Source organism: Scyliorhinus torazame, chromosome 22 (assembly GCF_047496885.1).
Source record: "Scyliorhinus torazame isolate Kashiwa2021f chromosome 22, sScyTor2.1, whole genome shotgun sequence".
In the NCBI taxonomy this organism is placed as follows: Eukaryota; Metazoa; Chordata; class Chondrichthyes; order Carcharhiniformes; family Scyliorhinidae; genus Scyliorhinus; species Scyliorhinus torazame.
The window spans coordinates 107,314,681-107,457,105 of record NC_092728.1 but is presented as its reverse complement, the minus strand read 5'-3'; the positions used below and the strand labels follow the sequence as shown (position 1 = coordinate 107,457,105).

At 52.8% G+C, this 142,425-nt stretch overlaps 3 protein-coding genes and 1 long non-coding RNA gene across 6 annotated transcripts in view; all 4 read right to left on the bottom strand.

The window, feature by feature from the left end:
- LOC140398870 (paired mesoderm homeobox protein 2-like) overlaps positions 1–7,254 on the bottom strand; it is a 36,691-nt gene extending 29,437 nt beyond the window's left edge. The window contains exon 1 of the mRNA XM_072487813.1: positions 7,044–7,254. Within this exon, the coding sequence (XP_072343914.1) occupies positions 7,044–7,254 (211 nt within the window). The remainder of the gene's footprint in view (positions 1–7,043) is intronic.
- A 22,143-nt stretch (positions 7,255–29,397) lies between these two features.
- Positions 29,398–43,577, bottom strand: ntmt1 (N-terminal Xaa-Pro-Lys N-methyltransferase 1). Of its 2 annotated transcripts, none has more exons than XM_072488871.1 (5): positions 43,407–43,577; positions 41,983–42,052; positions 38,174–38,386; positions 35,024–35,276; positions 29,398–30,490 (listed from the first exon to the last, which is right to left on the bottom strand). In XM_072488871.1, exons 2-5 carry the CDS (start codon positions 42,007–42,009, stop codon positions 30,234–30,236), a joined length of 750 nt encoding a protein of 249 aa, XP_072344972.1. In that variant the 5' UTR covers positions 42,010–42,052; positions 43,407–43,577; the 3' UTR covers positions 29,398–30,233. The 2 variants fall into 2 exon arrangements, with proteins under 2 accessions (XP_072344972.1, XP_072344974.1); XM_072488873.1 differs by having other exon boundaries at positions 41,995–42,052; positions 43,407–43,576.
- A 22,104-nt stretch (positions 43,578–65,681) lies between these two features.
- LOC140399337 (uncharacterized) lies at positions 65,682–113,564 on the bottom strand. The gene is made up of 2 exons (XR_011937680.1): positions 113,527–113,564; positions 65,682–66,060 (listed from the first exon to the last, which is right to left on the bottom strand). It is a non-coding gene; the product is annotated as an uncharacterized lncRNA (long non-coding RNA).
- On the bottom strand, positions 66,976–87,023 carry asb6 (ankyrin repeat and SOCS box containing 6). Of its 2 annotated transcripts, none has more exons than XM_072488870.1 (7): positions 86,961–87,023; positions 84,906–85,073; positions 83,127–83,302; positions 76,457–76,563; positions 73,484–73,592; positions 73,309–73,395; positions 66,976–69,936 (listed from the first exon to the last, which is right to left on the bottom strand). In XM_072488870.1, exons 2-7 carry the CDS (start codon positions 85,025–85,027, stop codon positions 69,254–69,256), a joined length of 1,284 nt encoding a protein of 427 aa, XP_072344971.1. In that variant the 5' UTR covers positions 85,028–85,073; positions 86,961–87,023; the 3' UTR covers positions 66,976–69,253. The 2 variants fall into 2 exon arrangements, with proteins under 2 accessions (XP_072344971.1, XP_072344970.1); XM_072488869.1 differs by lacking the exon at positions 86,961–87,023 and adding an exon at positions 85,970–86,196.
- Positions 113,565–142,425: the final 28,861 nt, after the last annotated feature.

Genomic DNA, 142,425 nt, shown 5'->3' with positions numbered 1-142,425 from the left:
AAGCAGCTTGAATACGAAAGAGAGAGGAAAAAGAAAGAGAAAGAGAGGAAAAAGAGAGAGAAGAAAGGAAAACAGAAAGAATAGCCCTAGCAGAATAAAAAGAAAGAGAAAGGGAGATAAAGATCAGGGAAAATGATAAAGAGAGAGAGTTTGGACTTCAGAAAATGGCCATGAAACTTAACAGTCATTTAAAATTGGCAGACGTAAAGGGAAACGTACAGTTGGATGATAGTGAAGAGGATAGTGAGAAAGAGCGTCATAGTCGAAGGCTTGGTGGGAATCTATTTAAATATGTCCAAGCATTGCCAAGGTTTGACGAGAAGGAGATGGAAGCCTTTTTCATTTCATTTAAGAAGGTAGCTAAACAAATGAAATGGCCACAGGACATGTGGGTATTACTGATTCAAACAAAGCTGATAGGTAGGGCTAGTAAAATGTTTGCATCACTACCGGAGGAGGTATCTGGGACGTATGAGGAGGTGAAAAATCCATCTTAGGTGCATATGAACTAGTGCCTGAAGCCTACAGACAAAGGTTTAGAAATTTAAGGAAAGAATTTGGTCAAACATACATGGAGTTTGAAAGGATCAGAGTAATTTTGATAGGTGGATAAGGGCTTTGAAAATAGACCAAATGTATGAAAGCTCTCAGAGAAATTATACTTTTGGAGGAGTTTAAAAATTCAATTCCTGATGTAGTGAGAACTCATGTGGAAGAGCAGAGGGTTAAAACTGCGAGATTAGCAGCAGAAATGGCAGATGATTATGAATTAGTTCATGAATCAAAGCTTGGTTTCCGACACCAGTTTCAGCCTGTGAGGGATAAAAACTGGGGACATGAGAAATACTCAAGTGGTAAAGGTAAAGGTGATCTGATGGGAGATAATAAAGAGAGTGTACCTCAGATTAAAAAATAAATCCAGGAGGGTGGAAAAGAAATGAAAAGTTTCAAATGTTTTCACTAATAAACTAGGCCATGTAAAGTCACAGTGTTGGTGGTTGAAGAAAAGCACTGGGAAGGCTGATGTGGTAAAACAGGATAAGACAGTGGGGTTTGTTAAAGTGGTAAAGGAAAGCCCAAGTGAAGCGAAAGGGATGCAAAAGATAGTACAGCCTGATCAAGAGGTGATTGATAAGAAGGTGCCAGATCTCTTTAAAGAATTTAATTGTGTGGGTAAAGTTTACTCATGTGTATCAGGAGGAGTAGGTAAAGAAGTCACAATTTTAAGAGATAAGGGAGCTAGTCAATCTTTAATGGTAAGAGATGAGGAGTTATGTAGTTTGGGAAGAATGTTGCCAGAAAAGGTAGTAATATGTGGAATTCAATGTGAGAAGAGTAGTGTTCCATTATATAAGGTAAGGTTGGAAAGTCCAGTGAAGAGTGGTGAAGTGGTAGTAGGAGTAATAGAGAAACTATCTTGTCCAGGAATACAGTTTATCTTGGGTAATGATATAGCTGGATCGCAGGTGGGGTTGATAAGCCAGTGCAAAATCAGACAACTGAAGTGTTGAAGGACGAATATCCTGGGATTTTTCTGGATTGTGTAGTAACAAGGTCGCAAAGTCACAGGTTAAGGCAAGAGGAGAAATCAAAGAGTGAAGATGAAGTTGAAGTGCAATTATCAGAAACAATTTTTGATCAGATGGTTGCAAAAGAACAAGAACAGGTGGAGGATGAGGCGGATATTTTTAGTTCAGGAAAATTGGTAGAGTTACAACAGAAAGATGTAGAAATAAAACGGATATATCAGAAAGCATACACGGAGGAGGAATCTGAGTGTATACCAGAGTGTTATTACCTTAAAAGTGATGTCTTGATGAGAAAATGGAGACCTGTACATATGCAGGCGGATGAAGTGGGCAGAAGTTCATCAAGTAGTATTGCCGGTAGGGTATAGAAAGGAGGTGTTGCGAGTTGCACATGAGGTACCAGTGGGAGGTCATTTGGGAATAAGGAAAACTCAAGCTAAAATACAAAAACATTTTTATTGGCCTGGACTACATAAAGATGTAGTTAAATTTTGTCAATCATGTCACATGTCAAGTGATCGGAAAACCTCAAGCAGTGATAAAACCAGCGCCCTTAATACCCATTCCAGCATTTGAGGAACCTTTTACAAGGGTCCTAAGTGACTGCGTAGGACCGCTTCCTAAAACAAAAAGTGGGAATCAATATATTTTGACTATAATGGATGTGTCTACTAGGTTTCCAGAGGCCATTCCAGTACGTAATATTACAGCTAAAAAGATTGTGGAGGAGTTACTTAAATTCTTTACTAGATATGGACTACCCATAGAAATACAATCGGATCAAGGATCAAATTTTACCTCAAGGTTATTCAAAGAAGTTATGGATAGCTTAGGAATAAAACAATTCAAATCAACTGTGTACCATCCAGAATCGCAGGGAGCGTTACAAAGGTGGCATCAGACATTGAAGACAATGTTGAGGGCATATTGTCAAGATTATCCAGAGGTTTGGGATAAAGGAATTCCATTCGTACTGTTTGCAATTAGGGATGCACCTAATGAGTCAACCAAATTCAGTCCTTTTGAACTAATTTTTGGTCATGAGGTAAGAGGACCACTTAAATCGATTAAGGAAAAATTCGTGAGTGAGAAATTACGTGCCAAATTTTAGGGAACGATTAAATAGAGGTGAATTGGCTAGACAACATTTAAAAGTTGCACAAATTGTGCAAACGGGTAGCGGACAAGAAATCCAAAGTTCGTAGTTTTGCCAGTGGAGATAAAGTTTTAGTGTTGTTACCAATGGTAGGTGAACGTTTAAAAGCTACGTTTTGTGGACCTTATCAGATTGAAAGGAAATTAAGTGAGGTGAATTATGTGGTAAAAACACCAGATAGAAGGAAAACTCACCGAGTGTGTCATGGGAATATGCTTAAAAGGTACTTTGAAAGGGAAGGAGAGAAAAAAGAGGTTTTAATGATTCTAACTCAAAGTGACAAACCAAATCCTGATGACTGTGAATTTGACATACCTCAAATTAAATTGGAAAAGAGGATGTTCTTAAAAATTGGGATAAATTGTTGAGTTACCCTCCAGAGGGAAAACGGACTGACCTGAAAGAGTTATTGATATCACATGGGCAAGTTTGTGGAGATAAATTGGGAAGTACTAAAATGGCGATACATGATGTAGATGTGGGAAATGCTGTTCCAATCAAACAACATCCATATAGACAACATCCGTCCGCACCCCCCCCACCCCCCACCCACACCACGGCTCCCACCAGAGTAAACATCTATTTCGATTGACCAATCAAATTCCTTTCATCATCTCAAACAGCTCATTTAGATCACCCCTTATCTTCTGTACTCCAGGGAATATAAGAGTCTGTGAAACCTGTCCCCATCATTTAACCCTTTTGGGCCTGGGGTCGGTCTGGTTAACCTCGGCTGCGCCCCAGAGGGTAACATCTCCATCCTGATGTGTGCTGCCCAGAACTGAATCCAGACAAGGTCTAACTGAGCTTTATAGAAACTGGAACATAACTTCCAGCCCTTTGAGATAAAGGCCAACATTCCAAAGCCTTTCCAATTATTTTCTGCAGCTGCCCACTCACTGTCAGGAATGAGGCAACCAGCCCACATCCCGAGAATGAATGAGAATGAAAATATCTCCTGGGAGGGCGCTTGTGTTTTTACAAGTATTTCTATCGCAGTCCGTTCTATACGACTGGGTTTAATCTGGGTGCTCTCCACAATCAGATTTACATTTATTCCCCCACTTTGCTCTTTCTGAAGGGATAGCTCTGTTCCACCCAGCTTAGAATAGTTTTTTTTTTTTTAAATTTAGAGTACCCAATTCATTTTTTCCAATGAAGGGGCAGTTTAGCGTGACCAATCCACCTATCCTGCACATCATTTGGAATGTGGGGTCGAAACCCACGCAGACACGGGGAGAATGGGTAGCACGGTAGCACAGTGGTTAGCACAATGGCTTCACAATGGCAGGGTACCAGGTTCGATTCCCGGCTTGGGTCACTGTCTGTGCGGAGTCTGCACGTTCTCTCCGTGTGTGCGTGGGTTTCCTCCGGGTGCTCCGGTTTCCTCCCACAGTCCAGAGATGTGCAGGTTAGGTGGATTGGCCATGGTAAATTGCCCTTAGTGTCCAAAAAAGGTAATGTGGGGTTACGGGGATCAGGTGGCAGTGTGGGGATAGGGTGCTCTTTCCAAGGGCTGGTGCAGACTCGATGGGCCGAATGGCCTCCTTCTGCACTGTAAATTCTGTGATCTGTGAATGTGCAAACTCCACACGGACAGTGACCCAGGGCCAGGATTCGAACCCGGGTCCTCAGCGCCGTAGTCCCAGTGCTAGCCACTGTGCCACGTGCTGCCCCAGCTTAGAATATTTTTGATGTGAAATAATGAAGTTATTTGACACCAGTGAACTCTGCCAATCTGAAATGACCAGAGGGGCAGGAAGGTGGCGCAGTGGTTAGCACTGCTGCCTCACGGCGCTGAGGACTCGGGTTCGATCCCGGCCTCGGGTCACTGTCCGTGTGGAGTTTGCACATTCTCCCCGTGTCTGCGTGGGTCTCACCCCCACAACCCAAAGATGTGCAGCGTAGGTGGATTGGCAACGCTAAGTTGCCCCTTAATTGGTAAAAATGAATTGGGTACACTAAATTTATTTTAAAATAATGAAATGACGGGAGATGAATTTGCCGTTCTCTGTCTGATGGGCCAAGTGGCCTTGTTCTGTGCTCTTTGAGTCTCGGAGTGATTTGATGTCTGTTACTCTCTCCTCACAGCTTCAGGGAGGCTGTGGCTAATGTCACCGGACTAACAAACCAGAGACCCAGAGTAATGCGCTGGGGTCCCAGGTTCGAATCCAGCCACTGCAGATGGTGAAATTTGAATTCAATAAAAATCTAGAATTAAAAGTCTAATGATGACCATGAAACCAGTGTCGATTGTCGTAAAAACCCTTCTGGTTCACTAATGTCCTTTAGGGAAGGAAATCCGCCGTTCTTACCTGGTCTGGCCTACACGTGACTCCAGACCCACAGCAATGTGGTTGACTCTTCACTGCCCCCTCAAGGGCAATTAGAGGTGGGCAATAAAATGCTGGCAGAGCCTGCGACGCCCACATGCCATGAACACATTAAAAACAGTTTTTACTCCTTCCTCCCCCCCCAGTGGGAGGCATGAGCGTGGGAAGTGGGGGCAGAGGGGGAAAAACGTAAGAGGGATTAAGAGAAACAGCGATGGACACAGAGGGAGAGCGCAAGAGCGAGAGATCATCTTCAACCAGAAGGGCCGAGTGGATGATCCATCTCGGCCTCCTCCCCAGCATCACAGATACCAGTCTTCAGCCAATTCGATTTACCCCCACGCGATTTCAAGAAATATCCAGTGGGCACTGGATACTGCAAAGGCCCTGGCATCTTTGTGGCTGCAAAACTGAATCCAAACTATCGGTGCACCAGTACTGCTGTTTGGAAACAAAGCTGGGAATGTTAAATCTGTGATGTTACCAGACTAGGAGCCATTGTGGGTCAGCGAGCGATGGGGAAATCAGGCCGCCTCGTGTCTCAGTTGTGACTCAGCGGGTCGCGCTCTCACTGAGCCGGGGACCCAGGAGTTGTGCTTCTCCTCCAGAGGCGAGGACAGAATGAGGCCTACACTCAATGGGCAGCACTGAGGGAGAGCCGCACTGTTAGAGAAACCACCTCTCATGTGAGAGGCCCGTCTGCCCTCTTCTGTGGATGTAAAAGTTCCCATTGTTCAAAGAAGAATTCAGAAGCACTGCACTGTCAGGAAAGGCAGTGGGCTGATTTTCCTGGAGGTTTTTTAAGAAAGCTGGGCATTTAAAAAAATGGGTTTTTTGACTTGCTTCGGAGAGATGATTCTCAATCTACAGAAAAACCATCTCAGTTTTTCAAAGTCTACTCTGCTGCCCCCTCAGGATATGAAGAAAGCCACTCCATGATCAAGAACTCTTTATCCCAACTCTGACAAGTTAATCTTCACAGCACGCACCTGCAAATTAAAACTATGAGGGTTGGGAATCATGGCTTGAAGAGCATTGAGGATTTCCCTGGATGGACACACTCAATCTCCCAAACTCCCTGCCCTCCCACCTCTGCCTGCCCCCTCCTCTCCCTGTCCCCCCCTCCTCTCCCAACACAGCACCAGGGTCCCCGGTTCTATTCCCGGCTTGGGTCGCTGTCTGTGCGGAGTCTGCACGTTCTCCCCGTGTCTGCGTGGGTTTTCTCCGGGTGCTCCGGTTTCCTCCCACAAGTCCCGAAAGACGTGCTGTTGGGTAAATTGGACATTCTGAATTCTCCCTCCGTGTACCCGAACAGGCGGCGGAGTGTGGCGACTAGGGTCTTTTCACAGTAACTTCATTGCAGCGTTAATGTAAGCCTACTTGTGACAATAATAAACATATTATTATGTCCCCTCCCTCTCCCCGTCTCGCCATCCCACTACCACCATTCCCCCCCCACCCCGCTTCTCTCTCACCCCCCTATCTCCCTGCCCCTTCACTCTCCCCCCTCCTCTCCCTCTCCCCCACTCCTCACCCCCCTCCTCTCCCTCTCCCCCACTCCTCACCCCCCTCCTCTCCCTCTCCCCCACTCCTCACCCCCCTCCTCTCCCTCTCCGCCCCTCCCCCGCTCCTCTCCCCCATTCCCCTCCCCCACCTCTCCCTCTCTCCCCCCTCTATTCCCCTCCCTCTATTCACCTCTCCCCCCCCGTCCTCTCCCTCTCCACCCCCTCCTCTCCCTCTCCTCTCCCCCCTCCCCTCCCTCTCCCCCCTCCCCTCCCTCTCCCCCCTCCTCTCCCTCTCCTCCCCCTTCCCCACTCCTCACCCTCTCCCCTCCCTCCATCTCTCCCCCTCCCCCCCTCCCTCCTCTCTCCCTCTGACCTCCCTCCCCTCTATCCCTCCCCGGTCTCCCTCCTATCCCCCCTCCCTCCTCTCTCTCCCTCCCCCCCTCCTCTCTCTCTATCCATCCCTCCCTCCCCCTCCCCTCCCTCCTCGCTCCTCTCTCTCTCTCCTCCCTCCATCACTCACCGTGCTGTTGAGCCGCTTCCCCTCGGGAGGTGGTGCTGAGGCCGGGCTGCTCCTGCCCTGTGCTGCCGGCCTTGCTGCCCCCCCCAGGCGGCTCTGCCCCTCCGCTCCTGCCGCCCGCGCCCCCCACCAGCTGACTGGCGGACAAACCCCTCCTGTCGTGGGCAGCTTCTGGCGAGTCCACTCCGGGCGCTGGCGGGGGGCTGGTGTCCATCAGGGTGACAAACTGAACCCCTCACCCCCCCACCAAACCCTCTGGATCCCCCCCCACCCCACCCAAAAAACTCCTCTGGAACCTCCTCAAAACCCCTCCGGAGCCCTCCCCAGGCTCTGACCCACCAGAAATATCCCCACCAAACTACTGAAAACTTTGTCAAAACTTTTTCAAAACTTCTCCCAAACTTTTCCCTTTCTCTCAAACACTCAGCATCCAAACTGCCTGACGTATGTGGAAGAAATCCTTTCAAGGTTTTGGCAGTTGCTCCCCTCCCAGCTCCCCCCTCCCCCGGGACTCTGACACAACTCACCGAAAAAAGCATTTTCACACTAAAATGAAATTAGCATTCGCTTTAAACACTAAAATCCGATCCCAATGTACACCCCCTCCCACAGGAGAAATCCCCCCTTTTCACCCTCACATTTCACCCAAAAGCCTCCTGAACAATAACTTTAAATAAAATTCCAGAAACTGGGATAAAGAAGAGCTGGGAAAAGCTTCTCCTTGTGGCCCAGTGAATACTGTGCCAGGATCACCGCCCAGTCCTATTGGAGCTCAATCTGACCCATCAAATTGTTTTGTCTCTTCGTTCCTGGGATGTGGGCTGGGCCAGCATTGTTGTAAATCCCTAATTGCCCTTGAACGGTGCGGCTGGCTGGGCCATAATCAGAGGGCAGTGCAAAGGGTGTGGGTCTGGAGTCACGTGTAGGCCAGACCGCGTAAGGACGGCAGATTTCCTTCCCTAAAGGACATTAGTGAACCAGATATGGCTTTTGACCACAATCGACAATGGTTTCATGGTCATCATTAGACTTTTAATTCCAGATTGTTTTTTAAATTCAAATTTCACTAACTGCCATGGGGGGATTCGAACCTCTCCCAGAGCATTTCCCTGGGTCTCTGGGTTACTCGTCCTGTGACAATACCACTAAACCACCACCTTCCCTTTGACACCTTCGCCTTTCCATTCTGACATTTCAATATGAGGCAGTGTATATATAGAATAACAAGGGAGGGGAGGCAGTGCTCTGGTGGTATTGTCAAGGGTAGTGGGTGCCTGGAACTTGCTGCCGGAGGAGGTGGTGGAAGCAGGGACGATAGTGACATTTAAGGGGCATCTTGACAAATACATGAATAGGATGGGAATAGAGGGATACGGACCCAGGAAGTGTAGAAGATTTTAGTTTAGATGGGCAGCATGGTTGGCACAGGCTTGGAGGGCCGAAGGGCCTGTTCCTGTGCTGTACTTTTCTTTGTACTTGGGCAAAGAGATTGCAGATGGAGTTTAATCCAGACAAATGTGAGGTAATGTATTTTGGAAGGTCTAATACAGGTAGGGAATATACAGTGAATGGTAGAACCCTCAAGTGTATTAACAGTCAGAGAGATCTAGGTGTACAGGTCCACGGATCACTGAAAGGGGTAACACAGGTGGAGAAGGTAGTCAAGACATACGGCATGCTTGCCTTCATTGGCCGGGGCATTGAGTATAAGAATTGGCAAGTCATGTTGCAGCTGTATAGAACCTTAGTTAGGCCACACTTGGAGTATAGTGTTCAATTCTGGTCGCCACACTACCAGAAGGATGTGGAGGCTTTAGAGAGGGTGCAGAAGAGATTTACCAGGATGTTGCCTGGTATGGAGGGCATTAGCTATGAGGAGCGGTTGAATAAACTCGGTTTGCTTTTCTAATTGGAGGGCTGTGACCAGTGGTGTTCCACAGGGATCAGTGCTGGGACCTTTGCTCTTTGTAGTATATATAAATGATTTGGAGGAAAATGTAACTGGTCTGATTAGTAAGTTTGCAGACGACACAAAGGTTGGTGGAATTGCGGATAGCGATGAGGACTGTCTGAGGATACAGCAGGATTTAGATTGTCTGGAGACTTGGGCGGAGAGATGGCAGATGGAGTTTAACCTGGACAAATGTGAGGTAATGCATTTTGGAAGGGCTAATGCAGGTAGGGAATATACAGTGAATGGTAGAACCCTCAAGAGTATTGAAAGTCAAAGAGATCTAGGAGTACAGGTCCACAGATCACTGAAAGGGGCTACACAGGTGGAGAAGGTAGTCAAGAAGGCATACGGCATGCTTGCCTTCATTGGCCGGGGCATTGAGTATAAGAATTGGCAAGTCATGTTGCAGCTGTATAGAACCTTAGTTAGGCCACACTTGGAGTATAGTGTTCAATTCTGGTCGCCACACTACCAGAAGGATGTGGAGGCTTTAGAGAGGGTGCAGAAGAGATTTACCAGAATGTTGCCTGGTATGGAGGGCATAAGCTATGAGGAGCGATTGAATAAACTCGGTTTGTTCTCACTGGAACGAAGGAGGTTGAGGGGCGACCTGATAGAGGTATACAAAATTATGAGGGGCATAGACAGAGTGGATAGTCAGAGGCTTTTCCCCAGGGTAGAGGGGTCAATTACTAGGGGGCATAGGTTTAAGGTGAGAGGGGCAAAGTTTAGAGTAGATGTACGAGGCAAGTTTTTTACGCAGAGGGTAGTGGGTGCCTGGAACTCACTACCGGAGGAGGTAGTGGAGGCAGGGACGATAGGGACATTTAAGGGGCATCTTGACAAATATATGAATAGGATGGGAATAGAAGGATACGGACCCAGGAAGTGTAGAAGATTGTAGTTTAGTCGGGCAGTATGGTCGGCACGGGCTTGGAGGGCCGAAGGGCCTGTTCCTGTGCTGTACATTTCTTTGTTCTTTGTTCTTTGTTGGTTTGTTCTGACTGGAACGACGGAGGTTGAGGGGCGACCTGATAGAGGTGTACAAAATTATGAGGGGCATAGACAGAGTGGATAGTCAGAGGCTTTTCCCCAGGGTAGAGGGGTCAATTACTAGGGGGCATAGGTTTAAGGTGAGAGGGGCAAGGTTAAGAGGAGATGTACGAGGTAAGTTTTTTTACACCGAGGGTAGTGGGTGCCTGGAACTCGCTGCCGGAGGAGGTGGTGGAAGCGGCGCCGATAGTGATGTTTAAGGGGCATCTTGACAAATACATGAATAGGATGGGAATAGAGGGATACGGACACCGGAAGTGTAAAAGATTTTAGTTTAGACGGGCAGCATGGTCGGCACAGGCTGGGAGGGCCGAAGGGCCTGTTCCTGTGCTGTAATTTTCTTTGTTCTTTGTTCTAATGATGACCATGAAAGCATTGTCAATTGTCATAAAATCCATCTGGTTCACTGATGTCCTTACCTGGTCTGGCCTATGTGCTTCTCTTGGGTGACTGGTGACTGTGTGGAGTTTGCACCTTCTGCCTGTGGCTGCATTGGCCAAAAAAAAAGGTTACGTAGGTGGGGTTACGGGTGCTCTTTCGGAGGGTGGGGTCAGTGCAGACTCGATTGGGTGAATGGTCTAATTCACATCCCATGAACAAAAAAAAGATACCCAGGAGTGAGTTACACACTGGAATCTAATCGAGGGGTTCGGGATTGTTTATATATAGAATAACAGATACCCGGGAGTGAGTTACAGACTGGAATCTAATCGAGGGGTTCGGGATGGTTTATATATAGAATAACAGATACCCAGGAGTGAGTTATAGACTGGAATCTAATCGAGGGGTTCAGGGTGGTTTATATATAGAATAACAGATACCCGGGAGTGAGTTACTGACTGGAAACTAATAGAGGGCTTCGGGGTGGTTTATATATAGAATAACAGATACCCGGGAGTGAGTTACAGACTGGAATCTAATCGAGGGGATCAGGGTGGTTTATATATAGAATAACAGATACCCGGGAGTGAGTTACAGACTGGAATCTAATCGAAGGGTTCGGGGTGGTTTATATATAGAATAATAGATACCCAGGACTGAGTTACAGACTGGAATCTAATCGAGGGGTTTGGGATGGTTTATATATAGAATAACAGATACTCGGGAGTGAGTTACAGACTGGAATCTAATCGAGGGGTTCGGGGCGGTTTATATATAGAATAACAGATACCCGGGAGTGAGTTACAGACTGGAAACTAATCGAGGGGTTCGGAGTGGTTTATATATAGAATAGCAGATACCCGGGAGTGAGTTACAGACTGGAATCTAATCGAGGGGTTCGGAGTGGTTTATATATAGAATAACAGATACCCGGGAGTGAGTTACAGACTGGAATCTAATCGAGGGGATCGGGGTGGTTTATATATAGAATAACAGATACCCGGGAGTGAGTTACTGACTGGAAACTAATCGAGGGCTTCGGGGTGGTTTATATATAGAATAACAGATACCCGGGAGTGAGTTACAGACTGGAATCTAACAGAGAGGTTTGGGGTGGTTTATATATAGAATAACAGATACCGGGAGTGAGTTACAGACTGGAATCATATCGAGGGGTTCAGGATGGTTTATATATAGAATAACAGATACCCGGGAGTGAGTTACTGACTGGAATCTAATCGAGGGGTTTGGGATGGTTTATATATAGAATAACAGATACCGGGAGTGAGTTACAGACTGGAATCATATCGAGGGGTTCAGGATGGTTTATATATAGAATAACAGATACCCGGGAGTGAATTACAGACTGGAATCTAATCGAGGGGTTCAGGGTGGTTTATATATAGAATAACAGATACCCGGGAGTGAGTTACTGACTGGAACCTAATCGAGGGGTTCAGTGTGGTTTATATATAGAATAACAGATACCCGGGAGTGAATTACAGACTGGAATCTAATCGAGGGGTTCAGGGTGGTTTATATATAGAATAACAGATACCCGGGAGTGAGTTACTGACTGGAATCTAATCGAGGGGTTTGGGATGGTTTATATATAGAATAACAGATACCGGGAGTGAGTTACAGACTGGAATCATATCGAGGGGTTCAGGATGGTTTATATATAGAATAACAGATACCCGGGAGTGAATTACAGACTGGAATCTAATCGAGGGGTTCAGGGTGGTTTATATATAGAATAACAGATACCCGGGAGTGAGTTACTGACTGGAACCTAATCGAGGTGTTCAGGTGGTTTATATATATCATGTGGGCAGCATGGTGATTAGCACTGTTACTTCACTGCTCCAGGGTCCCAGGTTCGATACCCGGATTGGGTCACTGTCTGTGCGTTCTCCCCGTGTCTGCGTGGGTTTCCTCCGGGTGCTCCGGTTTCCTCCCACAGGTCCCGAAAGACATGCAATTAGGTAATTTGGACATTCTGAATTCTCCCTCTGTGTACCCGAACAGGCGCCGGAATGTGGCGACTCAATCTTTCACAGTAACTTCATTGCAGTGTTAATGTAAGCCTACTTGTGACAATAAAGATTATTATTATAGAATAACAGACTGGAATCTAATGGAGGGGTTCAGGCCGGTTTATATTTAGAATAACAGATACCCGGGAGTGAGTTACAGACAGGAATCTAATCGAGGGGTTCGGGGTGGTTTATATATAGAATAACAGATACCCGGGAGTGAGTTACAGACTGGAAACTAATCGAGGGGTTCGGAGTGGTTTATATATAGAATAGCAGATACCCGGGAGTGAGTTACAGACTGGAATCTAATCGAGGGGTTCGGAGTGGTTTATATATAGAATAACAGATACCCGGGAGTGAGTTACAGACTGGAATCTAATCGAGGGGATCGGGGTGGTTTATATATAGAATAACAGATACCCGGGAGTGAGTTACTGACTGGAAACTAATCGAGGGCTTCGGGGTGGTTTATATATAGAATAACAGATACCCGGGAGTGAGTTACAGACTGGAATCTAACAGAGAGGTTTGGGGTGGTTTATATATAGAATAACAGATACCGGGAGTGAGTTACAGACTGGAATCATATCGAGGGGTTCAGGATGGTTTATATATAGAATAACAGATACCCGGGAGTGAGTTACTGACTGGAATCTAATCGAGGGGTTTGGGATGGTTTATATATAGAATAACAGATACCGGGAGTGAGTTACAGACTGGAATCATATCGAGGGGTTCAGGATGGTTTATATATAGAATAACAGATACCCGGGAGTGAATTACAGACTGGAATCTAATCGAGGGGTTCAGGGTGGTTTATATATAGAATAACAGATACCCGGGAGTGAGTTACTGACTGGAACCTAATCGAGGTGTTCAGGTGGTTTATATATATCATGTGGGCAGCATGGTGATTAGCACTGTTACTTCACTGCTCCAGGGTCCCAGGTTCGATACCCGGATTGGGTCACTGTCTGTGCGTTCTCCCCGTGTCTGCGTGGGTTTCCTCCGGGTGCTCCGGTTTCCTCCCACAGGTCCCAAAAGACATGCAATTAGGTAATTTGGACATTCTGAATTCTCCCTCTGTGTACCCGAACAGGCGCCGGAATGTGGCGACTCAATCTTTCACAGTAACTTCATTGCAGTGTTAATGTAAGCCTACTTGTGACAATAAAGATTATTATTATAGAATAACAGACTGGAATCTAATGGAGGGGTTCAGGCCGGTTTATATTTAGAATAACAGATACCCGGGAGTGAGTTACAGACAGGAATCTAATCGAGGGGTTTGGGGTAGTTTATATATAGAATAACAGATACCCGGGAGTGAGTTACAGACTGGAATCTAATCGAGGGGTTCTGGATGGTTTATATATAGAATAACAGATACCCGGGAGTGAGTTACAGACTGGAATCTAATTGAGGTGTTTGGGGTGGTTTATATATAGAATAACAGATCCCCGGGAGTGAGTTACAGACTGGAATCTAATCGAGGGGTTCGGGGTGGTTTACATATAGAATAACAGATAACCGGGAGTGAGTTACAGACTGGAATCTAATCAAGGGGTTCGGGCTGGTTTATATTTAGAATAACAGATACCCGGGAGTGAGTTACAGACTGGAATCTAATCGAGGGGTTCAGGGTGGTTTATATGTAGGGTAACAGATACCCGGGAGTGAGTTACAGACTGGAATCTCATCGAGGGGTTCAGGGTGGTTTATATATAGAATGATGTGGAGATGCCGGCGTTGGACTGGGGTGAACACAGCCCTCGATTAGTTTCCAGTCAGTAACTCACTCCCGGGTATCTGTTATTCTAAATATAAACCACCCCGGTCGTCATGGGGGATGCTGGTGTAGAGTGCCGAGACGTCCATTGTGACGAGGAATGTTCCTGGTTCAACTGGTCCATGGGTGCTGAGTTTCTGTAGGAAGTCCGTCGTGTCAACCGACCGAATACCCTTCGTCGTCCAGTACTTCCCCGGAGCGGAGAAACTACGTCATCTTCTTCACAGCCTTCAACACGTCATTGATGACGATGAACATCTTGCCAAGGTCATCCCCACACCCCCACTACTTGCCTTCAAACAACCGCGCAACCTCAAACGAACCATTGTTTGCAGCAAACTACCCAGTCTTCAGAACAGTGACCACGACACCACACAACCCTGTCATAGCAATCTCTGCAAGATGTGCCAGATCATCGACATGGATACCACTATTACACGCGAGAACACCACCCACCAGGTACGCGGTACATACTCGTGCGACTCGGCCAACGTTGTCTACCTCATACGCTGCAGGAAAGGATGTCCCGAAGCGTGGTACATTGGCGAGACCATGCAGACGCTGCGACAACGAATGAACGGACATCGCGCAACAATCACCAGGCAGGAATGTTCCCTTCCAGTCGGGGAACACTTCAGCAGTCAAGGGCATTCAGCCTCTGATCTCCGGGTAAGCGTTCTCCAAGGCGGCCTTCAGGACCCGCGACAACGCAGAATCGCCGAGCAGAAACTTATAGCCAAGTTCCGCACACATGAGTGCGGCCTCAACCGGGACCTGGGATTCATGTCGCATTACATTCATCCCCCACCATCTGGCCTGCGAAATCCTACCAACTGTCCTGGCTTGATACAATTCACACCTCTTTAACCTGGGGTTACCCCATCTCTGGATCTGTAAAGATTTAATCACCTGCTAATGCTCGCATTCCAAGCATTGTTTGGCATCTTTGAATTTGTCTATATGTGTTTCTGGAACAGACCTCTTCATTCACCTGAGGAAGGAGCAGCGCTCCGAAAGCTAGTGACATCGAAACAAACCTGTTGGACTTTAACCTGGTGTTGTAAGACTTCGTACTATATATAGAATAACAGATACCCGGGAGTGAGTTACAGACTGGAATGGAAAAGATGGTTTATATATTTTTTGTAATTCGAGTGTCGCATTTATTGCCCATCCCTGAGGCATTTAGGAGTCAACCACATTGCTGTGGGTGTGGAGTCACATGTAGGCCAGACCGGGTAAGGGCGGCAGATTTCCTTCCTTAAGGACATTAGTGAAGCAGATGGGTTTTTACGACAATTGACAATGGTTTCATGGGTCATCGTTAGACTTTTAATTCCAGATTTTTAATGAATTCCCATTCCACCACCTGTCTTGGTGTGATTCGAACCAGGATCTGGATTACAAGTCCAGTGACCATACCACTGCCTCCCCTTATATATCCGAATGTGCCCCTGCGTGCGCACAAATACAGCTTCTGTGGGCTTGGATGCAGGATGTGAAAATGCTGATTGAACATATCTGCACAGTAATTCTAATCAGGGAATATTTCAGTATCTATCTAGTTCCTGGAACACAGAGTCCTGAAAGAGAATTAATCAGGGCCGTTCCTGTCGATTGAGACACAGACTGAGGAATCCAACAAAATCCCTCTCCCCTGAGTTTCAAAGCCTGATCTGCTTGATTGCTGATATCCTGCTGAAACAGTCCACATACCCGGCTGGCCAAATGGGTTAGCAATGGCGGAGATGGAAGAATATTAACAGCTTACTCTGCAGAGGCATTTCCCCATCCAGATCTCAGACAAATACACACCCAGACAAATACACACCCAGACAAATACACACCCAGACAAATACACACCCAGACAAATACACACCCAGACAAATACACACCCAGACAAATACACACCCAGACAAATACACACCCAGACAAATACACACCCAGACAAATACACACCCAGACAAATACACACCCAGACAAATACACACCCAGACATATACACACCCAGACATATACACACCCAGACATATACACACCCAGACATATACACACCCAGACATATACACACCCAGACATATACACACCCAGACATATACACACCCAGACAAATACACACCCAGACAAATACACACCCAGACAAATACACACCCAGACAAATACACACCCAGACAAATACACACCCAGAAATACACACCCAGAAATACACACCCAGAAATACACACCCAGAAATACACACCCAGAAATACACACCCAGAAATACACACACAGAAATACACACACAGAAATACACACACAGAAATACACACACAGAAATACACACCCAGAAATACACACACAGAAATACACACACAGAAATACACACACAGAAATACACACAGAAATACACACACAGAAATACACACACAGAAATACACACACAGAAATACACACACAGAAATACACACACAGAAATACACACACAGAAATACACACACAGAAATACACACACAGAAATACACACACAGAAATACACACACCAACACAAATACACACCAACACAAATACACACCAACACAAATACACACCCATAAATATACACATACACACCCAGGAATGCACACCCATACAAATACACACCCAGAAATGTACACAAAAACACACAGGAATACACCCCCCACACAAATACACACACACAAATACACACCCAGAAATACACACAAAGGAACCCCCCCATACACACCAATACACACACGCACAAATACACACCCAGAAATACACAGACACACATTCACACACAGGAATACACAGCCGCACAAATACACACCCAGGAAAACACACCCACACAAATACACACCCAGAAATAGACACATACACACACAGGGATACACTTCTACACAAATACACATCCAGAAATACACACCCACACACATAGGAATACACACTCACACAAATACACACACAGGAATACACAGTCACAGGAATACACCCCAACAAATACACACCAATACACACACACACCCACACAAATACACACCCAGAAAGAAACAGACACACACACAGGAATACACACTACCACAAATACACATCAAGAAGTATACACAAATACACACACACACCCAGAAATACACAGACACACATTCACACCCAGGAATACACACCCACACACCGATAGACACACACACATCCACACAAATACACAACCAGAAATACACATCCATATTTTTTAAAATTTAAAGTGACCAAATTCTCTTTTTTTTCAATTAACGGGCAATTTAGCGTGGCCAATCCACCATCCTGCACATCTTTGGGTTGTGGGGGTGAGACCCATGCAGACATATGGAGAATATAAAGGTTGGAAGGATGTCTCCCGAAGGTGATCGTGGAGGTCCAGACGGGGTTCATGAAGGGAAGGCAGCTGTTCTCGAGCGTGAGGAGGTTGCTGAATGTGATCCTGTCTCCAGCAGGGGGAAGAGAGACGGAGGTGGTGGTGGCGCTGGACGATGAGGTGGTGTTTGATTGGGTAGCGTGGAGTTATTTGATGGTGGTACTGGAGGGATTTGGAATTGGGCCGAAGTCTGTGGCGAGTGTTTGCACTAACAGCATGAATTCAGGGTATTTTGCACTGCACCGGCATACGAGACAGGGGTTCCGTATGTCCCCCCCCCCCACTTCTGTTTGCATTGGCTGTAGAGCCCTTGGCCAATGCACTAAGGAGCCCGGGGTTGTAGAAGGGAAAATAAATAATAATAAGAAGAAATAATCTTTATTATTGTCAGAAGTAGGCTTACAATTAACACTCCAATAAAGTGGGTAATGAGGGGGAGATGTGTCATGATATGCAGACATGCAGATAATAATATACCGACAGGCAGCGAATGAACACAGAGAACAGGACATGACCAATGAGCAGGCAGGACACTCAGGGGTGGGATCTCACTATAAAAGGCACGAGACACTCACACTCTGCCTCTTTCCACTGATGAACATCGACAGAGTGAGTCAGGGTGTATGTACAGTATCACACCTCCAGCACGTGGCTAAGAGCTAGTCTGGTTCAGTCAGACAGAGTAACCACACTTAGGTGAGCAGAGAGTCGAACTCATAGAGAACTGTGCTAACTGTGCTACTGGTTCAATAAATCAGATTGGACTAACTTCAAGGTCTGGAGTATCTTTTGGTCAAAGCTGCATCCAGTTGCAGCCTGTGTTGTCCCAGAGTACATAACACAACAGGGTGGAGCATAGGCTGTCCCTATACGCCAATTGTCTGCTGTTGTATATTTCGGAGCCGAGCCTATCGGTGGGGAGTATAATGGAGCTGCTCCAGAGATTCGAGACTTTTTCGGCATATAAACTGAATCTAGAGAAAAGCGAGTATGGTCTCCTGGACGCGATTGGGAGTGGGGGTGGGGGCTGCTGTTCCGCTTGGCAGGAACCCACTTTAGGTGTTTAGGGGTCCAGGGATTGGATAGGGCTTCGGAAGTTTAATTTCACTAGCTTGGTGGGAGGGTGATGGCTGATTTGCTGAGGTGGGACAATCTCCCTCTGTCATTGGCGGGCCGGGTACAGGCAGTGAAGATCAATGTGTTGCCGCGATTCTTGTTTTTATTTCAATGTCTGCCGGTCTTTTTACCTCGGTCCTTCTTCAGGGGGGGTGGATAAGTTGGTCTCCTCATTCATTTGGGGGGGGGGGGGGGGGGGGGGGGGGCGGCGTTGGCCAGGATTCAGAGGGTTCTGCAGCGAGGACAACAGGCTTTGGGGGGGGGGGTTTAGGCCTCCCAAACTTGTGTATTATTATTGGGCAGCGCATGCAGCGAAGGTGCGGGGGGTTGGAGCAAGGAGGGGGAGGCCCTGTGGGTGGGGATGGAGGAGGGCTCTTGTGGAGGGCCGGGATTGTGGGTGATGGCAATGGCGCCGCTCCCGATGGCCCCAGGAAAGTATTTGGTGAGCCCGGTGGTGGTGGCCACATTGACGATTTGGGGGCAATTGAGGCAGCACTTTAAGCTGGAGGCCGTCTCAGAGGGGATATCAATCATGGGGAATCATGGGTTTGAGCTGGGGTGGGGGGGATGCGAGATTCCGGAGATAGGACAAGAGGTATATCAAAGAAATGAAGGATTTGTTCCTTGGGGGGTGATTCGCGAGCTTACAGGGGCTGGGTGAGAGGTATGGGTTGGTGCAGGGGGAAGGGTCTAGGTACATACAGGTTCGGGACATTTGCAAAGAAGGTTTTCCCAACCTTCCTGATAGCGCTGGAGTGTTTGAAAAGACAGACACAGACAAATACGCACACTCAGAAATAAGCTCGTACAAGTACAGTCACAAACACAAACTTGGCCACGCTAACTTGTCCCTTAATTGGAAAACGTTTTGAAAAGCAAAGGTTGTCCAGGACTCACTGCTTAGGCCACTGGATGGTCCTAATGTACGAGATGGTGTCCAGCATTCTGTGGTCGAGCCATTGCGCTGTGGGATTCTATGGTGCTGTGTTTATTCAGTCTGAAATTTGGATGAAGGCCGAGGTAATCGGGAAAAGTTGTGAGTGTCGAGGTGACAGTTCAGACCAGGAGGCGTATCTTACTAGGGGATTGGGCCTGTGGTTAGTGTTTAACTTTAATGTTCTGCCTGAAAAGGTGGTGGCAGTAGATTCAACAGTAACTTTCAAAAAGGAGTGGGATAAATATTTGAAAGGGAAAGTTACGCAGGATCTGGGGAATGAGGAGCTTGGGACTAACCGGACTGATCTTCAAAAGGGCCCGAGGTCTCATTGACACATCGCCCCCTGTGGAGCCACACTGGCTCCCAGATAATCTTAGTTTTCAAATCTCCCCATGGCTTTGCCCCTATCTCTGTCCTCTCCGAAACGGTGAGATCTCCGCGCTCCTCTGATCCCGGCCTCTTGAGTGTCCATATTATTCATCGCCATCGGCGCCCGTGGCTTCAGCTGCCCCAGCCTCTGGAAATTCCCCCCCCAGCCACTCCACCTCTCAGGCATCCTTTAAAACCGTATGGATACACTCTCGATCGTCTTTTGGAAGTGATGTTAAACTGAGGTCCTGTCTGCCCTCTGAGGTGGATAGAGAAGATCCCACTATACTGAAGACCAGTCGAATTCTCGGCAGTGTCTTGGGGCCAATATTTACCCCTCAAACCAACATCTCAAAAGCAGATTTGATCATTACCAGTTTGTGGGATTTCGCTGTGTGCAAATTGTCAGCCCTCCTCCTCACATTGCCCTAGTCGCCCCACTTCAAAAAGTACTTCATTGGCTCCACTTGCTTTGAGACATCCCGAGATAGTGGAAATCATTATAGAAATACTTGTCGGTTCCATTCTGTGCTTTGTAAGCATTTTAAAATGTCAGGCTTCCACCTCCTTCAATCTCTCAGGCCGTCACTGTTTTTCAGACCCGTCAGAGCGAGGGGTGTCAGCAGGGAGACTCCCAGGTCTGTTTAGTGGGGTTAAGCTGGTGAACGTTTCCGCAGCTCCAGGTTTGGGGGTCTCCCTTGGTGATTACTGCCCTCTTGTGGCAAGGTCAATGGGCTGCTGGATTTGAGGAACACAATGGCAGAGTGTGATTTAAATGGGGGTCGACTGGGAAATGTTGACGTAAAGAGTGTCCTGTGCACCTGGACGTCCTGTACACCGGCCACTGAAAGCAAGCGTGCAGATGCAGCAAAGCAGTTAGGACGGAAAGTGGGATGTCGGCCTTCGCTGGGAGAGGTCTGGAGTACAGGAGCAGGGATGTCTTACTGCAACCGCGGTGAGACCACACCTGGAGCATCGCGTGCAGTTTTGTTCTCCTTATTGGAGGCAGAATATACTTGCCATAGAGAGAAGATCGGCAGACTGATTTCTGGGATGGCAGGATTATGGTTTGAGGACACCGGGTCGACTAGGCCTGTATTCAGTCGAGTTTAGAAGAACGAGAGGGGATCTAAGCGTACCGTATAAAATTCCAGCAAGGCTGGCAGACTTCCTCTGGCTATGTGTGTGTGTGTGTGTGTGTGTGGGGAGGGTGGGCAGGGGGGTCTAGAACAAGGGGTTACAGTCTCAGGAAATGGGATAGAAAATTTAGGACTGAGGTGAGAAGCTTCTTCAGTCAGGCGGTGAACCTGTGGAATTCTTGCCCACAGAAGGCTGCGGAGGCATAGATTCCGCGACTCTAAAGATGTCAAAGGGTACGGGGGAGGAGAGCGAGAGTGTGATGTTAAGATGCAGGATCAGCCATGATCATATTGAATGGCGGAGCAGGCTCGAAGGGTTCAAATGCTTCCCCCTGCTCCCAGTTTCTATGTATTCACCGCTCAAACGGACAGTGTGAAACAGGACGAAACGCTGCTCAGAGCCAAACGTACTAACAGCACAAGCGGAACTTTCAAGCAAATTGATGTGATGCACGATCAACAACCTCAGAAACGAGATTGGAGACAATTGAAGGCTTTAACACGCTAGATGTTTCCCCCAGCAGCGCAGGTACAGAAGGAAGCTGCTGGGGCGGCACGGGCTCTTATACCCCGCCTTGCAGGGCGGAGCTAACATACAAGCTTATCCAATGGGAACAAGTACATTCTCCACCAATTATATTCCGGCATTACTAGATACCGTAATCCTCCTAACACAGACTACCACATGGTGTCTGTGGATAATCTGCTGATTCTCAAGGGTTTGATCATGGTCTCCATATTCTTTAGCAATGCGATTCTGGTTCTTGTGCCAGATGTTTGTGATGCACATTAGACCATGGGTGATCGGGAACTCAACTCTCCTTCCTCTTCCTTCAGGTCCAATGTCCTAAGAGGACGATGACAACCATGGGAAGCCAGTGGATTGACCCGCGCTTGGCACAGCGCTGCAGTGGTTGGCCTTTACCTTCAGGAGTATTGGCTGACCAGGAAACCCTCCCACTCTTACCGCCTGCCATCAGGCAGATTGGAGGAATTTACAGGCTGATAGTTACAATCAGTTTAACTCAGTCTGACAGGACTCACCTCAGCTCAAATTGGGAAATGTGCCCCTGGCACTTGGGCAATGAGCAACTGCAATTTGGTAAATCCCCCACTGAGCTGATTCGCCAATCGTCTGGAGTGCAGCCTTACCAGTCTCACCATTTCCGTCATTCTCTCCACTTCACAGACAAAACAAAGAACAACAAAGAGAAGTACAGCACAGGAACAGGCCCTTCGGCCCTCCAAGCCCGTGCCGACCATGCTGCCCGCCTAAACTAAAATCTTCTACACTTCCTGGGTCCGCATCCCTCTATTCCCATCCTATTCATGTATTTGTCAAGATGCCCCTTAAATGTCCCTATCGTCCCTGCTTCCACCACCTCCTCCAGCAGCGAGTTCCAGGCACCCACTACCCTCTGTGTAAAAAACTTGCCTCGTACATCTACTCTAAACCTTGCCCCTCTCACCTTAAACCTATGCCCCCTAGTCATTGACCCCTCTACCCTGGGGAAAAGCCTCTGACTATCCACTCTATCTATGCCCCTCATAATTTTGTAGACCTCTATCAGGTCTCCCCTCAACCTCCTTTGTTCCAGTGAGAACAAACCGAGTTTATTCAACCGCTCCTCATAGCTAATGCCCTCCATACCAGGCAACATTCTGATAAATCTCTTCTGCACCCTCTCTAAAGCCTCCACATCCTTCTGGTAGTGTGGCGACCAGAATTGAACACTATACTCCAAGTGTGGCCTAACTAAGGTTCTATACAGCTGCAACATGACTTGCCAATTCTTATACTCGATGCCCCGGCCAATGAAGGCAAGCATGCCGTATGCCTTCTTGACTACCTTCTCCACCTGTGTTGCCCCTTTCAGTGACCTGTGGACCTGTACACCTAGATCTCTCTGACTTTCAATACTCGAGGGTTCTACCATTCACTGTAAATTCCCTACCTGCATTAGACCTTCCAAAATGCATTACCTCACATTTGTCCGGATTAAACTCCATCTGCCATCTCTCCGCCCAAGTCTCCAAACGATCCAAGTCCTGCTGTATCCTCAGACAGTCCTCATCGCTATCCGCAATTCCACCAACCTTTGTGTCATCTGCAAACTTACTAATCAGACCAGTTAAATTTTCCTCCAAATCATTTATATATACTACAAACAGCAAAGGTCCCTGCGGAACACCACTAGTCACAGCCCTCCAATTAGAAAAGCACCCTTCCATTGCTACTCTCTGCCTTCTATGACCTAGCCAGTTCTGTATCCACCTTGCCAGCTCGCGCTGATCCTGTGTGACTTCACCTTTTGTACCAGTCTACCATGAGGGACCTTGTCAAAGGTCTTACTGAAGTCCATATAGACAATATTTACTGCTCTACCTGCATCAATCATCTTTGTGACCTCTTCAAAAAACTCTATCTTAAAGTTAGTGAGACACGACCTCCCCTTCACAAAATCATGCTGCCTCTCACTAATACGTCCATTTGCTTCCAAATTAGAGTAGATCCTGTCTCGAAGAATTCTCTCCAGTAATTTCCCTACCACTGACGTAAGGCTCACCGGCCTGTAGTTCCCTGGATTATCCTTGCTACCCTTCTTAAACAAAGGAACAACATTGGCTATTCTCCGGTCCTCTGGGACATCACCTGAAGACAGTGAGGATCCAAAGATTTCTGTCAAGGCCTCAGCAATTGCCTCTCTCGCCTCCTTCAGTATTCTGGGGTAGATCCCATCAGGCCCTGGGGACTTATCCACCTTAATATTTTTCAAGACGCCCAAGCCCCTCCAACCCAATTTGGAAATCACTGTTCCTTCATTGTTGCTGGGTCAAAATCCAGGAATTCCTCACCCAACAGCACTGTGGGTGCCACATAATCCTGCGCTGGTTCAGAAAAGGTGCCAATCAGGCAGCCCACTGCCTTCATAACCTGAGCCAGCAGCTTGAGGACCATGATCACCATGTGGTGGCCGTGCAGTTGTTTCCAACTAGAATAAAGCCTGCCCGGACATTTCCCCCTCCCTAACTCAGCCCGGACATTTCCCCCCCCCTAACTCAGCCCGGACATTCCCCCCCTCACTCAGCCCGGATATTCCCCCCCTCACTCAGTCCGGACACTCCAGCCCCCCCTCACTCAATCCGGACACTCCGGCACCCCCTCACTCACTCAATCCGGACACTCCAGCCCCCCCCCTCACTCAGTCCGGACACTCCAGCCCCCCCCCTCACTCAGTCCGGACACTCCAGCCCCCCCCCCCCCCCTTCACTCAGCCCGGGCATTCCAGCCCAGCCCAGCCCCCCCCCCCCCCACTCTGTCTTTACATTCCAACCCGCCAGCTCTGCAACATCAGCAGCTGGTTTGAATCTCTTCACATCTGCAAAAAATGATTTCCAGCCACTCTCTGTGGAGTCTGGCTGCCACAACCGAGCGGGAGAGGGGAGGACAGGTCAGTCCGGGGCAGAAATACACTTCAATTGCAGCACTCTCTGGAGCTGCTGTGGATTTTTAATCCCAGCACCGAGGCGGACCTTTATTCTTACAAACTGCTTTGTGCTGCAGGAACTCCCCAGAGAGAGGATTGCTCAGGTCAACCTCCCAACCTTCAAACAGTCCAGATAACCTGCAGCAGCAAACTGAGAATCACAACACGAGCATTGTATTTCTGCTCTTTCCTTACATTTCATAAAGTGAAGCAATTGAGCCTGTCTCAATTATTAATTGTGCCACTGTGCCGCCTCTCGGGCGGCGCGGTAGCACAGTGGTTAGCACTGTCGCTTCATAGCTCAAGGGTCCCAGGTTTGATTCCCAGCTTGGGTCACTGTCTGTGCGGAGTCTGCACGTTCTCCCAGTGTCTGCGTGGGTTTCCTCCGGGTGCTCCGGTTTCCTCCCACAGTCCAAAGATGTGCAAGTTGGGATGATTGGCTGTGCTGAATTGCCCCTTAGTGAAAGGTTGGGTGGAGTTGCTGGGATGGGGTGGTGGTGTGGGCTTAAGTGGGTGCTCTTTCCAAGGGCCGATACAAACTCGATGGCCCCCTTCTGCATTGTAAATTCTATGATCCTATGGCCCCACAAGCATGGGGATTGCAGTTTCAAGCAACTTGCATTTGTCTAGCACTGTAAATGCAGTTAACATCCCAAGGTGCTTCATAGCAGTTATTTAACAAAACCTGGCATGCAGCCACATGAGAACGAGGTTTGGGGGAGGGGATTCTGGCAAACCTGGGATGGAAAATCAATGCAGCAACACCCACGCCCCGAGAATGACAAACGATTCCATAACAGGGACTGTGGTGGCCATTCAGCCCATCGGACCTGCTCCGCTATTCAGTAGGATCATAGCTGATCTACACCTCAACTTCACGTTCCCATCTTTGCTATTGTGAGCAGTTTTGGGCCCCGTATCTGAGGAAGGATGTGCTGGCCTTGGAGGGTCCAGAGGAGGTTCACAAGAACGGTCCCTGGAACGAAGAGCTGGTCGTATGAGGAACGGTTGAGGACTCTGGGTCTGTACTCGTTGGAATTTAGGAGAGGGGGGGGATCTTATTGAAACTTACAGGATACTGCGAGGCCTGGATAGAGTGGACGTGGAGAGGATGTTTCCACTTGTAGGAGAAACTAGAACCAGAGGTCACAATCTCAGACTGAAGGGACGATCCTTTAAAACTGAGATGAGGAGGGATTTCTTCAGCCAGAGGGTGGTGAATCTGAGGAACACATTGCCGCAGAAGGCTGTGGAGGCCAAATCACGGAGTGTCTTTAAGACAGAGATAGATAGGGTCATGATTAACAAGGGGATCGGGGTTATGGGGATGAGAAAATATCAACCATGATTGAATGGCGGAGCAAACTCGATGGGCCGAGTGGCCTAATTCTGCTCCTATATATCCTCACCCAACAACAATATTTCAATCTCAGTCTAGAACATTTCAATTGACCTCCCCCCCCCCCCCCCCCCACGCCCACCTCTTCCTACCATGATTCTTGTGTTGAGAAGAACTCTGAAATTACCAAAGGTTCTGCCCCCTTGTTCTGGACTCTCCCCACCAGAGGAAATTGTTTCTCTATTGATCCTCACAATTCCTTTAATTATCTTAAGGTGAGGGGGGGGGGAGAGATACAAAAGGGTCCAGAGGGGCAATTTTTATCAGAGGGTGGTGAGTGTCTGGAACAAGCTGCCAGAGGCAGTAGTAGAGGCGGGTACAGTTTTGTCTTTAGACAGTTACATGGGTAAGATGGGTATAGAGGGATATGGGCCAAATGTGGGCAACTGGGATCATTAGTATCCAGATTTCCAACCCTCTGGGGCAGGGAATTACAAAGATTCACCACCCTGTGAAAGAAATTCCTCCTCAGGTCAGTCCCAAATCACCTTCATCCTACTCTTGAGACTGTCCTCCTCTGATTCCACTCACCAGCGAGGGGAAAACATCCTAACCACACACCCTGGAAGAATTCAAGCTTCATCACAAGAGGATTTGAGTACAGGATTAAAGATGTCTGTCTGCATTTGTATAGAACCTTAGTGAGACTGCGTCTGTTGTGCACAGGTTTGGTCGCCTTACCCAAGGGAGTGCAACAGATGTCCACCAGTCTAATCCCTGGGTGGCGAAAGTGTCTTCGGAGGAGAGACTGTTGAAGCTAGGCCTGTGAGTTTCAAAGAATGAGGGGTGATCTCATTGAAGCTTAAATTCTCAGGCGGCACAGTGGCGCAGTGGCTAGCACTGCTGCCTCATGGCGCCGAGGACCCGGGTTCAATCCCAGCCCGGGTCGCTGTCCGTGTGGAGTTTGCACATTCTCCCTGTGTCTGTGTGGGTCTCACCCCCACAACCCAAAGATGTGCAGGGTCAGTGGATTGGCCACGTTAAATTGCCCCTTAATTGGAAAGAAAAATGAATTGGTTACTTTCAATTTATATTAAGAAAATAAAAGATTTTTTCTTACAACTGACGTCAAACCTAACAGGTCTGTAGTTTTCGATTCTCCCTTCTTAAATAGTGGGGTTACATTTGCTACTTTTCAGTCTGCAGGAACCATTCCTGAAGAATGTATAAAATTTTGAAAGATAATCACCAATGCATCCATTATCACTCTAGCCATCTCCTTCAACACTCTGGGGTGAAGCTCTTCTGAACCAGGGGATTTCTCAACCGTCAATCCAGTTAACGTTTCGAGTGCTACCTCTTCCTAAGTACTAATTCCTTTTGGTTCATGTTCATCAGTTGCTTGGTTCCCGAGCATTTCTGGGAGATTTCTGTATCCTCCTCCGTGAAGACAGATTTAAATTGTTTAGCTTCTTTCCCATTTCTCCCGTCTACGCCCAGAACAGACCCATGTTTGTCCTGGCTAATCCTCTCCCTTTTTACAGACCTAAAGATGATTTTGCAGCCCACCTCATTTCTCACCAGCTTGCATTCATTTTCTCTTTTATCAGTATCCTCGGGCTCAAAGCTTCTTTTTTGGTAACCTTATCAGCTTCAACCAAATGCAATTTTTAAACTTCTTTTGTTAGCCACCCATCTGAACATAACAAAGCCAACGCGTGATCAGGTCAGTTTACACGCACACGAACACTTCACTACGTTTCAAAGAACAATAAAACACAGCAGCTGGCCCTTTGGCCCGCCAAGCCTGTACCTGAGGGTTTCATTGGCAAGATTGGTATTTCCTGTCCATCACACGTTGCAGTAAGATGCTGATGACCATCTACAACTACTGCAGACTACCGGCAGAATGTGCTCCTACTATCCTGATAGTTAGGGGGCGCCAGGATTTAAAAACCATTTCTAGGGATTTGATTGATGTGACAACCCCGCTCCCTTAAACACACAATGACATTGTACAGGAAAATCTTCACACCAATTATCCATTAGATCTGCAAATCTGAGGCACTGAATCTAAAAGTTTTATTGATGTTGGTTGAGGGAGAAACATTCACCAAATATTCAAAAATGTGGCCCTGGGACCTTTACCGAGCTGTTTTTCTTCTTTTCTTTTTAAAATTTAGAGTAGCCAATTATTTTTTCCCCCCATTTAAGCGGCAATTTAGCGTGGTCAATACACCTAACCTGCACATCTTTGGGTTCTGGGGATGAAACCCACGCAGACACTGGGAGAATGTGCACATTACCAAGTTGTTGCATCAGTTTAGCATCTCGTTTGAAACAGTACTTCCGACAGCGCAGCACTCCCTCAGCACCGTCCTTCCGACCACACGGCACCCATCTGCAGCACCCCTCTGACAGCGCCCCCCCCCCCCACACAACAGCTCAGCTCTCCCCTCCGACAGCGCGGCGTCCCTCCTTCCGACAGTGTGCCCCTCTATAAGCGCGTCCCCTCTGACAAGGCGGCCTCCCTCCCTCCGACAATCCCCACCTACAGCACGGCACCTCGAGTGGCGTCTCAACATCACCCCTTGATAGTGCAGCACTCCCTCAGTACTGATCCTCTGACAGTGCGGCACTCCCTCAGTACTGACCCTCTGACAGTGCGGCACTCCCTCAGTACTGACCCTCTGACAGTGCGGCACTCCCTCAGTACTGACCCTCTGACAGTGCGGCACTCCCTCAGTACTGACCCTCTGACAGTGCAGCACTCCCTCAGTACTGACCCTCTGACAGTGCAGCACTCCCTCAGTACTGACCCTCTGACAGTGCAGCACTCCCTCAGTACTGACCCTCTGACAGTGCGGCACTCCCTCAGTACTGATCCTCTGACAGTGCGGCACTCCCTCAGTACTGACCCTCTGACTGTGCAGCACTCCCTCAGTACTGACCTTCTGACCTTACAGCACTCCCTCAGTACTGACCCTCTGACTGTGCAGCACTCCCTCAGTACTGACCCTCTGACTGTGCAGCACTCCCTCAGTACTGACCTTCTGACCTTACAGCACTCCTGCAATAATGACCATGGGAGTCTCATTTGTGTTCAAGTGAGAGGAGTAGGATTTAAACCCATGATCGTCTGAATTAAAGGTGAGCGAAGCAGCTTATATCTGGTATCCAAGGGAGCCAGCAAGGCAGTTTAGGAAAGTCAAACATGGAGTTTGTGCATTCATGAGCAGAAGAATGATGCGCAGACCAGCAATTTGCATCATTGCACATTACCCACACTTTCCCCATGCAGTAACGGAGAGACCTGTCGGAGAGAATTCCTGCGGCACCGACCTGTGCCTGCTGCTGAGATCCTTTCAAATGAAAAAATGCACACATTTCACACAAAAATAATCCATTTATTTAATAAATTATGATATCTGATAAATTGCGTTGTTTAAAAATTGAACCAAATTTCTTGGGCCTCAACATGTTGTGAGATCTGAATGCATTCCCAAACAACTTCAAAGCCACACAATCCCATGGCAGCAGTTACTGCAGAGCGGGAGACCGAGAGAGAGAGAAATGAAGAGGGAGGCAGGGAGAGAGAGAGAGGAGGCAGAGATTGGGAGGCTCCAGAAGAGAGAATTTCTTGGATGATTCTCGGTTTAAAAAAAGGTAAACGTGATGGAAATACTTGCATTTGGAGATTCGTACCTGCCCAATGTTAGCAAGGAAAAACTGCTCGTAAGTAATGACCCAAAAGGCAATTGGGAAGCCACGTTTGCAAGCACGATGTCTCAAAGGGGCTCAGGCGGTGAATGAACGGATAATGTTTTTTGGTGATACTGTTTGAGGGAATAACATTGGCCACATCGGGCCTTGGTTTACAAGATGGCACCGGTTTCCCACTGCTTCCCTGGAAACTCTGCTCTGAAGAAATGCAGTGGATGATTAGGTGTAGCCAGTCAAGACTCCAGACAAGGGCACCAATTTGCTGACACTGTCTCTCAGCTTCCTGTTATTCAATGCTTTCCCTGGATCATCAGATTCATCCACTTGGGGGAAAGAAGGTTCCCGGCCATTGAGCTGGAAAGTCTGATTCAGTTCTGCGGTCTTCGGGTGTGCTTTACGTTTCCTTTAGATTACACCCAGTGCCCTGGTGCGCCTTTTTCTTCTCTTTACCTGTCTCACTCTCCCCTCTGGCCCACCTCAAACACAGGGCCAGTTTGCTTCACCTCAGGGCCAGACTGTACACCTGGTAAATCTCAGCGGGGAAGTTGTCCTGCTTCTCCTCTGCCAACACGTGGAGTCCTGCCAGCTGCATGATGCTCCGCAGGGAGGCCAGGTCCCGGCAGACACTGCTGTCCACCTCATCCTCAATCACCCCATCATGGCTCACGTTGTCCTTCACACAGATGATCCCATTTGGCCGAAGACCTTTTTGGCACCTCTTTAAGAACTGGGTGAGGTGTGCGTCAGTCAGGTGCCCTGAAACAATTCCAAGAGAGAGGCTTGGTGACTGCCCTAATGGAAACTACAGGAGACTGTCAATACTGTGGTACATAATTCACTGAATTGTAACAATTACAATATAGGAGGCGGCCGTTCGACCCATCACACATGCTGGCTCTTTGAAAGAGTCATCAAATTAGTTCCGCTCCCACTTATTCTTTCCTACAGCGTGGCAATTTCCCCCCCCACCCCCATTCTAAACACTTGCTCCTTATTTACTCGATCAAAACCCATCATATCTTCCAGTAAATCTCCCCCTTAACCATCTCTACTCTAAGGAGGGCAATCCCAGCTTCTCCAGTCTCTCCACATAACCAAAGTCCCTGATCCGTGGAACCATTCAAGTAAATCATCTCTGTGGTGTCCAGGGGCAGATAGCATGCTTCTATTCACTATAACCTCTTGCATTTACATTCTCTCCCTCTGTTTATACATCTTGCTAATTACCTATCGACTGCACAGATTTACAAAAAGCCCTCTTCTAAGTGAGCAATCCAAGTTAAAAATTGTGCCTCACTCTGCTGATTGTGCATGGAGACACTCAAAATAATCATGTCCCACACGGAGTTCAGCATTGTGGTGAGGGAGTGGGCAGTAATAGTCTGGATGTATAGCTGTTCTTCAGATTACAGGACTGGAGAGTTGACAACTGTGGTTCCTGCTGCTTTTCACTATCCCGACAGGAAACTGCTCCGATCTAGGCACCAGGCTTGGACAGGTTGGCGTCAGCCTCAAAAAAAGGACAATCCCCAGTGTCGTGTTCGAGGTGAGGTGCATGACAGCGTGATTCAGCAGGATCGGAGTGAATTTCGGAGGGTATGAAATCCCCTGGCGGGGATCGATCTCAGAGGTGCCACCACTGCCCTGTGTAGGATGGAGCTGTCACAGCAACACAAATTGGTGGCATAGCAGAACTTGGTGAACTGACAACAGCGGCTCATAAAAGACTAGCTGAGTTTCTCACCTGACAGACAAGCAGAAACCTGCTTGGAAATCAGTTCATTTCAGAGTTTGTTGCTGGTCTCGGTCGCATTGGGTAAACGTGTACAGCCCAGAGCAGCTGCATTTCCAGTCTGCACTCTGTGCATAGCCCAGGGTGCTTTGATTCCCAGTCTGTATTGTGCTCAGATACAATGGTGGGAAGGGGGTTGGAAATGGCCTCAGGGCCGATGAAGATTGGGGAGAATCAGCTGGTGTTCCCATTCCTGACCTCTAACCAATGATCTGCTGCTAGACTGACGTATGGTGCACAAAGGTGAGCAGGAACAGTTGGGCGGAGTGCTCTGTCTCTCTGCTGTATAGTCTATGTAATTCTATGACTGTCTGAGTGAATACTAACTCACAATAAGGTCGGGCCTATCGCATTACGACAATGTGGAAAAACTGTTTTTAACAACAATTGGTGAGAATCGGGAACTCACTGTCTGAAAGGCTGGTCAATTGTCTAGTTACAGCGAACTAAATAAGCATCTGAATGGAAATAAAATTGCTGGAAAGCACTGGAAAGGGCAGAGAGTGGACTAGCTAATCGCTCTGCAGAGAGCTGGCATGGACTCAATGGGTAGAATGGCCTCCTTTTATGCATAGCCATTCTAAGTCAATCAGCTCATCAATAGCAGGCACTGTACACAATGACCAGTTTAACAGGGTAGCGCTGTGACTGAACATTAATATATACTATATATCATTATTACTACTGCAAACTATAACCCCACATCAGTTACGGGGGAGTGAAAGTGCTAAAGCTAATGTAATTGGATCTTAAAGTGCTGCTATTTTCTTGAGTGGTCTTCCTTCAAGTGCTCCTTAAGGAGGGATGAACTGGTGAGTAAACACAGCTGTCTCTATATGAAGTACACGGTGCACTAAGACATAATGACTGACAATTTTGAAATTGTCACTGAAGCAAATAGCTTATGGTTTTAAATGTGGAGTGGATGTGAACTATGGCCCGTTTTAAATGTAGATGTCTTAGGCAGTGGGGTTTGTACAGTGCTAGCCTCACACTATAAACAGAGTGGCTTGAGATATCAGTGCCTGAGCTATATACCCCTCAGCAAGACCCAGAGTTCCAGGAGGTTGGGGAAAGAGGCAGAATTGCGATGGACACATGATAAATCTTACAGTTGTGCCTCCTTCTTCGAAATTCCTACACCCGGTTATAAGGGAATCTGCCTGGGTAAACTTGTCACACTGCCATGCATGTTATAGCTGTCAGCTCCATTACCTGCCCGGCAGAGAGGCTCACCGGCTGCAACCAAACTGCTTCACTCCCCCTCAAACTACTATTTCAATATATTACATGAAAATAAAGACAGAAAGAAGGATTTTAAAATGGGCGGCACAGTGGTTAGCACTGCTGCAAGTGCCAGGGACCCGGGTTCAATTCTGGCCTTGGGTGATTCTTTTTAAAAAAATATTTTTTTATTCTCCTTTTTCACATTTTCTCCCAAATTTACACCCACCAACAATAAACAATCAGCAACAAATATGTCAATCCCCATATCAATAACAACGATCCCATCCTCCCACCAAACCCCACTCATTAGCCCGCATGTTAACATAAACAAATGACAAAAAGGAATCAGGGATCACCCATCGTCACCCTGAATACACACCGCCCCCCTCCCCACCAACCCTCCCACCCATCCCCCCCAACTAATGTTCGATGTTATCCAGTTCTTGAAAGTGCATAATGAATAATGCCCATGAATTGTAGAACCCCTCCATCCTTCCCCTCAGTTCAAACTTAACCTTCTCAAGAGTCAAGAATTCCAACAGGTCCCCCCGCCATGCCAGGGCGGAGAGGCTGCTCTCCATCCCATCAGGATCCACCTTCGGGCGATCAACGAGGCGAAGGCTACAACATCTGCCTCCGCACCCGTTTCCAAACCCGGCTGGTCAGACACCCCGAATATGGCCTCCCGGGGACCCTGATCCAGTTTCACGTGCACCACTTTAAATTTTACCCTAAAAACCTCCTTCCAGTAATCCTCTAGCTTTGGACAGGACCAAAACATATGAACGTGATTAGCAGGCCCCCTCCCCGCAACGCTTACACACATCTTCCACTCCTTCAAAGAATCGGCCCATCCTCGCCCTCGTGAGGTTTGCTCTGTATATCACCTTCAGCTGTATCAGCCCAACCTCGCACACGAGGTGGAGGCATTTACTCTCCGGAGCACCTCACACCAGAACCCCTCCTCTATAACCTCTCCCAACTCTTCCTCCCACTTTGCTTTGATCCCTTCCAGTCGTGCCTGAGCCTCTTCCTGAATAGCTCCGTAAACCGCCGATAGCTCCGTAAACCGCCGGATAGCTCCGTAAACCGCCGGATAGCTCCGTAAACCGCCGGATAGCTCCGTAAACCGCCGAATAGCTCCGTAAACCGCCGAATAGCTCCGTAAACCGCCGAATAGCTCCGTAAACCGCCGAATAGCTCCGTAAACCGCCGAATAGCTCCGTAAACCGCCGAATAGCTCCGTAAACCGCCGAATAGCTCCGTAAACCGCCGATAGCTCCGTAAACCGCCGAATAGCTCCGTAAACCGTCAATAGCTCCGTAAACCGCCGAATAGCTCCGTAAACCGCCGAATAGCTCCGTAAACCGCCGAATAGCTCCGTAAACCGCCGAATAGCTCCGTAAACCGCCGAATAGCTCCGTAAACCGCCGGATAGCTCCGTAAACCGCTGACTGGCCTTGGGTGATTCTGTGTGGAGTTTGCACTTTCCCTCCGTGGGTTTCCTCCCACAGTCTAAAGATGGCAGGCTGGGTGGATTTGGAGTTCCCAATTATTTTTCTTCCAATTAATGGGCAATTTAGCGCAGCTAATCCACCTACCCTGCACATCTTTTGGGTTGTGGGGGTGAAACCCATGCAGACACGGGGAGAATGTGCAAATTCCACACGGATAGTGACCCAGAGCCAGGATCGAAACTGGGACCTCAGAGCCGTGTGCTAACCACTGCGCTGCTCACTGGTCAGTGCAGACTTGATGGGCCGAATGGCCTCCTTCTGCACTGTAGGGTTGCTATAGTTTGGAAAATGGGCACCTGTTATCAGCACCCTGTCTCACCTGAAGACTGCACTTTGGTCCCGAGACCCGCCCCCCCATGCACAATTGGATTTTTTGAAATTATGTAATCTTACACCTGCATGTAACTTGCCATCAAGTTATTTGACTACAACTGTGGACACACGCATTCTAAATTCTGCACCTGCATTTCTAATGGACATTTCCCATGTAAACATGTCACGCTGTTAATACACATTTGCACGAGTTCAGGAGTTGCAATGGGGGTACAGGTGGGAGGGTGTAACACAGAGGAACAAGTTTACATGGGCAATTGCGATTATAAATGTGGATGCCGTACGGCAAGAATATAATTTGGTCTTCATGTTCATACCCTGGTCTCCGATTCCCCACCCTCTAACCCTGCTCCATCTTAAACCTGCACTTGGGTCTCAATACAGGAGATTGACTAATCTTAATTTCACTCGGTGTCTTACCTATCACCCACTGGATCCAGATAACATCATATCGCTGGGGCTGTGGGATGAAGTCCTGCAGACCGCAGCAGTAGTAGTTGCCCACACGATTGCCGTCCTCCCCCAGATGGGCCTTAGCCTTGGCTAAGAAGCTCTCCGTCACATCCACCATGTCGACAACTTTAAACAGCGGCAGCAGCAGTCTCTTGGTGATCCTGCCAATCCCAGCGCCGCAGTCCAGTGCACAGCCCACTCCTGCTTTCCCGGAGCCTTCCTGTTGAGAAAAGATGACATAAAAGTGGTACGGGACAGCACAGTCACTCTCCAGCATTACGCTAAGATTAGGTCTCTGTCAGCTACTGAGGAAGCACCAAAGTTAAGTCACTTCCCAATAACAGGGTGCCCTGGAACAGAGCGATGATCCTCCTTACTGAAGGATGAATTAAACTACACCTGGTTATCATGCTTAAATACATCAAGAAATAATTTTTACTGATGGGGGAGAGGAAAGAAACAATTCTATTTGTTCTGAATATCTTGTTCATAACTCATTATGTTTGAGAATATAACTGTTAGCTTCAGGAAATAAAGTTTTTAACTGTAGAAAAATCTGGTTGAGAATTTGGTAGAAACAATTCTGATGTAAATGCAACTCAAGCAAGCCTGGGTTTATACTTCACTTAAATGGGAGCCTGTGTTTTTCTTATAAGGTCAGAGTTAATACCATAGTAGAAACAAGAAGTTGAACAATGAACGATCTATCACTAAACTCTCAAGGAGCCATGGAGTCTGGAGAGGGGGCCATTACGTCCACGAGGAAAATAAATCATTCCGTTGGGTTGCAGAATCAAAGAACTGTGTTGAAGGCAAAATTATTTGTTTGCATTTCTGTTTGAATTGACCCAAAGCTTTTTTTAAATTCATTTATGGGATGTGGGTCTCTGACTAGGCCACCATTTATTGCCCATCCCTAGTTGCCCTTCTTGAACTGCTGCAGTCCCCTGAGGTATATGTACATCCACAATGCTGTTAGGAAGGAATCTCCAGGATTTTGGCCCAGTGACAGTGAAGGGGTGGAGATATATTTCCAAATCGGGGTGGTGAGTGACTTGGACAGGAACCTCCAGGTGGTGGTGTGCCACATTTCCATAGCGTTAGTGATTTAGGGCAGATCCTTGAGTAAAAGGATATTTTATTTTAATTTATCTGTGTTTGCTGAGGAAGCAGGTAGTTTGGGTTTTGTGAGGGAAAAGCAGCGGGAGGATTTGCTTAGTTTGCAACTAGTGGAAGAAAACTAGAGTGGTCCTCACAGAGCCTTGTGGCAGATAATAGTCACCAGTATCATGTAAGAGTACCTTTAAGAAATGGATGTTTAAGCAATGTACCTTTAAGAAAACAGTGATGTCAGAGAGTGGGTGGAGCTGAGCTCAGTTCAGCCATTTTGAAGTTTCAGTTTGAAAAAGAGCTTGGGTGTGTGTCTGTGTTTTGCAGTGAGCTGGATCTGCTGTGATCTCTGCCATGAAAGACTATCTCTGGATCATTTGGGTGATTTAAACTCATAATAGTAAAGCCTTTAACCTGATGTGTTTCTGTTTAAAGGTGTTAAGTCTCATGGATGTTGAAAGGGATAACTGAAGGATTATTTAGTGTTGTAATATTTTCGGGGTTATCTTTGAAGTAAGGGGTGTTAAGAGATCCAATGTTTATTTAAGAGGTTAAATTGAATTCATGGAATAAACATTGTTTTGTGTTTAAAAACCCACGTGTCCATAATTGTAATATCACACCTGGAGAACAAGCCGCGTGCTTCAAAAGCAACAATCCATTAAAGGGAGAGGTTGGCTGAACTCCATGACACATTTTGAGGTTCTGAAAACGCCTCGTCCATAACACCAGCTTGAATAGTTAGCTTGGAAAGAATTGTCAGAAAGCTGTGGGAGCAGACTGGGAAAAAGTAGTCTCTCTATATCCAAAAAAGGGCACGTAGCTGAACAGTTCACAGTCACAAAGTATTGTTTTCTTAATTGAAGGTCCCTTAGGCAAAAGGTTCATAGAAGGATCCCGTAGCATCCTACCTTGGAGGATAGCTGGAACACTGAAGATAATTAAAGAGAATTCCAGAGGGTGCTGGCATACCTCTGGATTAGTCCCAGGAAAAGTGAATAGACCGTCAAGATTTCATAAGATGTAAGAACTCTTGCAGGAAAGTAAAAAGTAGAACTGAGTTTATAGCTCATCATGGGCAGCACAGCTCCAGGGTCCCAGGTTCGATTCCCGGATGGGTCACTGTCTGTGCGGAGTCTGCACGTTCTCCGTGTGTCTGCGTGGGCTTCCTCCGGGTGCTCCGGTTTCCTCCCAGTCCAAAAATGTGCAGGTTAGGTGGATTGGCCATGATAAATTGCCCTTAGTGTCCAAAAAGGTTAGGTGGGATTACTGGGTCCCAGCGATAGAGTAGAAGTGTGGGGTGAAGTAGGGTGCTCTTTCCAAGGGCCGGTGCAGACTCGATGGCCGATGGCATCCTTCTGCACTATAAATTCTATGATCTATGAGCTGTGTTATCAGTGCCTATTTTGTTCAATTCTTTTTGATGTAAAGTTTGTTTATGTTTAAAAACCGGAAATCTTGTACTGTAGTTCTGTTGGTTAATTGCAGGGTGTTTGGATTCTTCTTCAAACATTAGTGTCTCTAACAGGACCGTAACTCATTAGACTTCCATTGTAAGAGAGAATTTGGATCATTACCTGAAGAGGAAGAATTTACAGACTTTGTAAGGCAGGGGAGTTGCACTAGGTGAATTACTTGTGCAGAGTAAGCAAGGTAAAAGGGCCTCTTCTCTGCTATAATTCTACATGCTTAGATTGGCTAATTGCACTGGCTCAAGGAAAATTTACATTTGTGTTTATGAAGGTGAATCGTAGTAAACGTTTGAAGTGTAACCTAACCAATGGTCCCCAAAGCAGTTATAACCCAATATTTGTTAGCCTATCCCCACCACCACTCCACGAGCATCGCCATTCTTCTACCGAGGGGCAAGTGAAACACCCATTTGTCAGCCGGTCATTCTGCTGTGGAGGTTAGTTTGGGGTCATGAAAGCTGAAACAATTTTTGGCGCAGGTTTGAACAAATGTTCAGAACAACTGGCAAGAATAAAAATAATAAAAGAGACTCACCCCAACAAACCTCTGCAGAAACCTCGTGGAGGAGTTGATGTCGATGTTGGAGATGTGCCCATACCCACCCAACATGCCGTCCACTGTGGGTGGGATATTCTTCCAGTATTTCTTGGCTTTAGAGTAGAACCCTTCTTCGTCGGCAATCAGCTCCGCAGTCATGGTACAGAGACCCAGCCCGATCGGAGGGATGGAGCTAGAATTAGGGGTTGACTAGAGAGAAACGAGAAATAAATCCCTCGTGTACACATTGTAACAACAGAGATTTACTGGACAGAAGATCATCCCACAGAGAAACCTCAGTCAATAGTCACAGTACAGCAGAGTTTACAGTCCAGATACAGGTCATACGCTCCACCAGGTGTGAATGTTGCAGATGAGCTTCTTCCCACTATCAGCAATGACATCAAGTTGAATTTTAAAAGGTTGCAGACTGCAAGGGGGAAAGTGGACATTCAGTTTGGCTAGGAATAAGTTATGCACGGATTAAGGTTCAGGAATGAATTATTCCAATCGCACACTGGAAAATTAAGTTGAGAAGAATCTCAATCTGGGAAACTGCTCATTCCACAGGTTCCCAATGAAAAACATCTCGACTAAATGTAACAAGAGTCACACTGTAGGGGACAGGACAGTTAGTAGTTGTCGGAGAACATATCTAAATAATACCATCAGGACTGTACCCCAGTGTTATACAGTGACAGACCCGTCCCCACCAGTACTGTACCCCAGTGTTATACAGTAACAGACCCATCCCCACCAGTACTGTACCCCAGTGTTATACAGAGACAGACCCGCCCCACCAGTACTGTACCCCAGTGTTATACAGTGACAGACCCGTCCCCACCAGTACTGTACCCGTGTTATACAATGACAGACCTGTCCCCACCAGTCCTTATCCATTACACGGATAGATGTTAATGGTGTGTTGGGGTGGCACAGGGGCTAGCACTGCTGCATCATGGCGCCGAGGACTCTGGTTCGATCCTGGCCCCAGGTCACTGCCCGTGTGGAGTTTGCATTCTCCCCGTGTCTGCGTGAGTCTCACCCCCACGACCCAAAGGTGTACAGAGTAGGTGGATTGGCCACGCTAAATTGCCGACTTAATTGGAGAATTGAGTACTCTAAATTTATTTTTTTGTAAATCTAATGGCGTGATGTGAAAGGAGGCCAGTTACCAAATACACCGGATTGAGGCTGATGAACCAGTGTCAATGTGAGCTGACAAAGATTTTCACTCAACTGGCATGACTAGCTGGTTGCTATTCCGATCATGTTGGAGTCACATTGTTACGCAGTTGCTTGGAGTATCAGCTTAAGCTGTCTAGAAAGCTGACAAGACTGTTAATTGCCAATTTTTAAAGGACTATTTTTATTTTTGCTGAATAGAAGAATCATTCTGCCCCTGTAAAGCACAGGTCAGTTTACCACCTCTGTCGCAAGTATCTCAGGAAGAGGAGAATTGCTCAGATTGAGCAACTGACTGAGCAGTGAATTAGTACCCCCTCGACTGCTCTGTCATTCCTCTCCACCTCAGTCCATCACAGGGCATGGGGTCTAAGTACTGCATGGGAATGTGCTCTGGAGCTTTGAGCATCACCCAGAAATCTGGAATCTAGACTTTATTAACTTGCACAGAACTTAAAATGTTAAGAAATTGGCCAACAAGGCAACTGCACCCAGAACAAGCTCGCACTTGTACAGTGTTTCAAATCCTCTGGATATTCCAAAGTGTTTTACAGCTGATAATTTATTTTGCAATTGTAATCCCTGTGGTAGTGTAGGAAAGACAGGAGCCAATTTGTACACAGCAGGGTGAGAATGACCAGGTAATCGGTTCCAGGTGTTGGCCGAATGATAAATCCTCTGCTCTTCTTCAAACAGTGGAATGGGGTATTTTACAGCCACCTGAATGAGCCGACTCAGTTTAACCTCATCCAGCAGACAGCAACTGTGCAGCACCCTCTCAGTACAGCTCCATGCCAACCTAGGCTATGTAACTCAGGCTTCTAAAACGGGACTTGGAACCCACAATCGTCTGATTCAGAGGGAGGTGGTTTCCTGGTGCACAGAAATCCAAACAGGATTAACTACCTAGACAACAAGAGCAAACTGACCGTGCTTTGTGTAGGGTGTAGTTTGGATATTCCTTTTTTATAAAATATATTTAGAGTAACCAATTCATTTTTCCAATTAAGGGGCAATTTTCATAGATCATCATAGAATTTACAGTGCAGAACGAGGCCATTCGGCCCATCGAGTCTGCACCGGCTCTTGGAAAGAGCACCCTACCCAAGGTCAACACCACACCCTATCCCCATAACCCAGTAACCCCACCCAACATTAAGGGCAATTTTGGACACTAAGGGCAATTTATCATGGCCAATCCACCTAACCTGCACATCTTTGGACTGTGGGAGGAAACCGGAGCACCCGGAGTAAACCCACGCACACACGTGGAGGATGTGCAGACTCCGCACAGACAGTGACCCAAACCGAATCGAACCTGGGACCCTGGAGCTGTGAAGCAATTGTGCTATCCACAATGCTGCCGTGCTGCCCGGCCAATCAACTTAGCCTGCACATCTTTGGGTTGTGGGGGCGAAACCTATGCAAACACGGGGAGAATGTGCAAACTCCACACGGACAGTGGCACAGAGCTGGGATCGAACCTGGGACCTTGGCGCCGTGAGGCTGCAGTGCTACTCACTGCGCCACAGTGCTGCCTAGTTTGGATATTCCTGACCTTCAATCAGGTTATAGATATGTACCTGTGCCAGGTAACCTAATAGTTAACAGGAAACTGGCACTGCTGCCTCATGGCACCGAGGACCCAGGTTCGATCCTGGCCCTGGGTCACTGGCAGTATGGAGTTGGCACATTCTCCCCGTGTCCGCGTGGGTCTCACCTCCACAACCCAAAGATGTGCAGGGTAGGTGCATTGGCCACACTGATTGGAAAAAAAAAAAGAATTGTGTAGCCTAAATTTTTTTTAAAGGAAACTGGTAGTACTCCTTCAGCAGAGAGAGCCTGGACCTTTTCACACAGGTACAGATGTTTAAGGGGTGAGCTGACAGATTAGTTTACAAGAAGGTAAAGAGAATTGCTTTCACAGGTCAGAGAGACTAATGAGAAAAAACATTTTAAATGATCACATTTAAAGACAACTTTAGATGCGTTGTGCCAGCCTCCGTCTTGTAAGACGATGGTTTGGGCAGTGGTGGTTAAGACGATGGTTTGGGCTGCGGTAGTTAAGACGATGGTTTGCGCTGTGGTGGTTAAGACGATGGTTTGGGCTGTGGTGGTTAAGACGATGGTTTGCGCTGTGGTGGTTAAGACGATGGTTTGGGCTGTGGTGGTTAAGACGATGGTTTGCGCTGTGGTGGTTAAGACGATGGTTTGCGCTGTGGTGGTTAAGACGATGGTTTGGGCTGTGGTGGTTAAGACGATGGTTTGCGCTGTGGTGGTTAAGACGATGGTTTGCGCTGTGGTGGTTAAGACGATGGTTTGGGCTGTGGTGGTTAAGACGATGGTTTGGGCTGTGGTGGTTAAGACGATGGTTTGGGCTGTGGTGGTTAAGACGATGGTTTGCGCTGTGGTGGTTAAGACGATGGTTTGCGCTGTGGTGGTTAAGACGATGGTTTGGGCTGCGGTGGTCAACTCAGTGTTAAGTCCGGTGGGCCTCAGGAGCCGCACGCTGATGCGACAGTCTCTGCTGCACTGACAGTGGAGGGAGACTGAGTTGAGGAAGTGAAGAATTCACTGGGCTCTGTTTTCTCAGGGCCCTCTTCACAGCCGCCAAGCTTTACCTTTCTGCTCACCTCTTCCAAAGCCATTTCAAACAGGCAGCCAGCCTCCAGAGGTCAGGGCCGTCAGCAACTGGAAGAAAACATATGCAGAAAATTTCTGTCAAGGGTCAACCGGTCGGTTGCTCCGTCACAAATTGTTGTTGAAACAGAATCAAGTATTTGAAAGGGGAACTGAAGAATTGCTGAATGAGGAATATTAAAGGCTCAGAGCAGTTCAGCAAAGAGGCCGCACAACGAAATGTCCATTTAATAGTCGGATTCCATAGGCTTCAAATAAGAGGATGAGTCGGAGAAAGGAAATTTATTAAATAAATCTGTACACTTTTAGGCTGGTTCAGCAGCACACAGGGCTAAATCGCTGGCTTTTAAAGCAGACCAAGGCAGGCCAGCAGCACGATTCAATTCCCGTACCAGCCTCCCCGAACAGGCGCCGGAATGTGGCGACTAGGGGCTTTTCACAGTAAGTTCATTTGAAGCCTACTTGTGACAATAAGCGATTTTCATTTCATTTCATTTCATTTCATGTCTATCACACAGACCGTCATGGAGTGATTCCACTAGGGGCTACTGGAGATTAGTCAGAGGCTGAGGGAGACTCAGCTGGAACAACAGAATGAAACGTGCCCAAGGATTTTTTGGACTGTGATCAATGTGGTGATGGGACAGACAGAATCTGCCAGTGACTGACCATAAGGAATAGGATCAGGAGGAGGCCATTCAGCCCTTCGAGCCTGCTCCCCCGTTTAATAAGATCATGGTTGATCTAACACTCACTAAGTCCACTTTCCTGCCTTCTCTCCGTAATCCTTAATCCCAAACTGATGAAAAACCCATTGATCTCAACCTGGAAAACGTTGAAGGACTCGGCCTCCACAGCTTCCTGCGGTAAAGAATTCCAAAGATTCACTGCTCGACGAAATTCTTCCTCAAATCCGTCTTAAATGAGCCCCCCTTTTCTGCAGCGCCCTCTGGTCCTACACTCTCCCAGGCGTGGAAACATCCTCCCAACATTTACCCTGGCTGACCCCTGAGAATCTTCTATGTTTCCAACATTTAAAAAAATAATGTTATTGGCATTTTTCAGTTTTTACAGAGTAACAACATACAGTGCACCTGGTATTTACAGAGTAACAACATACAGTACACCCGGTATTTACATAGTGATATTTCTCATTTACAAATTTTTACAGACATTCTTTACGATTGCCCTCCCCGTCGATAATCTGGTTCTTCCCTGGTACCAACTTCCGCCCTGGGTGTCACACACTGTGCTCCGCTCCTCTCTTCTGCGGTTTTAGTTGTCAGTGCGGGATCGGGGGGCTCTCTGCCCCCTCCCCTCCTCCCTTTTCCCCGTGACTCCCTTGGGTCCCCCCCTCACCTCCTCTCCCCTTCCCCCTCTGCACCGCTCCATTGTGTCTTCTTACCTGTTTTCCTCAGTCCCCGCCACTGTTGGCTTCGAACAGGCTGATGAACAGCCCCCACACTTCGTGGAAGCCCTCGTCCGACCCGCGAATGGTGAACTTGTTCTTCTCCAGGTGGAGAAATTCCGATAGGTCTGCCAGCCAGTCTGCAGCTGTGGCAAAGAGTTACACAGATTCACCACCCTCTGGCTGGAGAAATTCCTCCTCAACTGTTTTAAAGGATCGTCCCTTTAGTCTGAGACAGTGTCCTCTGGTTCTAGTTTTTCCTACAAGTGGAAACATCCTCTCCACGTCCACTCTATCCAGGCCTCGCAGTATCCTGTAAGTTTCAATAAGATCCCCCCTCATCCTTCAATGATATAATGACCTGTGTTAGCCTTGGAGGCAGGGTGGCCCTCGCTAGTGAGTCTGCGAACATATCCCGCAGGTGCGGGGCCGATGCAAATTTCTTATAGAAGTCCGCCAGAACCAATCAGGACCCGGTGCCTTCCCCGCCTGCATTGAGCTGATGCTCGCCAAGATCTCCCCCAGTCCTATTGGTGCTTCCAGCTCCCACCGCTTATCAGCCCCCACAACTGGCATGTCCAGTCCATCGAGGAACCGTTTCATCCCAGCATCGCCGTCGGGGGGCTCGGAGGTGCACAATCCTTGGTAAAAGGTCTCAAATGCTCGGTTGGCCTCTTCTGGTTCGGCTACCTGTCTTTCTCACCTGTGCTATCTCCCTCATGGCTGCCTGTTTTCTCAGCTGGTGAACCAGTAGGCAGCTAGCCTTTTCTCAGTGTTCATCGAAAGTCCCCAGTGTCCGGCGGAGTTGTGCACTACCTTCCTGGTGGATAGCCGGGTAAAGGCCATTTGTTGCTTTTTTCCTCTCCACCAGAAGCACTACGGTCATGGCCTCCAGGATGCAGTCGATCAGTTGTTGCCTGGCCACCCTCTCTTCCCGGTCACTACTTGCCTTGTAGGTACAATCTCTCCCCTAATCACCGCCTCCCAGAACGTGGAGGGCAAGACTTCCCCGTTCTTCCGTTAGTGGTGTTCGTGCCTACGGCCTGTGATGTTTTCTGGCAGAAGACCTTGTCGGCCAAAAGGTCCCCATCTTACCTCCACGTGGGGCATTGGGCCAAGGGCTGTCTCCAACCTCACATCCATGTGACATGGAGCATGCTCGGTGATGACTATCAGAGTATTCCGCATTTACTATTTCTGGAAGCACTGATTTACCCACTACAAAGTCGTCAATCCATGTGTATACTTTGTGCACCGGTGAAAAGAACGAGAATGCCTTTTCATCGGGGTGTAGGAACCACCATGGGTCCACTGGCCATGTACATCCTTTTCCCCGATCTGGGGCTCAATCGGTCAGTCAGTGGGTCCTGTACACAGTTGAAGTCGCCCCCCTCCCCCCATGATCAGTCAGTGCGTGTCAATGCCGGGGATTTCTGCCACGTTTAAAAAAAAAAGAAATGTGTCATCCCAGTTGGGGGCGTACACATTTAGCAGAATTACCGGTGCCCCGTGCAGGGCACTGCTGACCATGACGTACCGTCCCCCTGGGTCCGTAACCGCCCCCCTGGGTCCGTAACCATCCTGGTCGTCATAAACACCGTCCTCTTGCTGATCAGTATGGCTACTCCCCTAGCCCTCATCCCGTAGCATGAATGGTACGTCTGTCCCACCCAACCCTTCCTTACCCACAGTCTGTCCTTCTCCCTCAGTTGTGTCTCTTGCAGGAAGACTATGTTGGCTTTCGAACTTCTCAAGTGTGCAAAGCCTCTGGATCCTTTCACTGGGCCGTTAAGTCTCCTTGCGTTCCAGTGATAATCCTGCTGGGAGGTTTCTGTCCCCCCGGTTGTTGCAGGATTAACCATACTTACCTGGAGGTCGCATCCCTGTGCTCTGGGGTTTCCCTTCCCTGTGACCTGGTCTTTTTGATCGGAGTGAGGCAGCACAGTCCCTCGCAAACATATCGAATGTCCAAAAAGTCTCTTTCTCTATCCTTCTCTGATCCGCCTTCATCGCTGCCTCGCCTGCCCCTCGTCTAGGCCGTTGGGTTTGTATGGATTAGTGTGCCTCCGCCAGGATGTTAAAGTAGTGCTCCTTGTTCTGGAACTTGACCCAGAGCCTGGCTGGGAACAGCATTCCGAATCGCACCCATACAGGGCCAATTTTGCTTGATTAAACTCGGCCCTGCGTTTTGCCAAGACTGCCCCAATGTCTTGATATACTCAGATTTTGTGCCCTTCCCAGGTATTCACCCTCATCTGTCTTGCCCACGTTGTCGGTCTCCTTCTCTCTTGGGTGGCTGGGTTCTCCTCTCCTCGTGGGTCCGCCGGCTCGCCCGCCTGCTGCTCGTGGCCCTTTTCGCCACCCGTTCGACCCCTCAAGCTCCCGTTTGTTGGCATTTTGGTTCTGATCTTTCCATCTCACCGGTGAAGTTAAGTCGCCTTCGGATTTTCGGGCAAAATTCAGCTAAAAGTGCCTATTTGATTCTGGTCTGGAAGAGAGCCACCTGATATGCATCCACTCAACACATCACTGTCACCATAAGTCTCATATCTTTCTATCATATCACCCCTCATTCTTCTGAACTCCAAGGAGTAGAGACTCAACCTATAGAACATAGAACATTACAGCGCAGTATAGGCCCTTCGGCCCTCGATGTTGCGCCGACCTGTGAAACCACTCTAAAGCCCATCTACACTATTCCCTTATCGTCCATATGTCTATCCAATGACTATTTGAATGCCCTTAGTGTTGGCGAGTCCAGTACTGTTGCAGGCAGGGCATTCCACACCCTTACTACTCTCTGACTAAAGAACCTACCTCTGACGTCGGTTTAACTTTTCCTCATATGGCAATGTCTCCATACCTGGGATCATTCCAGTAAACCTCCTCTGTGCTGCCTCCAATTATTATATATTGTTCCTTAAATAAAAAGACCAAAACTGTACTCTAAAGGTGGCTTCATTAGTACCTTGTACAGTTGCAGCAACACCCCCAGCCCCCTTGAAATAGAAGCCAGTATTCCATTTGCCCTCCCTATTACCTCTGCACCTTTCTGGGTTTCATAAACAAGAACCGCCAAGCCCCTTTCTGCAGTCTCGCTCCATTTAAATAATTTTAAAAATATATAAATTTAGAGTACCCAATCATTTTTTCCAATTAAGGGGCAATTTAGCGTGGCCAATCCACCTACCCTGCACATCTTTGGGTTGTGAGGGCGAAACCCACGCAAACACGGGGAGAATGTGCAAACTCCACACGGACAGCGACCCAGAGCCGGGATTGAACCTGGGACCTCGGCGTCGTGCTACCCATTTAAATAATAATCCACCCTCTCCCAGTCGCAGCACTCGCTCTCCTCTATCTACTCTGGCTGGTACCTCCTCAATGACCTTGAGTGAAATTCCCTTTCATGAAACCACACTGACTTTCCTTGATCAGATTATGAATTTCCAAATACACTGGGAGACAGTCCCCTCTCGGAACAGTCTGACTGTCTCAACAGCTGTGGGACTGGGACAGGTGGTGACGGGGCCTGCCTCTGGGCGGCAGTGGTGGAAATTCCGCAGCTATATCGGGGAAAAGCTGCTCTCCCCGTCAGCCTCACGTCCTTCTCAGTGTCAGAGAGAAGAGGCTGAATGGAATAGCTTCAGGGTCTGGGCTTCTCCACCTTCAGAGAGCCAAATCTGGAGGAAGGGGGCGGGGGTAGGGGGGATTGGGGTGAGGGAGGGGAATGCGGGGTGGATATGTGGGATGTGGGGGTGGGGGGGGGTGGGAGGAGGGATGTGAGGGGGGGGGAGAAGGGGATGTGGGGGGGGGGGAAGGAGATGTGGGGGGGGGGAAGGAGATGTGGGGGGGGGGAAGGAGATGTGGGGGGGGGAAGGAGATGTGGGGGGGGGAAGGAGATGTGGGGGGGGAAGGAGATGTGGGGGGGGGGAAGGAGATGTGGGGGGGGGGAAGGAGATGTGGGGGGGGGAAGGAGATGTGGGGGGGGGGGAAGGAGATGTGGGGGGGGGAAGGAGATGTGGGGGGGGGGAAGGAGATGTGGGGGGGGGGAAGGAGATGTGGGGGGGGGGAAAGGAGATGTGGGGGGGGAGAAAGGAGATGTGGGGGGGAAAAGGGGATGTGGGGGGGGGAAGGGGATGTGGGGGGGGGAAGGGGATGTGGGGGGGGGAAGGGGATGTGGGGGGGGGGGGAAGGGGATGTGGGGGGGGGGGAAGGGGATGTGGGGGGGGGGGAAGGGGATGTGGGGGGGGGGGAAGGGGATGTGGGGGGGGGGGAAGGGGATGTGGGGGGGGGGAAGGGGATGTGGGGGGGGGGAAGGGGATGTGGGGGGGGGGAAGGGGATGTGGGGGGGGGAAGGGGATGTGGGGGGGGAAGGGGATGTGGGGGGGAAGTGGATGTGGGGGGGGAAGTGGATGTGGGGGGGGAAGGGGATGTGGGGGGGGGGAAGGGGATGTGGGGGGGGAAGGGGATGTGGGGGGGGAAGGGGATGTGGGGGGGGAAGGGGATGTGGGGGGGGAAGGGGATGTGGGGGGGGAAGGGGATGTGGGGGGGGAAGGGGATGTGGGGGGGGAAGGGGATGTGGGGGGGGAAGGGGATGTGGGGGGGGAAGGGGATGTGGGGGGGGAAGGGGATGTGGGGGGGGAAGGGGATGTGGGGGGGGGAAGGGGATGTGGGGGGGAAGGGGATGTGGGGGGGAAGGGGATGTGGGGGGGAAGGGGATGTGGGGGGGGAAGGGGATGTGGGGGGGGAAGGGGATGTGGGGGGGAAGGGGATGTGGGGGGAAGGGGATGTGGGGGGAAGGGGATGTGGGGGGGAAGGGGATGTGGAGATGGGGGGGGAGGGGATGTGGAGATGGGGGGGGAGGGGATGTGGGGGGGAAGGGGATGTGGAGATGGGGGGGAGAAGGGGATGTGGAGATGGGGGGGGGAGAAGGGGATGTGGAGCTGGGGGGGGGAGAAGGGGATGTGGAGCTGGGGGGGGGGGAGAAGGGGATGTGGAGCTGGGGGGGGGGAGGGGATGGGGAGATGTGGGGGGGGGGAGGGGATGTGGAGCTGGGGGGGAAGGGGATGGGGGGAAGGAGATGGGGAGATGGGGGGGATGAGGGGATGGGGGGGAGGGGATGGGGGGAGGGGATGGGGGGGAGGGGATGGGGGGGGAGGGGATGGGGGGGGAGGGGATGGGGGGGAGGGGATGGGGGGAGGGGATGGGGGGGAGGGGATGGGGGGAGGGGATGGGGGGGAGGGGATGGGGGCAGGGGATGGGGGGAGGGGATGGGGGGAGGGGATGGGGGGAGGGGATGGGGGGAGGGGATGGGGGGAGGGGATGGGGGGGAGGGGATGGGGGGAGGGGATGGGGGGAGGGGATGGGGGGAGGGGATGGGGGGAGGGGATGGGGGGAGGGGATGGGGGGAGGGGATGGGGGGAGGGGATGGGGGGAGGGGATGGGGGGAGGGGATGGGGGAGGGGATGGGGGGAGGGGATGGGGGGAGGGGATGGGGGGAGGGGATGGGGGGAGGGGATGGGGGGAGGGGATGGGGGAGGGGATGGGGGGAGGGGATGGGGGGAGGGGATGGGGGGAGGGGATGGGGGGAGGGGATGGGGGGAGGGGATGGGGGGAGGGGATGGGGGGAGGGGATTGGGGATGGGGGGGATTGGGGATGGGGGGGATGGGGGATGGGGGGGATGGGGGGGGAGGGGATGGGGGGGGGAGGGGATGGGGGGAGGGGATGGGGGGGGAGGGGATGGGGGGGGGAGGGGATGGGGGGGGAGGGGATGGGGGGGGGAGGGGATGGGGGGGGAGGGGATGGGGGGGGAGGGGATGGGGGGGGAGGGGATGGGGGGGGAGGGGATGGGGGGGGAGGGGATGGGGGGGGGAGGGGATGGGGGGGGAGGGGATGGGGGGGGAGGGGATGGGGGGGGAGGGGATGGGGGGGCGTGGATGGGGAGATGGGGGGGGAGTGGATGGGGAGATGGGGGGGGAGTGGATGGGGAGATTGGGGGGGGGGGAGTGGATGGGGAGATGGGGGGGGAGTGGATGGGGAGATGGGGGGGGAGTGGATGGGGAGATGGGGGGGGAGTGGATGGGGAGATGGGGGGGGGGGGAGTGGATGGGGAGATGGGGGGGAGTGGATGGGGAGGAGATGGGGGGGGGAGGAGATGGGGGGGGGGGATGGGGGGGGGGAGGAGATGGGGGGGAGAGGAGATGGGGGAGAGAGGAGATGGGGGGGGAGAGGAGATGGGGGGGGAGAGGAGATGGGGGGGGAGAGGAGATGGGGGGGGAGAGGAGATGGGGGGGGAGAGGAGATGGGGGGGGGAGAGGAGATGGGGGGGGAGAGGAGATGGGGGGGGAGAGGAGATGGGGGGGGAGAGGAGATGGGGGGGGAGAGGAGATGGGGGGGGGAGAGGAGATGGGGGGGGAGAGGAGATGGGGGGGGAGAGGAGATGGGGGGGAAGAGGAGATGGGGGGGAAGAGGAGATGGGGGGGAAGAGGAGATGGGGGGGAAGAGGAGATGGGGGGGAAGAGGAGATGGGGGGGAAGAGGAGATGGGGGGGAAGAGGAGATGGGGGGGAAGAGGAGATGGGGGGGGAGAGGAGATGGGGGGGGAGAGGAGATGGGGGGGGAGAGGAGATGGGGGGGGAGAGGAGATGGGGGGGGAGAGGAGATGGGGGGGGAGAGGAGATGGGGGGGGAGAGGTGATGGGGGGGGAGAGGAGATGGGGGGGGGAGAGGAGATGGGGGGGGAGTGGAGATGGGGGGGGAGAGAGAGGAGATGGGGGGGAGAGAGAGGAGATGGGGGGGGAGAGAGAGGAGATGGGGGGGGGGAGAGAGGAGATGGGGGGGGGGAGAGGGGAGATGGGGGGGAGAGAGGGGAGATGGGGGGAGAGAGGGGTGATGGGGGGAGAGAGGGGAGATGGGGGGGAGAGAGGGGAGATGGGGGGGAGAGAGGGGAGATGGGGGGGAGAGAGGGGAGATGGGGGGGAGAGAGGGGAGATGGGGGGGAGAGAGGGGAGATGGGGGGGAGAGAGGGGAGATGGGGGGGAGAGAGGGGAGATGGGGGGGAGAGAGGGGAGATGGGGGGGAGAGAGGGGAGATGGGGGGGAGAGAGGGGAGATGGGGGGGGAGAGAGAGGAGATGGGGGGAGAGAGAGAGGAGATGGGGGGGGAGAGAGAGAGGAGATGGGGGGGAGAGAGAGGAGATGGGGGGGAGAGAGAGATGGGGGGGAGAGAGGATGGGGGGAGAGAGAGGAGATGGGGGGAGAGAGAGAAGATGGGGGGGGAGAGAGAGAGATGGGGGGGGAGAGAGAGGAGATGGGGGGGGGAGAGAGAGGAGATGGGGGGGGGAGAGAGAGGAGATGGGGGGGGGGAGAGAGAGGAGATGGGGGGGAGAGAGAGGAGATGGGGGGGAGAGAGAGGAGATGGGGGGGAGAGAGAGGAGATGGGGGGGAGAGAGAGGAGATGGGGGGGAGAGAGAGGAGATGTGGGGGGGAGAGAGAGGAGATGGGGGGGAGAGAGAGGAGATGGGGGGGAGAGAGAGGAGATGGGGGGGGGGGGAGAGAGAGGAGATGGGGGGGGAGAGAGAGGAGATGGGGGGGGGGGGAGAGGAGATGGGGGGGGGGGAAGAGAGGAGATGGAGGGGGGGGGAGAGAGGAGATGGGGGGGAGAGAGAGGAGATGGGGGGGAGAGAGAGGAGATGGGGGGGAGAGAGAGGAGATGGGGGGGAGAGAGAGGAGATGGGGGGGGGGAGAGAGAGGAGATGGGGGGGGGGGAGAGAGAGGAGATGGGGGGGGGGGGGAGAGGAGATGGGGGGGGGGGAAGAGAGGAGATGGAGGGGGGGGGAGAGAGGAGATGGGGGGGGAGAGAGGAGATGGGGGGAGAGAGAGGAGATGGGGGGAGAGAGAGGAGATGGGGGGAGAGAGAGGAGATGGGGGGAGAGAGAGGAGATGGGGGGAGAGAGAGGAGATGGGGGGGAGAGAGAGGAGATGGGGGGGAGAGAGAGGAGATGGGGGGGAGAGAGAGGAGATGGGGGGGGAGAGAGGAGATGGGGGGGGGAGAGAGGAGATGGGGGGGGGAGAGAGGAGATGGGGGGGGGAGAGAGGAGATGGGGGGGGAGAGAGGAGATGGGGGGGGAGAGAGGAGATGGGGGGGAGAGAGGAGATGGGGGGGGAGAGAGGAGATGGGGGGGGAGAGAGGAGATGGGGGGGGGAGAGAGGAGATGGGGGGGGGAGAGAGGAGATGGGGGGGGGAGAGAGGAGATGGGGGGGGGGAGAGAGGAGATGGGGGGGGGGAGGGGATGGGGGGAGGGGATGGGGGGGAGGGGATGGGGGGGAGGGGATGGGGGGGAGGGGATGGGGGGGAGGGGATGGGGGGGAGGGGATGGGGGGAGGGGATGGGGGGAGGGGATGGGGGGAGGGGATGGGGGGAGGGGATGGGGGGAGGGGATGGGGGGAGGGGATGGGGGGAGGGGATGGGGGGAGGGGATGGGGGGAGGGGATGGGGGGAGGGGATGGGGGGAGGGGATGGGGGGAGGGGATGGGGGGAGGGGATGGGGGGAGGGGATGGGGGGAGGGGATGGGGGGAGGGGATGGGGGATGGGGGGGAGGGGATGGGGGGGGAGGGGATGGGGGGGGAGGGGATGGGGGGCGTGGATGGGGAGATGGGGGGGGGAGTGGATGGGGAGATGGGGGGGGGAGTGGATGGGGAGATTGGGGGGGGGAGTGGATGGGGAGATGGGGGGGAGTGGATGGGGAGATGGGGGGGGGGAGTGGATGGGGAGATGGGGGGGGGGGGGAGTGGATGGGGAGATGGGGGGGAGTGGATGGGGAGGAGATGGGGGGAGGAGATGGGGGGGGAGGAGATGGGGGGGAGGAGATGGGGCGGGAGGAGATGGGGCGGGAGGAGATGGGGGGGGGGGGAGATGGGGGGGGAGATGGGGGGGGGGGAGAGGAGATGGGGGGGGGAGAGGAGATGGGGGGGGGAGAGGAGATGGGGGGGGAAGAGGAGATGGGGGGGGGAGAGGAGATGGGGGGGGGAGAGGAGATGGGGGGGGAGAGGAGATGGGGGGGGGAGAGGAGATGGGGGGGGAGAGGAGATGGGGGGGGAGAGGAGATGGGGGGGAGAGGAGATGGGGGGGGAGAGGAGATGGGGGGGGAGAGGAGATGGGGGGGGAGAGGAGATGGGGGGGAGAGGAGATGGGGGGGGAGAGGAGATGGGGGGGGAGAGGAGATGGGGGGGGAGAGGAGATGGGGGGGGAGAGGAGATGGGGGGGGAGAGGAGATGGGGGGGGAGAGGAGATGGGGGGGGAGAGGAGATGGGGGGGGAGAGGAGATGGGGGGGGAGAGGAGATGGGGGGGGAGAGGAGATGGGGGGGGAGAGGAGATGGGGGGGGGAGAGGAGATGGGGGGGGGAGAGGAGATGGGGGGGGAGAGGAGATGGGGGGGGAGAGGAGATGGGGGGGGGAGAGGAGATGGGGGGGGAGAGGAGATGGGGGGGGAGAGGAGATGGGGGGGGAGAGGAGATGGGGGGGGAAGAGAGGAGATGGGGGGGGAAGAGAGGAGATGGGGGGGGAAGAGAGGAGATGGGGGGGTAGAGAGGAGATGGGGGGTGAAGAGAGGAGATGGGGGGGAGAGAGAGGAGATGGGGGGGGAGAGAGAGGAGATGGGGGGGGGGAGAGAGGGGAGATGGGGGGGAGAGAGGGGAGATGGGGGGGAGAGAGGGGAGATGGGGGGGGAAGAGAGGAGATGGGGGGGGAAGAGAGGAGATGGGGGGGGGGGAGAGAGGAGATGGGGGGGGGGAGAGAGGAGATGGGGGGGGGGGAGAGAGGAGATGGAGGGGGGGGGAGAGAGGAGATGGAGGGGGGGGGAGAGAGGAGATGGGGGGAGAGAGAGGAGATGGGGGGGAGAGAGAGGAGATGGGGGGAGAGAGAGGAGATGGGGGGGGGAGAGAGGAGATGGGGGGGGGAGAGAGGAGATGGGGGGGGAGAGAGGAGATGGGGGGGGGAGAGAGGAGATGGGGGGGGAGAGAGGAGATGGGGGGGGAGAGAGGAGATGGGGGGGGAGAGAGAGGAGATGGGGGGGGAGAGAGAGGAGATGGGGGGGGGAAGAGAGGAGATGGGGGGGGGAGAGAGGAGATGGGGGGGGGAGAGAGGAGATGGGGGGGGGAGAGAGGAGATGGGGGGGGAGAGAGGAGATGGGGGGGAGAGAGGAGATGGGGGGGGAGAGAGGAGATGGGGGGGGAGAGAGGAGATGGGGGGGGGAGAGAGGAGATGGGGGGGGGAGAGAGGAGATGGGGGGGGAGAGAGGAGATGGGGGGGGGAGAGAGGAGATGGGGGGGGAGAGAGGAGATGGGGGGGGGGGAGAGAGAGGAGATGGGGGGGGAGAGAGAGGAGATGGGGGGGGAGAGAGAGGAGATGGGGGGGAGAGAGAGGAGATGGGGGGGAGAGAGAGGAGATGGGGGGGAGAGAGAGGAGATGGGGGGGAGAGGAGAGAGAGGAGATGGGGGGGAGAGAGAGGAGATGGGGGGGAGAGAGGAGATGGGGGGAGGAGGGGATGTGAGGGGGAGGGATGTGGGAGGGATGTGAGGGGGAGGGGATGTGAGGGGGGAGGGGATGTGTGGGGGGGGATGTGTGGGGGGGGATGTGTGGGGGGGGGGATGTGTGGGGGGGGGGATGGTGGGGGGGGGGATGTGTGGGGGGGGGATGTGTGGGGGGGGGATGTGTGGGGGGGGGGATGTGTGGGGGGGGGGATGTGTGGGGGGGGGATGTGTGGGGGGGGGGATGTGTGGGGGGGGGATGTGTGGGGGGGGGGGGATGTGTGGGGGGGGGGATGTGGGGGGGGGATGTGTGGGGGGGGGATGTGTGGGGGGGGGATGTGGGGGGGGGATGTGTGGGGGGGGGATGTGTGGGGGGGGGGGGATGGGGGGGGGGGGATGTGGGGGGGGGGGGATGTGTGGGGGGGGGGGAATGTGTGGGGGGGGGGGGATGTGTGGGGGGGGAGGGGATGTGTGGGGGGGGGAGGGGATGTGTGGGGGGGGAGGGGATGTGTGGGGGGGGAGGGGATGTGTGGGGGGGGAGGGGATGTGTGGGGGGGGGAGGGGATGTGTGGGGGGGGGAGGGGATGTGTGGGGGGGGGAGGGGATGTGTGGGGGGGGGAGGGGATGTGTGGGGGGGGGAGGGGATGTGTGGGGGGGGGAGGGGATGTGTGGGGGGGGAGGGGATGTGTGGGGGGGAGGGGATGTGTGGGGGGGAGGGGATGTGTGGGGGGGAGGGGATGTGTGGGGGGGGAGGGGATGTGTGGGGGGGGAGGGGATGTGTGGGGGGGGAGGGGATGTGTGGGGGGGGAGGGGATGTGTGGGGGGGGAGGGGATGTGTGGGGGGGGGAGGGGATGTGTGGGGGGGGAGGGGATGTGTGGGGGGGGAGGGGATGTGTGGGGGGGGAGGGGATGTGTGGGGGGGGAGGGGATGTGGGGGGGAGGGGATGTGGGGGGGGAGGGGATGTGGGGGGGGGGGAGGGGATGTGGGGGGGGGAGGGGATGTGGGGGGGGGAGGGGATGTGGGGGGGGGAGGGGATGTGGGGGGGGGAGGGGATGTGGGGGGGGAGGGGATGTGGGGGGGAGGGGATGTGGGGGGGAGGGGATGTGGGGGGGAGGGGATGTGGGGAGGGGATGTGGGGGGGGGATGTGTGGGGGGGGGGAGGGGATGTGTGGGGGGGGGGGAGGGGATGTGTGGGGGGGGGGGGAGGGATGTGTGGGGGGGGGGAGGGGATGTGTGGGGGGGGGGGGGGAGGGGATGTGTGTGGGGGGGAGGGGATGTGTGGGGGGGGGGGGAGGGGATGGGGGGGGAGGGGATGTGTGGGGGGGGGGAGGGGATGGGGGGGAGGGATGGGGGGGGGGGAGGGGATGGGGGGGGGGGAGGGGATGGGGGGGGGGAGGGGATGGGGGGGGGGAGGGGATGGGGGGGGGGAGGGGATGGGGGGGGGGGAGGGGATGGGGGGGGGGAGGGGATGGGGGGGGGGGATGTGTGTGGGGGGGGAGGGGATGTGTGGGGGGGGGAGGGGATGTGTGGGGGGGGGAGGGGATGTGTGGGGGGGGGGAGGGGATGTGTGGGGGGGGGAGGGGATGTGTGGGGGGGGGAGGGGATGTGTGGGGGGGGGGAGGGGATGTGTGGGGGGGGAGGGGATGTGTGGGGGGGGGGAGGGGATGTGTGGGGGGGGGAGGGGATGTGTGGGGGGGGGAGGGGATGTGTGGGGGGGGGAGGGGATGTGTGGGGGGGGGAGGGGATGTGTGGGGGGGGAGGGGATGTGGGGGGGGGAGGGGATGTGGGGGGGGAGGGGGTGTGGGGGGGGGATGTGGTGTGGGGGGGAGGGCATGTGGGGGGGGGGGGGGGAGGGCATGTGGGGGGGGGGGGGGGAGGGGGAGGGGGTGGGGGGGGGGAGGGGTGTGGGGGGATGTGGGGGCCTCACTGTCTGAGCAGAAGCTTCCGAGCGCTGCCCTGGGGGAAGCCGCGGCCGGGCTCTCGCTGACCTGGGGCCGGGCTCTCGAGGCCTCCGGGTGAACCCTCTCGATCCGCACTCCCCTCAGCTCCAACTGACTGCAGTCATGCTCCGCCCACCGCGTGACATCATGCGGCCCCGCCCACCGCGTGACATCATTCGGCCCGCCCACCGTGTGACATCATACGGCCCGCCCACCGCGTGACATCATCCGGCACCGCCCACTGCGTGACATCATTCGACCCCTTTACGTCACCAACGTTGGCGGTTGGGCTCCAGAAGCTGTGATGACGTCACAGGGAGGCGCACGGTCAATGGACTGGGGGAGGCTTCACCACAGGGCTCGCTGAGAGGATTGGAAATGCCACTCTGGACACGCCGCTCCGACCACGCCGCTCCGGCCACGTCGCTCCGGACACACCGCTCCGGCCATACTGCTCTGGACAGACCAGTCCGGACACACCGCTCCGGCCATACTGCTCTGGACAGACCGGTCCGGACACGCTGCTCCGGACACGCCGCTCCGGCCACACTGCTCTGGACAGACCGGTCCGGACACACCGCTCCGGCCACATCGCTCTGGACAGACTGCTCTGGTCAGACCGGTCCGGACACACCGCTCCGGCCAGACTGCTCTGGACAGACCAGTCCGGACACACCGCTCCGGCCATACTGCTCTGGACAGACTGCTCTGGACAGACCAGTCCGGACACACCGCTCCGGCCATACTGCTCTGGACAGACCGGTCCGGACACGCCGCTCCGGACACACCGCTCCGGACACGCCGCTCCGGACAGACTGCTCTGGACAGACCAGTCCGGACACACCGCTCCGGCCATACTGCTCTGGACAGACCGATCCGGACACGCCGCTCCGGACAGACTGCTCTGGTCAGACAGCTCCGGACATGCCGCTCCGGCCACATCGCTCTGGACAGACCGGTCCGGACACACCGCTCCGGCCACGTTGCTCTGGACAGACCGGTCCGGACACACCGCTCCGGCCATACTGCTCTGGACAGACCGGTCTGGACAGACCGCTCCGGCCACATCGCTCTGGACAGACCGGTCCGGACACACCGCTCCGGCCATACTGCTCTGGACAGACCAGTCCGGACACACCGCTCCGGCCACATCGCTCTGGACAGACCAGTCCGGACACACCGCTCCGGCCATACTGCTCTGGACAGACCGGTCCGGACACGCCGCTCCGGCCATACTGCTCTGGACAGACCGGTCCGGACACGCTGCTCCGGACACACCGCTCCGGCCACATCGCTCCGGACAGACTGCTCTGGACAGACCAGTCCGGACACGCCGCTCCGGACAGACTGCTCTGGACAGACCGGTCCGGACACGCCGCTCCGGCCACATCGCTCCGGACAGACCGGTCCGGACACGCCGCTCCGGCCACGTTGCTCCGGACAGACTGCTCTGGTCAGACCGGTCCGGACACACCGCTCCGGCCACATCGCTCCGGACAGACCGGTCCGGACACATCGCTCTGGACAGACCGGTCCGGACACGCCGCTCCGGCCATACTGCTCTGGACAGACCAGTCCGGCCACATCGCTCCGGACAGACTGCTCTGGACAGACCAGTCCGGACACGCCGCTCCGGACAGACTGCTCTGGACAGACCGGTCCGGACACGCCGCTCCGGCCACATCGCTCCGGACAAACCGGTCCGGACACACCGCTCCGGCCACGTTGCTCCGGACAGACTGCTCTGGTCAGACCGCTCCGGACACACCGCTCCGGCCACATCGCTCCGGACAGACCGGTCCGGACACGCCGCTCCGGCCACGTTGCTCCAGCCATACTGCTCTGGACAGACCGCTCCGGACACGCCGCTCCGGACAGACTGCTCTGGTCAGACCGGTCCGGACACGCCGCTCCAGCCATACTGCTCCGGACACACCGCTCCGGCCACATCGCTCCGGACACGCCGCTCCGGACAGACTGCTCTGGACAGACCGGTCCGGACACGCCGCTCCGGACACATCGCTCCGGACAGACCGGTCCGGACACACCGCTCCGGACAGACTGCTCTGGTCAGACCGGTCCGGACACACCGCTCCGGCCACATCGCTCCGGACAGACTGCTCTGGTCAGACCGGTCCGGACACACCGCTCCGGCCACATCGCTCCGGACAGACCGGTCCGGACACGCCGCTCCGGCCACGTTGCTCCGGACAGACCGGTCCGGACACGCTGCTCCGGCCACGTTGCTCCGGACAGACTGCTCTGGTCAGACCGGTCCAGACACACCGCTCCGGCCACATCGCTCTGGTCAGACCGGTCCGGACACGCCGCTCCGGCCACGTTGCTCCGGACAGACTGCTCTGGTCAGACCGGTCCGGACACACCGCTCCGGCCACATCGCTCCGGACAGACCGGTCCGGACACGCCGCTCCGGCCACATCGCTCCGGACAGACCGGTCCGGACACACCACTCCGGCCACGTTGCTCCGGACAGACCGGTCCGGACACGCCGCTCCGGCCACGTTGCTCCGGACAGACCGGTCCGGACACGCCGCTCCGGCCACGTTGCTCCGGACAGACTGCTCTGGTCAGACCGGTCCGGACACATCTCTCCGGACACGGCGCTCCGGCCACGTTGCTCCGTACATTGGACATACGGATAATAATAATCTTTATAGCAGGCTTACATTAACACTGCGATGAAGTTACTGTGAAAATCCCCTCGTCGCCACATTCCGGCACCTGTTCGGGTACACAGAGGGAGAATTCAGATTGTCCAATTCACCTAACAAGCACATCTTCCGGGACTTGTGGGAGGAAACCGGAGCACCTGGAGGGAAACCCACGCAGACACAGTGAGAACGTGCAGACTCCGCGCAGACAGCGACCCAAGCCAGGAATTGAACCCGGGACCCTGGAACTCTGAAGTTCCACAATGTAAACGCATAGATATCGGGTGTAGCACTACTCAGTAGAAAAGTTATGTGAAGAGATCAGTTCAGTCCATAAGAGTCATTTAGGAATCTGGCAACAGTGGGGAAGAAGCTGTTTTTGAAACTGTTTGTGCGTGTTCTCAAACTTTTGTATCTCCTGCCCGATGGAAGAGGGAACCCGGGTGGGAGGGATCTTTGATTATGATGCCCGCTTTCCCAAGGCAGCGGGAGGAGTAGACAGAGCCAATGGATGGGAGGCAGGTTTGTGTGATGGACTGGGCGGTCTTCATGACTCTCTGAAGTTTCTTACGGTCTTGTTGCCAAACCAGGCTGTGATGCAGCCAGATAGGATGCTTTCTATGATGTATCTGTAAAAGTTGGTAAGAGTCAGTGTGGACATGCCGAATTTCCTTAGTTTCCTGAGGAAGTATGGACGCTGTTGTGCTTTCTTGGTCGGAACATCAACATGGGTGGACCAGGACAGATTGTTGGTGATGTGCACCCCTAGGAATTTGAAGCTGTCAACCATCTCCACCCCGGCCCTGTTAATCGAGACAGGGGTGTGTACAGTACTTTGCTTCCTGAAGTCAATCACAAGCTCCTTAGTTTTGCTGATGTTGAGGGGGGAGATTTTTGTCTTTACACCATGCCACTAAGCTCTCTATCTCCCCACTTATCAACTTTGCTGGGAATAAAGTCTATGAGGAGAGATTGAGTAGAATAGCTCGCCACTCTGGAGTTCTGAGGGGAAATATCATTGAAACCCTTGGATAGGTGATGTCCCGCTGGCTGCGGATGGCCAAGTAGTGAGATTCCCAAGGATCTGCTGGTCTTGTCCTTCTAATGAAAAATGAAACGAAAATCGCTTATTGTCACAAGTAGGCTTCAAATGAAGTTACTGTGAAAAGCCCCTAGTCGCCACATTCCGGCGCCTGTTCGGGGAGGCTGGTACGGGAATTGAACCGTGCTGCTGGCCTGCTTTAAAAGCCAGCGATTTAGCCCAGTGTGCTAAACCAGCCCCTGATGGTAGTGGTCGTGGGTTTGGAAGGTGCTGACGAAGGAACCTTGGCGGGTTGCTGCAGTGCATCTTGCTAATTACTGTGCTACCGTGCTGCCCCCTGTATGTGACGCTGGTGAAACCCAGACGGAGTATCATTGAGCAGGTTATTGCACTTTAAAAGAAAAATTTTTTAGAGTACCCAATTATTTTCTTTCCAATTAAGGGGCAATTTAGCGTGGCCAATCCACCTACCCTGCACATCTTTGGGTTGTGGGGGTGAAACCCACGCAGACACGGGGAGAATGTGCAAACTCTACACAGTGACCCGGGACCGGGATCAAACCCGGGTCTTCAGCGCCATAGGCAGCAACACTAACCCCTGCGCCACCGTGCTCGATAGCACTGTTGATGACTTCCATCACGATGATCGAGTGAACCCATTGGGCGGGTTAGATTTGTCCTGCTTTTTGTGTACAGGACACACAAAGCAGGTGTGTAGGTGCCAGTGTTGTAGTTGTTCTGAACAGCTTGGCTAGGGGTGCGGCAAGTTCTGGAGCACAAGTCTTCGGTACTATTGCTGGAATATTGTCAATGCCCATAGCCGCTGCAGTATCCAGTGTCTTCGGTTGTTTATTTTTTTTAAAAGGTATTTTATTCCAAACACTGTAACAGCAGCAAAAAATAAAATACGCAGTACAGAAAATCACAGTCCAGTTTATACAAAGTTTCCCCTTTTACCCTCTCCCCCACAACGAATACATCAGACTCCTAGTTATTAACTACAGCTCCGCCTTCAACACCATAATCCCAGCCAAGCTCATATCAAAGCTCCAAAACCTAGGACTTGGCTCCCCACTCTGCAACTGGATCCTCGATTTTCTTACCAACAGACCACAATCAGTAAGAATGAACAACAACGCCTCCTCCACAATAGTCCTCAACACCGGGGCCCCGCAAGGCTGCGTACTTAGCCCCCTGCTCTACTCCCTGTACACACACGACTGCGTGGCAAAACTTGGTTCCAACTCCATCTACAAGTTTGCTGACGATACGACCATAGTGGGCCGGATCTCGAATAACGACGTGTCAGAATACAGGCGGGACATAGAGAACCTAGTGGAGTGGTGTAGCGACAACAATCTCTCCCTCAATGCCAGCAAAACTAAAGAGCTGGTCATTGACTTCAGGAAGCAAAGTACTGTACACACCCCTGTCAGCATCAACGGGGCCGAGGTGGAGATGGTTAGCAGTTTCAAATTCCTAGGGGTTCACATCTCCAAAAATCTGTCCTGGTCCACCCACGTCGATGCTACCACCAAGAAAGCACAACAGCACCTATACTTCCTCAGGAAACTAAGGAAATTTGGCATGTCCACATTAACCCTTACCAACTTTTACAGATGCACCATAGAAAGCATCCTATCAGGCTGCACCACAGCCTGATATGGCAACTGCTCGGCCTAGGACCGTAAGAAACTTCAGAGTCGTGAACACCGCCCAGTCCATCACACAAACCTGCCTCCCATCCATTGACTCCATCTACACCTCCCGCTGCCTGGGGAAAGCGGGCAGTATAATCAAAGATCCCTCCCACCCGGCTTACTCACTCTTCCAACTTCTTCCATCGGGCAGGAGATACAGAAGTCTGAGAACACGCACGAACAGACTCAAAAACAGCTTCTTCCCCACTGTCACCAGATTCCTAAATGACCCTCTTATGGACTGACTTCATTAACACTACACCCTGTATGTTTCATCCGATGCCAGTGCTTATGTAGTTACATTGTATATGTTGTGTTGCCCTATTATGTATTTTCTTTTCTTCCCTTTTCTTCCCATGTACTTAATGATCTGCTCGCAGAAAAATACTTTTCACTGTACCTCGGTACACGTGACAATAAACAAATCCAATCCAATAGTTCTTAAAGATTATTATTATATTGTATATATCCTGCCCTCCCACAACTCACCTGGGAGCAGCGGTTGCTCCAACAGAGTGCAGCTTGGGACATGCTCTCCTCTCTTTTTGTGTAAAGTCACTCACCTGCATATAGCTGAACTCACTGCCCCACGCTAACTCAAACCTCTCCCGCAGCCCGCCCAGGCCCACAAGCTTTCCTTCCGAGAACAAGTCCCTAACCCGCTTCAGCTCTGCCTCCCTCCCTCCATTTCCCATACATCCCATCTATCTGCCCCAGCTTGAACATGTGGCACCCACACAGTGGCGTCAGCACCGACATCCTTTCCAACTTAAAATGCCTCCTCAGCTGGTTCCACACCCCGGCCGTCGATTGTACCTCCGGGCTCCCCATGTATTTCCCTGGGGCTAACGGGAGCGGAGCCGTCACCGTGGCCCTCAGACCGGACCACTCTTCCATCCTGACACACTCCAACCCCCCCCTGCCATCGCCTCACCTTCTCCACATTCGCCACCCAATAATAGTGCAGCAGGTTCGGGAGCACTAACCCCCCCCCCCCCTTTCTGTCTCGACTTCTTCACCCTTGGAACCTTCCCCGCCCATATGAAGTCCAAGATAAGTGCCTCTACCCTCCGGAAGGCCTGAGGTAGAAAGATCGGGAGATTCTGAAAAACAGGAACCTTGGCAGCACATTCATCTTTACCACCTGCATCCTCCGTGCCAACGTCGAGTGTAAAGTGTCCCATCTCTTAAAATACCCCTTAACCTCCTCTAACGCTGTCAGATTCCAGCGGTGCATCATGGCCCACTCTCGTGTCACCCGATTCCCCAAAAACCTCAACCTTTCTCCAGCTACCTTAAATAGTAATGCTCCCAAATTGGCCTCCCGCCTCGCCACATTCACCGGAAACGCCTCGTTCTTCCCAACATTTAACTTAAACCCGGAGAAGTCCACAGACCTCTCTAACAGTCCCATGATCCTGCTCATCCTCTCCAGCTGGTCCGACACAAACAGGTCGTCCGTGTACGACACCCGGTACTCCCTGCTCTCCCTCACAAACACTCACCACTCCGCAGACCCCCAGAGGGTCATCACCAAGGGTTCAATTACCAGTGCGAATAACAGCGACAACAGCGGGCACTCCTGGCACGTTCCAATCCAAGGCCTGCTGAACCCATCTCATCTCGCTCGGGTGCACTCTTGCCACATACAGCAGACGCACCCAGCCACAAATTCCGGCCCAAACCCAAACCTTCCCAGAATTTCAAATAAATACCTTCACTCCACCCAATCGAAGGCCTTCTCCGCATCCATTGAAACAATAACCTCCGGAGTCTGCCCCCCCCCTCCCCCCCCACCCCCAGAGTCATAACCACATTTTATTTAATAAATTTAGAGTACCCAATTCATTTTTTCCAATTAAGGGGCAAATTAGCATGGCCAATCCACCGACCCTGCACATCTTTGGGTTGTGGGGGCAAAACCTACGCAAACACGGGGAGAATGTGCAAACTCCACACGGACAGTGACCCAGAGCCAGGATCGAACCTGGGACCTTGGCGCCATGAGACTGCAGTGCTAACCACTGCGCCACCCTGTCATCACCACATTTAACAGCCCTTCACACTACACGCCAACAACCTAGCCAGCGGTGTCACTTCACTACTCAACACTGAGACGGGCCTGTATGGCCCACACTCCAGCGGATCCTTCCCCTTCTTCGGGATCAGTGTAATCAACGTCTATGTCAGGGTCTATGGCAACTCCTCCTCCACCACCGCCTCACTAAACAGCCTCAATAAGTGAGGTGCCTACTCTGTCACAAACACCTTATAAAACTGCCGGAGAAGCTGTCCGGCTCCGGGGCCTTCCCCGACAGGGGAATATCCTCCATGTGAAGACAGGACTTTGTCTCCACAAAGACTTTACGATGGTCACTCCTACCAATACTGTCATGGACCATGGGTAGATGCATCTGCAGCAGGCAGGTTGGTGAGGAGTGAGGTCAAGTATTTTTTTCCCTCTTGTTGGTTCCCTCAATGCCTACTGCAGTCTCAGCCTAGCAGCATTGTCCTTGAGGACCCAGCCAGCCTTCCTGTCTGTATACATAGAACATACAGTGCAGAAGGAGGCATTCGGCCCATCGAGTCTGCACCGACCCACTTAAGCCCTCACTTCCACCCTATCCCCGTAACCCAATAACCTCTCCTAACCTTTTGTGGACACTAAGGGCAGTTTAGCATGGCCAATCCACATAACCTGCATGGCTTTGATGCTGTGGGAGGAAACCGGGCAGCACCCGGAGGAAACCCAGGCAGAGACCCGGGGAGAACATGCACTCCGCACAGACAGTGACCCAGCAGGGAATCGAACCTGGGACCCTGGCGCTGTGAAGACACAGTGCTAGCCACTTGTGCTGCCCTATAGCAGCGTGCTGTCATCACCGGGACAGGATATACCCAGGGATGATGGAGTCTGGGACATTATCTGATTCCGTGAGTATGACTATGTCAGGCTTGAGATAGCTCTTCTAATTTTGGCACAAGCCCCCAGATGTTAGTAAGGAGGACTTTGCAGGGTCGTCAGGGTGGTCCGTCTGGTTTCAATTCTTTTTGTTTTCTTCGTAGTGGTTGATACAACGGAGGGCATTCCTGAGGGCAGTTAAGTGGTCAACACATTGCTGTGGGTCTGGGGGTCACATGTAGGCCAGAACCAGGTAAGGACGGCAGGTTTCCTTCCCTGAAGGACATTAGTGAACTCAGATGGGTTTTTACGTCAATCAACAAAGGATTAAAGGGGCAGCACGGTAGCATTGTGGATAGCACAATTGCTTCACAGCTCCAGCGTCCCAGGTTCGATTCCCCGCTGGGTCACTGTCTGTGCAGAGTTTGCATGTTCTCCCCGTGTCTGCGTGGGTTTCCTCCGGGTGCTCCCACAGCCGAGATGTGCAGGTTAGGTGGATTGGGCCATGATAAATTGCCCTTAGTGTCCAAAATTGCCCTTAGTGTTGGGTGGGGTTTACTGGGTTATGGGGATAGGGTGGAGGGTGTTGACCTTGGGTAGGGTGCTCTTTCCAAGAGCCGGGTGCAGACTCGATGGGCCGAATGGCCTCCTTCTGCACTGTAAATTCTATGTTTTTTTCCAGGTGCTCTTAGAGAATTCTGGTGGCGCGATTTGAAACCCGGTTCCCCTGGGTCTCTGGCTGTTCGTCCAGCGACAATTCCACTTCCCCACCGCCGCACCCCTCAAACAAAATCAAGGGATACGAGAGAAAAATATAGTTGAGGTAGATGATCAGTTCTGATCGATTGAATGGTGGAACACGGGTGAGATGTAAAATGCCGTACTCTACGTTTAATCTCATGTAAGGTTTTTGGATCATTTCTGTTTATCCGTCTGTCCTCCTCACCCTCCCTGTGCTGTCGTCCTTGCTTCAATGTCGGCCGTAGCAGGATTTATGGTCAAGTAGCCGAGTTTTCACCCACTCCCCCCCCTCCCCACGTTCAGTATACGTGGACCTCCTCTCTCAGAGCGACCAGGCAGCCGATTATAAAACTGTTCTCGAGGATGTTGACTGCAGCAGAGGCAGAATGATTCGGCTCTCTGACGGGGAGAAGCCTCCGAGCCTGAAGGTATTCCATTCAGACCCCCTTCTCTCTGACACGGCGGAGGACATGAGGCTGACTGCCACCCAGGGAGTGGACTCGTCACCACCTGTCCCAGTCCCACAGCTGTTGAAACAGTCAGACTGTTCCGAGAGGGGACTCGTCTCCCAGTCACTGGCAGATTCTGTCTGTCCCATCACTGATCACAGTCCCCCAAAAAAATTACATGACCCGTTTCATTATTGTTCCAGCTGAGGCCCCCTCAGCCTCTGACTAACCTTCTCCAGCAGGCCTCACTGCAATACACTTCATTACCATCTGTCAGATAGACACGGAACAGCCTGAAAAACGTAGATTTATTTAATTTTAAATTTCCCTCAGCTATACAGACGCTCTGAACCTCATCCGTGAAACTGTATTTTCTTGTTAAAACGGTATTCCTGCAGCACCTTCCTGATGTCCCAGTGCCTCAGTCACCGTTGCAACGTCGGAAATGTGGCACAGCAGGATCCCACAAACCGCAATGTGACAAACGAGCAGAGAAGCCATTTCTCCTTTTCTAAAAATAAATTTAGTGTACCCATTTCACTTTTTCCAATTAAGGGGCAATTTAGCGCAGGCCAATTCACCGACCCTGCGCATCTGTGTGTTGTGGGGCGAAACCCACAGACAGGGAGAATGTGCAAACTCCACACGGACAGTGACCCAGAGCCGGGATTCGAACCTGGGACCGTCGGCGCCGTGACGGCAGCAGTGCTAACCACTGCGCCACCGTGCTGCCCGAGGGAAGCATTTCTAAAGTATTTTGGCTCGGTACTGGTTACCCCCAGGGCTCAGCTGCAAGGTGGGATTAAGCTGGACCACTCTTTGGGCCAGCAGTCATGAAGGGCCAAATGGCCTCCTTGTGTGCCATACATTTCTATTTTACATTAGGCGGCAAATACTAGAGTCAAAGAAGCGCCACCCTTGTGATCAAATAGCCTGCTGTCGGCTCACACCCAGTCCTCGAATTCTGGCCTCTTGCACATTCCCCGTTTTCTTTGCTACACCATTGGCGGCGGGCAATTTTCAGGTGCGTGGGCCTTAAACTCTGGAATGCTAAACTTCTCCGCCTCTCCTCCCTTTAAGACCTTCCATAACGTCCTTCACCAATAATTTGGTCACCTGTCCAAATATGTCCTGTGGCTGTGTGTGAAATTCTCTCCGATAACACTCCTGCAAAGTGTCTTGGGACATTTTACTGTCCTCGGCACTGATGCTGACTCGCTGTCTCGATGGTTGGGCCGTGCACCAGAGGGTAGCAGCTGGCGGACTGAAGCAGGCACGAAGCAGAGCGAGAGTCTCACCTCCGACTTCTCCTTTCTTCTGAAAAATACAGCTTTCCAAATCCATCGTCTGTCTCTGCTGCTCTTCTCTCTGCAGGACCCCAGCCTCCGTGTCGCAGGACAACGGGGATGTGATTTACCGGGTGGACAGTCTGGCTCCGAAATGAAGCTCGCTGACCCTGTGTCAGAAGCGGGGTTGCGGGAGAGCACACTGAGAGTACGGGGTGGAGGGAGAGAGACAGGTAAAGAGGAGAGAATGGCACAACTCCAGAGCACTGGGTGTAATCTAAAAGAAATGTGAAACCCAGCACCGATTCAGCAGAGCGGAATGGGACTTTATTCCGAAATGAAAATGAAATGAAATGAAAATCGCTTATTGTCACAAGTAGGCTTCAATGAAGTTACTGTGAAAAGCCCCTAGTCTCCACATTCCGGCGCCTGTTCGGGGAGGCTGGTACGGGAAATGGCAGCTCTCACTGTGACCTGGAACTTTGTTCCCCCTCAGTTGATGGATCCGACTCCCAAGGGGACACTACCCATGGAGACTGTGCTGACTAGGAGAGGAGACAATTACAGGCAGGATCAGTTCGTGCTAACCTCATGTGCCCAACTCTCCCTCTGGGCAGTGCTGTCTAAAACTCTGCTACGCCTGTGTCACTACTCGATACGTCGTGTCTGGGGATTGCTGCACTATGATCTCTGCCCCTTTCGTCAATTCATGTTTAAAAGCATGATGGGGCCAGAGCATTGGAAACTGTGCAGCAGCTGCTCGGAGCTGGCCTCGAGGGTGGTGTCAGTGGGGGGCAGTGAACATCGCTCCCTCTCCCTGCACAACCGGTCATTGATATACACCACTGGGTTTACAAATATTCAATCAGTCTGATTCCACAGCCAGTGTGGGGTGAGGTTTCAGCACAGAAGGCTATTCAGCCCCTCAACCCTGCCCCAGGGCTAGCATTTCAACTGGAACTGCTTCCCATCTTCCTGCTCTTTATATTCACCTCTTAAAAGCTGCGACGGACGTGTTTTTTAACAACAGCTTTGATCACTTATTTCACATTCCTTTGCAGGAAAAACCTCTCTCTCTTCTTCCCCTTTTCACCCAGTAATAATCCTGAGCTAATTCCCCCGGTTAGCAATTCACCTGCTGGATTAGATTCACCACTTTTTAGTTCCAGCGATCACAGCTGTAGTTTTGGAAGTTATGCAGCAGTCTTAGTGAGTGCACCCCCCCCCCCCCCCCCCCCCCCATCCACAGCAGGATGATTCTCCGTGAGCACCAACTGGGGCAGAATCAGGGGCAGCACAAGGGGGCAATAAAGATTTTATTCTCCCTCCTTCCCTCCCTCTTTCAGTGACCCTGGGGAAAGCTGTGCGCTGTCAGAACCTTTGCATTGCAGCACTTTGAAAGGTGCAACATCCAAGCAGCACAATTAATATCGCAGAGATTTTAGAATTGCAAAAGTCAACTTTTACCAAAGCCATTTCTGCTTTTCAGGCCTGAAACAAATCCGGTTAATTATTTTCCCCGGTTTCTTTTCCTTGAGGAGGTGAAGTTAATAATTATTCATCATATACGAGCTTCACCAGTATCCGCAACTGGCTGTTCGGCTCTGGGAACCATCAGAACCTGGGCTGATCGAAATGCACAAAGTCCCCCCACCCCCCCCCAGAGTCACCAGCACAGGAACCACAGCACACATTCCCCTTCAGGGATGTGAAGGCCAACTTTCCCCTCAGCCCAGGTTGGGTTCTGACACTGCATGCTGGGTCTGTAAAACCATCCAGTAAAACGGTGACATGCCGGAGTCATGTCAATACACAAATATACTGGTTCATCCAGTTTTAAGTTGGGAGCTAGGTGTTGCCACAAAGCATTGGTTACAAATGTGCCAACCTATTGCACCCAACCGAGAAAGGCGAGGGGGGGGGGAAACGAGGTCATGCGCAGGGGAGGGGGGGGGGGGTCTCCCGGCAAGGGCACCGGGCTCCCAACAAGGGGGCCTCCAGCGGCGTGGGAATGTCTCAGTGCTGGACCCACTGTGAGAATCTGGCTTCTGCCTTCACAATGTTGCCTGCTCTTTTTACAATCATTACAATTAGAAGGAGGGACACGAGAGAGAGACGATGGACTGGGCAGACTTGACAGGAATCATTATTCATGGAATCTTCTAAAATAAAGCAAGGAAACGCAGCCCTGGAATTACAGCCTCTCCCGAGACCATCACTGTATTTGGCCCATGTTCAATGACCAGCTCAGATCCCAATTAGTTACTCGAATAGGACGGCAGTGCCCAAACTGGGCCCGCAAGTCAATGGAAACCCCCAGTGATCATCATGTTCTAAATGTCACCAGCAGATCCTGAGACAAGACCTGTATCAAAGTACACCAGAGTCAGCAAGGGGCGAGGAGCAACACAACACTTGTGTCACTTTGATCTATGAGACTGTTCCTGATCCTGTGTTATCCCAATATAGGGTTCATGCAGTCAAATTGCATTGCATTTTGAAGATTATCTATTGCAGACCCAATGCAAAAGTAAGGAAAGTGCCTCCAATCTCAGGCACAGTCTCAAATCGCTGCCTGGGCGATTACTGCTGCATATCCTCTTCCTCATCCTTGCTGTTTTCTATCAACAGGAACCACTTCAACCGGTCTGGCAGAGGCAAAGACTTCACTTTGGCATCCAACGGAACGGGCCTCAGGAGTCGCCGAATGTCCACCCTGCACAGGTGCTTCAGTGAAGCTGGAGAAAGGTCCAGCAGCTTCAGGGGCTTGGAGAGAGCCAGCACTTGGTCAGTGTAGATGGAGTAGGCTGCGGGTTTAACCTCCCAGCCCGGAGAGAGCTGGGGACGAGACACGCTGCCCATCATCAGCTCCAGGGCCACGTCAGCGCGCTGCAAGGCTTCTCGATGCGGAAGCATGGACTCTGGGCCGTTTAACAACACGCGCAGTCTCTCAAAAAGGAGGGCGAATCCGGACCAGCAGGTAGGGCCGTGCTCGGGACAATGGTTGGAAGCCCCAGAATCGAGGAGAACCCTGATGATGGGAAGGTGAACTTCAAACTGGTTGATGCAGGTGTAGATGAGGGAGTCCTCGGGCTGACAGGCGTCAGGTTTCGCGGAGTGAGCTAGCAGCAGCTGAGTGGTCTGCAGGCAGAAACGCCGGAGCGTCTCGGCCTCTTCCTGGTCTCTACCTTCCGTCTCGCCCAGGAGGAAGATGATAAATGTGAAGACATTGTCACCATCCATCATGTTTGCTTTCACATCAGCACCTAGCAAACAAGTGAACTATAGGTTAGATTTTCAGATAGAAGTAGGTTAAAAGGACCTGCATTTTTATAGCCTCTTTCAGAATCATAGGACGTCTCAGTGTTTACAGCCAATTCATTTTTGAAATGTAGTCACTGTTGTAATGCAGGAAATGCGACTGTATTTTACACACAGGAATCCCGCAAACAGCAATGTGATAATGACCTGATGATCTGATTTTGATTTCGGGCATGACTAATATCTAGTTCATCGTTTGTGTTGATATTTTAGAGGTGATGTTTAGTTCTGGGAAGATAATTATTGTGAAGGTAAGGTAACTAAAATGCAGGCCTTTCGAGAACCCCCAATAAAATTGCAGTTCAGAAGGTTTCCCATGTTTGTTTAATAGTCAGGATAAAGGAGATAGAGCCATAAAACAGTAGGTGGGCTTATTTAGCTGGAGAACTGGAGACCTGATGTCCACACTGCTTGCAAAGTGCAGTCCAGAGAGATATTTTGCTCAGGGATTAGAGTTAAACACCTCGGAAATAATTGATAGCTCTTTGTCTGACCGAGTACAGTGGAATGTGAGTATTCAGCTTTTTAAAAACTCATTAGTGAACTCTGAAAGACAAGTACGCATGCAGATGGGTGGAGCTTAAGAAGGTTCTTTGATTTGAATTTATCGGAGTTTTCTGCAGCAGGGGAAAGGGTCAATACAGAAAAGGTGTTGCTGTAAGCAGATCCAGGTAGTAAGGGCTCAGAGAAGCCCTGGGAGTCATTTGGTGCAGCTGAGGGTTGCAGTTTGGACCCTGTGTGGTTTGCAGCTCACAAATGTGCCACAGTGCAGAAGGAGGCCATCTGGCCCATCGAGTCTGCACCGACCCTCCGAAAGAGCACTCTACCTAGGGCCACTTCCCCCCCCCCACCCCTATCCCCATAACCCCACCTAACCGTTGGATGGGGCAATTTTATCATGGCCAATCCAGCTAACCGGCACATCTTTGGACCATGGGAGGAAGGCAGAGCACCCGGAGGAAGCCCACGCAGACCCAGGGAGAACGTGCAAACTCCACACAGTCACCCAGGGCTGGAATTGAACCCGGGTCCATGGAGCTGTGTGGTAGCAGTGCTAACCACTATGCCACCCACTTCAGAGAGAGAGAAATCAGACAGCATGAACTCGCTAAAGAAAAACTTAGGTTATGAGATGAAAGAGAATCCGATTCCAAAATGTTATATCATAAAGAATGGTCACGTGTTATCTCAATTAATTGAGGATGGCGTCGAGAGATATTTCATCTCGTTCGAAAAAGTGGCTACAAAGCTAAATTGGCTAAAGAACACCGACTCATTTTGCAGACTGTTTTGGTCGGGAAAGCTGTGAATATGTATCCCAGCCTTTCGGCAGAATGATCCTCAGATTCTGAGACACTTAAAACTGCGGGATTTGATGCTTACAAACTTGTCCCCGAAATATATCAGTTGAAATTTTGAAATTTTAAAGAAAAGCTGAATGAAACGTGTGTAGAATTTGTTTGGGAGGAAGAAATGTTGTTGGACTGATGGTTTCAGAATGTTGAGAAGTGAGACAGTTAATGATATCCGAAACAGCATCTCAATAGCTATTGGGTCACACCTGGAAGACCACGAAGCGTCTAATGTAAGGGAAGCAGCGGTTCGGGCAGGTGAGTATATGTCAGACAGCTAGGGGGCAGTAGATCTCCACTTGCAAACGCACAGAGAAGCTGGAGGAAAAGATTTTCGCTTTGAGAGAGACTGAAGTTGTTCTAGTCAAAGAAAATGATAATGTAGAGGATAAAAGTGATGTAAAGAAACCGGTATGCTTCTACTGCCATAAGACAGGGCATATGAAAGCTAATTGTCGGGTGTTGGATGGTAAACTAGTGGCAGTAACAGGGATGCTTTAGAAAAGTTTGCAGTAGAAAAGGAAATGGAAGCGGCTTTAGGTAAATACAAGTGCGAACCTTCCTAAGGAAGCAGGTGGTGGCCTTCCCGCTGCTGCCGCGAAGGGGGATACAAGATAGAGTAGTGTCCGGTACCTGGGTGGGGGAGGGGAAGGTGTCGGACATCTACCAGGAGCTGCTGGAGGCGGAGGAAACCCCGGCGGAGGAGCTTAAAGGCAAGTGGGAGGGGGAGTTAGAGCCGGGTCTGTGGGCGGAAGCCCCAAGTAGGGTCAATTCCTCCTCATCATGTGCTAGGCTCAGTTTAATAGTTTAAGGTGGTACACCGGGCACACATGACAGCGGCGAGGATGAGTAAGTTTTTCGGGGTGGAAGACAGATGTGCGAGGTGTGGGGAAGCCCAGCAAACCACGTCCATATGTTTTGGGCATGCCCGAAGCTTGGAGGGCTTTGTCAGGGGTTTGCCAGGGCAACGTCCAAGGTGCTAGGTACGCGGGTGGTGCCAAGTCCAGAGGTGGCATCTTTGGGGGGTCAGAAGACCCGGGATTCAGGGAGTGAAAGAGGCCGACATTCTGGCCTTTGCCTCCCTGGTAGCCCGGAGACGGATCTGGTTAATGTGGAGGGACTCGAAGCCCCCGAGTGTAGAGACCTGGGTTAGTGACATGACTGGGGTTCTCAGCCTTGAGAAAATAAAGTTTGCCTTAAGGGGATCAATGCTGGGGTTCACCCGGAGGGGGCAGCCGTTCGGCGACTTTCTCGGGGAAATTTAATTTAAAATGTCGGCAGTAGCAGCTTTCCGAGGGGCGGGGGGGGGGGGGGGGGGGGGTTGTGTTTGTTTGTTTGTTGTTATTTTCGGTGGTCTGTGATATATCTATTTTTGCACCATGTTAATGTTTAAACTTTTTCTGTTTTTGTTATAAAATTTTCCAAATACTTCAATAAAAATATTTATTAAAAAAAAAAAGAAAAGGAAATGGATGTTAAATCAGTGGCACTGGTGCAAGTGACCGGAATCTCCACTTAGAAAGCTGCATTAGAAAGTGAAGACGGTGAGAAACACATTTCATCGAATGCTTTTATCTCAGTAATAGATAGGGGTGCAGAGAATTATAAAGGGTTTACATTTGGAGGGGAAGTCACTCACCTTTTGTCCAAGAGCCTGGAAAGATTGTTATCCCGAGGGATACTGGTTTGGCTCGGAGTTTATTGTTAGCAAAAGATTTAGATGTTATTCAGGAAGTTCACTCAATCAGAATGTTTCTTAATACAGGGTATTGGAGTCATTGAGGTCTGCAGCTCAGGAAGGGTCGGCAGTCAATGAGGTGCTTCTGAAGTGTTCTCACCATTGCCGATATCCGACACACTAGGCAGCCTGGGCCCTTCTCCTTGACACACCCACAGGAAAGGCCAGTGTGTTCAGGAGAGGGCTGCGTGGGGAGTGAAGGTTAAAACAACGTCCCGTTAACGTACCCCTTTCAAGAAGCAGCTTGATGTTGTCAGTGTTGTGGACCTGCACTCCATCACTGCTGGCCAGCGAGTGCAGCAAGGCTGATTTACCTGCGAGAGAGGGGAGGAGAAGTTTAACTGGAAGGTGCGAGCACAGACGAGATTTCAAAAATAAAGGAATAATGAAAAGAGGACAGACCAGTCTTGTCGATGCCGTTAATGTCAGCGCCAAGGTCAAGGAGCCGTCGCAGGCACGGCAAACGCTCCACCTCCTCACTCGCCAAGTCTAGTGGGCTGCTACTGTGAACCTGCACCAGAGGAGAACCCACATTTTTATAGCGCCTTTCGCACACCCAGAACGCCCCAACTGTTTTACAGCCAAGAAATGTTGTTTCTGTTGTAATGCAGGAAGTGGGACAGTCAATCAGTGCACTGCACAATCCCACAACAATGCGATAATCACCAGATAATGTTTGTACAAACATACACGTTTGCAGCAGGATTAGGCCATTCGGCCCCTCGAGATTGCTCATCCTTTTGAGAAGATCATGGCTGATCTTATTAAGATTGTGGTCTCAACTCCACTTTTAAGCCTCCCCTCCCACCATACCCTTTGGCTCCCCCTCGTCAGTCAAGAATCTATCCAACTCAGCCTTAAAAACATTCAATGGCGCAGCCTCCACCACTCTCTGGTGAAGAGTATTCCAACGCTGATCCCTCTGGCAAGCCACTCTTTACATCTTGCCAAACCGAAAATTACCATTTATCCCGAATCTCTGTTTCCTGTCAGCTAACTAACGTGCTAGCCTCTACACCAAGAGCTTTGTTTTGTGTAGTAACCTTTGAGGTGGCACCTTGTCAAGTGCCTTCTGGAAATCCAAGTACAGCACATCCACAGATTCCCCTTTATCCACGTTGTTTGTTTGTTACTTCCTCAAAGAACTCCAGTAATTTAGTCAAATAGGATTCCCTTTCACAAAACCAGGTTAATTCAGCCTGATGGCACTGAGATTTTCCAGGCGCTCTGCTATAATCTTGCAGCATTTTCTCTATGGCAGAGGTTAGGCTAATTGGTCTACAGTTTCCCGATTTCTGGCGCCCTCCTTTCCCGAATAGAGGTCTTGCCATTCTCTATTTTCCAATCCGATTGGAATCTGCGGAATTTTGAACAGTTAAAACCATTGCACCCACTATCCCTGCAGCCACCTCGGTTGAATGCCATCCGGTCCTGGGGACTTGTCAACCTTTAGTTTTAATAATTTTCTCAGTAACCTTTTCCTGATTGATTAAAAACATTTTTTTAAAGTTCACCTGCCTGGTAGCACAGTGGTTAGCACTATTGCTCCACATCGCCAGGGACCCGGGTTCGATTCCCGGCTTGGGGTCACTGTCTGTGCGAAGTCTGCACGTTCTCCCCGTGTCTGCGTGGGTTTCCTCCGGGTGCTCCGGTTTCCTCCCACAAGTCCCGAAAGACGTGGTAGGTGAATTGGACATTCTGAATTCTCCCTGTGTACCCGAACAGGCGCCGGAATGTGGCGACTAGGGGATTTTCACAGTAACTTCATTGCAGTGTAATGTAAGCCTACTTGTGACAATAAAGATTATTATTATCCTTCCCATTTATCTCTTGATTTACAATTATTTCTGGGATATTATTTGCAGCCTCGACACTACAGTGAAGACAGACAAACGCATCTGTCACTTTTATTTTCCATTCCTAATTGCCCAGATTCTCTCTCTCTGGAGGATCACTTTATTCTTTTCCTTTTGCCTGTAGAAACTTTTACTCTGTTTTTATCTTGCTAGCTATCTTTCTCTCATTCGCTAATTTTTCCCTCATTTTTGTCATTCTTTGCTGTTTATTTATATTCTGACCTGCTACTAATTTTCATGGAATTTATGTTTTTTGTTTCAATTTAATACCATCTTTACCTACCTTAATTACCCACCTCCAGAGTCTTTCTTTTTCACTGGAATATAGCTTTGTTGAGCGTTAAGAAATATCACCGTAAATGTCTGCCACCACATCGCTTAACCTAATTCCCATATTCACTTTAGTCAGCTCGCTCCTCATGCCTTCAGAATTGTCCTTATTTAAAACACTAGTCTTAGACCCACTCTTCACTCCCTCAAACAGTTTGCAAAATTCAATCATGTTATGATCACTGCCACCTCGGGATCTTTGCTAAGAGATCATTAATTAATTCAGTCACATTGCACATTACCTAAATCTAGAATAGCCTGCTTTCTGGTTGGCTGTAGAACTTACGGCTCTAATAAACTGTCCCGGAAACAGTCTATGAACTCATCTTCTAGACTACCTCTGCCAATGTGATTTGTCTAATCTATTTGTTGATTAAAATTAGCTATGATTATTGCTGTCCCTTTCTCATGCGTCCCTAATATTTCTTCCTGCACACCGTCCTACAAGTGTGGTTACAGTTCGGGGGCCTCTCAAATACTCCCACGAGTGACTTCTTACGTTTACTATTTCTCATCTCTATCCATACTGATTCTGCGTCTTGACCTTTACAACTAAGGTCAACTCTCACTATTGTATTGTCATCCTTAATTAACGGAGCTATCTTTTCCGACCTTCCTGTCCTTCCACAAGGTCAAGTATATATTGAATGTTCAGGTTCCAGCCTTTTTACACAGGAACAAGGAGCAGGTGGGCAATTCAGCCCTTCGAGCCTGCTCTGTCATTCAATCAGATCATGATTGGTCTCTTTTTAGGCATTGATTGAGGGACAAATATTCGGCAGGACATCGGGGAGAACTCCCTCGCCCTTCCGTCAAATAATGGCCATTAATGGGATCTTTAATGTTCAGCCCAGACAACAATCAGAGACCAGGTTTAACGTCTCCGCTGAAAGATATCGGGCAGGATTCTCTGTTTTGCCGGCGCCCGGGGGTTTTCCCCGACGGCATGGGGCTGCCCCACAATGGGAAACCCCATTGACTGGCCGAGCTAACGGAGAATCCCGCCGGCGGGTCGAGGCAGAAAAGTAGCGGGGCGGGGCGGAGAATCCAGTTCATCATTTCTGTGCTGCACTGGGAGTGCCAACTGGCTTATGGGCTCGAGTCTGTGAGGCGGGAAAGGGAACCCAGGCAGTGATGTGCTTGGATAGTTTAGGATTGAATTCAGAACAGTTGCTGAGGTCTTTCTTACCCGGTCCCTCTTGTTGATGTCGGCTCCATGCCGAACGAGCAGTTCCACCACATCGGGCTGATTGCGCAAGACTGCCACATGCAAGGCTGTGTAATATGTGACAGGATCTACAGAGAAGACAACACAGTCATTGCTGGAGGAGACCCACCAGACAGAACCAGTCAACACACAGCTCACCCAGCGTACCCCACCAGACAGAGCCAGTCGACAACGCACAGCTCACCCAGCGTACCCCACCAGACAGAGCCAGTCGACAACGCACAGCTCACCCAGCGTACCCCACCAGACAGAGCCAGTCGACAACGCACAGCTCACCCAGCGTACCCCACCAGAGCCAGTCGACAACGCACAGCTCACCTAGTGTACCCCACCAGACAGAGCCAGTCGACAACGCACAGCTCACCTAGTGTACCCCACCAGACAGAGCCAGTCGACAACGCACAGCTCACCCAGCGTACCCCACCAGACAGAGCCAGTCGACAACGCACAGCTCACCTAGTGTACCCCACCAGACAGAGCCAGTCGACAACACACAGCTCACCTAGTGTACCCCACCAGACAGAGCCAGTCGACAACGCACAGCTCACCCAGCGTACCCCACCAGACAGAGCCAGTCGACAACGCACAGCTCACCCAGCGTACCCCACCAGACAGAGCCAGTCGACAACGCACAGCTCACCTAGTGCACCCCACTATACAGAGCCAGTAGACAACGCACAGCTCACCCAGCGTACCCCACCAGACAGAGCCAGTCGACAACGCACAGCTCACCCAGCGTACCCCACCAGACAGAGCCAGTCGACAACGCACAGCTCACCTAGTGCACCCCACTATACAGAGCCAGTAGACAACGCACAGCTCACCCAGCGTACCCCACCAGACAGAGCCAGTCGACAACGCACAGCTCACCTAGTGCACCCCACCATACAGAGCCAGTAGACAACGCACAGCTCACCCAGCGTACCCCACCAGACAGAGCCAGTCGACAACGCACAGCTCACCTAGTGCACCCCACCATACAGAGCCAGTAGACAACGCACAGCTCACCCAGCGTACCCCACCAGACAGAGCCAGTCGACAACGCACAGCTCACCTAGTGCACCCCACCATACAGAGCCAGTAGACAACGCACAGCTCACCCAGCGTACCCCACCAGACAGAGCCAGTCAGCAATGCACAGTTCACCTAGTGTACACCACCAGGCAGAGCCATTCGACAATGCACAGCTCACCTAGTGTACCCCACCAGACAGAGCCAGTCAACAACGCACAGCTCACCCAGTGTGCAACACCAGACAGAGCCAGTAGACAACGCACAGCTCACCTAGTGTACACCACCAGACAGAGCCAGTCGACAATGCACAGTTCACCTAGTGTACACCACCAGACAGAGCCAGTCGACAATGCACAGCTCACCCAGCGTACCCCACCAGACAGAGCCAGTCAGCAATGCACAGTTCACCTAGTGTACCCCACCAGACAGAGCCAGTCAGCAATGCACAGCTCACCTAGTGTACCCCACCAGACAGAGCCAGTCAACAACGCACAGCACACCCAGTGTGCAACACCAGACAGAGCCAGTCAGCAATGCACAGCTCACCGAGTTTACCCCACCAGGCAGAGCCATTCGACAATGCACAGCTCACCTAGTGTACGCCAGTAGACAACACACAGCTCTCCCAGTGTACCCCACCAGACAGAGCCAGTCAGCAATGCACAGCTCACCCAGCGTACACCACCAGAGCCAGTCGACAACGCACAGCTCACCTAGTGTATACCACCAGACAGAGCCAGTAGACAACGCACAGCTCACCCAGTGTACACTGTCAGACAGAGCCAGTAGACAACGCACAGCTCACCTAGTGTACTTCACCAGACAGAGCCAGTCAGCAATGCACAGCTGATCTAGTGTACACTGTCAGACAGAGCCAGTTGACAACGCACAGCTCACCGAGTGTACACCACCAGACAGAGCCAGTAGACAACGCACAGCTCTCCTACTGTGCCCCACCAGACAGAGCCAGTCAACAACGCACAGCTCACCTAGTGTACCCCACCAGACAGAGCCAGTCAACAACGCACAGCTCACCTAGTGTACCCCACCAGACAGAGCCAGTCGACAACGCACAGCTCATCTAGTGTACCCCACCAGACAGAGCCAGTAGACAACGCACAGCTCACCCAGCGTACCCCACCAGACAGAGCCAGTCGATAACGCACAGCTCACCCAGCGTACCCCACCAGACAGAGCCAGTCAACAACGCACAGCTCACCTAGTGTACACCACCAGACAGAGCTAGTCAACAACGCACAGCTCACCTAGTGTACACCACCAGACAGAGCCAGTCAACAACGCACAGCTCACCCAGTGTACCCCACCAGACAACCAGTCAGAGAGAGAGTTGAGAATTAAAATAAAGTTGGGCGGCACAGTAGCACAGTGGTTAGCACTATTGCTTCACAGCTCCAGGGTCCCAGGTTCGATTCCCGGCTTGGGTCATTGTCTGCATGTTCTCCATTGTCTGCATGGGTTTCCTCCGGGTGCTCCGGTTTCCTCCCACAGTCCAAAGATGTGCAGGTTAGGTGAATTGGCCATGATAAATTGCCCTTAGTGTCAAAAAAAGGTTAGGTGCGGTTACTGGGTTACAGGAATAGGGTGAAGGTGTGGGCTTTGGTAGGGTGCCCTTTCCAAGGGCTGGTGCAGACTCGATGGGTCGAATGGACTCCTTCTGCACTGTAAATTCTATGATTCTATGATTATTTTTGGTCCGTGGACCCATTTTCGGAATGTGCCTTTAAGCAGAGGACTCCAGCTGAAGCAGCCTGCTTACTAGGACAGTGTGATCCTAGCTTTTGTGTTTTGGAGAGGAGAAACAGACCCGTTGGCACGGAGGGAATCTTAGGAACCAGCTTTGGAGGACCTTAGTTCAATTAGTTGGCTGAGAAGCGGTGGGTTGGCCAGGGACAGTGTTCTGGCTGACAAGAGTCAGTGATTGGTTCCTGCCGGGTGGTTTTTCGGAGAGAACCTGTCAGAAGCCTCTAGACCCCCGAAGGGAGAGGAGCTGTGTGTTCTCCCTCGCTCTGCGGCTGGTTTCCTGCTGTCTCAGTGAGTCTGCAGTGAAGATCATTACAAAATGAAGGAAAAGAAAATGTCCAACTGAAGACCTAACCTTGAGAAAGAAACTAACTGGAAGACACCCGCCTGAATCTTTTATTTTTGATTAATATTTTCTTTACCTCTCAACCATCCTTTTCCTTCGGTTAGTTGTGTGTGTGTGTATATAGAGAGTGGGGAAGTGTAGAAAGTAGGGAGGGGGGGGTTCAGATACCAGATAGTCAGTTGGATTTTTTACCAATTTAATTATAATTACTGTTAATAATAAAAGGTTACTTACGTTTAAATTTTACAAACCTGGTCACTGTCATCAATTCGACTAACCCTAACCCAAGCTACGGGTATTAATATAAAATCTAGTTTCACCTGTGCTGTTACTCCGGACCAAGTGGGGCTGGAACTGACGGTTCACTAGCCCAGGGTGTAATAACACAGGACAGGCAGGATTGGCTCTGCTGCTTCGCCTTAGAAAAGAAAGGGCTGAGGGATGACCCGATAGACATCTTTGAAATAACGGAGGAGTTTGATAGGTAACGGTAGTGAAAGTGTTTCCACTTGTGGGTGAAACTTGAACTGGGTTGGGGTTTGGTGGGGCAGGGGGGGCATCAATATGTGACAGTCACTCCTAAATCCAATCGGGAATTTGAGAAGTCTCTTTACTCAGAGTGGGGAGAATACAGAACTCGCTCCCACAGGGAGTGGTTGAGGTGAACAGTACTGATACATTTTAGGGGAAGCTGGACAAACACACAACAGAGAAAATAATAAAAGGGTATATTATGAAAAAAAAAGATGTTGCAAATACTCACCAGGTCAGGCAGCATTTATAAAAAATGAATTTAGAGTACCCAATTCTTTTTTTCCCCAATTAAGGGGCAATTTAGCGTGGCCAATCCACCTACCCTGCACATAGTCTGGGTTGTGGGGGTGAGACCCACGCAGACACGGGGAGAATGTGCAAACTCCACACAGACAGTGACCCGGGGTCGGGATCAAACCTGGTTGTTAATCTTTCATTAGAACTGTCCCGATGAAAGGTTATTGAACGTGAAACATTAATTCTAATTCTCTCTCCACAGACGCTGCCAGACCTGCACCCTTTTTTTTGTTATAAATCAGATTTCCAGCTTCCATGGTAGTTTGCTCTTGTACAGAGGGACATAAGAACATAAGAACTAGGAGCAGGAGTCAGCCATCTGGCCCCTCGAGCCTGCTCCACCATTCAATGAGATCATGGCTGATCTTTTGTGGACTCAGCTCCACTCTCCGGCCCGAACACCATAACCCTTAATCCCTTTATTCTTCAAAAAACTATCGATCTTTATCTTAAAAACATTCAATGAAGGAGCCTCTACTGCTTCACTGGGCAAGGAATTCCATAGATTCACAACCCTTTGGGTGAAGAAGTTCCTCCTAAACCCCTTCAGCTCTGGGATTAACCTAGTGAATCTCCTCTGCACACCCTCCAGTGCCAGCACGTCCTTTCTCAAGTAAGGAGACCAAAACTGAACACAATACTCCAGGTGTGGCCTCACTAACACCTTATACAATTGCAGCATAACCTCCCTAGTCTTAAACTCCATCCCTCTAGCAATGAAGGACAAAATTCCATTTGCCTTCTTAATCACCTGTTGCACCTGTAAACCAACTTTTTGCGACTCATGCACTAGCACACCCAGGTCTCTCTGCACAGCAGCATGTTTTAATATTTTATCATTTAAATAATAATCCCTTTTGCTGTTATTCCTACCAAAATGGATAACCTCACATTTGTCAACATTGTATTCCATCTGCCAGACTCTATCCCATTCACTTAGCCTATCCAAATCCCTCTGTAGACTTCCAGTATCCTCTGCACTTTTTGCTTTACCACTTATCTTAGTGTCGTCTGCAAACTAGGACACATTGCCCTCGGTCCCCAACTCCAAATCATCTATGTAAATTGTGAACAGTTGTGGGCCCAACACTGATCCCTGAGGGACACCACTAGCTACTGATTGCCAACCAGAGAAACACCCATTAATCACCACTCTTTGCTTTCTATTAATTAACCAATCCTCTATCCATGCTGCTACTTTCCCCTTAATGCCATGCATCTTTATCTTATGCAGCAACCTTTTGTGTGGCACCTTGTCAAAGGCTTTCTGGAAATCCAGATATACCACATCCATTGGCTCCCCGTTATCTACCGCACTGGTAATGTCCTCAAAAAATTCCACTAAATTAGTTAGGCACGACCTGCCCTTTATGAACCCATGCTGCATCTGCCCAATGGGACAATTTCCATCCAGATGCCTCGCTATTTCTTCCTTGATGATAGATTCCAGCATCTTCCCTACTACCAAAGTTAAGCTCACTGGCCTATAATTACTCGCTTTCTGCCTACCTCCTTTTTTAAACAGTGGTGTCACGTTTGCTAATTTCCAATCCGCCGGGACCACCCCAGAGTCTAGTGAATTTTGGTAAATTATCACTAGTGAATTTGCAATTTCCCTAGCCATCTCTTTTAGCACTCTGGGATGCATTCCATCAGGGCCAGGAGACTTGTCTACCTTTAGCCCCATTAGCTAGCCCATCACTACCTCCTTGGTGGTAACAATCCTCTCAAGGTCCTCACCTGTCATAGCCTCATTTCCATCAGTCACTGGCATGTTATTTGTGTCTTCCACTGTGAAGACCGACCCAAAAACCCTGTTCAGTTCCTCAGCCATTTCCTCATCTCCCATTATTAAATCTCCCTTCTCATCCTCTACAGGACCAATATTTACCTTAGCCATTCTTTTTTGTTTTATATATTTGTAGAAACTTTTACTATCTGTTTTTATATTCTGACCAAGTTTACTCTCATAATCTATCTTACTTTTCTTTATAGCTTTTTTAGTAGCTTTCTGTTGCCCCCTAAAGATTTCCCAGTCCTCTAGTCTCCCACTAATCTTTGCTACTTTGTATGCTTTTTCCTTCAATTTGCTGCTCTCCCTTATTTCCTTAGATATCCACGGTCGATTTTCCCTCTTTCTACCGTCCTTCCTTTTTGTTGGTATAAACCTTTGCTGAGCACTGTGAAAAATCGCTTGGAAGGTTCTCCACTGTTCCTCAACTGTTTCACCATAAAGTCTTTGCTCCCAGTCTACCTTAGCTAGTTCTTCTTCTCATCCCATTGTAATCTCCTTTGTTTAAGCACAAAACACTAGTGCTTGATTTTACCTTCTCACCCTCCATCTGTATTTTAAATTCCACCATATTGTGATCGCTCCTTCAGAGAGGATCCCTAACTATGAGATCCTGAATCAATCCTGTTGATAGGATGGGGTGAAGGGGAGGAGGATGGGCAGGAGACTTGCAGGCAGCAGAAATGCCAATAAGGAGCAGTTGGGCTAAATGGCCTGATTGTGTTATCTACAGTCTGGGTAATTCTCTGCGCAGAAACGGAGTGAAGGAGCTGCCCCCTCCGCGCACCCGCCCCGCCTGCGCCCCCCGCTACCCCTCCCCATGCCACACCTCCCCCGTCCGCGCCAACCCCCCCCCCCCCCCCACCCTCCCCCCTGATGATACAAACCTTCAAAGTTGAGGTCAGCTCCATGCAGCATCAGCTTCTCGGCAGCACTGGCCAGTCCAGCCTCAGACACTTTCAACAGTGAGTAACTGACAGCTTCTTCGTAGAAGTCCGATTGTGACTCTCTCTCCAGGAGTTCTAGCAGAGCTCGGGGGTCTGGCGCACTCACAGGGCCCACACTGCAACTCAACCAAGCAAACATTAACAGGCGCTGCCAGTCAGAGTCAATCTCCCTTTTTTTTAGAAATATTTTTATTCAAATTTTTACATATTTTCAACAAGCCCCCCCCTTACAGAAAAAAGAAAAACAAAGAACACATAAATAAACATCTTACAACTACATCACGAATTCCCCCAATATACAAACCCCCCATTAAGCAATAAAAAACACAGCAGAAAACACAAAGTACACCCCCCCCGGGTTGCTGCTGCTGACCACCTCCTAATCCGCTAGACAGTCTAGGAACGGTTGCCACCGCCTGAAGAACCCTTGCACAGACCCTCTCAAGGCAAATTTTACCCTCTCCAATTTAATGAACCCTGCCATGTCGCTGGTCCAGGCTTCCACGCTTGGGGGCCTCGCATCTTTCCACTGAAGCAGAATCCTCCGCCGGGCTACCAGGGGCGCAAAGGCCAGAATACCGGCCTCTTTCGCCTCCTGCACTCCCGGCTCGTCCGATACCCCAAATAGTGCCAATCCCCAGCTCGGCTTAACCTGGGTGTTCACCACCTTAGACACCATCCTCGCAACGCCCCTCCAGAACCCATCCAGCGCCGGGCACGCCCAGAACATATGGACGTGAGCACCTCCCACACCTGTCTTCCACCCCAAAGAACATGCTCAGCCTCGCCCCTGTCATATGCGCTCTGTGAAGAACCTTAAATTGTAACAGGCTAAACCTGGCGCAAGAGGAGGAAGAATTAACCCTACCCAGGGCGTCCGCCCACGTACCCTCGCCTGTCCCCTCCCCAAGCTCCTCCTCCCATTTACCCTTTAGCTCCTCCACCGAGGTCTCCTCCTCCTCCTGCATCTCCTGGTAGATCGCCGACACCCTGCCCTCGCCAACCCACAGCCCCGAGAGCACCCTATCCTGGATCCTGAGTGCTGGAAGCAGCGGGAACTCCCTCACCTGCCGTCTTACAAACGCCCTTACCTGCATGTATCTGAAGGCATTTCCAGGAGGAATCCCGAATTTTTCCTCCAGCGCCCCAAGGCTCGCAAACGTCCCATCTAAAACCAGGTCCCCATCCTTCTAATTCCTGCCCTGTGCCAGCTCAGGAACCCTCCATTCATTCTCCCCGGGACGAACCGATGGTTCTCCCGGATCGGGGACCAAACCGAAGCCTCTACCTGACAGTGCGGCACTCCCTCAGTACTGACCCGCCAACAGTGCAGCACTCCCTCAGTACTGACCCTCTGACAGTGCAGCACTCCCTCAGTACTGACCCTCTGACAGTGCAGCACTCCCTCAGTACTGACCCGCCAACAGTGCATTGTTCTCCAGAGCCAACGAGGAGAATTCATTGAAGGAAATGGAGTTGTGAAAGGTTTGATGAAGTTTCGGGCAGATTGGTGCCAAGACAACAGGCAGTTACTGGATATTTTCTTTTGAAAAGTTAATGAATGGAATTTGAGAGTCCAGCAGGCCCTCAGTGCCCATTGCTAATTGCCCTCGGACCACGTTACTGTTCTGGAATCCATGTGGTGATTGTACCTGATCAGAAAGCCCCTTCCCCAAACCCCCACAGGCGTAAAGTTACTGGACAACTTGTCTCACTGACCTGGCTGGGTTTCCATCGCTGCCCTCTCTGCTTGCCTCAACTAACCCTGCGACCCTGAGAATTTCATCAACAAGCGGCTGATACTCGAAGATGATGCGGCGGAATCCATGCAGGTAAGGCATAGCTTTCCCACTTTCACTGAGATGCAGCTAACATAAAGCACATCGTCTGTGGAGCAGAAACAGGGAGCAACATGAGCAATTGAGAGCAAGATACACATTCAAGGGAGCAATTTAGAAACATACAGAGCGTGCCCGGTAGGAAAAGACTCTCCAGGTTCTGATGCAACCAGCTCATCCCATACACAGACCAGATACCTCGAGTATTACAATATCCACTCCCCACCCCACCATGCATCATCTGTGGGCGAGGCAGGAAAACAGATACAAAGTTAGGGCAGTTAGCAGCAATAATCTCCCCCCGGCCCCGGCACTGTACATGGTTAAAATGAGTCGAGGAGGTTTGAGCATTGAGGAATATCTTTGATACAAGGTGATTATCATAGAATTTACAGTGCAGAAGGAGGCCATTCGGCCCATCGAGTCTGCACCGACTCTTGGAAAGAGCACCAAGGCCAACACCTCCACCCTATCCCCACAGCCCAGTAACCCCACCCAACACTAAGGGCAATTTTGGACAAGGGCAATTTATCATGGCCAATCCACCTAACCTGCATGTCTTTGGACTGTGGGAGGAAACCGGAGCACCCGGAGGAAACCCACGCAGACACGGGGAGAACGTGCAGACTCCGCACAGACAGTGACCCAAGCCGGGAATCGAACCTTGGGCCCAGGAGCTGTGAAGCAATTGTGCTATCCACAATGCTACCGTGCTGATCTCTTGCCTCAGCCAGTAACCTCTTTCCACCGGAATTAGTTCAGTGGATTAGTCTTCTCCGCACACTGGCTTGTTCCTCAAGTTCACTATTTCAAGGGAAAGAACCAGCTCCTGAAATGTCACTTTGATTTGGCCCATCTGTGACCCAACATTGTGGAGTCCTGGTCCTCGCTGCCAGAGTTTGTTATACCTTAGTTTTAAGGTCTCCAAGCCCCTGGCCGACTTACAAAGCTCAGCAGCTGCAGAGTCACCAGAAACAATTTTTGGACCTCCACAAAGGTTCAGGTCGGTAAGGAGCAGGAACTGCAGAGGAGTAAACATTGGAGACCCCCCTGAGGTAATCGGTGTGGAATCCTCTGGTTAGTCAGCTCTGGATCACCAATACCAGAAAGAACTGGCAGAGACCTGGCAGTAATCCGTTTGCAACCCCCATCCCAACAGAGCCCATCCCAGCAGGGCTCAGCCCAGCAGAGCCCATCCCAGCAGAGCTCAGCCCAGCAGACCCCATCCCAGCAGAGCCCATCCCAGCAGAGCTCAGTCAACCCAGCCCAGCCCATCCCAGCAGAGCTCAGTCAACCCAGCCCAGCCCATCCCAACAGAGCCCATCCCATCAGGGCTCAGCCCAGCAGAGCCCATCCCAGCAGAGCCCACCCCAGCAGAGCCCAGCCCAGCAGAGCCCAGCCCAGCAGAGCTCAGTCAACCCAGCCCAGCCCAGCAGACCCCATCCCAGTAGAGCTCAGCCCAGCCCATCCCAGTAGAGCTCAGCCGACCCAGCCCAGCCCATCCCAGCAGAGCTCAGCCCAGCAGAGCCCATCCCAGCAGAGCTCAGCCGACCCAGCCCAGCCCATCCCAGCAGAGCTCAGCCCAGCAGAGCTCAGCCCAGTAGAGCTCAGCCCAGCAGAGCCCATCCCAGCAGAGCTCAGCCGACCCAGCCCATCCCATCCCAGCAGAGCTCAGCCCAGCAGACCCCATCCCAGCAGAGCCCATCCCAGCAGAGCTCAGCCGACCCAGCCCATCCCAGCAGAGCTCAGCCCAGCAGAGCTCAGCCGACCCAGCCCAGCCCATCCCAGCAGAGCTCAGCCCAGTAGAGCTCAGCCCAGCAGACCCCATCCCAGTAGAGCTCGGCCCTGCAGAGCCCATCCCAGCAATCTGAATATTGTGAGCAGTTTGGGGGTATTATTGGGGGGGGGGGGGGCAGCGCCCGCTACACAAACTCACCTTCGCGGCCGGAAGCGCGGTGTCTAAATGCCGCCGGGCGGAGGCACATCCGGCGGCCCCGGGAGGAAGGTTCCGGATTCTTGGTTCCCTTGGCGGGAAAATTCGGATTCCCCCCCCCCCGAGGGAAAGAGAGGCTGGTCACAGGTCACACTTACCCCCAGACTCTGACCCCCCCAAATCCCCAAACTCAATCCCCAAACTCTGAACCCCCCAAATCCCCAATCTCTGAACCCCCAAACTCTCAACTCTGATCCCCTGAACTCCAAATTCAGAAGCCCAAACTCTCAATCCCCTGAACCCCAAACCTCTGAACCCCAAACACTGAAACCCCCAAATTCTGAACCCCACACTCAGAACCCCAACTCTGAACTCCCAAGCCCTGAACCACCAAAATCTGAATCCCCAAACACAGAACCCCAAATTTTGAACCCGAAACACTCAACCCTGAACCCCCAGACTCTGAAGCCCTAGACTCTGAACCCCATAAATCCCCAATATCTGAACCCCCTAAATCCTGAGACTCAGAAACCCCTAAATCCCCAAACTCTGAAACACCCAAATCCCCAAAATCTGAACCCCTTAAATCCCCAGACTCAGAAACCCCTAAATCCCCAAACTCTGAACCCCCTAAATCCCCAAAGTCTGAACTCCCCAAAATCTGAACCCCTTAAATCCCCAAACTCTGAACCCCCTAAATCCCCAAACTCTGAACCCCCCCAAATCCCCAAACTCTGAACCCCCTAAATCCCCAAACTCTGAACTCCCTAAACTCTGAACCCCCTAAATCCCCAAACTCTGAACCAATTAATTCCCCACACTCTGAACCCCCTAAATCCCCAAACTCTGAACCCCCTAAATCCCCAAACTCTGAACCCCCTAAATCCCCAAATGCTTAACCCCCTAAATTCCCAACTCTGAATTCCCAAACTCTCAATCCCCTGAACCCCAAAACTCTGAACCCCCAAGCCCTGAATCCCCAAACTCTGAATCCCTAAACACGGAACCCTGAACCCCCAAATCCTGAACCTCAAACTCCCAACTCTGAACCCCAAGCCCTGAACCCCCAAACTCATCAACCCCATAAACCCATACTCCGAACCTCTGAACCCTAAACTCTGAACCTGCTGAACCCCAGACTCTGAATCCCCCAAACCCCAAAACTCAGGACCCGCAAACTCCTGAACACGAGACCCTGAACCCCAAATTCTGAACCCCCAAACTCGAACCCAGACTCTGAACTCCACACGCTAAAACTCCAAACTCAACCCCCAAACTCGGAACTCTAGACCCAGAACCCCAAATTCTGAACCCCCAGACTCTGAGCCCTAGACCCTGAACACCAAACCCTAGACCCTAAACCCTTAACTAGGAACTCCCAAACTCTGAACCCCTAAATTCTGAACCCTGAACTCTAAACCCCCAAACACTGAATCCCCCAAATCCAAACTCTGAACCTAGACTCCAAACCCCAAACTCTGAATTCCCAAACTCGACCCCAGACTCTGAACTCCACACGCTGAAACTCCAAACTCTGAACCCCCAAACTCAGAATTCTAGACCCAGAACCCCAAATTCTGAACCCCCAGACTCTGACCCCTAGACCCTAAACCCTTAACTAGGAACTCCCAAACTCTGAACCCCTAAATTCTGAACTCTAAACCCCCAAGCCCTGAACCCCCAAACTCATAAACCCAAACTCAGAACCTCTGAACCCTAAACTCTGAACCTGCTGAACCCCAAACTCTGAACCCCCGAACCCCAAAACTCTGGACCCCCAAACTTCCCTGCAGATTGGAGGGTAGCTCACGTCACTCCGATATTCAAAAAGGGAGGTGGAGAGAAAGCAGGGAATTATAGACCAGTAAGCCTAACATTGGCAGTGGGGAAAATGCTTGAATCCATTATCAAGGACTTTATATCAGAACATTTAGAAAGCAATGGCAGGATCAGTCAGAGTCAGCATGGATTTATGAAGGGAAAATCATGCCTGACAAATCTGTTGGAATTCTTTGAAGATGTAACCAGTACAGTTGACAAGGGGGAGCCAGTCGATGTGGTATATAAATCCCGCATGAGAGATTATTGTGCAAAATTAAAGTGCATGGGATTGGGGGAAGTGTATTGAGGTGGATAGAAAACTGGTTGGCAGAGAGGAAACAAAGAGTAGGGATTAATGGGTCCTTTTCAAATTGGCAGGCAGTAACCAGTGGGGTACCACAGGGATCGGTGCTGGGACCCCAGCTATTCACAATATATATTAATGATTTGGATGAGGGAACAAAATGTAAGATCTCAGATTTGCAGATGATACCAATTTGGGTGGGAGGTTGAATTGTGACGAGGATGCAGGGATCCTACAGCAAGATCTGGACAGGTTGGGCAAGTGGGCAAACCAATGGCAGATGCAGTATAATTTGGATAAGTGTGAGGTTATTCATTTTGGAAACAAAACAGGAAGGCAGATTACGACCTGAATGGTTGTAAATTGGGAGAGGGGAGTGTGCAGCGGGACCTGGGTGTCCTTGTGCACCAGTCGCTGAAGGTAAGCATGCAGGTGCAGCAGGCGGTAAAGAAGGCTAATGGTATGTTGGCCTTCATTGCGAGAGGATTAGAGTACAGGAGCAGGGATGTGTTGCTGCAATTGTACAGGGCCTTGGTGAGGCCACACCTGGAGTATTGTGTGCAGTTTTGGTCTCCTTCTCTGAGGAAGGATGTTCTTGCTCTCGAGGGAGTGCAGCGAAGGTTTACCAGACTGATTCCAGGGATGGCGAGACTGTCATATGAGGAGAGATTGACTAGGTTGGGATTGTTCTCGCTGGAATTCAGAAGAATGAGGGGGGATCTCATGGAGACTTATAAAATTCTAACAGGACTAGACAGGGTAGATGCAGGGAAGATGTTCCCAATGATGGGTGTGTCCAGAACCAGGGGTCACAGTCTGAGGATTCAGGGTAAACCATTTCGGACAGAGATAAGGAGACATTTCTTCACCCAAAGAGTGGTGAGCCTGTGGAATTCATTACCACAGGAAGTAGTTGATGCTAAAACTTTGAATATATTCAAGAGGCGGCTGGATAGAGCACTCGGGGAGAATGGGATCAAAGGCTATGGGGAGAAAGCAGGATTAGGCTATTGAGTTGGATGATCAGCCATGATTGTGATGAATGGCGGAGCAGGCTCGAAGGGCCAAAAGGCCTCCTCCTGTTCCTATCTTCTATGTATCTAGGTACTGACCCCCTGACAGTGCGGCACTCCCTCAGTACTGACCCTCTGACAGTGCGGCACTCCCTCAGTACTGACCCTCTGACAGTGCGGCACTCCCTCAGTACTGACCCTCTGACAGTGCGGCACTCCCTCAGTGCTGAACCTCTGACAGTGCAGCTCTCCCTCAGTACTGACCCTCTGACAGTGCGGCACTCCCTCAGTACTGACCCTCTGACAGTGCAGCACTCGCTCAGTACTGACCCTCTGACAGTGCGGCACTCCCTCAGTACTGACCCTCTGACAGTGCGGCACTCCCTCAGTACTGACCCTCTGACAGTGCGGCACTCCCTCAGTACTGACCCTCTGACAGTGCAGCAGTACTGACCCCCTGACAGTGCGGCACTCCCTCAGTACTGACCCTCTGACAGTGTGGCACTCCCTCAGTACTGACCCTCTGACAGTGCAGCACTCCCTCAGTCCTGACCCTCTGACAGTGCAGCACTCACTCAGTACTGACCCTCTGACAGTGCGGCACTCCCTCAGTACTGACCCTGTGACAGTGCGGCACTCCTTCAGTACTGACCCTCTGACAGTGCGGCAGTACTGACCCCCTGACAGTGCGGCACTCCCTCAGTACTGACCCTCTGACAGTGCAGCACTCACTCAGTACTGACCCTCTGACAGTGCGGCACTCCCTCAGTACTGACCCTCTGACAGTGCGGCACTCCCTCAGTACTGACCCTCTGACAGTGCAGCAGTACTGACCCCCTGACAGTGCGGCACTCCCTCAGTACTGACCCTCTGACAGTGCGGCACTCCCTCAGTACTGACCCTCTGACAGTGCGGCACTCCCTCAGTACTGACCCTCTGACAGTGCGGCACTCCCTCAGTACTGACCCTCTGACAGTGCAGCAGTACTGACCCCCTGACAGTGCGGCACTCCCTCAGTACTGACCCTCTGACAGTGTGGCACTCCCTCAGTACTGACCCTCTGACAGTGCAGCACTCCCTCAGTCCTGACCCTCTGACAGTGCAGCACTCACTCAGTACTGACCCTCTGACAGTGCGGCACTCCCTCAGTACTGACCCTGTGACAGTGCGGCACTCCTTCAGTACTGACCCTCTGACAGTGCGGCAGTACTGACCCCCTGACAGTGCGGCACTCCCTCAGTACTGACCCTCTGACAGTGCAGCACTCACTCAGTACTGACCCTCTGACAGTGCGGCACTCCCTCAGTACTGACCCTCTGACAGTGCGGCACTCCCTCAGTACTGACCCTCTGACAGTGCAGCAGTACTGACCCCCTGACAGTGCGGCACTCCCTCAGTACTGACCCTCTGACAGTGTGGCACTCCCTCAGTACTGACCCTCTGACAGTGCAGCACTCCCTCAGTCCTGACCCTCTGACAGTGCAGCACTCCTTCAGTACTGACCCTCTGACAGTGCGGCATTCCCTCAGTACTGACCGTCTGACAGTGTGGCACTCCCTCAGTACTGACCATCTGACAGTGCAGCACTCCCTCAGTACTGACCCTCTGACAGTGCAGCACTCCCTCTGTACTGACACTCTGACAGTGCAGCACTCCCTCAGTACTGACCCTCTGACAGTGCAGCACTCCCTCAGTACTGACCCTCTGACAGGTACAGCACTCCCTCAGTACTGACCGTCTGACAGTGCGGCACTCCCTCAGTACTGACACTCTGACAGTGCAGCACTCCCTCAGTACTGACCCTCTGACAGTGCAGCACTCCCTCAGTACTGACCCTCTGACAGTGCGGCACTCCCTCAGTACTGACCCTCTGACAGTGCGGCATTCTCTCAGTACTGACCCTCTGACAGTGCGGCACTCCCTCAGTACTGACCATCTGACAGTGCAGCACTCCCTCAGTACTGATCGTCTGACAGTGCGGCACTCCCTCAGTACTGACCCTCTGACAGTGCGGCACTCCCTCAGTACTGACCATCTGACAGTGCAGTGCTCCCTCAATACTGACCCTCTGACAGTGCGGCACTCCCTCAGTACTGACCCTGTGACAGTGCGGCACTCCTTCAGTACTGACCCTCTGACAGTGCGGCAGTACTGACCCCCTGACAGTGCGGCACTCCCTCAGTACTGACCCTCTGACAGTGCAGCACTCACTCAGTACTGACCCTCTGACAGTGCGGCACTCCCTCAGTACTGACCCTCTGACAGTGCGGCACTCCCTCAGTACTGACCCTCTGACAGTGCAGCAGTACTGACCCCCTGACAGTGCGGCACTCCCTCAGTACTGACCCTCTGACAGTGCGGCACTCCCTCAGTACTGACCCTCTGACAGTGCGGCACTCCCTCAGTACTGACCCTCTGACAGTGCGGCACTCCCTCAGTACTGACCCTCTGACAGTGCAGCAGTACTGACCCCCTGACAGTGCGGCACTCCCTCAGTACTGACCCTCTGACAGTGTGGCACTCCCTCAGTACTGACCCTCTGACAGTGCAGCACTCCCTCAGTCCTGACCCTCTGACAGTGCAGCACTCACTCAGTACTGACCCTCTGACAGTGCGGCACTCCCTCAGTACTGACCCTGTGACAGTGCGGCACTCCTTCAGTACTGACCCTCTGACAGTGCGGCAGTACTGACCCCCTGACAGTGCGGCACTCCCTCAGTACTGACCCTCTGACAGTGCAGCACTCCCTCAGTCCTGACCCTCTGACAGTGCAGCACTCACTCAGTACTGACCCTCTGACAGTGCGGCACTCCCTCAGTACTGACCCTGTGACAGTGCGGCACTCCTTCAGTACTGACCCTCTGACAGTGCGGCAGTACTGACCGCCTGACAGTGCGGCACTCCCTCAGTACTGACCCTCTGACAGTGCAGCACTCACTCAGTACTGACCCTCTGACAGTGCGGCACTCCCTCAGTACTGACCCTCTGACAGTGCGGCACTCCCTCAGTACTGACCCTCTGACAGTGCAGCAGTACTGACCCCCTGACAGTGCGGCACTCCCTCAGTACTGACCCTCTGACAGTGTGGCACTCCCTCAGTACTGACCCTCTGACAGTGCAGCACTCCCTCAGTCCTGACCCTCTGACAGTGCAGCACTCACTCAGTACTGACCCTCTGACAGTGCGGCACTCCCTCAGTACTGACCCTGTGACAGTGCGGCACTCCTTCAGTACTGACCCTCTGACAGTGCGGCATTCCCTCAGTACTGACCGTCTGACAGTGTGGCACTCCCTCAGTACTGACCATCTGACAGTGCAGCACTCCCTCAGTACTGACCCTCTGACAGTGCAGCACTCCCTCTGTACTGACACTCTGACAGTGCAGCACTCCCTCAGTACTGACCCTCTGACAGTGCAGCACTCCCTCAGTACTGACCCTCTGACAGGTACAGCACTCCCTCAGTACTGACCGTCTGACAGTGCGGCACTCCCTCAGTACTGACACTCTGACAGTGCAGCACTCCCTCAGTACTGACCCTCTGACAGTGCAGCACTCCCTCAGTACTGACCCTCTGACAGGTACAGCACTCCCTCAGTACTGACCGTCTGACAGTGCGGCACTCCCTCAGTACTGACACTCTGACAGTGCAGCACTCCCTCAGTACTGACCCTCTGACAGTGCAGCACTCCCTCAGTACTGACCCTCTGACAGTGCGGCACTCCCTCAGTACTGACCCTCTGACAGTGCGGCATTCTCTCAGTACTGACCCTCTGACAGTGCGGCACTCCCTCAGTACTGACCATCTGACAGTGCAGCACTCCCTCAGTACTGATCGTCTGACAGTGCGGCACTCCCTCAGTACTGACCCTCTGACAGTGCGGCACTCCCTCAGTACTGACCATCTGACAGTGCAGTGCTCCCTCAATACTGACCCTCTGACAGTGCGGCACTCCCTCAGTACTGACCCTGTGACAGTGCGGCACTCCTTCAGTACTGACCCTCTGACAGTGCGGCAGTACTGACCCCTGACAGTGCGGCACTCCCTCAGTACTGACCCTCTGACAGTGCAGCACTCACTCAGTACTGACCCTCTGACAGTGCGGCACTCCCTCAGTACTGACCCTCTGACAGTGCGGCACTCCCTCAGTACTGACCCTCTGACAGTGCAGCAGTACTGACCCCCTGACAGTGCGGCACTCCCTCAGTACTGACCCTCTGACAGTGCGGCACTCCCTCAGTACTGACCCTCTGACAGTGCGGCACTCCCTCAGTACTGACCCTCTGACAGTGCAGCACTCACTCAGTACTGACCCTCTGACAGTGCGGCACTCCCTCAGTACTGACCCTCTGACAGTGCGGCACTCCCTCAGTACTGACCCTCTGACAGTGCAGCAGTACTGACCCCCTGACAGTGCGGCACTCCCTCAGTACTGACCCTCTGACAGTGCGGCACTCCCTCAGTACTGACCCTCTGACAGTGCGGCACTCCCTCAGTACTGACCCTCTGACAGTGCGGCACTCCCTCAGTACTGACCCTCTGACAGTGCAGCAGTACTGACCCCCTGACAGTGCGGCACTCCCTCAGTACTGACCCTCTGACAGTGTGGCACTCCCTCAGTACTGACCCTCTGACAGTGCAGCACTCCCTCAGTCCTGACCCTCTGACAGTGCAGCACTCACTCAGTACTGACCCTCTGACAGTGCGGCACTCCCTCAGTACTGACCCTGTGACAGTGCGGCACTCCTTCAGTACTGACCCTCTGACAGTGCGGCAGTACTGACCCCCTGACAGTGCGGCACTCCCTCAGTACTGACCCTCTGACAGTGCAGCACTCACTCAGTACTGACCCTCTGACAGTGCGGCACTCCCTCAGTACTGACCCTCTGACAGTGCGGCACTCCCTCAGTACTGACCCTCTGACAGTGCAGCACTCACTCAGTACTGACCCTCTGACAGTGCGGCACTCCCTCAGTACTGACCCTCTGACAGTGCGGCACTCCCTCAGTACTGACCCTCTGACAGTGCAGCAGTACTGACCCCCTGACAGTGCGGCACTCCCTCAGTACTGACCCTCTGACAGTGCGGCACTCCCTCAGTACTGACCCTCTGACAGTGCGGCACTCCCTCAGTACTGACCCTCTGACAGTGCGGCACTCCCTCAGTACTGACCCTCTGACAGTGCAGCAGTACTGACCCCCTGACAGTGCGGCACTCCCTCAGTACTGACCCTCTGACAGTGTGGCACTCCCTCAGTACTGACCCTCTGACAGTGCAGCACTCCCTCAGTCCTGACCCTCTGACAGTGCAGCACTCACTCAGTACTGACCCTCTGACAGTGCGGCACTCCCTCAGTACTGACCCTGTGACAGTGCGGCACTCCTTCAGTACTGACCCTCTGACAGTGCGGCAGTACTGACCCCCTGACAGTGCGGCACTCCCTCAGTACTGACCCTCTGACAGTGCAGCACTCACTCAGTACTGACCCTCTGACAGTGCGGCACTCCCTCAGTACTGACCCTCTGACAGTGCGGCACTCCCTCAGTACTGACCCTCTGACAGTGCAGCACTCACTCAGTACTGACCCTCTGACAGTGCGGTACTCCCTCAGTACTGACCCTCTGACAGTGCGGCACTCCCTCAGTACTGACCCTCTGACAGTGCAGCAGTACTGACCCCCTGACAGTGCGGCACTCCCTCAGTACTGACCCTCTGACAGTGCGGCACTCCCTCAGTACTGACCCTCTGACAGTGCGGCACTCCCTCAGTACTGACCCTCTGACAGTGCGGCACTCCCTCAGTACTGACCCTCTGACAGTGCAGCAGTACTGACCCCCTGACAGTGCGGCACTCCCTCAGTACTGACCCTCTGACAGTGTGGCACTCCCTCAGTACTGACCCTCTGACAGTGCAGCACTCCCTCAGTCCTGACCCTCTGACAGTGCAGCACTCACTCAGTACTGACCCTCTGACAGTGCGGCACTCCCTCAGTACTGACCCTGTGACAGTGCGGCACTCCTTCAGTACTGACCCTCTGACAGTGCGGCAGTACTGACCCCCTGACAGTGCGGCACTCCCTCAGTACTGACCCTCTGACAGTGCAGCACTCCCTCAGTCCTGACCCTCTGACAGTGCAGCACTCACTCAGTACTGACCCTCTGACAGTGCGGCACTCCCTCAGTACTGACCCTGTGACAGTGCGGCACTCCTTCAGTACTGACCCTCTGACAGTGCGGCAGTACTGACCGCCTGACAGTGCGGCACTCCCTCAGTACTGACCCTCTGACAGTGCAGCACTCACTCAGTACTGACCCTCTGACAGTGCGGCACTCCCTCAGTACTGACCCTCTGACAGTGCGGCACTCCCTCAGTACTGACCCTCTGACAGTGCAGCAGTACTGACCCCCTGACAGTGCGGCACTCCCTCAGTACTGACCCTCTGACAGTGTGGCACTCCCTCAGTACTGACCCTCTGACAGTGCAGCACTCCCTCAGTCCTGACCCTCTGACAGTGCAGCACTCACTCAGTACTGACCCTCTGACAGTGCGGCACTCCCTCAGTACTGACCCTGTGACAGTGCGGCACTCCTTCAGTACTGACCCTCTGACAGTGCGGCATTCCCTCAGTACTGACCGTCTGACAGTGTGGCACTCCCTCAGTACTGACCATCTGACAGTGCAGCACTCCCTCAGTACTGACCCTCTGACAGTGCAGCACTCCCTCTGTACTGACACTCTGACAGTGCAGCACACCCTCAGTACTGACCCTCTGACAGTGCAGCACTCCCTCAGTACTGACCCTCTGACAGGTACAGCACTCCCTCAGTACTGACCGTCTGACAGTGCGGCACTCCCTCAGTACTGACACTCTGACAGTGCAGCACTCCCTCAGTACTGACCCTCTGACAGTGCAGCACTCCCTCAGTACTGACCCTCTGACAGGTACAGCACTCCCTCAGTACTGACCGTCTGACAGTGCGGCACTCCCTCAGTACTGACACTCTGACAGTGCAGCACTCCCTCAGTACTGACCCTCTGACAGTGCAGCACTCCCTCAGTACTGACCCTCTGACAGTGCGGCACTCCCTCAGTACTGACCCTCTGACAGTGCGGCATTCTCTCAGTACTGACCCTCTGACAGTGCGGCACTCCCTCAGTACTGACCATCTGACAGTGCAGCACTCCCTCAGTACTGATCGTCTGACAGTGCGGCACTCCCTCAGTACTGACCCTCTGACAGTGCGGCACTCCCTCAGTACTGACCATCTGACAGTGCAGTGCTCCCTCAATACTGACCCTCTGACAGTGCGGCACTCCCTCAGTACTGACCCTGTGACAGTGCGGCACTCCTTCAGTACTGACCCTCTGACAGTGCGGCAGTACTGACCCCTGACAGTGCGGCACTCCCTCAGTACTGACCCTCTGACAGTGCAGCACTCACTCAGTACTGACCCTCTGACAGTGCGGCACTCCCTCAGTACTGACCCTCTGACAGTGCGGCACTCCCTCAGTACTGACCCTCTGACAGTGCAGCAGTACTGACCCCCTGACAGTGCGGCACTCCCTCAGTACTGACCCTCTGACAGTGCGGCACTCCCTCAGTACTGACCCTCTGACAGTGCGGCACTCCCTCAGTACTGACCCTCTGACAGTGCAGCACTCACTCAGTACTGACCCTCTGACAGTGCGGCACTCCCTCAGTACTGACCCTCTGACAGTGCGGCACTCCCTCAGTACTGACCCTCTGACAGTGCAGCAGTACTGACCCCCTGACAGTGCGGCACTCCCTCAGTACTGACCCTCTGACAGTGCGGCACTCCCTCAGTACTGACCCTCTGACAGTGCGGCACTCCCTCAGTACTGACCCTCTGACAGTGCGGCACTCCCTCAGTACTGACCCTCTGACAGTGCAGCAGTACTGACCCCCTGACAGTGCGGCACTCCCTCAGTACTGACCCTCTGACAGTGTGGCACTCCCTCAGTACTGACCCTCTGACAGTGCAGCACTCCCTCAGTCCTGACCCTCTGACAGTGCAGCACTCACTCAGTACTGACCCTCTGACAGTGCGGCACTCCCTCAGTACTGACCCTGTGACAGTGCGGCACTCCTTCAGTACTGACCCTCTGACAGTGCGGCAGTACTGACCCCCTGACAGTGCGGCACTCCCTCAGTACTGACCCTCTGACAGTGCAGCACTCACTCAGTACTGACCCTCTGACAGTGCGGCACTCCCTCAGTACTGACCCTCTGACAGTGCGGCACTCCCTCAGTACTGACCCTCTGACAGTGCAGCACTCACTCAGTACTGACCCTCTGACAGTGCGGCACTCCCTCAGTACTGACCCTCTGACAGTGCGGCACTCCCTCAGTACTGACCCTCTGACAGTGCAGCAGTACTGACCCCCTGACAGTGCGGCACTCCCTCAGTACTGACCCTCTGACAGTGCGGCACTCCCTCAGTACTGACCCTCTGACAGTGCGGCACTCCCTCAGTACTGACCCTCTGACAGTGCGGCACTCCCTCAGTACTGACCCTCTGACAGTGCAGCAGTACTGACCCCCTGACAGTGCGGCACTCCCTTAGTACTGACCCTCTGACAGTGTGGCACTCCCTCAGTACTGACCCTCTGACAGTGCAGCACTCCCTCAGTCCTGACCCTCTGACAGTGCAGCACTCACTCAGTACTGACCCTCTGACAGTGCGGCACTCCCTCAGTACTGACCCTCTGACAGTGCAGCAGTACTGACCCCCTGACAGTGCGGCACTCCCTCAGTACTGACCCTCTGACAGTGTGGCACTCCCTCAGTACTGACCCTCTGACAGTGCGGCACTCCCTCAGTACTGACCCTCTGACAGTGCGGCACTCCCTCAGTACTGACCCTCTGACAGTGCGGCACTCCCTCAGTACTGACCCTCTGACAGTGCAGCAGTACTGACCCCCTGACAGTGCGGCACTCCCTCAGTACTGACCCTCTGACAGTGTGGCACTCCCTCAGTACTGACCCTCTGACAGTGCAGCACTCCCTCAGTCCTGACCCTCTGACAGTGCAGCACTCACTCAGTACTGACCCTCTGACAGTGCGGCACTCCCTCAGTACTGACCCTGTGACAGTGCGGCACTCCTTCAGTACTGACCCTCTGACAGTGCGGCAGTACTGACCCCCTGACAGTGCGGCACTCCCTCAGTACTGACCCTCTGACAGTGCAGCACTCACTCAGTACTGACCCTCTGACAGTGCAGCAGTACTGACCCCCTGACAGTGCGGCACTCCCTCAGTACTGACCCTCTGACAGTGCGGCACTCCCTCAGTACTGACCCTCTGACAGTGCGGCACTCCCTCAGTACTGACCCTCTGACAGTGCGGCACTCCCTCAGTACTGACCCTCTGACAGTGCAGCAGTACTGACCCCCTGACAGTGCGGCACTCCCTCAGTACTGACCCTCTGACAGTGTGGCACTCCCTCAGTACTGACCCTCTGACAGTGCAGCACTCCCTCAGTCCTGACCCTCTGACAGTGCAGCACTCACTCAGTACTGACCCTCTGACAGTGCGGCACTCCCTCAGTACTGACCCTGTGACAGTGCGGCACTCCTTCAGTACTGACCCTCTGACAGTGCGGCAGTACTGACCCCCTGACAGTGCGGCACTCCCTCAGTACTGACCCTCTGACAGTGCAGCACTCACTCAGTACTGACCCTCTGACAGTGCGGCACTCCCTCAGTACTGACCCTCTGACAGTGCGGCACTCCCTCAGTACTGACCCTCTGACAGTGCAGCAGTACTGACCCCCTGACAGTGCGGCACTCCCTCAGTACTGACCCTCTGACAGTGTGGCACTCCCTCAGTACTGACCCTCTGACAGTGCAGCACTCCCTCAGTCCTGACCCTCTGACAGTGCAGCACTCCTTCAGTACTGACCCTCTGACAGTGCGGCATTCCCTCAGTACTGACCGTCTGACAGTGTGGCACTCCCTCAGTACTGACCATCTGACAGTGCAGCACTCCCTCAGTACTGACCCTCTGACAGTGCAGCACTCCCTCTGTACTGACACTCTGACAGTGCAGCACTCCCTCAGTACTGACCCTCTGACAGTGCAGCACTCCCTCAGTACTGACCCTCTGACAGGTACAGCACTCCCTCAGTACTGACCGTCTGACAGTGCGGCACTCCCTCAGTACTGACACTCTGACAGTGCAGCACTCCCTCAGTACTGACCCTCTGACAGTGCAGCACTCCCTCAGTACTGACCCTCTGACAGTGCGGCACTCCCTCAGTACTGACCCTCTGACAGTGCGGCATTCTCTCAGTACTGACCCTCTGACAGTGCGGCACTCCCTCAGTACTGACCATCTGACAGTGCAGCACTCCCTCAGTACTGATCGTCTGACAGTGCGGCACTCCCTCAGTACTGACCCTCTGACAGTGCGGCACTCCCTCAGTACTGACCATCTGACAGTGCAGTGCTCCCTCAATACTGACCCTCTGACAGTGCGGCACTCCCTCAGTACTGACCCTGTGACAGTGCGGCACTCCTTCAGTACTGACCCTCTGACAGTGCGGCAGTACTGACCCCCTGACAGTGCGGCACTCCCTCAGTACTGACCCTGTGACAGTGCGGCACTCCTTCAGTACTGACCCTCTGACAGTGCGGCAGTACTGACCCCCTGACAGTGCGGCACTCCCTCAGTACTGACCCTCTGACAGTGCAGCACTCACTCAGTACTGACCCTCTGACAGTGCGGCACTCCCTCAGTACTGACCCTCTGACAGTGCGGCAGTACTGACCCCCTGACAGTGCGGCACTCCCTCAGTACTGACCCTCTGACAGTGCAGCACTCACTCAGTACTGACCCTCTGACAGTGCGGCACTCCCTCAGTACTGACCCTCTGACAGTGCGGCACTCCCTCAGTACTGACCCTCTGACAGTGCAGCAGTACTGACCCCCTGACAGTGCGGCACTCCCTCAGTACTGACCCTCTGACAGTGCGGCACTCCCTCAGTACTGACCCTCTGACAGTGCGGCACTCCCTCAGTACTGACCCTCTGACAGTGCAGCACTCACTCAGTACTGACCCTCTGACAGTGCGGCACTCCCTCAGTACTGACCCTCTGACAGTGCGGCACTCCCTCAGTACTGACCCTCTGACAGTGCAGCAGTACTGACCCCCTGACAGTGCGGCACTCCCTCAGTACTGACCCTCTGACAGTGCGGCACTCCCTCAGTACTGACCCTCTGACAGTGCGGCACTCCCTCAGTACTGACCCTCTGACAGTGCGGCACTCCCTCAGTACTGACCCTCTGACAGTGCAGCAGTACTGACCCCCTGACAGTGCGGCACTCCCTCAGTACTGACCCTCTGACAGTGTGGCACTCCCTCAGTACTGACCCTCTGACAGTGCAGCACTCCCTCAGTCCTGACCCTCTGACAGTGCAGCACTCACTCAGTACTGACCCTCTGACAGTGCGGCACTCCCTCAGTACTGACCCTGTGACAGTGCGGCACTCCTTCAGTACTGACCCTCTGACAGTGCGGCAGTACTGACCCCCTGACAGTGCGGCACTCCCTCAGTACTGACCCTCTGACAGTGCAGCACTCACTCAGTACTGACCCTCTGACAGTGCGGCACTCCCTCAGTACTGACCCTCTGACAGTGCGGCACTCCCTCAGTACTGACCCTCTGACAGTGCAGCAGTACTGACCCCCTGACAGTGCGGCACTCCCTCAGTACTGACCCTCTGACAGTGTGGCACTCCCTCAGTACTGACCCTCTGACAGTGCAGCACTCCCTCAGTCCTGACCCTCTGACAGTGCAGCACTCCTTCAGTACTGACCCTCTGACAGTGCGGCATTCCCTCAGTACTGACCGTCTGACAGTGTGGCACTCCCTCAGTACTGACCATCTGACAGTGCAGCACTCCCTCAGTACTGACCCTCTGACAGTGCAGCACTCCCTCTGTACTGACACTCTGACAGTGCAGCACTCCCTCAGTACTGACCCTCTGACAGTGCAGCACTCCCTCAGTACTGACCCTCTGACAGGTACAGCACTCCCTCAGTACTGACCGTCTGACAGTGCGGCACTCCCTCAGTACTGACACTCTGACAGTGCAGCACTCCCTCAGTACTGACCCTCTGACAGTGCAGCACTCCCTCAGTACTGACCCTCTGACAGTGCGGCACTCCCTCAGTACTGACCCTCTGACAGTGCGGCATTCTCTCAGTACTGACCCTCTGACAGTGCGGCACTCCCTCAGTACTGACCATCTGACAGTGCAACACTCCCTCAGTACTGATCGTCTGACAGTGCGGCACTCCCTCAGTACTGACCCTCTGACAGTGCGGCACTCCCTCAGTACTGACCATCTGACAGTGCAGTGCTCCCTCAATACTGACCCTCTGACAGTGCGGCACTCCCTCAGTACTGACCCTGTGACAGTGCGGCACTCCTTCAGTACTGACCCTCTGACAGTGCGGCAGTACTGACCCCCTGACAGTGCGGCACTCCCTCAGTACTGACCCTCTGACAGTGCAGCACTCACTCAGTACTGACCCTCTGACAGTGCGGCACTCCCTCAGTACTGACCCTCTGACAGTGCGGCACTCCCTCAGTACTGACCCTCTGACAGTGCAGCAGTACTGACCCCCTGACAGTGCGGCACTCCCTCAGTACTGACCCTCTGACAGTGCGGCACTCCCTCAGTACTGACCCTCTGACAGTGCGGCACTCCCTCAGTACTGACCCTCTGACAGTGCGGCACTCCCTCAGTACTGACCCTCTGACAGTGCAGCAGTACTGACCCCCTGACAGTGCGGCACTCCCTCAGTACTGACCCTCTGACAGTGTGGCACTCCCTCAGTACTGACCCTCTGACAGTGCAGCACTCCCTCAGTCCTGACCCTCTGACAGTGCAGCACTCACTCAGTACTGACCCTCTGACAGTGCGGCACTCCCTCAGTACTGACCCTGTGACAGTGCGGCACTCCTTCAGTACTGACCCTCTGACAGTGCGGCAGTACTGACCCCCTGACAGTGCGGCACTCCCTCAGTACTGACCCTCTGACAGTGCAGCACTCCCTCAGTCCTGACCCTCTGACAGTGCAGCACTCACTCAGTACTGACCCTCTGACAGTGCGGCACTCCCTCAGTACTGACCCTGTGACAGTGCGGCACTCCTTCAGTACTGACCCTCTGACAGTGCGGCAGTACTGACCGCCTGACAGTGCGGCACTCCCTCAGTACTGACCCTCTGACAGTGCAGCACTCACTCAGTACTGACCCTCTGACAGTGCGGCACTCCCTCAGTACTGACCCTCTGACAGTGCGGCACTCCCTCAGTACTGACCCTCTGACAGTGCAGCAGTACTGACCCCCTGACAGTGCGGCACTCCCTCAGTACTGACCCTCTGACAGTGTGGCACTCCCTCAGTACTGACCCTCTGACAGTGCAGCACTCCCTCAGTCCTGACCCTCTGACAGTGCAGCACTCACTCAGTACTGACCCTCTGACAGTGCGGCACTCCCTCAGTACTGACCCTGTGACAGTGCGGCACTCCTTCAGTACTGACCCTCTGACAGTGCGGCATTCCCTCAGTACTGACCGTCTGACAGTGTGGCACTCCCTCAGTACTGACCATCTGACAGTGCAGCACTCCCTCAGTACTGACCCTCTGACAGTGCAGCACTCCCTCTGTACTGACACTCTGACAGTGCAGCACTCCCTCAGTACTGACCCTCTGACAGTGCAGCACTCCCTCAGTACTGACCCTCTGACAGGTACAGCACTCCCTCAGTACTGACCGTCTGACAGTGCGGCACTCCCTCAGTACTGACACTCTGACAGTGCAGCACTCCCTCAGTACTGACCCTCTGACAGTGCAGCACTCCCTCAGTACTGACCCTCTGACAGGTACAGCACTCCCTCAGTACTGACCGTCTGACAGTGCGGCACTCCCTCAGTACTGACACTCTGACAGTGCAGCACTCCCTCAGTACTGACCCTCTGACAGTGCAGCACTCCCTCAGTACTGACCCTCTGACAGTGCGGCACTCCCTCAGTACTGACCCTCTGACAGTGCGGCATTCTCTCAGTACTGACCCTCTGACAGTGCGGCACTCCCTCAGTACTGACCATCTGACAGTGCAGCACTCCCTCAGTACTGATCGTCTGACAGTGCGGCACTCCCTCAGTACTGACCCTCTGACAGTGCGGCACTCCCTCAGTACTGACCATCTGACAGTGCAGTGCTCCCTCAATACTGACCCTCTGACAGTGCGGCACTCCCTCAGTACTGACCCTGTGACAGTGCGGCACTCCTTCAGTACTGACCCTCTGACAGTGCGGCAGTACTGACCCCCTGACAGTGCGGCACTCCCTCAGTACTGACCCTCTGACAGTGCAGCACTCACTCAGTACTGACCCTCTGACAGTGCGGCACTCCCTCAGTACTGACCCTCTGACAGTGCGGCACTCCCTCAGTACTGACCCTCTGACAGTGCAGCAGTACTGACCCCCTGACAGTGCGGCACTCCCTCAGTACTGACCCTCTGACAGTGCGGCACTCCCTCAGTACTGACCCTCTGACAGTGCGGCACTCCCTCAGTACTGACCCTCTGACAGTGCGGCACTCCCTCAGTACTGACCCTCTGACAGTGCAGCAGTACTGACCCCCTGACAGTGCGGCACTCCCTCAGTACTGACCCTCTGACAGTGTGGCACTCCCTCAGTACTGACCCTCTGACAGTGCAGCACTCCCTCAGTCCTGACCCTCTGACAGTGCAGCACTCACTCAGTACTGACCCTCTGACAGTGCGGCACTCCCTCAGTACTGACCCTGTGACAGTGCGGCACTCCTTCAGTACTGACCCTCTGACAGTGCGGCAGTACTGACCCCCTGACAGTGCGGCACTCCCTCAGTACTGACCCTCTGACAGTGCAGCACTCCCTCAGTCCTGACCCTCTGACAGTGCAGCACTCACTCAGTACTGACCCTCTGACAGTGCGGCACTCCCTCAGTACTGACCCTGTGACAGTGCGGCACTCCTTCAGTACTGACCCTCTGACAGTGCGGCAGTACTGACCCCCTGACAGTGCGGCACTCCCTCAGTACTGACCCTCTGACAGTGCAGCACTCACTCAGTACTGACCCTCTGACAGTGCGGCACTCCCTCAGTACTGACCCTCTGACAGTGCGGCACTCCCTCAGTACTGACCCTCTGACAGTGCAGCAGTACTGACCCCCTGACAGTGCGGCACTCCCTCAGTACTGACCCTCTGACAGTGCGGCACTCCCTCAGTACTGACCCTCTGACAGTGCGGCACTCCCTCAGTACTGACCCTCTGACAGTGCGGCACTCCCTCAGTACTGACCCTCTGACAGTGCAGCAGTACTGACCCCCTGACAGTGCGGCACTCCCTCAGTACTGACCCTCTGACAGTGTGGCACTCCCTCAGTACTGACCCTCTGACAGTGCAGCACTCCCTCAGTCCTGACCCTCTGACAGTGCAGCACTCACTCAGTACTGACCCTCTGACAGTGCGGCACTCCCTCAGTACTGACCCTGTGACAGTGCGGCACTCCTTCAGTACTGACCCTCTGACAGTGCGGCAGTACTGACCCCCTGACAGTGCGGCACTCCCTCAGTACTGACCCTCTGACAGTGCAGCACTCCCTCAGTCCTGACCCTCTGACAGTGCAGCACTCACTCAGTACTGACCCTCTGACAGTGCGGCACTCCCTCAGTACTGACCCTGTGACAGTGCGGCACTCCTTCAGTACTGACCCTCTGACAGTGCGGCAGTACTGACCCCCTGACAGTGCGGCACTCCCTCAGTACTGACCCTCTGACAGTGCAGCACTCACTCAGTACTGACCCTCTGACAGTGCGGCACTCCCTCAGTACTGACCCTCTGACAGTGCGGCACTCCCTCAGTACTGACCCTCTGACAGTGCAGCAGTACTGACCCCCTGACAGTGCGGCACTCCCTCAGTACTGACCCTCTGACAGTGTGGCACTCCCTCAGTACTGACCCTCTGACAGTGCAGCACTCCCTCAGTCCTGACCCTCTGACAGTGCAGCACTCACTCAGTACTGACCCTCTTACAGTGCGGCACTCCCTCAGTACTGACCCTGTGACAGTGCGGCACTCCTTCAGTACTGACCCTCTGACAGTGCGGCATTCCCTCAGTACTGACCGTCTGACAGTGTGGCACTCCCTCAGTACTGACCATCTGACAGTGCAGCACTCCCTCAGTACTGACCCTCTGACAGTGCAGCACTCCCTCTGTACTGACACTCTGACAGTGCAGCACTCCCTCAGTACTGACCCTCTGACAGTGCAGCACTCCCTCAGTACTGACCCTCTGACAGGTACAGCACTCCCTCAGTACTGACCGTCTGACAGTGCGGCACTCCCTCAGTACTGACACTCTGACAGTGCAGCACTCCCTCAGTACTGACCCTCTGACAGTGCAGCACTCCCTCAGTACTGACCCTCTGACAGTGCGGCACTCCCTCAGTACTGACCCTCTGACAGTGCGGCATTCTCTCAGTACTGACCCTCTGACAGTGCGGCACTCCCTCAGTACTGACCATCTGACAGTGCAGCACTCCCTCAGTACTGATCGTCTGACAGTGCGGCACTCCCTCAGTACTGACCCTCTGACAGTGCGGCACTCCCTCAGTACTGACCATCTGACAGTGCAGTGCTCCCTCAATACTGACCCTCTGACAGTGCAGCACTCCCTCAGTACTGACCCTGTGGCAGTGCAGCACTCCCTCAGTACTGACCCTGTGACAGTGCAGCACTCCCTCAGTACTGACCCTGTGACAGTGCAGCACTCCCTCAGTACTGACCCTCTGACAGTGCGGCACTCCCTCAGTACTGACCATCTGACAGTGCAGCACTCCCTCAGTACTGACCCTCTGACAGTGTGGCACTCCCTCAGTACTGACCCTGTGACAGTGCAGCACTCCCTCAGTACTGACCCTCTGACAGTGCGGCTCTCCCTCAGTACTGCCCCTCTGACAGTGCGGCACTCCCTCAGTTCTGACCCTCTGACAGTGCAGCACTCCCTCAGTACTGCCCCTCTGACAGTGCGGCACTCCCTCAGTTCTGACCCTCTGACAGTGCGGCACTCCCTCAGAACTGACCCTCTGACAGTGCGGCACTCCCTCAGTCCCGACCCTCTGACAGTGCTGCACTCCCTCAGTACTGACCCTCTGACAGTGCAGCACTCCCTCAGTACTGACCCTCTGACAGTGCAGCACTCCCTCAGTACTGACCCTCTGACAGGTACAGCACTCCCTCAGTACTGACCGTCTGACAGTGCGGCACTCCCTCAGTACTGACACTCTGACAGTGCAGCACTCCCTCAGTACTGACCCTCTGACAGTGCAGCACTCCCTCAGTACTGACCCTCTGACAGGTACAGCACTCCCTCAGTACTGACCGTCTGACAGTGCGGCACTCCCTCAGTACTGACACTCTGACAGTGCAGCACTCCCTCAGTACTGACCCTCTGACAGTGCAGCACTCCCTCAGTACTGACCCTCTGACAGTGCGGCACTCCCTCAGTACTGACCCTCTGACAGTGCGGCATTCTCTCAGTACTGACCCTCTGACAGTGCGGCACTCCCTCAGTACTGACCATCTGACAGTGCAGCACTCCCTCAGTACTGATCGTCTGACAGTGCGGCACTCCCTCAGTACTGACCCTCTGACAGTGCGGCACTCCCTCAGTACTGACCATCTGACAGTGCAGTGCTCCCTCAATACTGACCCTCTGACAGTGCGGCACTCCCTCAGTACTGACCCTGTGACAGTGCGGCACTCCTTCAGTACTGACCCTCTGACAGTGCGGCAGTACTGACCCCCTGACAGTGCGGCACTCCCTCAGTACTGACCCTCTGACAGTGCAGCACTCACTCAGTACTGACCCTCTGACAGTGCGGCACTCCCTCAGTACTGACCCTCTGACAGTGCGGCACTCCCTCAGTACTGACCCTCTGACAGTGCAGCAGTACTGACCCCCTGACAGTGCGGCACTCCCTCAGTACTGACCCTCTGACAGTGCGGCACTCCCTCAGTACTGACCCTCTGACAGTGCGGCACTCCCTCAGTACTGACCCTCTGACAGTGCGGCACTCCCTCAGTACTGACCCTCTGACAGTGCAGCAGTACTGACCCCCTGACAGTGCGGCACTCCCTCAGTACTGACCCTCTGACAGTGTGGCACTCCCTCAGTACTGACCCTCTGACAGTGCAGCACTCCCTCAGTCCTGACCCTCTGACAGTGCAGCACTCACTCAGTACTGACCCTCTGACAGTGCGGCACTCCCTCAGTACTGACCCTGTGACAGTGCGGCACTCCTTCAGTACTGACCCTCTGACAGTGCGGCAGTACTGACCCCCTGACAGTGCGGCACTCCCTCAGTACTGACCCTCTGACAGTGCAGCACTCCCTCAGTCCTGACCCTCTGACAGTGCAGCACTCACTCAGTACTGACCCTCTGACAGTGCGGCACTCCCTCAGTACTGACCCTGTGACAGTGCGGCACTCCTTCAGTACTGACCCTCTGACAGTGCGGCAGTACTGACCCCCTGACAGTGCGGCACTCCCTCAGTACTGACCCTCTGACAGTGCAGCACTCACTCAGTACTGACCCTCTGACAGTGCGGCACTCCCTCAGTACTGACCCTCTGACAGTGCGGCACTCCCTCAGTACTGACCCTCTGACAGTGCAGCAGTACTGACCCCCTGACAGTGCGGCACTCCCTCAGTACTGACCCTCTGACAGTGCGGCACTCCCTCAGTACTGACCCTCTGACAGTGCGGCACTCCCTCAGTACTGACCCTCTGACAGTGCGGCACTCCCTCAGTACTGACCCTCTGACAGTGCAGCAGTACTGACCCCCTGACAGTGCGGCACTCCCTCAGTACTGACCCTCTGACAGTGTGGCACTCCCTCAGTACTGACCCTCTGACAGTGCAGCACTCCCTCAGTCCTGACCCTCTGACAGTGCAGCACTCACTCAGTACTGACCCTCTGACAGTGCGGCACTCCCTCAGTACTGACCCTGTGACAGTGCGGCACTCCTTCAGTACTGACCCTCTGACAGTGCGGCAGTACTGACCCCCTGACAGTGCGGCACTCCCTCAGTACTGACCCTCTGACAGTGCAGCACTCCCTCAGTCCTGACCCTCTGACAGTGCAGCACTCACTCAGTACTGACCCTCTGACAGTGCGGCACTCCCTCAGTACTGACCCTGTGACAGTGCGGCACTCCTTCAGTACTGACCCTCTGACAGTGCGGCAGTACTGACCCCCTGACAGTGCGGCACTCCCTCAGTACTGACCCTCTGACAGTGCAGCACTCACTCAGTACTGACCCTCTGACAGTGCGGCACTCCCTCAGTACTGACCCTCTGACAGTGCGGCACTCCCTCAGTACTGACCCTCTGACAGTGCAGCAGTACTGACCCCCTGACAGTGCGGCACTCCCTCAGTACTGACCCTCTGACAGTGTGGCACTCCCTCAGTACTGACCCTCTGACAGTGCAGCACTCCCTCAGTCCTGACCCTCTGACAGTGCAGCACTCACTCAGTACTGACCCTCTTACAGTGCGGCACTCCCTCAGTACTGACCCTGTGACAGTGCGGCACTCCTTCAGTACTGACCCTCTGACAGTGCGGCATTCCCTCAGTACTGACCGTCTGACAGTGTGGCACTCCCTCAGTACTGACCATCTGACAGTGCAGCACTCCCTCAGTACTGACCCTCTGACAGTGCAGCACTCCCTCTGTACTGACACTCTGACAGTGCAGCACTCCCTCAGTACTGACCCTCTGACAGTGCAGCACTCCCTCAGTACTGACCCTCTGACAGGTACAGCACTCCCTCAGTACTGACCGTCTGACAGTGCGGCACTCCCTCAGTACTGACACTCTGACAGTGCAGCACTCCCTCAGTACTGACCCTCTGACAGTGCAGCACTCCCTCAGTACTGACCCTCTGACAGTGCGGCACTCCCTCAGTACTGACCCTCTGACAGTGCGGCATTCTCTCAGTACTGACCCTCTGACAGTGCGGCACTCCCTCAGTACTGACCATCTGACAGTGCAGCACTCCCTCAGTACTGATCGTCTGACAGTGCGGCACTCCCTCAGTACTGACCCTCTGACAGTGCGGCACTCCCTCAGTACTGACCATCTGACAGTGCAGTGCTCCCTCAATACTGACCCTCTGACAGTGCAGCACTCCCTCAGTACTGACCCTGTGGCAGTGCAGCACTCCCTCAGTACTGACCCTGTGACAGTGCAGCACTCCCTCAGTACTGACCCTGTGACAGTGCAGCACTCCCTCAGTACTGACCCTCTGACAGTGCGGCACTCCCTCAGTACTGACCATCTGACAGTGCAGCACTCCCTCAGTACTGACCCTCTGACAGTGTGGCACTCCCTCAGTACTGACCCTGTGACAGTGCAGCACTCCCTCAGTACTGACCCTCTGACAGTGCGGCTCTCCCTCAGTACTGCCCCTCTGACAGTGCGGCACTCCCTCAGTTCTGACCCTCTGACAGTGCAGCACTCCCTCAGTACTGCCCCTCTGACAGTGCGGCACTCCCTCAGTTCTGACCCTCTGACAGTGCGGCACTCCCTCAGAACTGACCCTCTGACAGTGCGGCACTCCCTCAGTCCCGACCCTCTGACAGTGCTGCACTCCCTCAGTACTGACCCTCTGACAGTGCTGCACTCCCTCAGTACTGACCCTCTGACAGTGCGGCACTCCCTCAGTACTGACCCTCTGACAGTGCGGCACTCCCTCAGTACTGACCCTCTGACAGTGCGGCAATCCCTCAGTACTGACCCTCTGACAGTGCGGCACTCCCTCAGTACTGACCCTCTGACAGTGCAGCACTCCCTCAGTACTGACCCTCTGACAGTGCGGCATTCCCTCAGTACTGACCCTCTGACAGTGCGGCACTCCCTCAGTCCCGACCCTCAGACAGTGCTGCACTCCCTCAGTACTGACCCTCTGACAGTGCTGCACTCCCTCAGTACTGACCCTCTGACAGTGCGACACTCCCTCAGTACTGACCCTCTGACAGTGCGGCACTCCCTCAGTACTGACCCTCTGACAGTGCGGCAATCCCTCAGTACTGACCCTCTGACAGTGCGGCACTCCCTCAGTACTGACCCTCTGACAGTGCAGCACTCCCTCAGTACTGACCCTCTGACAGTGCTGCATTCCCTCAGTACTGACCCTCTGACAGTGCGGCACTCCCTCAGTACTGAACCTCTGACAGTGCGGCACTCCCTCAGTACTGACCCTCTGACAGTGCGGCACTCCCTCAGTACTGACCCTCTGACAGTGTGGCACTCCCTCAGTACTGACCCTCTGACAGTGCAGCACTCCCTCAGTACTGACCCTCTGACAGTGCGGCACTCCCTCAGTACTGACCCTCTGACAGTGCAGCACTCCCTCAGTACTGACCCTCTGACAGTGCAGCACTCCCTCAGTACTGACCCTCTGACAGTGCAGCACTCCCTCAGTACTGACCCTCTGACAGTGCGGCACTCCCTCAGTACTGACCCTCTGACAGTGCGGCACTCCCTCAGTACTGACCCTCTGACAGTGCGGCACTCCCTCAGTACTGACCCTCTGACAGTGCGGCACTCCCTCAGTACTGCGTTGTGCGTGTCAATCTCGGCTTTTTGCTCACATTTCTGGAGTGCACCTGAACCCAGAATGTTGGGTTTGGAGTTGACGAGCTGTCAGCTGACCTGTGACGGATGCTGCAGCTGTGATTGTGTTTTATAAATGTGTGCTTGCCCGATCCTCGCAGTGGCAATTTCCCATTTGTCGTTCACTCTCTCACAAGTCTCATTTCCGACAGATGGTGTCACTGTTGTTCCACCGATGCTGTGGTATTTGTTTCGGGAAACCAAAAAGTTCTGATTTGCAAACTTTTGTGTCTGATTGTGGTTTGTCTGATCTGCTAACGCACGGGGTGAGACTGAAGCTCGCAGGTTTCTGATGGTCTGGACCTGTCTGCCGAGCCTGATCTCTCATTCATCACTAGGGCAGCACGGTAGCATGGTGGTTAGCACAATTGCTTCACAGCTCCAGGGTCCCAGGTTCGATTCCGGTTTGGGTCACTGTCTGTGCGGAGTCTGCACATCCTCCCCGTGTCTGCGTGGGTTTCCTCCGGGTGCTCCGGTTTCCTCCCACAGTCCAAAGATGTGCGGGTTAGGTGGATTGGCCATGATAAATTGCCCTTAGTGTCCGAAATTGCCCTTAGTGTTGGGTGGGGTTACTGGGTTACGGGGATAGGGTGCTCTTTCCAAGAGCCGGTGCAGACTCGATGGGCCGAATGGCCTCCTTCTGCACTGTAAATTCTATGATCTATGATCACTAAACCCTCTGAACGTCACACAGGCAGAGTCCAGCGCGAATGCCAAGAAATACATCGATTGGGGTTGGGGGATGTTGGGGGATGTGGGGGGGTGGGGTGAGGGGGGGGGGTGAGTGTTAAAATCTTTTCAACAGAAAAATATTGAAAAACAGTAAAAATGTCAATGTCTGGATGTTCTCCTTTACCAGGCTGTTTATGTTCGTTCTTGCTGCCCCCAAGCCCAATTTATCTCCTCGTGTATTTTGTGTTTCCGTCCTTTCGTCCGCACCCTGCATCGTCCCCACCCTGCATCGTCCCCACCCTGCATCGTCCGCGCCCTGCATCGTCCCCACCCTGCATCGTCCCCACCCTGCATCGTCCGCACCCTGCATCGTCCCCACCCTGCATCGTCCTCGCCCTGCATCGTCCGCACCCTGCATCCTTCCTTCCCCTGTGTACATCTCACTCTCTCTTCCTGACTTTGTCTGATTCCCCTCTTCTGTCTCGTTCTGTCTCTCCTCCTTTCCATCCTTCAGTGTCTGCACCTTCTCGATATAATTCAGCACTCTGTCGCTTCATATTTCTACCTGGCTCCCCCTGTGAGAAATTGTCTGATCGTTTTTGTGGGGTCACAATTCCTGATTATGCTGCTCCTTGTGATGCAGGCACCTAGGAGAGGGGGTTGCTGCCTGCCCACCGCCTGGTTGTGGCCTGCTGGCCAGTGTTAGATGCTGGGTGGCTGCAGAGGACACAGCTGCTGCCCTGAAAGCACCTTTCAAGGGAAGGTAGGTTCTCTTTTTCTAAACATTAAGGCTAGTCCTTTTTTTTTAACATTCCTTGTCCCTTTTCTACTATTTTGTTTTATAAATTTAAGAGTACCCAATTCACTTTTTCCAATTAAGGGGCAATTTAGCGTGGCCAATCCACCTAGCCTGCACATCTTTGGGTTGTGGGGGCGAAACCCACGCAAACACGGGGAGAATGTGCAAACTCCACACGGACAGTGACTCAGAGCCGGGATCGAACCTGGGACCTCGGCGCCGTGAGGCAGCAGTGCTAACCACTGCTCCACCGTGCTGCCCTAATCTGCCTTATCTTTATAAATAAACCACTAGCCTCACGCTCATTGCTCAATTCACGAACTGTTCCCCTATCGAGCGTGATTCGTAACTAACATTGATAGATTCAGCTCACCCTCACACACTTGGCACTGGTATAAATGTCCCACCCACATCTCACAGCTTGTGTGCACTGTTAGCTATTCAACAATGGCAGGCCCATCACCCAGACACGTTGCATCACACTCAATGGCACACATCGCTCTCTCCGGCAGGACGGGCCCACAGGACTGGAGGCAGCAGCGGCCAGCTCGGAGGGGGCAGGTACTTCACTTGATGGGGGAGATGGCGCTGGAAGTGGTTGGCAGAGTACATGACAATGGTGCCAGCAACGTGATCAGAAATTAGAAGCTGCTGGTGAACTCGTGCCAACTGCACCTTTCCACCTCCCACCTCCCCCGACCCACTTGATACACAAGCTGCAAATGCTGTAAACCGGCAGGGCTCTCTTTAGCCCTTCCTCCAGCACATCCCTTCCCTTTGTGCCTTCCTTGCTTCAGAAACCCCAGAGTTAGCAGCAACCGAGGCAGTGCAGGAGCAGCGGGCAGGCTGAGAGAAGGAGCCGCCTACTGCCGGAGAGAGAAGAGTGGCCCTCAATCTCACGCTCGCCGTCACCAGCTCACATTCTGACACTGCGTCTCCTCGAGGAGTGGCATCGGCGGGTGGCGAGGCAATGGTTACGCGTAGCTACAGCCAGGGCGAAGAAAGGATGGTGCAGCTGGCAGCCAGCCCCATGGGATGCCAGCTCCAGTGAGGGCCTCAAGCCCGATGGATATACGTGCAAGAGTGATCCGCAGGCCAACCAGAGAGGTGGTCATCACTGTTTGGACAAGATTGGCTCCAACTCGGAAGAGGGCATTACGCAGAGCCTGGCTCATCCTTGCCAGTGCGGAGTGGTGGCATGATACCACACAGCGAGCCCCAACATGAAGCAATGAGCGGTGACTGATGTCCCATTCCAGCACAGGCTGACTTCTGCAGAGGGAGTTCAGCCTGAGCTTGCACCCAGGCTGCAGTAACCAGGTTGAGCGGAGACTCACAGCAGCCCTGCAATCTGCCCTCCAGCCCAGCACGAGGATTACTGAGACACTGCCCCCAGTGGAGCACGGAGCTGTCGCCATTCCTCAGAATGACAGCAGGTCCACCTCCCTCTGCCACTCTTCCCCGTTGTCCTCGCTGTGTCTCTCAGCCAGCCCAGCTGCAGTACGAATCTGGCCTTCAGATCGAGGATGTCCTAACCGTTCATCCACTGCCTCCTCCACTGCAGGTTGGCAGCCTCGTTGCCGATATTCGGGGTAACGCTGGAGGAGCATTAAACAAGTCAAAGCGATCCCGAGAGACAGCTTCTTTAGTTGTCTTTCGATTTGGGTGGCACGGTGGTTAGCACTGCTGCCTGACCGCGCCAGGGACCCAGGTTTGATTCCGGCTTGGGTCACTGACTGTGCGGAGTCTGCACGTCCTCCCCGTGTGTGCGTGGGTTCCCTCCGGGTGCTCCGGTTTCCTCCCACAGTCCAAAGATGTGCAGGTTAGGTGGATTGGTCACGCTAAATTGCCTGTAGGGTGAGGGGATTGGGCCTCGGTTAGGGTGCTCCTTTGGAGGATCGCTGCAGACTCGATGGGCCGAATGGCCTCCTTCTGCACTGTCGGGATTGTACAACTCTATATTTCCGTATATTGAATGGTTTGATTGATCTAATTGGTTTGAAATGGTTGTTTGGAGCTTCATTCAGCGGTGTGGACGCTGTTCAGTGACAGCGGGCTGGTAAACTGTGATGATGGGCAGCTTGGCAGGAAAGGGGACGTATTAGTATCCTCAGCCCCTTCTTCCTCATCATCCTCTTCCTCCTCCTCCAGAGCACTATACCAAATCCCGTGCGACATCGGCTGGGCCCCCCTGATGATCATAGAATCCCGATAGTGCAGAAGGAGACCATTCAGCCCATCGAGTCTGCATAGACCCTTGTAAAGAGCACCCTAACTAGGCCCCTCCCCCTCACCCTATCCCCATAACCCAGTAACCCACCTAATCTTTTGGACACTAAGGGACAATTTAGCATGGCCAACCCACCTGACCTGCACATCTTTGGACTTGGATGATGAGACTACGCAAGACACAGCAGATCACGATGAACTGGGACACGTGGTCCAGTGGGCTCGGTTTCCCCGGAGAAGCCTGGGCAGTGAAACCTTTCTTCTGGGTCCCAGTGATGACGTTCTGTGAGGCAACATTCTACACAGACTGGCCACGTGTGACTGGTGTTATGGACCAGGGCTGAGAAACTCCAAAGTGTATCATGGAGCTCACCTGACCTACAGCCTTTATGTTGAACTTGGCTGGGCTGAGCATAAGAGCTTTCCCTTCAGAGTTGATTCATCAGACTTCCTCGGTGCTTTTATCAAAACAAAGTTTAATATAAGAATGTAGTTAACATATATAAAACACTTATCCAGAATTTGTTCTCAATTACAAACATGAAAAAACACAACAGCTGCAGTAATCTATGTATATAACTCTTAATGAATCCCCCCATAGCTGTTCCAATTCAATACAAAATCCAATAAACCAAAACCCCTTTCAAGGGCGTGGCCCAGCACACTGTAATCTCACTTGAGAGGGACTGGTCCTTTCCCTGAGATTCTAATCCAGTTCCAACCAGCAGATTCAAAACTGCTTCCGGAAAGCAACTCTATCTTTCAAGTTACCGAGGCAGTTTGCCACACCCACTATGCGTTCAGTTCCCTGGAACGGCTTTAAAATGAAACAGAGAAAACAGGGAAAGACTTTTTTCTTCTGCAGTCTAAACCCACAAACCGAAACTGAAACCCAAACACTAAACCCCCTCTCACCTGACAGCCACAGCCCAGCTCCGCCCACAAAATGACATCAGTGAAGCCGTGCTACAAGCTGTGTGATAAGACGAAACCTTTCTGAAAGGGACACTAACATGACACTGGACGGTGCAGCAGTCATAAGACAGAATTATTTATTCTTTCGCGGGATGTGGGCTACACTGGCTGAGCCAGCATTTATTGCCCGTTCCTAATTGCCCTTGAGAAAGAAGGTGGTGTAAGTACACCCACAGAGCTGTTAGGGAGGGAGTTCCAGGGTTTTGACCCAGCGACAGTGAAGGAACGGCTATATATTTCCCAGTCAGGATGGTGAGTGGTTCAGAGGGGAACCTCCAGGTGGTGGGGTTTCCATGTGTCTGCTGCCTTTGTCTTCTCGGTGGTAGAGGTCACGGGATTGGAAGGTGGTGCTGAATGAGCTTTGGTGAGGTGCTGCAATGTATCTTGTAGATGGTACACACGGCTGCCACTGTGTCGGTGGTAGAGGGAGTGAACGTTTAAGGTAGTAGACGGGCTGCCAATCAAGCGGGGCTGCTTTGTCCTGGATGGTGTTGAGCTTCTTGGCTGTTGTTGGAGCTGCGCTCACCCAGCCAAGCGGAGAGTATTCCATTCCATTCCTTTTTGTTTTAAATTTAGAGTGCCCAATTATTTTTTTCCAATTAAGGGGCAATCCACCCACCCTGCGCGTCTTTGGGTTGTGGGGGCGAAACCCACGCAAACATGGGGAGAATGTGCAAACTCCACACGGACAGTGACCCAGAGCCGGGATCGAACCTGGGACCTCAGCGCTGTGATCCGTTGATCTGTCCATCATTATGTGTGTATGTATGTGTTGTGACGTTCACCTGAATATCATAACAACGGTGACACAGTGCTGTAAATATTGCACACACACACATTTAGCTACACTCAGTACACATCTCTATTTATAACCACGTAGGCACATAATCCTGTAAAAAAGGGGGGATGTCATGATATTCATGTGAACATCACAACACATACATACACACACAATGATGGACAGATCAACGGACCAATCAACACACACAACACGACAGCCAATCACGGACAAGAGCATACACAGTAAAAAGCAGGGAACACGACACTTCCTGGGCACTCGAGCAGGAGAGATCTCAGGGCACAGACCTCATTGCCAGCCACTCAGAGGTTCACCACGTGCTGAATACCAGAGTTTACTATGTTTATAGTTCAATGAAATAAAACTGCGTGGTACCATTCGCAACCATGTTGGTTCGTCTGTGTGTCAGATTACCCAACGCTTCACCCGTGCTGTCCTCATTCCATCACACTCCTGACTTGTGCCTTGTGATGGTGGACAGGCTTTGGGGAGTCAGGAGGTGAGTTACTCGCCGCAGGATTCCCAGCCTCTGACCTGCTCCTGTAGCCACAGTATTAATGTGGCTGGGTCCAGTTAAATTTCTGGTCAATGGTAACCCCCAGGATGTTGATAGTGGGGGATTCAGCGATGGTAATGTCCTTGAATATCAAGGGGAGAAGATTCACTAAATTGCTCCTTGAGATGAGGGGGTTGTCTTATGATGAGAAGCTGAGTAAATTGAGTCGAGATTCTCTGGAGGTTAGAAGAATGGAATGAAATCTCGTTGAAACATTTTTTATAATTTAGAGTATCCAATTCTTTTTTTTCCAATTAAGGGGCAATTTAGCGCGGCCAATCCACCCACTCTGCACATCTTTGGGTTGTGGGGGTGTGGCCCACGCAGACACGGGGAGAATGTGCAAACTCCACACGGACAGTGACCCGGGGCCAGGGTCACACCCGGGTCCTTGGCACCGGGTGACAGCAGTGCTAACCACTGCGCCACCGTGCTGCCAAGCCTCATTGAAATATACAATATTCTGAGGGAGTTTGACAGGGTGGACGCTGAGAGATTGTTTCCGCTGGTCGGGGAATCTGAAACACTGCGGGGGGGGGGGGGGGGGTTCAGTCTCAGGATAAGGGGGTTTACCATTGAGGGCTGAGATGAGGAGAAATTTCTTCATTCAAAAGGGTCGTGAATCTTTGGAAATCTCAACCCCAGAGGGTTGTGGATAGAGTCATTGGGCGGAATTCTCTGTGAATGGGGCTGTGTCCCGCGAGAAAATGGGCGCGAATCACTCTGGACTTTCTTGGAGAAAGTCCAGAGTGATTCTCCATTTTGAAGGGGGCTTACAGGCCCCCAGAGTGCTCCGCGCAGCCCTGGCTGCTGATACAAGGCCCTGCACTGCCGGACGCCGATCCGCGCATGCGCATGGCGGGCGGCAGCGGCCCCACACAACATGGCGGATCCACACAGCAAGCCGGCCCCGACAATATAGGCCCACCCCCCCAGGACGCGCGCTCCCGCCGATCGGTGGTCCCCGATCGGAACCCTGGGTGTCCTGGAGGCCCCTCCCCGCCGACGGATTCCCCCGCCCCCTCACCAGGGCATCCGCACACTGGGTCCGGAGCCGACACTCCGACCTCCCGCCGGGTGGGACCATGAGGGACCCACGTCGGCGGGAACTCAGCCAGTCGCCGGCTGTGAATAGGCACGGGGGCCTTTTCAATGGAACCCGATCGGTGCCACGTCGACCGCGCACGCGCGACTTGCGGCTATTCTCTGTTCTGCGGAGAATCGCGGGAAGGCGTCGGACCCGATCGCGGGTCTGACGCCCCATTCTCCCCAGCGCCCAGCCCGATTTCGGTGCGGCGGAGAATCCCACCCATAGAATCTACAGTGCAGAAGGAGGCCAATCAGCCCATCGAGTCTGCACAGGCCCTTGGAAAGAGCACCCGACCCAAGCCCACACCTCCACCCTATAAGCCACCTAACCTTTAGGACACTAAGGGGCAATTTATCATGGCCAATCCACCTAACCCGCACATCTTTGGACAGTGGGAAGAAACCGGAGCACCCGGAGGAAACCCACGCACACACGGGGAGGACGTGCAGACTCCACACAGCCAGTGACCCGAGACCCGGGATCCTGGAGCTGTAAGGCAAGAGTGCTAACCACTGTGCCACCATGCCGCCCCTTTGCTCCATCATTGAATATATTTAAGCCATACGTGGTTTGATGTAACGGCTCAAATACTGAAGGCGATCTGGAATTGCAGCGGATAAAAACACAATAACTACTGCCAGGATAATGTTCATTCTTCAACGCAAGTGCCCTGAGCTGACCAACTGTGAATGGTAACCTAAAAATCCAGTGGGGGCAGGAATGCAATGGGCATGGTGCCCTTGCCGTGCCACCTGGTTTTTACCCCTCCCTCATAGTCCAGCCTGCCCCACCGGGTGCAGGGAGTGGCGTGAAATTCCAACAAAAAAATCTTCATTCTTCCCAAGAGTCGTCCAGATCGTCCCGCACCCCCACCACCTCCTCATTGCTCTACATTTTGTCTCATCCAATATCTGTTCAATCTTCTCTCGGGATCCCGCCACAGTTGAATCTTCCTTCATCACAACTTCCTAACCACTGGCTGCTTTAGAAAGGTTGCCATTGTTCCCTTGGCATTCCCCTTACATGTGTGCTGCCTGCTTTCTGTTGCCACTGTCACTGGGAACAGTTCCCCTCTCCCTGCTCTGTCCAACCCCGCTCGATTCTGAACAAGATCCAGGGTCCTCTCAACCTTCTCTCAGCGGGACAACTCCAGCTTCTCCAACCTATCGATGTAATCCTTCATTCTGCTCAATTTCCTCCACGCCCTCCCCAAAGGCTTCCTGGTAACCGGAATGGAACACAATACCCCAGCTGAGGATGAGCCCCAGGGGTGGGGTTTTCCTGCACCGCCCGGAAAATCAATGCACTTTTGGCTGGCCCATTGCCCACCCCAGGACCATGTCAAATGCCGGGACCACAGTCCCCCGCTGCCTGGTTAACTTGTCCCACTAACAAAGATTAGCTCACAAACACCCCCCAGGGGTGGCATTTTCTGGGCCCGCCGTGGCACAGGCGCGACCCAATAATGCGGCAAACTGTCCGAGGGTCCGTTGACCTTGGCGGGAGCGGAAGACCCCTTTGGCAGAAACAGAATATCCCTTCGGCGAGAACGGAAGACCATTCGGCGGGAACGGAATATCCCTTCGGCGGGACCGGAAGACCCCTTCGGCGGGAATGGAATATCCCTTCAGCGGGAACGGAATATCCCTTTGGCAGGAACGGAATATCCCTTCGGCGGGAACGGAATATCCCTTTGGCAGGAATGGAATATTCCTTTGGCGGGAACGGAATATCCCTTCGGCGGGAACGGAATATCCCTTCGGCGGGAACGGAAGACCCCTTTGGCAGGAACGGAATATCCCTTTGGCAGGAATGGAAGACCCTTTTTGGCAGGAACGGAATATCCCTTCGGCGGGAACGGAAGACCCCGCCGGCGTGAGGGACCGTAAAGCTCCCCCCCCCCCCGGTCCCTCTGTTCCTTCATCTCCATTGAGCTTGTATTCTCTCCCCTCTTTCTCCTCGCCCTCTTCTGCCTTCCTCCTCCGCCCCGTGTCCGGTGCATCCTGCCAGCCTGCCGGTCAACTCTCAAAGCTCCAAGTTTCGTGCCATCTGTAAATTTTGTGTGATGGAATGTCCCGGAATAAACTGAGGCAGAGTTGTCAATCCTACAGGTGGAGCCAGGCTTGACAATCAGCAGTGGGCCTTGGTAACCACGGCAACTACGAGTGCTACTTATTAAGCAGCTCAAGAACTTCAAAGTACAGGTGTAGTGCAGGTATTATGTGAGAGAACAGTGGTCTCCTGGCTCATTGAAAGCCCTGCAGTGTGATAAAACACCACAAAGCAGATCCTGTTGGTAATTATAACTTACGTTGCACACATAAACTTGATGATTTCTGCTCTGCCTCTCTCTCTCTTTACCCACCTATTTATATCCCCATCTCCATCCTCTTCCATCGCATCCATTCTCTTCTCCAAAGCACCTCTAAATATTAATGGTCAGGAGTACTTGCATTAAGACCTGTAGTGAACTGGGGGGGCGACCAGAACAAGATGGGGGGGGGGGGGGGGGGGGGGAGAGATCCTAAAAATGAAAGCGAGGCGGTTCAGGGCTGACTCCAGGAAGCATCTCTTCACACGGAGAGGAGTGGAAATCAAAAGCTGTGAAAGCCAATTAAAAATGCCAAAAGCGAGATTAATCGGGCATGAGCTCAGTGAAGGAGCTGGGTGGCCTTCTCCACTTTTGATCCGCTAGAGTTTTACAGCCCGCAAGGCGGCCATTCATCCCAGCCTGTGTGAAAGATCTTTGGTCCCACAGCCCCGTTCTTCAACCATTTCTCCTTTGCAAATTTAAAAATAACATTTTATTCAGGTATTTTCAGAAATACAAACCATAGTCGAAGTAAAATCGTACAACATTATAGATAACCAACACACACTCCTCCAGCCCCCCCGCTCCCCATTTTAATCCCCTTACTCCTCCCTCCCCTTTGCTGACTCCTCAATCCTCCTTTAAGAAATCAATCAACAGCTTCCACCTCCGAGCGAACCCGTCAACCGACCCCCTCGACCTTCTCCAGCCTCAGGGATTCCGCCAGGTCACTCAAGCCCACCCCCGCTGTCGGCAGCTCCGGAGTCCCTCCACCCGAGCAAGATCCGTCTCCGGGCTATCAGGGAGGCGAAGGCCAAAACATCGACCTCTCTCGCCCCCTGGACTCCCGGGTCTTCCGACACCCTGAATATCGCCACCTCTGGGCTCGGGGCCACCTTCACCCCCAGCACCTCGGTCATTGCGTCCGCAAACCCCTCCCAGAACCCCTTTAGCTTCGGATATGCCCAGAATATGTGGACCTGATTCACACACCTGTCCTCTACCTCCCACCCCCCCAAAAAAAGCCTACCGTCATATGTGCGCTATGAATTACTTTAAACTGAATTAGTCTGCGCCTCACACACGACGAGGACGCATTCACCCTCCACGGAGCCTCAGCCCATATCCCGGCCTCCACCTCCCCATCCAGCTCCTCCTCCCTCTTGCGCTTTATATCCCCCACCCCGGCCCCCTCCCAATCCATCAGCTCCTGGTAGACCTCAGACACCTTTCGCTCCCCTACCTCCTCCCTCGACAGTACCTTATCCTGCAACCCCAAGAGTGGTAGCCCGGGAAAAGACGGCACCTCTTTCCTCACGAAATTCCGGACCTGCAGGTACCTGGAACCGCTCCCCCTGGCAACTCGCACTCTTCCTCCAGGTCCTCCAACTTTGCGAAACTGCCCCATATAAACAGGTCTCCAAATCGCTCGATCCCTGCCTGACGCCAACCCTGAAACCTGGCATCCAGACCCCCCTGGCACGAACCTGTGGTTGTCACAAATCGGTGCCCACACCAAGGAACCCAGTCTCAAAGGCGGCATCCATTGTTCCCGCACCCTCAAGGCCGACACCACCATTGGGTTCACGGAGTGCCTGGCCAGTGAGAAGGACAGAGGCACTGGCAACAACGCCCTTAAGCTCGTTCGCCTACAAGAAGCCGCCTCCACCCGCCCCATGCTGATCCCTCCCCTCTACCCATTTCCTGACTATAGCAATGTTCGTTGGCCATTAGTAATCCATTATAAGCGGCCAGCACCCCCCCTCTGTCATAATATACACCAGTATATCATGGTGCAGACACACACACTGATGGACACACAGCGGGACCAATCAACACACACAACACCGCAGCCAATCACCAGTTAGAGCACACTCACTATAAAGACAGGGGGCATCAGAGTTCCCGCTCATTCGGGATGTAGCCTCCTACAAGGACAGAGCTTACAGCTTACAGCACAGATCCTCACCATGTGCTGAGTGCATAGACTGGTTAGGACAGGCATAGGTCTTTAGTTTAATCTAACATCGTGTTAACCCACAGTGAAAGTATGTTCAACAGTTTCTAACTTAACAAAATAGTGTTGCACTATTTTAAGTGTTGGTGGCCTGTATGTGTTCCACGGATCCAGAGCACCCAACACACCCCCTCCTCGCCCACATTCCAGAAAAGCCCTCCTGACACGGGGTCTTCTCGCCCACACAAACCCAGAGATCAGCGCATTGACCTTTTTAAAGGACACCTTCCGGACAAAGATTGGGAGGTTCTGAAACATGAACAGAAACCTCGGCAGCATCGTCATCTTTACCGTCTGCACCCGCCCCGCCAGCGACAATGGCGGCACATCCACCTTCATCTGCTCCACCAACCGGGTCAAATTCAACCTGTGCAACTGCGCCCAACCCCTCGCCACCTGGATGCCCAGGTATCTAAAGCTCGCCCCACCACCCTGAACGGCAGCTCCCCTAACCTCCTCTCCTGCCCTCTGGTCTCAGTCGGGAACACCTCGCTCTTTCCCATGTTCAACTTGTACCCGGAGATCCGGCCAAAATCCCCATAATGCCCACAATGGCACCCAGTGGGTCCGAAATGTATAACAGCAGGCCGTCCGTGTACAGCGAGAGCCTGTGCTTGGTGCCCCCTCCCCCCTGCACAATCCCTCAACACCTTTAGCGCCATTGGCAGCGGCTCTATTGCCAAGGCAAAGAGCAACGGGTAACGCGGGCACCCCTGCCTCGTCCCCCGGTGCAGCCCAAAATATCCCAAATTCATTTAGTTTGTCCACACACGTGCGACCAGTGCCTTGTACAGCAGCCGGACCCAGTCCACAAACCCCGGCCCGAACCCAAACCCGCCCAACACCTGGTCACTCACAGCCAGACCCAGTCCACAAACCCCGGCCCGAACCCAAACCCGCCCAACACCTGGTCACTCACAGCCAGACCCAGTCCACAAACCCCGGCCCGAACCCAAACCCGCCCAACACCTCCCACAGATATTCCCACTCCACCTGGCCGAACGCCTTCTCCGCGTCCATCGCCACGACCACCCCTACCTCCTGTCCCTCCGGAGGCATCATTATAACATGGAGCAGCCTCCTCGGATTCGCCGCCCAGCTGCCTCCCTTTCGCAAACCCCGCTTGGTCCTCGCCTACCCCCCCCCCGAGGCACAGTCTTCAATTCGCGAGGCCAACACCTTCGGCAGCAACTTGGCGTCGACGTTTCCTCCTTTGCAAATTAATTGTCCAAGAGTCATCCACTGTCCCTCTTGAAAGTTCCTGTTGAATCTGCTTCCACCGCCCTTTCAGGCAGCACCTCCCAGATCGCAACAGGTCGCGGTGTTGAAGAAAATTCTCTCCATCTCCGCCTCAGCCTCCGATTCTCTTCAATCTGAAGGGGCACCCTCCCTGTCACTGGGAACAATCTCTGCCTATTTGTTCTAACGAAACCCCTCGTAATGTTGAATTCCTCGATTAAATCTCAGCCTAGCTTTCTCTGATATCATTCAGCCTCTCTGTTCTCCCAATCCCCTCGTTCACCCCATCGTAAATTCTGCGATGAGTTCCACTTATTAGGATTTCCATTTCTCTGAGAATTGACGTTGCCAATTTTTTCAGATCCTCCCGTGAAGGTGCTAACTCCTTGCTGGTGTCCTGCCCTCTGAACTCGGCCTGCCCCTGCTCCCCCCCCCCCCCCCCCCCCCCCCGCGCCGGAGTGGTTTCTGCTCCGCCGGCTGGCGGGAAAGGCCTTTGGCGCCACGCCAGCCGGCGCCGAAAGGTCTTCGGTGGGCGACGCATGCATGGGAGCAACAGCGGCCGCTCATGGCATCCCCGCGCATGCGCACTGGAGGGGGTCTCTTCCGCCTCCGCCGTAGTGAAGACCATGGCGAAGGCGGAAGGAAAAGAGTCCCCCCCACGGCACAGGCCCGCCCGCGGATCGGTGGGCCCCGATTGCGGGCCAGGCCACCGTGGGGGCACCCCTCTGGGCCAGATCGCCCCACCCCCCACCCCCCCCCCCTTCCCCAGGACCCTGGAGCCTGCCCGCGCCGCCTTGTCCCACCGTTCCAAAGGAGGTTTAATGCACGCAGGCTGGCGAGGGTTGACAACGGCAGGACTTCGGCCCATCGCGGACCGGAGAATCGCCGGGGGTGGGCCCGCCGACCGGCGCGATTCCCGCCCCCGCCGAATCTCTGGCGGCGGAGAATTCGGGACACGGCGGGGGCGGAACTCACGCCGGCTCCCGGCGATTCTCTGACCCGGTGGGGGGTCGGAGAATCGCGCCCGAGAGTAGTGGAATAATCGAGGCTTTATTGAGCAAAGATGTTGTGCCTCCTGTAGCTGGAAGCAGAATGGCTGCATTCTGATTAAACTAAAGACCTATGCCTGTCCTAACCAGTCTATGCACTCAGCACATGGTGAGGATCTGTGCTGTAAGCTGTAAGCTCTGTCCTTCTAGGAGGCTACATCCTGAATGAGCGGGAACTCTGTTGCCCCCTGTCTGTATAGTGCGTGTGCTCTAACTGGTGATTGATCCTCCTGGGGAGGGGGGGTCTGGCCCTGGGGGGTGCCCCCACGGTGGCCTGGCCCGTGATCGGGGCCCACCGATCTGCGGGCGGGCCTGTGCCGTGGGGGGGACTCTTTTTCTTCTGCCTTCGCCATGGTCTCCACTATGGCGGAGGCGGAAGAGACCCCCTCCACTGCGCATGCGCGGGGATGCCGTGAGTGTCCGCTGACGCCCCCGCGCATGCGTCGCCCGGCGAAGTCCTTTCGGCGCCGGCTGGCGTGGTGCCCAAGGCCTTTCCCGCCAGCCGGCGGGGCGGAAACCACTCCGCCGCGGGCCTAGCCCCTCAAGGTGAGGGTTTGGCCCCTAATGGTGCGGAGAATTCCGCACCTTTGGGGCGGCCCGACGCCGGAGTGGTTCCCACCACTCCATCCCGCCGGGACCCCCCGCCCCGCCGGGTAGGGGAGAATCCCGGCCAAAGTGTCCCCCATTCCCACAGCCATTGCAGGTCGCGATCTGCGCCGGGCAGCGCTGCCTGGGGTGTTTGTTTTGCCCCCAAAAATAGCACTTGGGCCCCCCAGGGTTAGCTGGCTGCCGCACGGCGCAGGCTTGCGGTGAGCTGGTGTCGGCAGCTGGTGGGGCCCACGATGCCCACGAGGGTGCCGCACGGTCCGGAGTGTAGGACTGCACATAACGGGAGGCCACTTCTAACGAATTAGCGAGCTGCCTAGTTCCCGCAAGATCAAGCGTACCCCCTTCCAGTAGCCACTGGCGAATGTACACAGACTTCATGCCCGTAACGTAAGCGTCTCGAATTAAAAGTTCGGTGTGCTGGACTCTGAAACTGCCTGGCAGTCACAGTTCCTACCTAGGATGTGCAGGGCACGCCAGAAATCGTCCAGAGACTCCCCGGGGAGTTGCTGTCTCATGACCAGGAGGTGCCTGGCGTATACTTGATTGACTGGTCGAACGTAATGTCCCTTCAGGAGCTCCATCGCTTCGGAGTAGGTGGGCGCATCCCGGATGAGGGGAAAAATGTCAGGGCTCACCCGTGAATAGAGGACTTGGAGCTTCTGCGAGTCCGAGGGGTCCTCAGTGGATGTTCGGAGGTAGCTTTCGAAGCAGGCTAGCCAGTGGTCAAAGGCGGACGTAGCATTGGCTGAGGGCTCAACTGCAGGCGATCAGGCTTGATGCGGAGATCCATCGTTGAAAAAAATCTTTGCTCAATAAATTGATGCACTATCAATTACCACAAAGACGAGAGTAGTGGAACAATCGAGGCTTTATTGAGCAAAGATGTTGTGCCTCCTGTAGCTGGACCCAGAATGGCTGCAGCACGGCGAGCACACACATTTATACTCCGCCTACTGGGCGGAGCCAGCAGGCAGGGTTTTACCCATGTACCTCTAGTATACGGGCAGTGCCGTAATATATGTAATATACTACTAGTGGTGACTACCACAGGCCTCAACACAAATTCTTTCTCCGTCACCTCCTTCATCGCCCAAACCATGTACTGACCATTCCTCCAGATTCAGACTCTCCCTCCTCCCTTTGCCCTATCATTGTTTTCTGATCACCAGACCCGTCTCCTTCCCCCTCTCCAACATTTTCCCATCTTCTCCCAACCCCCATTGTCAGTATAAACCACCACCTTCTGACCCAGTTCCCATCGGGACTTCTGACTTGATGTCCATTTTCTGTGTGTCTGAGTGAGTGTGTCTCTGACTCTCTATGTGTCTCTGTGTCTGTGTCACTCTGTGTGTCTCTGTGTCTGTGTCTCTCTGTGTGTCGCTGTGTCTGTCTCTCTGTGTGTCTCTGTCTCTCTGTGTCTCTGTCTCTCTGTGTCTCCCTGTGTCTGTCTCTGTGTGTGTCTCTGTCTCTCTGTGTCTGTCTCTCTGTGTGTCTCTGTCTCTCTGTGTGTCTCTGTCTCTGTCTCTCTGTGTGTCTCTGTCTCTCTGTGTGTCTCTGTCTCTGTCTCTCTGTGTGTTTGAGCCAGTGTGTCTCTGTCTCTCTGTGTGTCTCTGTGTCTGTCTCTCTGTGTGTCTCTGTCTCTGTGTGTGTTTGAGCCAGTGTGTCTCTGTCTCTCTGTGTGTCTCTGTGTCTGTCTCTCTGTGTGTCTCTGTCTCTGTGTGTGTCTCTGCCTCTGTCCCTCTGTGTGTCGCTGTTTCTGTCTCTCTGTGTGTCTGAGTCAGTGTGTCTCTGTGTCAGTCTTTCTGTGTGTCTCTGTGTCTGTCTGTGTGTCTCTGTGTGTGTCTGTGTCTCTCTGTGTGTCTCTGTGTGTCTCTCTGTGTGTGTCTGTCTCTCTGTGTGTCTCTGTGTTTCTCTGTCTCTCTGTGTGTCTCTCTGTGTGTCTCTGTGTCTGTCTCTCTGTGTGTCTGTGTCTCTATGCGTGTGTCTGTGTCTGTCTCCCTGTGTGTGTCTGTGTCTGTCTCCCTGTGTGTGTCTGTGTGTGTCTCTGTGAACCTGGGTCTGTCTCTCTGTGTGTCTCTGTCTCTGTCTCTCTTTGTGTCTGAGTCAGTGTGTCTCTGACTCTCTGTGTGTCGCTGTGTCATCTCTGTGTCGCTATGTCTGTCTCTCTGTGTGTCTGTGTCTGTTTCTCTGTGTCTCTCTGTCTCTCTGTGTGTCTCTGTGTCAGTCTCTCTGTGTGTCTCTGTCTCTGTGTGTGTCTCTGCCTCTGTCCGTCGCTGTATCTGTCTCTCTGTGTGTCTGAGTCAGTGTGTCTCTGTGTCAGTCTTTCTGTGTGTCTCTGTGTCTCTCTGTGTGTCTCTCTGTGTGTCTCTGTGTGTCTCTGTGTGTGTCTGTGTCTCTCTGTGTGTCTCTGTGTGTCTCTGTCTCTCTGTGTGTCTCTGTGTTTCTCTGTCTCTTTGTGTGTCTCTCTGTGTGTCTCTGTGTCTCTCTGTGTGTCTCTCTGTGTGTCTCTGTGTGTCTGAGTGTCTCTGTCTCCCTGTGTGTCTCTGTGTCTGTCTCTCTGTGTCTCTCTGTGTCACGGTGTCTGTCTCTCTGTGTGTCTCTGTGTCTGTTTCTCTGTGTGTCGCTGTGTCTTTCTCTCGGTATCTCTCTGTATCTCTCTGTGTGTCTCTGTGTCTCTCTGTGTGTCTCTGTGTGTCTCTGTGCCTCTGTGTGTGTGTCTCTGTGTCTCTGTGTCTCTCTCTGTCTCTCTGTGCCTCTCTGTGTGTCCCTGTGTGTCTTTGTGTCTCTGTGTGTGTCTCTGTGTGACTCTGTCTCTGTCTCTCTGTGTGTCTCTGTGTCTCTCTCTGTCTCTCTGTGCATCTCTGTCTTTGTCTCTCTGTGTGTCTCTGTCTCTCTGTGTGTCTGAGCCAGTGTGTCTCTGACTGTCTATCTGTGTGTCTCTGTCTCTCTGTGTGTCTCTGTGTCTGTCTCTCTGTGTGTCTCTGTGTCTCTGTGTGACTCTGTCTCTGTCTCTCTGTGTGTCTCTATGTCTCTCTCTGTCTCTCTGTGTGTCTCTGTCGTTGTCTCTCTGTGTGTCTCTCACTGTGTCAGTGTCTGTCTGTCTGTGTCTCTGTGTCTCTCTGTGAGTGTCTGTCTCTCTGTGTGCCTCTGTGTCTGTCTCTCTGTGAGCCTCTGTCTCTTTGTGTCTGTCTCTTTGTGTGTCTCTGTCTCTCCGTGTGTCTCTGTGTCTGTCTCTGTGTGTGTCTCTGTCTGTCTCCCTCTGTGTCTCTCTGTGTTTCTCTGTCTCTCTGTGTGTCTCTGTGTGCCTCTCTGTCTTTCTGTGTGTCTGAGTCAGTGTGTCTCTATCTCTCTGAGTGTGTCTCTGTGTCAGTCTCTCTTTGTGTCTCTCTGTGTCTGTCTCTCTGTGTGTCTCAGTCTCTGTGTGTCTCTGTCTCTCTGTGTCTGTCTCTCTGTGTGTCTCTGTCTCTCTGTGTCTGTCTCTCTGTGTGTCTCTGTCTCTCTGTGTGTATCTGTCTCTGTCTCTCTGTGTGTCTCTGTCTCTCTGTGTGTCTCTGTCTCTCTCTGTGTCTCTGTCTCTGTCTCCCTGTGTGTCTCTGTCTCTCTCTGTGTCTCTCTGTGTCTGTCTCTCTGTGTGTCTATGTCTCTCTGTGTGTCTCTGTCTCTGTCTCTCTGTGTGTCTCTGTCTCTCTGTGTGTCTCTGTCTCTGTCTCTGTGTGTGTTTGAGCCAGTGTGTCTCTGTCTCTCTGTGTGGCTCTGTCTCTGTCTCTCTGTGTGTCTCTGTGCCTGTCGCTCTGTGTGTCTCTGTGTGTCTCTGTCTCTCTGTGTGTCTCTGTCTCTCTGTGCGTCTCTGTCTCTGTCTCTGTGTGTGTCTGAGCCAGTGTGTCTCTGTCTCTCTGTGTGGCTCTGTCTCTCTGTGTGTCACTGTGTCTGTCTCTCTGTGTCTCTGAGTCAGTGTGTCTCTGTCTCTCTGTGTATCTCTGTGTCTGTCTCTCTGTGTGTCTGAGTCAGTGTGTCTCTGTCTCTCTGTGTGTCCGAGCCAGTGTGTATCTGTCTCTCTGTGTGGCTCTGTCTCTGTCTCTCTGTGTGTCTCTGTGTGTCTCTGTGTGTCACTGTGTCTGTCTCTCTGTGTGTCTGAGTCAGTGTCTCTCTGTGTGGCTCTGTCTCTGTCTCTCTGTGTGTCTCTCTGTGTCTCTCTGTGTCTGTGTCTCTGTGTGCCTCTGTCTCTCTGTGTGTCTCTGTCTCTGTCTCTCTGTGTGTCTCTGTCTCTCTCTGTGTGTCTCTGTCTCTGTCTCTCTGTGTGTCTCTGTCTCTCTCTGTGTCTCTCTGTCTCTGTCTCTCTGTGTGTCTCTGTCTCTCTGTGTGTCTCTGTTTCTCTGTGTGTCTCTGTCTCTGTCTCTCTGTGTGTTTGAGCCAGTGTGTCTCTGTCTCCCAGTGTGCCTGAGTCAGTGTGTCTCTATCTCTCTGAGTGTGTCTCTGTGTCTGTCTCTCTGTGTGTCTCTGTGTCTGTCTCTCTGCGCGTCGCCGTGTCTGTCTCTCTGTGTGTCTCTGTCTCTCTGTGTGTCTCAGTCTCTCTGTGTGTCTCTGTGTCTGTCTCACTGTGTCTGTCTCTGTGTGTGTCTCTGTCTCTGTGTGTGTCTCTGCCTCTGTCCCTCTGTGTGTCGCTGTATCTGTCTCTCTGTGTGTCTGAGTCAGTGTGTCTCTGTGTCAGTCTCTCTGTGTGTCTCTGTGTCTCTCTGTGTGTCTCCCTGTGTGTCTCCTTGTGTCTCTGTGTGTGTCTGTGTCTCTCTTTGTGTCTCTGTGTGTCTCTGTGTGTGTGTTTGTCTCTCTGTGTGTCTCTGTGTTTCTCTCTCTCTCTCTGTGTCTCTCTGTGTGTCTCTGTGTCTGTCTCTCTGGGTGTCTGTGTCTCTATGTGTGTGTCTGTGTCTGTCACCCTGTGTGCGTCTGTGTCTGTCTCTCTCTGTGTGTCTGTGTCTGTCTCCCTGTGTGTGTCTGTGTGTGTCTCTCTGTGAGCCTGGGTCTGTCTCTCTGTATGTCTCTGTCTCTCTGTGTGTCGCTTTGTCTGTCTCTCTGTGTCGCTATGTCTGTCTCTCTGTGTGTCTGTGTCTGTTTCTCTGTTTCTCTCTGTCTCTGTCTCTCTGTGTGTCTCTGTGTCTGTCTCTCTGTGTGTCTCTGTCTCTCTGTGTGACTCTCTGTGTGGGACTGTGTCTGTCCCTCTGTGTGACTCTGTCTCTCTGTGTGTCTCTGTGTCTCTCTGTGTGTTTCTGTGTGTCTGAGTGTCTCTGTCTCCCTGTGTGTCTCTGTGTCTGTCTCTCTGTGTCTCTCTGTGTCATGGTGTCTGTCTCTCTGTGTGCCTCTGTGTCTGTTTCTCTGTGTATCGCTGTGTCTTTCTCTCGGTATCTCTCTGTATCTCTCTGTGTGTCTCTGTATCTCTCTGTGTGTCTCTGTGTGTCTCTGTGCCTCTGTGTGTGTGTCTGTGTGTCTGTGTGTCTCTCTCTGTCTCTCTGTGCCTCTCTGTGTGTCCCTGTGTGTCTCTGTGTCTCTCTGTGTGTCTCTTTGTGACTCTGTCTCTGTCTCTCTGTGTGTCTCTGTGTCTCTTTCTGTCTCTCTGTGTGTCTCTGTCTTTGTCTCTCTGTGTATCTCTGTCTCTCTGTGTGCCTGAGCCAGTGTGTCTCTGTCTGTCTCTCTGTGTGTCTCTGTCTCTCTGTGTGTCTCTGTGTCTGTCTCTCTGTGTGTCTCTGTGTCTCTGTCTCTGTGTGACTCTGTCTCTGTCTCTCTGTGTGTCTCTATGTCTCTCTCTGTCTCTCTGTGTGTCTCTGTCTTTGTCTCTCTGTGTGTCTCTGTCTCTCTGTGTCTCTCTGTGTCTCTCTCTCTGTGTCTGTGTCTGTCTGTCTGTGTGTCTCTGTGTCTCTCTGTGAGTGTCTGTCTCTGTCTCTCTGTGTGCCTCTGTGTCTGTCTCTCTGTGTGCCTCTGTCTCTCTGTGTGTGTCTCTGTGTGTGTCTCTGTCTCTCCGTGTGTCTCTGTGTCTGTCTCTCTGTGTGTCTCGGTCTGTCTCCCTCTGTGTCTCTCTGTGTTTCTCTGTCTCTCTGTGTGTCTCTGTGTGTCTCTCTGTCTTTCTGTGTGTCTGAGCCAGTGTGTCTCTATCTCTCTGAGTGTGTCTCTGTGTCAGTCTCGCTTTGTGTCTCTCTGTGTCTGTCTCTCTGTGTGTCTCTGTCTCTCTGTGTCCCTGTCTCTCTGTGTCTGTCTCTCTGTGTGTCTCTGTCTCTCTGTGTCTCTCTGTGTCTGTCTCTCTGTGTGTCTCTGTCTCTCTGTGTGTCTCTGTCTCTGTCTCTCTGTGTGTCTCTGTCTCTCTGTGTGTCACTGTGTCTGTCTCTCTGTGTGTCTGAGTCAGTGTGTCTCTGTCTCTCTGTGTGTCTGAGCCAGTGTGTCTCTGTCTCTCTGTGTGGCTCTGTCTCTGTCTCTCTGTGTCTCTGTGTCTGTGTCTCTGTGTGTCTCTGTCTCTCTGTGTGTCTCTGTCTCTGTCTTCTGTGTGTCTCTGTCTCTCTGTGTGTCTATGTCTCTGTCTCTCTGTGTGTTTGAGCCAGTGTGTCTCTGTCTCTCTGTGTGTCTCTGTGTCTGTCTCTCTGTGTGTCTCTGTCTCTCTGTGTCTGTGTCTCTCTGTGAGTCTCTGTGTCTCTCTGTGTGTCACTGTGTCTGTCTCCCTGTGTGTCTCTGTGCCTGTCTCTCTGTGTGTCTCTATGTCTCTCTGTGTCTGTCTCTCTGTGTCTGTCTCTCGGTGTGTCACAGTGTCTGTCTCTCTGTGTGTCTCTGTCTCTCTGTGTGTCTGAGCCAGTGTGTCTCTGTCTGTCTCTCTGTGTGTCTCTGTGTCTGTCTCTCTGTGTGTCTCTGTGTCTCTGTCTCTGTGTGACTCTGTCTCTGTCTCTCTGTGTGTCTCTGTATCTATCTCTGTCTCTCTGTGTGTCTCTGTCTTTGTCTCTCTGTGTGTCTCTGTCTCTCTGTGTCTGTGTCTGTCTGTCTGTGTGTCTGTGTGTCTCTCTGTGAGTTTCTGTCTCTGTCTCTCTGTGTGCCTCTGTGTCTGTCTCTCTGTGTGCCTCTGTCTCTCTGTGTCTGTCTCTCTGTGTGTCTCTGTCTCTCCGTGTGTCTCTGTGTCTGTCTCTCTGTGTGTGTCTCTGTCTGTCTCCCTCTGTGTCTCTCTGGGTTTCTCTGTTTCTCTGTGTGTCCCTATGTGTCTGTCTTCTGTGTGTCTGAGTCAGTGTGCCTCTATCTCTCTGAGTGTGTCTCTGTGTCAGTCTCTCTTTGTGTCTCTCTGTGTCTGTCTCTCTGTGTGTCTCTGTGTCTCTGTCTCTCTGTGTCTGTCTCTCTGTGTGTCTCTGTCTCTCTGTGTCTCTCTGTGTCTGTCTCTCTGTGTGTCTCTGTCTCTCTGTGTGTCTCTGTCTCTGTCTCTCTGTGTGTCTCTGTCTCTCTGTGTGGCTCTGTCTCTGTCTCTCTGTGTGTCTCTGTCTCTATGTGTGGCTCTGTCTCTGTGTGTGATTGAGCCAGTGTGTCTCTGTCTCTCTGTGTGTCTCTGTCTCTCTGTGTGTCTCTGTGTGTCTCTGTCTCTCTGTGTCTCTGTCTCTCTGTGTCTGTCTCTCAGTGTGTCTCTGTCTCTCTGTGTGTCTCTGTCTCTGTCTCTATGTGTGTCTCTGTCTCTCTGTGTCTCTCTGTGTCTGTCTCTCTGTGTATCTCTGTCTCTGTGTGTGTTTGAGCCACTGTGTCTCTGTCTCTCTGTGTGGCTCTGTCTCTGTCTTTCTGCGTGTCACTGTGTCTGTCTCTCTGTGTGTCTGAGTCAGTGTGTCTCTGTCTCTCTGTGTGTCTGAGCCAGTGTGTCTCTGTCTCTCTGTGTGGCTCTGTCTCTCTGTGTGTCTCTGTGTCTGTCTCTCGGTGTGTCACTGTCTCTGTCTCTCTATGTGTCTGAGCCAGTGTGTCTCTGTCTGTCTCTCTGTGTGTCTCTGTCTCTGTGTGTGTCTCTGTGTCTCTGTCCATGTGTGACTCTGTCTCTGTCGCTCTGTGTGTCTCTGTGTCTGTCTCTGTCTCTCTGTGTGTCTCTGTCTTTGTCTCTCTCTGTCTCTCTGTGTCTCACTGTGTGTCTCTCTCTGTGTCTGTGTCTGTCTGTCTGTGTGTCTCTGTGTCTCTCTATGTGCCTCTGTGTCTGTCTCTCTGTGTGCCTCTGTCTCTCTGTGTCTGTCTCTCTGTGTGTCTCTGTCTCTCCGTGTGTCTCTGTGCCTGTCTCTGTGTGTGTGTCTCTGTCTGTCTCCCTCTGTGTCTCTCTGGGTTTCTCTGTCTCTCTGTGTGTCTCTGTGTGTCTCTCTGTCTTTCAGTGTATCTGAGTCAGTGTGTCTCTATCTCTCTGAGTGTGTCTCTGTGTCTGTCTCTCTGTGTGTCTCTGTCTCTCTGTGTCTGTGTCTGTCTGTCTGTGTGTCTCTGTGTCTCTCTGTGAGTGTCTGTCTCTGTCTCTCTGTGTGCCTCTGTGTCTGTCTCTCTGTGTGCCTCTGTCTCTCTGTGTCTGTCTCTCTGTGTGTCTCTGTCACTCCGTGTGTCTCTGTGTCTGTCTCTCTGTGTGTGTCTCTGTCTGTCTCCTTCTGTGTCTCTCTGGGTTTCTCTGTTTCTCTGTGTGTCCCTGTGTGTCTGTCTTCTGTGTGTCTGAGTCAGGGTGCCTCTATCTCTCTGAGTGTGTCTCTGTGTCAGTCTCTCTTTGTGTCTCTCTGTGTCTGTCTCTCTGTGTGTCTCTGTGTCTCTGTCTCTCTGTGTCTGTCTCTCTGTGTGTCTCTGTCTCTCTGTGTCTCTCTGTGTCTGTCTCTCTGTGTGTCTCTGTCTCTCTGTGTGTCTCTGTCTCTGTCTCTCTGTGTGTCTCTGTCTCTCTGTGTGGCTCTGTCTCTGTCTCTCTGTGTGTCTCTGTCTCTATGTGTGGCTCTGTCTCTGTGTGTGATTGAGCCAGTGTGTCTCTGTCTCTCTGTGTGTCTCTGTCTCTCTGTGTGTCTCTGTGTGTCTCTGTCTCTCTGTGTCTCTGTCTCTCTGTGTCTGTCTCTCAGTGTGTCTCTGTCTCTCTGTGTGTCTCTGTCTCTGTCTCTATGTGTGTCTCTGTCTCTCTGTGTCTCTCTGTGTCTGTCTCTCTGTGTATCTCTGTCTCTGTCTCTGTGTGTGTTTGAGCCACTGTGTCTCTGTCTCTCTGTGTGGCTCTGTCTCTGTCTTTCTGTGTGTCACTGTGTCTGTCTCTCTGTGTGTCTGAGTCAGTGTGTCTCTGTCTCTCTGTGTGTCTGAGCCAGTGTGTCTCTGTCTCTCTGTGTGGCTCTGTCTCTCTGTGTGTCTCTGTGTCTGTCTCTCGGTGTGTCACTGTCTCTGTCTCTCTATGTGTCTGAGCCAGTGTGTCTCTGTCTGTCTCTCTGTGTGTCTCTGTCTCTGTGTGTGTCTCTGTGTCTCTGTCTATGTGTGACTCTGTCTCTGTCGCTCTGTGTGTCTCTGTGTCTGTCTCTGTCTCTCTGTGTGTCTCTGTCTTTGTCTCTCTCTGTCTCTCTGTGTCTCACTGTGTGTCTCTCTCTGTGTCTGTGTCTGTCTGTCTGTGTGTCTCTGTGTCTCTCTATGTGCCTCTGTGTCTGTCTCTCTGTGTGCCTCTGTCTCTCTGTGTGTCTTTGTCTCTCCGTGTGTCTCTGTGTCTGTCTCTGTGTGTGTGTCTCTGTCTGTCTCCCTCTGTGTCTCTCTGGGTTTCTCTGTCTCTCTGTGTGTCTCTGTGTGTCTCTCTGTCTTTCAGTGTGTCTGAGTCAGTGTGTCTCTATCTCTCTGAGTGTGTCTCTGTGTCAGTCTCTCTTTGTGTCTCTCTGTGTCTGTCTCTCTGTGTGTCTCTGTCTCTCTGTGTCTCTGTCTCTCTGTGTCTCTCTGTGTCTGTCTCTCTGTGTGTCTCTGTCTCTCTGTGTCTCTCTGTGTCTGTCTCTCTGTGTGTCTCTGTCTCTCTGTGTCTCTGTCTCTCTGTGTCTCTCTGTGTCTGTCTCTCTGTGTGTCTCTGTCTCTCTGTGTCTCTCTGTGCGTGTCTCTCTGTGTGTCTCTGTCTCTCTGTGCGTCTCTGTCTCTCTGTGTGTCTCTGTCTCTCTGTCTCACTGTGTGTCTCTGTCTCTGTCTCTCTGTGTGTCTCTGTCTCTCTGTGTGTGTCTCTGTCTCTGTCTCTCTGTGTGTCTCTGTCTCTCTGTGTGTCTCTGTCTCTGTCTCTCTGTGTGTTTGAGCCAGTGTGTCTCTGTCTCTCTGTGTGTCTCTGTGTCTGTCTCTCTGTGTGTCTCTGTCTCTCTCTGTGTGTCTCTGTCTCTGTCTCTCTGTGTGTCTCTGTCTCTGTCTCTCTGTGTGTCTCTGTCTCTCTGTGTGTCTCTGTCTCTCTCTGTGTGTCTCTGTCTCTCTGTGTGTCTCTGTCTCTGTCTCTCTGTGTGTTTGAGCCAGTGTGTCTCTGTCTCTCTGTGTGTATCTGTGTCTGTCTCTCTGTGTGTCTCTGTCTCTCTCTGTGTGTCTCTGTCTCTGTCTCTCTGTGTGTCTCGGTCTCTCTGTGTGTCTCTGTCTCTCTCTGTGTGTCGCTGTCTCTGTCTCTCTGTGTGTCTCTGTCTCTCTCTGTGTCTCTCTGTCTCTGTCTCTCTGTGTGTCTCGGTCTCTCTGTGTGTCTCTGTCTCTCTCTGTGTGTCGCTGTCTCTGTCTCTCTGTGTGTCTCTGTCTCTGTCTCTCTGTGTGTCTCTGTCTCTCTGTGTGTCTCTGTTTCTCTGTGTGTCTCTGTCTCTCTGTGTGTGTACTCTGTCTCTCTGTGTGTCTCTGTCTCTCTCTGTGTGTCTCTGTCTCTGTCTCTCTGTGTGTCTCTGTCTCTGTCTCTCTGTGTCTCTCTGTCTCTGTCTCTCTGTGTGTCTCTGTCTCTGTCTCTCTGTGTGTCTCTGTTTCTCTGTGTGTCTCTGTCTCTGTCTCTCTGTGTGTTTGAGCCAGTATGTCTCTGTCTCTCTGTGTGTCTCTGTGTCTGTCTCTCTGTGTGTCTCTGTCTCTCTGTGTGTCTCTGTCTCTCTGTGTGTGTACTCTGTCTCTGTCTCTCTGTGTGTCTCTGTCTCTCTCTGTGTCTCTCTGTCTCTGTCTCTCTGTGTGTCTCTGTCTCTGTCTCTCTGTGTGTCTCTGTCTCTCTGTGTGTCTCTGTCTCTGTCTCTCTGTGTGTCTCTGTTTCTCTGTGTGTCTCTGTCTCTGTCTCTCTGTGTGTTTGAGCCAGTATGTCTCTGTCTCCCAGTGTGCCTGAGTCAGTGTGTCTCTATCTCTCTGAGTGTGTCTCTGTGTCTGTCTTTCTGTGTGTCTCTGTCTCTCTGTGACTGTCTCTCTGCACGTCGCCGTGTCTGTCTCTCTGTGTGTCTCTGTGTCTGTCTCTCTGTGTGTCTCAGTCTCTCTGTGTGTCTCTGTGTCATTCTCACTGTGTCTGTCTCTCTGTGTGTCTCTGTCTCTCTGTGTCTCTCTGTGTCTGTCTCTCTGTGTGTCTCTGTCTCTCTGTGTCTCTCTGTGCCTGTCTCTCTGTGTGTCTCTGTCTCTCTGTGCGTCTCTGTCTCTCTGTGTGTCTCTGTCTCTGTCTCTCTGTGTGTTTGAGCCAGTGTGTCTCTGTCTCTCTGTGTGTCTCTGTGTCTGTCTCTCTGTGTGTCTCTGTCTCTCTGTGTGTCTCTGTCTCTCTGTGTGTGTACTCTGTCTCTGTCTCTCTGTGTGTCTCTGTCTCTCTCTGTGTCTCTCTGTCTCTGTCTCTCTGTGTGTCTCTGTCTCTCTGTGTGTCTCTGTCTCTCTGTGTGTCTCTGTCTCTGTCTCTCTGTGTGTCTCTGTTTCTCTGTGTGTCTCTGTCTCTGTCTCTCTGTGTGTTTGAGCCAGTATGTCTCTGTCTCCCAGTGTGCCTGAGTCAGTGTGTCTCTATCTCTCTGAGTGTGTCTCTGTGTCTGTCTTTCTGTGTGTCTCTGTCTCTCTGTGACTGTCTCTCTGCACGTCGCCGTGTCTGTCTCTCTGTGTGTCTCTGTGTCTGTCTCTCTGTGTGTCTCAGTCTCTCTGTGTGTCTCTGTGTCATTCTCACTGTGTCTGTCTCTCTGTGTGTCTCTGTCTCTGTGTGTATCTCTGCCTCTGTCCCTCTGTGTGTCGCTGTATCAGTCTCTCTGTGTGTCTGAGTCAGTGTGTCTCTGTGTCAGTCTCTCTGTGTGTCTCTGTATGTCTCTCTGTGTGTGTCTGTGTCTCTCTGTGTGTCTCTCTGTGTGTCTGTGTCTCTATGTGTGTGTCTGTGTCTGTCACCCTGTGTGTGTCTGTGTCTGTCCCTCTGTGTGTGTCTGTGTCTGTCTCCCTGTGTGTGTCTGTGTGTGTCTGTCTGTGAGCCTGGGTCTGTCTCTCTGTGTGTATCTGTCTCTCTGTGTGTCGCTTTGTCTGTCTCTCTGTGTCGCTATGTCTGTCTCTCTGTGTGTCTGTGTCTGTTTCTCTGTGTCTCTCTGTCTCTGTCTCTCTGTGTGTCTCTGTGTCTGTCTCTCTGTGTGTCTCTGTCTCTCTGTGTGACTCTCTGTGTGGGACTGTGTCTGTCTCTCTGTGTGACTCTGTCTCTCTGTGTGTCTCTGTGTCTCTCTGTGTGTCTCTGTGTGTCTGAATGTCTCTGTCTCCCTGTGTGTCTCTGTGTCTGTCTCTCTGTGTCTCTCTGGGTCATGGTGTCTGTCTCTCTGTGTGTCTCTGTGTCTGTTTCTCTGTGTGTCGCTGTCTTTCTCTCGGTATCTCTCTGTATCTCTCTGTGTGTCTCTGTGTGTCTCTGTGCCTATGTGTGTGTCTGTGTGTCTCTGTGTCTCTCTCTGTCTCTCTGTGTGTCCCTGTGTGTCTTTGTGTCCCTCTGTGTGTCTCTTTGTGACTCTGTCTCTGTCTCTCTGTGTGTCTCTGTGTCTCTTTCTGTCTCTCTGTGTGTCTCTGTCTTTGTCTCTCTGTGTGTCTCTGTCTCTCTGTGTGTCTGAGCCAGTGTGTCTCTGTCTGTCTCTCTGTGTGTCTCTGTCTCGCTGTGTGTCTCTGTGTCTGTCTCTCTGTGTGTCTCTGTGTCTCTGTCTCTGTGTGACTCTGTCTCTGTCTCTCTGTGTGTCTCTATGTCTCTCTGTGTGTCTTTGTGTCCCTCTGTGTGTCTCTTTGTGACTCTGTCTCTGTCTCTCTGTGTGTCTCTGTGTCTCTTTCTGTCTCTCTGTGTGTCTCTGTCTTTGTCTCTCTGTGTGTCTCTGTCTCTCGGTGTGTCTGAGCCAGTGTGTCTCTGTCTGTCTCTCTGTGTGTCTCTGTCTCACTGTGTGTCGCTGTGTCTGTCTCTCTGTGTGTCTCTGTGTCTCTGTCTCTGTGTGACTCTGTCTCTGTCTCTCTGTGTGTCTCTATGTCTCTCTCTGTCTCTCTGTGTGTCTCTGTCTTTGTCTCCCTGTCTTTATCTCTCTGTGTGTCTCTGTCTCTCTGTGTCTCTCTGTGTCTCTCTCTCTGTGTCTGTGTCTGTCTGTCTGTGTGTCTCTGTGTCTCTCTGTGAGTGGCTGTCTCTGTCTCTCTGTGTGCCTCTGTGTCTGTCTCTCTGTGTGCCTCTGTCTCTCTGTGTGTGTCTCTCTGTGTGTCACTGTCTCTCCGTGTGTCTCTGTGTCTGTCTCTCTGTGTGTGTCTCTGTCTGTCTCCCTCTGTGTCTCTCTGTGTTTCTCTGTCTCTCTGTGTGTCTCTCTGTCTTTCTGTGTGTCTGAGTCAGTGTGTCTCTATCTCTCTGAGTGTGTCTCTGTGTCAGTCTCTCTTTGTGCCTCTCTGTGTCTGTCTCTCTGTGTGTCTCTGTCTCTCTGTGTCTCTGTCTCTCTGTGTCGGTCTCTCTGTGTGTCTCTGTCTCTCTGTGTCTCTCTGTGTCTGTCTCTCTGTGTGTCTCTGACTCTCTGTGTGTCTCTGTCTCTCTGTGTGTCTCTGTCTCTCTGTGTGTCACTGTGTCTGTCTCTCTGTGTGTCTGAGTCAGTGTGTCTCTGTCTCTCTGTGTGTCTGAGCCAGTGTGTCTCTGTCTCTCTGTGTGGCTCTGTCTCTGTCTCTGTGTGTGTCTCTGTGTCTGTCTCTGTCTCTCTGTGTCTCTCTGTGTCTGTGTCTCTGTGTGTCTCTGTCTCTCTGTGTGTCTCTGTCTCTGTCTCTCTGTGTGTCTCTGTCTCTCTGTGTGTCTCTGTCTCTGTCTCTCTGTGTGTCTGAGCCAGTGTGTCTCTGTCTCTCTGTGTGGCTCTGTCTCTGTCTCTCTGTGTGTCTCTGTGTCTGTCTCTCTGTGTGTCTCTGTCTCTCTGTGTCTCACTGTGTCTGTGTCTCTGTGTGTCTCTGTCTCTCTGTGTGTCTCTGTCTCTCTCTGTGTCTCTGTCTCTGTCTCTCTGTGTGTTTGAGCCAGTGTGTCTCTGTCTCTCTGTGTGTCTCTGTGTCTGTCTCTCTGTGTGTCTCTGTCTCTCTGTGTCTGTGTCTCTCTGTGAGTCTCTGCGTCTCTCTGTGTGTCACTGTGTCTGTCTCCCTGTGTGTCTCTGTGCCTGTCTCTCTGTATGTCTCTATGTCTCTCTGTGTCTGTCTCTGTCTCTCTGTGGGTCTCTGTCTCTGTCTCTCTGTGTGTCTGAGCCAGTGTGTCTCTGTCTCTCTGTGTGGCTCTGTCTCTGTCTCTCTGTGTGTCTCTGTGTCTGTCTCTCTGTGTGTCTCTGTCTCTCTGTGTCTTTCTGTGTCTGTGTCTCTGTGTGTCTCTGTCTCTCTGTTTGTCTCTGTCTCTGTCTCTCTGTGTGTCTCTGTCTCTCTGTGTGTCTCTGTCTCTGTCTCTCTGTGTGTTTCAGCCAGTGTGTCTCTGTCTCTCTGTGTGTCTCTGTGTCTGTCTCTCTGTGTGTCTCTGTCTCTCTGTGTCTGTGTCTCTCTGTGAGTCTCTGTGTCTCTCTGTGTGTCACTGTGTCTGTCTCCCTGTGTGTCTCTGTGCCTGTCTCTCTGTATGTCTCTATGTCTCTCTGTGTCTGTCTCTCTGTGTCTCTGTGTCTGTCTCTCGGTGTGTCACTGTGTCTGTCTCTCTGTGTGTCTCTGTCTCTCTGTGTGTCTGAGCCAGTGTGTCTCTGTCTGTCTCTCTGTGTGTCTCTGTGTCTGTCTCTCTGTGTGTCTCTGTGTCTATCTCTGTCTCTCTGTGTGTCTCTGTCTTTGTCTCTCTGTGTGTCTCTGTCTCTCTGTGTCTGTGTCTGTCTGTCTGTGTGTCTCTGTGTCTCTCTGTGAGTGTCTGTCTCTGTCTCTCTGTGTGCCTCTGTGTCTGTCTCTCTGTGTGTCTCTGTCTCTCTGTGTCTCTGTCTCTCTGTGTCTCCCTGTGTCTGTCTCTGTGTGTGTCTCTGTCTCTCTGTGTCTGTCTCTCTGTGTGTCTCTGTCTCTCTGTGTGGCTCTGTCTCTGTCTCTCTGTGTGTCTCTGTCTCTCTGTGTGTCTCTGTCTCTGTGTGTGTTTGAGCCACTGTGTCTCTGTCTCTCTGTGTGGCTCTGTCTCTGTCTTTCTGTGTGTCACTGTGTCTGTCTCTCTGTGTGTCTGAGTCAGTGTGTCTCTGTCTCTCTGTGTGTCTGAGCCAGTGTGTCTCTGTCTCTCTGTGTGTCTCTGTGTCTGTCTCTCTGTGTGTCTCTGTCTCTCTGTGTCTCTCTGTGTCTGTGTCTCTGTGTGTCTCTGTCTCTCTGTGTGTCTCTGTCTCTCTGTGTGTCTGTCTCTCTGTGTGTCTCTGTGTCTGTCTCTGTGTGTGTGTCTGTCTCTCTGTGTGTCTCTGTGTCTCTCTGTGTGTCTCTGTCTCTCTGTGTGTCTCTGTCTGTGTGTCGCTGTGTCTGTCTCTCTGTGTGTCTCTGTGTCTCTCTGTGTGTCTCTGTGTCTGTCTCTCTGTGAATCATAGAATCCCTACGGTGCAGAAGGAGGCCATTCGGCCCATCAAATCTGCACCGGCCCTTGGAAAGAGCACCTACCCAAGCCCACACCTCCACCCTATCCCCATAACCCAGTAACCCCACCTAACCTTCACTGAGAGCAATTGATCACGGCCCATCCGCCTACCCTGCACATTTTATGGGGGAAATCGGAGAACTCGGAGGAAACCCACGCAGACACGGGGAGAATGTGCAAACTCCACACAGACAGTCATCCGAGGCGGGAATTGAACCCGGGCCCCTGGAGCTGTGAGGCAGCAGTGCTAACCACTGTGTCACCCGCCGCCCGGTATGTCCCTCTGTGTGCAT

Coding starts and splice junctions, on each gene's coding strand:
- ntmt1 (XM_072488871.1), bottom strand. CDS start 42,009: ATGGCTTTGGAAGAGGTGAGCAGAAAG. Junction 38,387..41,982: donor TGGAAGAGGTGAGCAGAAAG/GTAAAGCTTGGC, acceptor GTTTCTCTCTAG/TCAACCCCTAATTCTAGCTC. Junction 35,277..38,173: donor TTCTGCAGAGGTTTGTTGGG/GTGAGTCTCTTT, acceptor TTTTCTCAACAG/GAAGGCTCCGGGAAAGCAGG.
- asb6 (XM_072488870.1), bottom strand. CDS start 85,027: ATGCCTTACCTGCATGGATTCCGCCGCATCATCTTCGAGTATCAGCCG. Junction 83,303..84,905: donor AGCGATGGAAACCCAGCCAG/GTCAGTGAGACA, acceptor GTTGAGTTGCAG/TGTGGGCCCTGTGAGTGCGC. Junction 73,396..73,483: donor TAACGGCATCGACAAGACTG/GTCTGTCCTCTT, acceptor CCTCTCTCGCAG/GTAAATCAGCCTTGCTGCAC.